The following is a 122,531-nucleotide window of genomic DNA, read 5'->3' as shown; positions in this document are numbered from 1 at the left end:
AGAGGGCTTAGGACGGATCCTTGAGGGACACCTTTCCACAAAAATCGCTTGATGTTATCAGTACCAGGAACTCTCACAGTAACCATTCGTTCAGTAAAAAGATTGAAAATGAAATTTGTAAAATTAAAAGGGATTTGTAGCGATTCTAATTTTTGTTTTAAGATTAATAAATTAACATTGTCATAAGCGGACTCTATATCTAAAAATGCTGCTGTTACTGATTTATTTTCTGAGAACGCTAGAAGAAGGTCTGCAGAAAATATACTCAAACTATCCACTGTACTTTTACCTTTTCTAAAACCAAACTGAGTTTTACCCAACAAATTATTTCGCTCTAAAAACCATTCTAATCTATTTTTAATTAAGTGTTCGGCAATTTTAGAAAATACGGATGCTAATGCTATTGGCCTATAAGAGGATGGTTCTGCAGGATTTTTGAAAGGTTTAAGAATAGGAATAATAATATGAATTTTCCAAGCAGAGGGAATTAAGCCGGATTCAATTACAATATTAATAATATCTAACAAATAACAAAGAGAAGGCGCAGTAAGATGTGATAAAAACGAGTATGGAATGCTGTCTTGGCCAGGGCAGGAATCTGATACATGCTCTAAAACTAATTTTAGTTCTCTCATAGAAAATGGCGAGCTAAAATAGTCGTTAGAACAGTTATTATTAGAAAGTGAATATGTGTAAGGCATTTGAGTAGCGTTAGGAACGTAGTTAGGAGCTAATTTGTTTGTAAAAGCATTTACCCAGTCTAAACTAAAAGAGTTACGATTTGCGATTGATAAAGAAGATCGAAAACGTTTAATATTGTTCCAAACAATAGTGAGTGGAGTGTCTGGCGACAAAGAAGAACAGAACTTTTGCCAGCCAGCTTTCTTTTTTTTCCTCAACAACCGCTTGGTTGCAGCAGTAACATTTTTTAACTTTAAATAGTTTTCCATACTTAGTGAATCGCGACATGCTTTTTCGGCATCTTTTCTTTTTTTAATAGCCGCCGTGCATTCTGGATCCCACCAAGGCGGTGAGGGTAATTTATTGTTGGCAACATTTTTACGTTTAAAAACTGCATCAGCTGATGATTGAATGGCTGACACTAAGCTGTCAAATGAGTTATTGAGGTTATCTTTACAAACTTTCGGCAATAACTTGACTTTCTGCTCAACAGATATGCTAAATGAATACCAATCACAATTGTTTAGAATATATTTACGCAAGGGAGGAAGTGGATCTACAGAACGGTTGTTCTTTGGTAACGTAATGACAATCGGAACATGGTCACTACCATAAGTGGATGATAAACATCTCCAACTCAGACTCAAAGATAGCGTAGGTGAACAAAGTGAGATATCGACAAAACTTAAAGATTGGCCGGGACAGGGTCTCCTTGTTGCTGAACCATCGTTTAAAACGCACAGATTTAACTCGTCTATAAGCTCCACAAGATCACTACCAAATGAATCATTGACTGGTGCACCCCAAAGAGAATGGTGTGCATTAAAATCACCTAAAATTAACACAGGCGCAGGAAGAGATAGGATTAAATTTCTTAAAATCGGAATAACAGATGAATCTTTGCAAGAAATGTATACAGACAGTACTGAAATATCCCCAATTTTTGCAGCTACTGCATTCAAGTGATTATTATTGTAGGAAGGAAGTGCTAGTGATGTAAATAAGTAATGTTTTTTAATCAGTAGAGCGGCACCACCCCACCCATCATCTCTGTCATCTCTCAAGACTGAATAGCCACGAACTCTAAAGTTATAGCCTGGCTTCAGCCAGGTTTCAGAGACAGCTATGGCAAATGGCTGGTGTTGGTTAATTAATGTAATGAGTTCAATTGTTTTAGACGAAATGCTTCTACAATTCCACTGGAGGATTTGATCCATTTTTGATAATGTTATAAATAGAGACTGACAAGTTGTTAATTAAAGAAATGGCAACGGAGTACGGTAATGCAGAGTTAACTATAATATTAATCAATGAAGACAGCAGATTATTTAGATCCTGAGAGGAGACAGAGTGAGAGTCCCCTGCAGATGAGGGCTCAGACAAGAAACCACAACCATTTTGTGGAGATGGAATATGATCAATTAAAGACTCGTGTGCTTTCTTGTCATAGCCTGGTGGGAGCTGAGTAATTCTTTTCCTATTTATAAAAACTGTCTTTTTGTATGAATTTTGTTCTGTTACAGGTTTTGAAGGTGAAGGTGATTTGGGAGCACTAGCTGTGACATCTGAGTATGACTTAGTGAATGGAAACTGTTTAGAGGCTTCTAGATATGATACTGTGTTAACTGACATATAATGCTTTATGTTTTTTTGTCGTATAAATTCGGGACAGGTTTGTTCATTTGCTTGATGTTTCCCTGCACAATTAATGCAGGAAACATCTGTCTCGTCGCAATTAGAGCCTGAGTGGTCCCCGGTGCATTTAAAGCACCTGGGTTTGCTTCTGCATTGAACCCTGGTATGTCCAAAACGACAACAGTTAAAACACTGAATTGTTGGGAATATGTACTGGTCAACAGGCAGTGAGGAAAAAAAGGAATAAATTCGGGGAGGAAGAGCTTGACCATCGAATGTAAGGACTACCGTCTGAGTGGGCAACCATTTAGGGCCTTCAAGTGATGTAACTTTGCGGCTAAGCCGGCGAGACCGAATGATTGGACCAAAGCCTTCAGGAACTCTTAAATTTCCTACAATCTCTTCATGCGACCATTCGCAGGGAATGCCTTTGACAATGCCCATTTTGGTGATATTGTATGTTGGGATAGATAAAACATAATCATGTAATATAATTGGATTACACAAAAATGAGTTTGCCGCACCAGGTGTTTTGAATGTCACTGCCAATCGATTTCGCCCTATTCGTTTAATGCCATCATCCAAAATATTTTTTAAATTATTTCTGAATAGAAAATTCCCAAATTTGATGGGGTGAAGAGTGGAGCCAGAGTTGGGAGTTTCTTTTTGTTGGACATGTACCAGAAAAGGACCTGCATCCTGATCCTGGTAATTGTTTCTGCCTATTATATGGTTATTCTGTTGAGAATGTTGGATCACCGGAGCTGGAGGAGCTTGCGTTAAAATTTCTTGAAAAGCAGTGGAAATGTGCATTTTAGGAGAGGATTTGGTCTTTAATAAATGTTTGTTAATTTTTTTCTGAGTTTTTCTATTTGTTACTAGTTTAAATGACTCAAATTCTTTTACATGTTGGTTAGATATGAAATTATCAGCCTCTATTAAGGTCAATAAAGGATTGGACTGAGATTGTGGAGTGGCTGGGGGAGGATCAGGGTCAGGAGCTGGTTCCGTCTCCATAGTTTATAAATATGCAAATGGACTTACCCCTATATAATATATACACTAATCACACTAAATTACTAATTTACAACAATTTTTTTACAAAATATACACAAACTAACAATAAAATACGAATTAAATAAAAACAGATAGACCGCCCTTTTCAACTTCCCGCCAAAAAGTCCAAAAGTCAAGTCAAGACAAGAAGATTATTCTCGATGGTAGGGATGTCGGGTCCCAATACAAACATCGCGATCGATTAAAATCGAATAGGTAGGTATGTAAAAGAAGGTAGGAATGTATTATAAATCAATCGACTCAAAAATTCGACATTTTTCTTTTTGAAATTATTACAATTATTTTTTTCGGTATAATCATTTATTTTGTTTGTTAAACCAATTTTACTTTATTGAAGACTTTCAAAATTTAAATATTTGTTTCATTATGGGTATTACGGGTAACGGTGTATAATAATCAAAAATATTCACGATCATTTTAAACCTCTTTCAATTATTCTCATAATCGACTTTACTTACTACTCGAATAAAGATTCAAACGATACTTTTAAATCGATTTAAATGATGGAAAATTTATGAGGCATAAGGGATGTATAATTATTTTTTCTGAAATATAAAACTGTATCGATTTAAAATATCAATTTAAAAAAAAAAGATAAAAATGAAATAATAATTTTAATTCATAAAAGAATTAACACGTCATTTATTTTTCGCTTGAGGATCAGTACTGTTGTAGAAAATTCAATAAAACTAGTATCTACGTTAATCTTTAAGACATAAGAAAGATATATCTTTTTGAATTATCCAAATCGGACCATTACTTACGAAGATATTAAGTATAGCCTGACCAGGAACATAAAAACCCTCGCCATGTTGCGGAAAACTAATGGTACTAATTTCTTTTAATGGCAACAGTAACTGAAAACTTCATTTACATGTCACCTTGCATGTCAGTCTATTGTTGTCAAAGTGTAAACAAACTTTATTTTAAATGTTTGCAATTGATTTTGTGAATTAAATTGCTAAAATATTTTTATAGTCGTGAAAGAAAAGTGGTTCACGATGTGTTAATGTATTTGTCGAAGAGAAATATTAAGGGTTCGGACAATATTTTCATTGAATAATGTTTCCGACAAAGGTTGTCAAATTGACTGACATGTTTATCATATAGTACAGTCCACTATGAAAATTAGCTGTAGTCTGTTTCAACTACCTATTTTAAAGTTTTTTGTCACTTTCTAAGTTTTGAATTTTATGGAATTGGGAAAGAAGTACCGAGTTTGAAGCGTTCATGAGCAGACATTGCAGTTGAATATTCAAGTTCTGAATTTGATTATTGATGAATAATAAAATAAATCCTACTAGCTCGATTGATGGTTTCATTTAATTTATTTAAACCAGGTTACCTTTAATAATATTTTTCGTTAATTTATGAAAATATCAAATTAGCCCGTAATCCTGAATCCTGATACATAAATTTAGCCTATTAATTTAACACATGTACGACTGTACTCAGTGTTGCACTATCAAATGCAATTGAAGCGCCTCTATGCCAGGGTTTTTATGTTCCTGGTCAGGCTATAATAAACATAGGCCGTTTTTGCCGCTAAAAGTCAACGTACGCAGGGCCGCGTGACGTCATTATATCCGAATCGAGCGCAGCCGGCGTACTATTGGGATGGAAAATATTTTTTTCCAGCTAAACTATCAGTTTTAGAAAAAAACTTTTAATAACATTTATTCATCAAAATAAAGTAACCTATCGACCAGTAATTTTTAAAAATAAAAATTGTGAAAAATAGGTATCGCTATGTCCAAAAACCACATTTTCATAGGATTCGATGCAATGCGGAGACGCGGTTGGGGTGAGTGTAACTTAATGATTGTTTGTATTAAACATAATAATACATTTATGATGCTAATACCCAGTTTCTGGCCTGGGGGGGGAGGGGGGGGGAGATAAGTCATACCCAGCTTATAGCCTGGGGGGAGGGGCAAGCCTTACCCAGCTTCTGGCCTTGGTGGGAGGGGGGGGGGGAGAGGCAAGTCATACCCAGTTTCTGGCCGGGGGGGAGTCATACCTAGCCTATGCTTATGGACTGGGGGAAGGGGCTAGCCTTGCCCAGCTTCTGGCCTGGGGGGAGGGGGGGGTCAAGTCATACCCAGTTTCTGGCCTGGGGGGGGGGTATGTAATACCCAGCTTCTGGCCGAGGGGGAGTCATACCCAGCTTATGCTTATGGGCTGGGGGGAGGGGGGGGGGGTCAAGTCATACCCAGTTTCTGGCTTTTCAGGCATGGGGGGGGGTGTCATACCCAGCTTCTGGCCGAAGGGGAGTCATATCCAGCTTATGCTTATGGCCTGGGGGAAGGGGCAAGCCTTACAGCTTCTGGCCTGGGGGGAGAGGGAGGGGTCAAGTCATACCCAGTTTCGGGCCGAGGGGGAAGTCATGCCCAGCTTATGACCTGGGGAGAGGAGGGGGGCGGGGGAGTCATACCCAGCTTCTAGGCTAAGATTAAATAGATTTCCAGGAGGGAGCAGCTGTCCTTTCCTGCAGCAGCTGGTCCGCCCATGGGAACGGCGAATAGATAGGTAGGTACGTAGGTTTAACTCAGAAAAACTAAATAACAGGTAGGTATTGCGTGTACATCGAAATGATCTGCATAGAAATGTCTTGTAGCCTAGGCAGAGTGTATCTGCCTCAGCTATACCTTATTGTTAGAAGTAAATAAATTAATACTTAAATACATTTTTATATTTTACTTGGAAGAAGATATGACTCTAACAACACTTATGAACACTTTATTTGAATAAATCGCCAAATATACCACCGCGGAGACCCCAATCGCGTCTCTGCGTTCCATTGAATCGTATGAGCGTATGGATTTTTTGCGTTATTTTTCACAACTTCTATTTTTAAAAATAACCTATCTATAGCTTACTTTATTCTGATGAATAAATGTCATTACAAGTTTTTCTCTCAAACTGATAGTTTGGCTAGAAAAAAATATTTTCTATCCACGCAGTACGCCGGCAGCGTTCGGATCGGATATAGTGACGTCATCGTCCCCGCGCCGGGCGGTCAGTGAACTTTTTTAGTAATTTGGCCATAACTTCGTCAATTTTTGTCGTAGAACAAAAATTTTTGGACTGTGTATTAAGGATTTCTTAGCCCTATAAATCTGCATTCACAGCTAAAAATCGAAATGATCCTCATTGAGAAACTTTTGAACGAATATTATTAATAGTGACCGACCGAATATTCGTTTTCGTTTTCGTTCATTATCGGCCAAAAAATGGACATTCGGCCATAATGATATGATATTTTCGTTTTCGGCCAAAAACCAGCCGAAGCTTCGGCCAAATCGAATATCAGAAATACGTGAATAAGATGGTGACGTATGTGTATGACGATCGGATATCTTCGAAGTAGGGCATGCAAAAACCGAGCGGTTTGGAAAAACCGGTTTTTTCGGTTTTTATTTTTAAATACCGAACTAAACCGGTTTTTTCGGGTTTTTCGGGTCGACTGTTTGTAAGTAAATAAAAATGCTGCAAATTATAATAAAAATCATTTTATTTCTTTTATATTCTAGTTTGACAAGATGAAGTTACATGTTCTGAACATAATATTGTGAGATCAATTGAATAGTTTAATTAAAAATCAAATATAAAGAGATCAACAATAGGATACTTCGCTCATTAGCAAAGCAAAACCTTTGGTCAGGACTTCTTGGCGGGAATCTGAAGCGTCATGTTAGCGGTTCTGTTTTATTTCCTCAAATTCGTGTGTGGGCGACTATTAATGTATAATAATGGTGGATTATTAACCATTGAGTGTTCGTGAACGTCCATGGGTGTGGGCAAGTGAAGCAAAACAGTGCATCGTGATTCTTCTGGTTCTCTCAAGTTGTCCATAGGAGGTCTCAGTAAAGCACCACAACTTTACTGAGACTCAAAGGGTGGGAAAGGGTATCATCTATCATCCTTCATTATATCATTACTTGATCTCATTTTGTAACTCGTATCACTTATATACATGAAAATGGCACAAATCAAGTCGACCTCGACGTGTATTGCCAACATCATCAAAAAAGAAGAAGAAAATTTGGTCATAGTTATGCTTATTTAAATAATATGTAAGTTGACACTGACAGAGACTAGCAAAGCAAAAATAATGGCGGCAATGGTCAAATACAAAGCGCGTTCCATTTTGCGCCCGCGCGCTTATAGCTTTAGCTAGAAGATACATGGTACTTTAGTTCAATACCATAGCCATAGACTATACTCTACTCATTCACATTGCATTCATCATCATTCATCATCATTTCAGCCATAGGACGTCCACTGCTGAACATAGGCCTCCCCCAATGCTTTCCATGTTGATCGATTGGCAGCGGTCTGCGTCCAGCGCTTCCCTGCTACCTTTACGATGTCGTCGGTCCACCTTGTAGGTGGACGTCTCACGCTGCGTTTTCCGGTACGCGGCCTCCATTCCAGAACCTTTCTGCCCCATCGGCCGTCAGTTCTGCGTACTATGTGCCCTGCCCATTGCCACTTCAGCTTGCTAATCCGTCGGGCTATGTCAGCGACTTTGGTTCGTTTACGGATCTCCTCATTTCTGATTCGATCTCGCAAAGAAACACCAAGCATAGCCCTCTCCATAGCACGCTGTGCAACTTTGAGCTTCTGTATAAGGCCTATAGTGAGAGGCCACGTTTCCGAGCCATAAGTTATCACTGGTAACACACATTGGTTATACACTCTAGTCTTCAGGCATTGAGGTATTTTGGACGAAAAGATGTTGCGTAGTTTCCCGAACGCTGCCCAGCCGAGTTGGATTCGACGATTGACCTCCTTCTCGAAATTGGACCTACCTAGCTGGATCGTTTGTCCGAGGTAGACATACTTGTCGACAATCTCGAGAATTGAGCTCCCAACTGAAACTGGGTAGGGCGTAACATGGACATTCGACATAAGCTTCGTTTTGTCCATGTTCATCCTCAGGCCTACCTGTTGGGAAACTCGATTAAGGTCTTCGAGCATTGTGCCAAGATCTTCCAACGATTCTGCCATGACTACAATATCGTCGGCAAACCGAAGGTGAGTGATGTACTCGCCATTAATGTTTATGCCGAATCCTTTCCATTCCAGGAGTTTGAAAGCGTCTTCCAATGCAGCGGTGAACAGTTTCGGAGATATAACATCTCCCTGCCTAACGCCTCGCTGCAGTGGAATCGCCCCCGTGCTCTGCTCCTGTACTCGGACCGACATGGTGGCGTTTTTGTACAAGCACTTCAGCACCTCGATATACCGATAGTCAATACGGCACCGCTGGAGAGATTGTAACACTGCCCAAGTCTCAATCGAATCGAAGGCCTTCTCATAGTCCACGAACGCCAAGCATAGTGGCAAGTTATACTCCTCAGTCTTCTGTATAACCTGCCGCAGCGTATGGATGTGGTCTATGGTACTATAACCTTTTCGGAATCCGGCTTGTTCGGGAGGCTGGAAGTCATCGAACCTACGCGCGAGACGGTTCGTGATGACTCTCGAAAACAGTTTGTAGACATGACTCAGAAGCGAGATGGGTCTGTAATTCTTCAGCAAGGTCTTATCACCTTTCTTGAAGAAGAGCACCACCACGCTTCTGTTCCATGCCTCTGGCGTAGTTCCCTGGTGTAAGACGGAGTTAAAGAGTCTCTGAAGGACTTTCAGTATCGGTGTTCCACCCGCATTCAGAAGCTCCGATGTTATTCCGTCATCACCCGGTGTCTTGTTGTTCTTTAGCTGTTTGAGAGCCATCCTAATCTCGTATAGGCTGATGTCCGGGATATCTTCGGTATAGTGTCGAGTTAGCTTAGCTCTTGGATCTGAAGTTGAGCTATTAACGGGTTTGGTGACCGAGGTATATAGCTGTCCATAAAACCTCTCGATCTCACCCAGAACCTCGGCTGTTGTTGACGTTACACTACCGTCCGCCGTCGTTAGCTTCGTCAGCTGGCTTTGCCCAATAGAGTTGTCTCTTGCGAACACTTTGGAGCCTTGGTACCGCTTCCACATTGCATTACAATAATTGTTTTTATTGATATGACTAAAGAAGCGTGTTCTTGTATGAGTTATTAAATTATCTAAAATCGTAGAAGAAAAACCGAAAAAACCGAAAAACCCGGATTTATAACTGACAAAAACCGAGTTCCAAATTGTGTCGGTTATCCGGTTTTTTCGGTTATCCGGTTAACCGGTTTGCATGCCCTACTTCGAAGTGAATCGGGTGCACTCATGGTTCCAATTACTGTTTTGAAGTTGTAAAGTGAGGTTATGTTGTAAGGGTTTCCTGCGGGAATTTTTCAAGTTCAAAATAGAATACAAATAAAGTCTAAGAGTATTCATTAAGTTTAATTGTTTCAAAATGGAGTCTAATAACGCGGACTTCAAATACGTCATGAGTCACTGATTGGGAGCCCACAAAGCGAGCAATATTTGAAATGCGACGAATCACAAATTGTCTGCTAACACAACTGCAACTGCTTCCCGGCTACAACTACAGCAGGGCTAAGATGCGCGCCGTGATAAACTGCTATCGCGGCGTTATATCGATTTTGACGTCACTATATCGTTTTATCTACCGGCGCTAACATGGCACCCCGAAAATTATCATGTCATCTGTCAAAATGTGATAGTGATAGATTTGTTTTTTTTTTTTTGTGATAAACCTGGCAAGCCCTAACATGAAGCGCTAACTATATCATATTTTGACATCACGATAGGATAGGATGTGGTGTTTTTATCGTCCTCGATCCTTGCCCACGATAGCAAGACGATAGGAGATTAACTTTTTTGCAAGCTACTTTAACTCTATTTATTTATCATTTATAATGGTAAATGACATTTTACGACTAATTTGAGGCTAGTAAAATTCAAAGAAAGGAATCTAGCACCTTTGTGATACTTTTACTTCTAGGTGGAGATTGAGTTCTAGTTCAAGAGTTTATCAGTGTGAGGCGAATCTTGCGACAGTTTATAATCGCTAGCTGCAAAATCTTAGTGCTCCCACAGTCCCACCCACATATTAATTATTACATTACCTACCTTGTAAAATAACCATTACTTACCTACTTAGGTAGGCAGTCAACAGTACATCAGACAATACATATTAAGTTGCAAATGTCGTGAGATACCCCACAGTGTTTAGCTTGATTTAAGTACCTACTGTCATCTGTACATAATCTTATAAAATTATTGAAAATGGGGCGGAATGTGGTGACCGAGCTTCTTGTGTCTACATCAAACAGTGGCAAGGTCATTGTCAGAAATTAGCATTGGGTGGGATGTGTAATCAAACTTGCTATAATAACAATGAGAATAAATGAATTTTACTAATTTTATAACTTGATGGTGATACCATACATACATTCCACATTACTATCAATCTAATTCCTCCATGTGGTCTTTTTTAAGGGCTTTAATGTGACAGGATGATAATCTTGTACAATTTATTCCATTATAATAAATTCATCATCATCTCAGCCATAGGACGTCCACTGCTGAACTTAGGCCTCCCCCAATGCTTTCCATGTTGCCCGATGGGGCAGCAAGGTTCTGGGGTGGAGGCCGGGTACCGGAATACGCAGCGTGGGACGTCCACCCACAAGGTGGACCGACGACATCATAATGGTAGCAGAAAGGCGCTGGACGCAGGCAATAAATTCATTATTGCAGTGTAATTTCAAAATAATTCAACCATTATTTACAAAATCTTTATTTGGAAAACTTTTGTTTTACAATAGCTATTTATAATTTCAAATACAAACAGAATTCCATGAATTGGTTAGCCTAGCCAGTACCCTTGAAGTTTTTCTTGCTGATTGTTATTGTAAATTTTCATGATAGTGAGCAAGACTTGATTATGTCTGCTTTAGAATGAAATAATCACTCATAATCCCACACTTCTTCATCCACTGTCTGAAAAAAGAAAGAATATTATTTAAACACAATTATAAATATTACAATTACATAAACAGTTCATAAATAGAAACATTTACTTAATCCTATTTGTATTTTAAGTTTACATACAAAATATTGATCACAGTATTATTACACGGTGAAAGAACTATGTGAAATAAATATAGGAAAGAAGGTGAAAGCTTATTTGTAGGAATAAAGATATTTTTCCTTTTCTCCGGTGCTGTTACTTATGAAAATCAAGATCTGCGGAGTATAGCTAATATTTTAGATTTTAGGTACTTACTTTGCTACTTATGAGTGTAACTTTATTTCTCAAATCTCAATAAACTTTCTGACTGCTTCATGTAAGTTGAATAATTACTGTAAACCTCGCATTATGGGGTAGGTAGTGGAGTTCGGTTATTCTGTTAATTTTGAAGACTTCATTCTTTAATACTATCGGTATGATTAGGAATTCTTCATTGTTTTTCTTTAACTTGGTTATCTCTTCGTTTGATATTTTCCGTACTTTAGAAATATTAAAAATAAGACTGGAAACATAAAAATACAATTTTAAAAACAAATACAATCAAGCAGTCATGTAATGTCAACAAAAGTGACATAACTTTTTTTTAATGACGTTCTCACTGCTTTAAGATATGTGTTTTTAGCCGAATTAGTAGCAGAAATGAACGAGATTGAACGAATGAGCTAAAATATTTCAAGGTTGGCCAACATAATAACGCAATTTTTTCTTAATATGGCAACAATTCGGTTATCACGCGATAGCGGTCGATAGACTTTTCTATCGATGGTTCCATGTTAGGGAAAATGATAAAATTATCTACGTGATCGAAAATTGTCTTATCATATCATGTCATTGTCGATGCGCGCATCTTAGGCCTACAGGACTCTATTTTAGAAAGGTGTATTCATGTCCCGGAAATAATATTCCATTAAGAATTCATAATAATCTTCAATTTTAAATGTCTAATGCTGGTTTTCATAATCAAACCTTATCAAAATCCGTCCGTCAACTGTCAAACGTCAATATGTTTTTTTTTCAAAATATTTACGATTTTCGAAGCTTTTACATAATAATATTGTTTCATATTGTTTACAGGACTAAGTACCTACTTAAACGATTCAAAAGTGTAAAAGCATTGAAAATTATGGATATATTTTGATCGCAAACAGATTGAAATTTGACAGTTGAAGGACATTTTCGTTTTCGGCCGAAAATGAGACTGCAGCCGAAGCTTCGTTTTCGTTTTCGGCTGAAAATCCATATTCGGTCGGACACTAATTATTAACCTTTACTTATAGCCGGGTTTTGCTCTACTATACAATCAACAAAAACATGTCAACATTCACCAAAATTACCTACAAAAAATGTTAAACGTTGTCATCTTTTTGTTAATAGTGTAGGGCAAGACACGTGCTGGAGACCCGGCTTTGTATAGCCGGATGTCCAGGGCCCCGATTGTGCTAATTTCTTAAGGCTAATTTGTAATGTCTCCAATTCATTCACATTTCATCTCTAGTCCACAGGGTAGTCACGCTCTATTTTCATTCCTGCTGAAGTGCAATTCGTTATCGTGGTAAAGTTCACGCGCAAACAAAAAACAAGTTGTTTGAGAAAAAATATCTTTCTGTCAGCTTTTACACAAACGTTCGTTTGAAATAAGTAGCTATCAAAGCAACACGCGACATCGCGATACGAATTTGTGCAAACAGCTGATTTTCGTTTGTCGTCCAGTTCATTGCAGTTGAAAATATTTAATCGGGGCGCTGTGTGTTGTTACAAAAATGTAACACTACCATGGAAGTAGGTACGGTTTGGACAAACTGCTTTAATTTTTAGTAGAGATATTTTTATAAAAAGAAAACCCTTAATACAGTTACTTTTTCTATTTTCAATTTTCACAGACATACAAAATAAATTGACCAGTAGGCCTAAGATGCGCGCATCGACAATGACATGATATGATAAGACAATTTTCGATCACGTAGATAATTTTATCATTTTCCCTAACATGGGACCATCGATAGAAAAGTCTATCGACCGCTATCGCGTGATAACCCAATTGTTGCCATATTAAGAAAAAATTGCGTTATTATGTTGGCCAACCTTGAAATATTTTAGCTCATTCGTTCAATCTCGTTCATTTCTGCTACTAATTCGGCTAAAACACATATCTTAAAGCAGTGAGAACGTCATTAAAAAAAAGTTATGTCAATTTTGTTGACATTACTTGACTGCTTGATTATATTTGTTTGTGTTTTTAAAATTGTATTTTTAAGTTTCCAGTCATAATTTTAATATTTCTAAAGTACGGAAAATATCAAACGAAGAGATAACCAAGTTAAAGAAATACAATGAAGAATTCCTAATCATACCCATAGTAAGAAAGAATAAACTAAGTCTTCAAAATTAACAGAATAACCGAACTCCACTACCTACCCCATAATGCGAGGTTTACAGTAATTATTCAACTTACATGAAGCAGTCAGAAAGTTTATTGAGATTTGAGAAATAAAGTTACACTCATAAGTAGCAAAGTAAGTAGGGTAAACCACCCAATTATTGGCACTTTAAGCAGCTACTTCACAAAACCGGTAAAATTTACATGTAAAAATATGTTTTATCAAAGATAAAAACATTTATATTGGTCTTTTAATCTTTGCAGAATATTATAAAGTACTTATCATTAATAAATTTAATCATTTATTCAATATAGTGTACCTTTTAAAAAAATACCTCAAAATACCAGTTGTTGGCATAGCCAAACCTTTTATTGGCAGTGATAATTACCTATTATTGGCACTGCTCTCGCAAGACTGAAAAATAGCTGCTAGGTCTTATGTAGAGGTTTTAAAGAGATTCATGATAGAAATAAACAAAATAAAATCCTTTGTTAAAAGAAAAGTAACATTTTTTTTGTATAGGAACATACCATATCAGTTCAAACGCTTATATTTAAATATGGTTTTAAACTTTCCATAACCACTTTTATCAAATCGTCTTTTCTCTTCGGAAATCCTTTTTAGCTACTGATTTTTATTTTATCCAGTCAACAAAAAGCTGTTCTTCCTCGTCAGTTAAAACTGTGAACGGACTGGTCTTAGAGCGATGATCAAGATGTTGCAATCTGAATTGTATAGTAGACCGTGGCACCACTTTCAAAGCTTTTCACAGGCTTATTCCACTAATCCCCGTGGGGATTAGTGAACTTTTTATTCATTAATCCCCACTAACGTTAATGGAGCTAACATTATTTTATTTTTCTTTATTCAGAAAACTACGTTAAAAAATAAAATACTAATGTAAAAATCATGTACCTTCTATTTATTATTGGATAAGAACTCACTTATTGATTATTTTTATAATCAAATTAAATTAAATTTAAGCCTGATTACAAAGCTATTAATTTACACAATTTTTATCTTGTTACATTTTGGGCCAAATTTGTATGTAATCGTTTCCAACTTCTTTTAAATGATACCGATTCAATATCCATAGTGCTTTTGGTTAATCAGGTAAGTGTAATTTTTTTTTAAGTATTGTAATCAGTCTTAAATTTAATTTTATTATCAAATAAAATTAAATTTAAGACTAAAAATAATAAGTGAGTTCTTATCCAATAATAAATAGAAGGTACCTGATTCTTACATTAGTATTTTATTTTTAACGTACTGGGGATTAATTAACTTTTTAGTTCATTAATCCCCATTATAAACTCCATTGGCGTTAACGGGGATTAATGAACAAAAAGTTCACTAATCCCGTTGACGGGGATTGTCAACGGGGATTAGTGGAATAAGACTTTGAGGCTTTGAAAGTGGCTAAAAAGATAATATTTTTTATTGGCTCCTTTTTAACCAATGTTTGATACCCGTGCCAATAAATGGATTTAATATAATTGGCAGTGGGCCAACATTTGGATTGGTGTATCCAAAACGTTAGAAAATATTTTAAATGCAATTTAAACTCAATTTTGAGACATACAAGGTATAATTTTTAATAAACTCAAATTATTTTAAATACCCTTTTATTGGCATGTGTGCCAATAAAATGGATAAACAGATTTTATGCATACCAAATGTTGGCATACTACAAATAATTAAAAGTTGGCGGTTAAATTATAAAATAATGTTTTAAAAAGGCAGTTAATATATTCAATAATAAGACAAAATGATTATGTTTAAGAACAACATAATAGATTTGCATTTTTTTAAAAGATTATGATAGCTCTTACCTTAGTAAAAAATGAATATTTCGATTGTTTTTTTCGCACAAGTCCCGGTTTGTCAAACAAATGGTTGAAGCGCCGCGATGTTTGAAAAAATAAAAAACGTGTGTAGCCAGTTGAGTAATAAATGATATTACTCTTCAATTTCTACTAAAAAATATAAGGTTTGGCTACAAAGAATCTTAATTTTCTTAAAAAACTGGAGCATGCCAATAAATTGGTAGAGTGCCAATGATTGGGTGGTTTACCCTACCTACCTAAAGTCTAAAATATTAGCTATACTCCGCACATCTTGATTTTCATAAGTAACAGCACCGGAGAAAAGGAAAAATATATTTATTCCTACAAATAAGCTTTCACCTTCTTTCCTATATTTATTTCACATAGTTCTTTCACCGTGTAATAATACTGTGATCAACATTTTGTATGTAAACTTAAAATACAAATAGGATTAAGTAAATGTTTCTATTTATGAACTGTTTATGTAATTGTAATATTTATAATTGTGTTTAAATAATATTCTTTCTTTTTTCAGACAGTGGATGAAGAAGTGTGGGATTATGAGTGATTATTTCATTCTAAAGCAGACATAATCAAGTCTCGCTCACTATCATGAAAATTTACAATAACAATCAGCAAGAAAAACTTCAAGGGTACTGGCTAGGCTAACCAATTCATGGAATTCTGTTTGTATTTGAAATTATAAATAGCTATTGTAAAACAAAAGTTTTCCAAATAAAGATTTTGTAAATAATGGTTGAATTATTTTGAAATTACACTGCAATAATGAATTTATTGCCTGCGTCCAGCGCCTTTCTGCTACCATTATGATGTCGTCGGTCCACCTTGTGGGTGGACGTCCCACGCTGCGTATTCCGGTACCCGGCCTCCACCCCAGAACCTTGCTGCCCCATCGGGCAACATGGAAAGCATTGGGGGAGGCCTAAGTTCAGCAGTGGACGTCCTATGGCTGATATGATGATGAATTTATTATAATGGAATAAATTGTACAAGATTATCATCCTGTCACATTAAAGCCCTTAAAAAAGACCACATGGAGGAATTAGATTGATAGTAATGTGGAATGTATGTATGGTATCACCATCAAGTTATAAAATTAGTAAAATTAATTTATTCTCATTGTTATTATAGCAAGTTTGATTACACATCCCACCCAATGCTAATTTCTGACAATGACCTTGCCACTGTTTGATGTAGACACAAGAAGCTCGGTCACCACATTCCGCCCCATTTTCAATAATTTTACAAGATTATGTACAGATGACAGTAGGTACTTAAATCAAGCTAAACACTGTGGGGTATCTCACGACATTTGCAACTTAATATGTATTGTCTGATGTAGGGTAAGGTGGGGCACAATGAAACAAAAAAACGTTTTTTGTTCATAGAAACAAAATATCTTATTATTTTAATAAACTCTTTTCAAGAAAATTTACATTAGCTATCCCTTTAATAATCAACAATATCAAACTACATGTTTCTATAAGTAATCTTAAATTATTGGCACTTTTTCGAGATCAATTTTTTGTTGTACTGTGCCCCAGATCTGGGGTACAGTAAAACTAGGGTAGGGGTACTATGAAACAGATTGGGGCACAGTCCGTAAACACTCTTCGCACTTTGTAGTTGGGCGTATATCGCACGACCTGTCCCTCTTCTTCTCGGTTTTCCTTTTTTTTCTTGAAATACCTATACAATGTGCTAAAATTAACATTTTTCAGATTTTCTGCTTCTCATAAGTTCATATCTGCTTCATTAGGAAGCCCTATATCCGTTTTTCTTTTCCAGTTACGAACCATTGTGGTGTTTTCTAAAAACAAAAAACTTATCTTACACTGAAACATGTTTTACTGTGCCCCGTTTCACTGTACCCCATGACCCCCTTCATTAACACAAAAACATATAACATTCTTTAGGTTATAAACACCGGCCTTCGTCTGATGTCAATATTACAAGAAATATGCAAGAATTATTAAAAAAATAGCCATACATACCTTTGGTAAACAGTGTACTAATAAAATCGAAATCTTTTTCGTGAAAAAAGATACGAATTACTTTCAAAAATCAGTTTTTTTGCAAGAATTCAACAGGCAGCTTTCAAATTGAGAAAAGACAACTGCACCAAGATGGCAGTGCGAACGCTTAATAAAGCAGTGTGGCCAGTAAAAATAAATTGATAAAAAGAGGTAGAAATATTAAACTTGTTTTACTGTACCCCGTGTGTCACTGTGCCCCCTGTAACCCTACTGTTGACTGCCTACCTAAGTAGGTAAGTAATGGTTATTTTACAAGGTAGGTAATGTAATAATTAATATGTGGGTGGGACTGTGGGAGCACTAAGATTTTGCAGCTAGCGATTATAAACTGTCGCAAGATTCGCCTCACATTCATTGCAATAATGCTGCTTCTGATAAACTCTTGAACTAGAACTCAATCTCCACCTTTATGATACTTTTACTTCTAAAGAAAGGAATCTAGCAGCTAGATTCCTTTCTTTGAATTTTACTAGCCTCAAATTAGTCGTAAAATGTCATTTACCATTATAAATGATAAATAAATAGAGTTAAAGTAGCTTGCAAAAAAGTTTATCTCCTATCGTCTTCCTATCGTGGGCAAGGATCGAGGACGATAAAAACACCACATCCTATCCTATCCTAATGTCAAAATATGATATAGTTAGCGCTTCATGTTAGGGTATGCCAGGTTTATCACAAAAAAAAAACAAATCTATCACTATCACATTTTGACAGATGACATGATAATTTTCGGGGTGCCATGTTAGCGCCGGTAGATAAAACGATATAGTGACGTCAAAATCGATATAACGCCGCGATAGCAGTTTATCACGGCGCGCATCTTAGCCCTGCTGTATGAATTTAATGCATAAAATTTATCGATAATAGGAATAATAACAGTCAATGGATTGGTACATCACAGAAGATCACAGATTATAGAAATGTCATTGATTTTTATAGATGACCCACGCTGAACTGTCCCACCCACAGATATGGATAGATGCAGCATGTGAAAAAAATTGTATGAAGCCGAGCGTGCCACTTTTTAAACGTCATTAGTGTCATTTTAGCGAATTTTAGTGATTGCCGCAACGTAAAAATAATCGTATCATCGTATTGCATTCGCAAAGTCATCGAATGATATCGTGCGACTCGATTCGACAATTAATTATTTCCGATAAAACTGATAATTTGTTAAATACAAAACCAAAAACATCTTTATTTACCTTTTTAAATAAATTAATTCTTACAAATCGTCAAATCTCGTAATTTTTTTTACCCTACCAGCGTTTCAAGACAAAAATTTGTTAAGTGCATGTCATGTGTGTCTTATTGTTATGAGTAAGTACGGTTCCTTGGGATCGGTATGAGTGCACCACATAGGTACAAGGACCATGGTTTTAACTCTTAAGAGTACATCGCAGGATATATTGAATTAAAAACAATGCTACTTTATACTTCTTCTACTGCTACTTTATTCTAATTAATTACTTGTTACTTGTGCTTTTAATTACAATTCTCAATCCGTAAATAATTTCTTCTTTCTACCGTGTTCGTACTACTGTCCTCGTAAAATCATCGTAACCGATTGTTGTAATCGGATTACATGAACATCACTCGACCATGTATGTCCATTTGGACATATCGGAATGGCACGCTTTGACGATCAACTTGCTGTATCTACTCTAATCCATATCTGTGGTCCCACCAAACTCAATGACAGAGGGGCGCTACCATCGTTCAACTATAGATGAACTACACTGAACTGTCCTTTATTTGACACTGACAGGGGGGCCACCGTCAATAGCGGATCGCTAGTTCCGACTTTTGCCACGGTGGAAACCATATAGTTGCACGAAGATGGTGGCGCCCTGCTGTCAATGTCGTCGGTGGGACATTTCAGTGTAGTTCATCTATATAATGGTTTCCAACATGGCAAAAATCGGAACCAGCGATCCGGTATGGACGGTGGCGCCCCACTGTCAATGTCATGCATAGGACAGTTCAGTATTTTGGAACTATATTAGAGATGTGCCACAAACGATTCTGGAACGTCATGTAACAAAAATCGGAACTATTAACTCAGATGGTAGCGCCCTCCTGTAAAATGTCATAATAATTAAATGGAACACTTCACTGATGTCCTACGTGGCAAATATCGGAACTAAAACCCAGTTTTGATAGTAGCGCCCTTCTATCAATGTATAGTTCCAAAATACTGAACTGTCCTATCCCTGACATTGACAGCGTGGCGCCATCGCGCCACCTGAATGTCTCCAACTTCCTCATTGGCCCTAGAGCAATTCCAAGTATACCATCAATAAAAGCCTAATTAGAGTCATCAAACCTCTCAGTCATTCAATTAGAGCCATTAGAACTTCATAACTATGAGTTGTTTTCTATGTGTAAGCTGAGGACACGTGTCTCCAGCTGACACATCTGTATCTTCGTAAATATTTATGCTACGATAATGTATTATACCTCAAAAATTACAGTCGAATCCAAATAGTAGGCTTTCCACTTTTCAAGACTTTAGCTCAAATACTGTTAAAACCACGATCAAAAAACTATGTGCGAGCTGGAGTACCGTGTCTCCAGCTTACACATCTGTATCTTCGTAAATATTTAAGCTACATCAATGTTTTATATCTCATAAATTAAAGTCGAATAAAAAAACCCGACTTCAATTCTTTCAAAGCTTTATTTCGAACCGTTTTCGAACTACGAACCGATACGTATGTGTAAGCTGGTGACACGTAACACACGGTGGATTATTAAAACCGTATAAGTTAGAGTTGCGTTTTAAAGATCAAATAATTCGTTATAATTAAAGTACCCACGAGACATAATTTCAAATCTCTAGGCCTCTTAGTTTCAGAATTAAAAGCCAAAAACTATTTTCCCGCCAAATAATTCAAATAATATGGGTCGACTGCGACGTTGCCGTTCCGTGCGTCCACTAGAGCAGTCGAATTTGAACCTAAAAACTAGTACTGTTTGAATCATTTTTATTTGTAGTTTAAATCATTTAATTTCGATTATAAGAATTTTAGACTAGGAGCCGGCAGATTTCTGTATTGAGTACCTAATAACCTATAAAATATTTTGATAATAAGTTTTTATTTTGATCACAATGTTTTATTTAATCGAGGCAAAAACATTGCATCTATACTAATATTATAAATGTGAAAGTAACTTTGTCTTGCTTTCACGCCTAAACCACTGAACCGATTTTGATGAAATTTGGCATAGAGATGGTTGAGTCCCGGGAAAGGACGTAGGATAGATTTTATCCCAGTTTTTGAAATATGATAAAGATTTTCATCATTATCATATCATCTGAAAATTATAAATAACTTGAAAAAATCGAGTATTCGGGTAGCCCTAGTGATACTCTACCTCTGGGCTTCGGCTTGACAGTACTTTTTGGGAAACCTTGTACAGGTGAACAATGGTGGCGCCCCCTATCAATGTGTTTGGTGGGACAGTTCAGTTTAGTGGGTCTTTTATATCTGAGACGGTTCATTGTTCAATACAATCAATTCTTTCCTCTCTATTATTTTAGGTGCCTTATGTACGTATAGATTACGCACATTCTTTTTATATGAACGTAAGGGTGGGATTTAGGGGGTCACAAAACCGGTTTTACCGAAACCGAAAAAAAAACTGTATTCAGACATGGCAAAACCAGGTTATTCTTGGAAATATAGCTAATAGCTAGAATGAAATACTAAAATAACAATCAAAAACGTTTTTATTCAGCTTGATTATTATCACAGATCAATTAACATTTTTAATAATTAAGGTAGATACACTTTACTAGAAATCCGATGATCTACGTTCTTGTCGGGTATCACTAATGAAATAAAATTCCTACTTCATAAAACTAATTAATCAGGTAAATTATTTATCACAGATCGATCAACTTTTAATAACCTAGGTAGGGTAAGGTGGGGCACAATGTTACACGGGGTACAATGTTACAATGCATATTTCTCCGTCCCTTTCTATTAGTTGTATGATGTTGGTATGACACGTTTGTCAAGCTCATAAGAGCTGCTGAACTGAGCCGCTGAACATCATAAAACTAATAGAAAGGGACGGAGAAATATGCATTGTAACATTGTACCCCGTGTAACATTGTGCCCCACCTTACCCTATACTTTACTGTGTAGTAGAATACTGGTGATCCACGGTCGGGTCGGGGAGGTTTCCGGCTTTTTTTTTTTTTTTTTGAAGGGACGCGCCCTGGTAGCTGGAGGAGCTTTTCCAGCTTCACCGGGCAGAGTGGCGAGTACAGAAGGTACTCTAGCCGTTTGGCGATCGTCGGTGCGCGTGCCGACGAGGCCGAGTGTGGGCTTCGCGAAGCGAAAGCGAAGACGTTCGCGATCGGGCCGTAGATTCCGGCTACTGGGACCGCAATTAACTGGGACAGTGGTCCCAGTCGCTGGATCGATAAAAATTAAATATTTTTCTTCCAGCGACTAGGTTCACTCATAGATAACTTAAAAAAATATATTATTCAAGCCAAAATCGGTATCGTACTAAAAGGACAATGACCAAAAGTGGTCCAAATGTCCACCACTAATGAGACCTATATTGGCTTATGGTCCATTAAATAGAGATTAAGTTTCAGTATGGGACGAAAAATAAATAAACTGTCAGTAAAAAGTTATGACTGTATGAGAAATTGTAGTAGTTTACGCGCTAATCTCAGGAACTACTGGTCCGATTTGAAAAATTCTTTTTGTTATGGATAGCCCATTTATCAAGGATGGTTTTAGGTTATATAACATCACCCTACAACCAATAGGGGCGGAGCAGCGACCACCCGACCATAATTCCAATATTGTTGTCTTTCTTCTGAGTTTTTTTTTTCTTTTAGCGAGAATCTAACACGGCACACTAAGCGACATGACATAATATGCATAGATTAATCCGAAATGTGCGATGGATAGAATGATATCAAGAACATTAATTTTCAGATGAAAAGGTAAAAACATGACTTTTCATTCAGTCATAACTTTTTACTGACAGCATATTTTTGATTGCGGTTTGGGTATAATGAATCAGTATTTAGTAGACTATTTTACTACATAGGTGGTGGTTGACATTTGGACCACACTCCATACATTTTTGGTCATTGTCCTTTATGGAATGGTCCCAGAAAAGTATTTAATTTTTACTGATCTGGCGATTGGGACCGCGGTCCTAGTTGATTGCGGTCCCAGTTGGCGGAAACCTCGGGTCGGGTATCACTCATCCATCAGAGATTCGTAAATCTAATTAATCTATTTAATTACCACAGATAAATCATATTTTACTAACTAAATCACCTAAAAGTAACCTTTTCATTAGTGTAACCTAAAAGTAAACCAAAGCAGTTCAAAAATCAGCTAAAAGGTTACAAAAGTAACCTTCTGGCAACACTGACTGTTTCTCATTATTGCAGTCAACTGTCATCTTTTTTTTTAATACAAGTTTTACGGCTATGGATATAGATCCTTACGGCCAATTCTGTGCAAATGCTGTGTTTCGTCTATTTTGTGATGTCTTAGTAGTGATTGTGATTTGTGATGTTAATGTTGTTAATTTTTTTTTTTTCAACAAAAGAAGAAGAATTCAATGAGGGCTTTCGCGATTGGAAAATCCGCCAGATGGCAATACGTAGACGCGAGGTCCAAATGCTGCGTGATTGGTGGATTTTGACATAAATCTGTCAATGTCATGCAAAATCTGTTTGTAACCATAGAGCAAAATACAGGGTGGAAAATATAAGTATAAGACGATAAGTGATCTCACTCGATTATTTCTAAACTATACAAGATATCAATAAACTAGTTATTGATCCTGAAAGTTCTTCATGAGCTCTATCAAACGGTATTAATAATAGGTTACAGAATAAACTGGATCTATCCGAAACTTCAATGTTTCCAGCTTCCATACTAAATGTATGCCAGACACACAATATTAGAAGTGTAATTTTTTTAATTTAATAATAAATACTTAAAATAAACTCGTAAATTGTATTCTTATTTTAAATTATTAATGATCAACCAGTTTTTTAATATCTTGTATAGTTAAGAAATAATCGAGTGAGATCACTTAACGTTTCCACCCTGTATAGTTGTTGCCCATTTTTGCCACTTGACGTGGCAGAATCGTGGGACTTCACGGTATTTAAATAAAAATTAAAGTGGTTGCGTTTAGAAACGCCACAAATATTTGAGTCTTTGGAAACAAGTTCGTTATTATACTATATTTTCTTATTAATAAAATATAGGTTATTAAGTACTCAATACAGAAATCAGCCGGCTCCTAGTCTAAAATTCTTATAATCGAAATTAAATGATTTAAACTACAAATAAAAATGATTCAAACAGTACTAGTTTTTAGGTTCAAATTCGACTGCTCTAGTGGACGCACGGAACGGCAACGTCGCAGTCGACCCATATTATTTGAATTATTTGGCGGGAAAATAGTTTTTGGCTTTTAATTCTGAAACTAAGAGGCCTAGAGATTTGAAATTATGTCTCGTGGGTACTTTAATTATAACGAATTATTTGATCTTTAAAACGCAACTCTAACTTATACGGTTTTAATAATCCACCGTGTGTTACGTGTCACCAGCTTACACATACGTATCGGTTCGTAGTTCGAAAACGGTTCGAAATAAAGCTTTGAAAGAATTGAAGTCGGGTTTTTTTATTCGACTTTAATTTATGAGATATAAAACATTGATGTAGCTTAAATATTTACGAAGATACAGATGTGTAAGCTGGAGACACGGTACTCCAGCTCGCACATAGTTTTTTGATCGTGGTTTTAACAGTATTTGAGCTAAAGTCTTGAAAAGTGGAAAGCCTACTATTTGGATTCGACTGTAATTTTTGAGGTATAATACATTATCGTAGCATAAATATTTACGAAGATACAGATGTGTCAGCTGGAGACACGTGTCCTCAGCTTACACATAGAAAACAACTCATAGTTATGAAGTTCTAATGGCTCTAATTGAATGACTGAGAGGTTTGATGACTCTAATTAGGCTTTTATTGATGGTATACTTGGAATTGCTCTAGGGCCAATGAGGAAGTTGGAGACATTCAGGTCATCGCGCCACCGTCAATACCGGATCGCTGGTTCCGATTTTTGCCATGTTGGAAACCATTTAGTTGAACGATGGTAGCGCCCCCCTGTCATTGAGTTTGGTGGGACAGTTCAGCGTGGGTCATCTATAGCTGGGACGGTTCAGTGTTGATTCGATTGATTGAAATACTCTCATTTATGTGGTCTAAGTGTAGGCGCACACCGTTGATTTTTAGTTGGCCGATAGTTGTGCCCGATTTTAAATTGTATGAAGAATCGGCCAAATCGAAACGGCGTAGTGTGCGCACTCCCATACATGCCCATACTGATCAAATGCCCGACTAAACTATCGGCCGACGAAAAATCAACGGTGTGCGCCTACTCTAAGATGATTTACACAGTTGTCATGTGTCAAATTAAAACAAAAATTCAACGGACTTCAAAGACTGGCTTAAAAGGATGCACCCAGAGCTGTGAAAAACTATATTAAAAAAAAATGTTCTAGGCTGCACCCAGAGCCGTAAAACACCATACCAAAAAAAAATTCTAGGCGGGAAAGTAGATTTACTTTCCCGCCCACTGTGCATTTTTTTATTTTTAAGAAAATTAATTTTATTATTGGTGGATCTACTTATACATAATGAAGTAAGTAAATAGTTTATCGGTTTATGAATAACCTTTAAGAACTTTATTGTAAGAACAAAGATAGGTATACCTACCTACGTATAAAATAATAGCCCAGTAGCTTATGTAACGAAACTTTTGTAAACTTGGGTCCAAGTTTAACAAAACAGAAGTATTTAGGTAAGTTAACTTACGTAATATAAGATTTTAAACTTTCACGTTCCATCGCTTTAAGACCCGTGTCTTACTATTTTAATTAACTTACGTAAACATCATAATTAGCTATTATAAGTACTTAGTAATGTGTTGTTTAATTCTTTATGAGTAAAGTTATCAAATCAGTAGACTATTCTGGGGTGCTTTATCTTCTTATTTATGTAGTTAGAATCACTTTCTGGTTTTCGTCCTCTTGTGATCAATTTCAATCTTTTTTTTTCCAGGTTGATTCATTTAGCCCTACTAACGAAGCTAGAAATTAAATCATAATCTAAGTAAGTTACCTCAGTGTTTTTTTTAATAATAAAATTGAATTTCTCTAGACTGGACAAGTTTAGTTTACTGTAGTTCCGCAGAAACACGTTCCTGTCTAGTCTACTTCAACTATTAATTTTATGATGACAAACAAGAATTTTTTACTTTGTATTACGTTTACAGACTGTCATGTTTACCTAATTCTAAACAATTGTCCTCTGTTTTCGGGAAGAGATTACATCATAGCGATAAGACCGCTTAAAGTGCATCATCTTTTGTATATTTATTTATTTCTTTTCTTGTCTTGTGTAGTGTAGGTAGGTACAATAAGTGTGTTCAATCAATCTACTTCACTGTCAAATTCCAACTAACCAAGCAAGGAATACGTTTTTTAACCGTTACTTACTTGACACAAAATAGTTACTTATGTTCTTTTAAGGCCGTTTTCCACCAAAGCAGAGAAGAGGCGAGAGCGAGATGTGCGGAGAGTCAACAGGTGGCGAAAACGACAAAGAGCGGGAAAATTATTTCCACGGAAATCAATCGTTTCCATTGATACTAGATACCTACTTAAGATGTAAAAGTATAGACCAAGAGTCCGTGAACCCTACACCTCCGTTATTTTAGAAAAGCTGAAAGTTTGTCACAACTGCCCAACACAGGTTACATTACAGGCAAGAACGATGGACCATCATGAATGGAAGTTACCGCAAAAAATACCATCTCAAATTCATAAAGGAGACGGTCAAAACATACTTCAATGGGTCAAAAAGTACTTCAATGGGTCAAAACTGGTTGATGACGAAACCACACGAAACATCGTCTAATTATTATTGATTTATTATTGGAAAAATCAGTTTTATATGTACTTACCTAGGTAGTCAACGTAGATAGAATTTATTCGTTAAAGGTCTGGCAATGAATGCCATGATTTACTTATAATAAGTAATATTTAGAAGGAAATATCGAAAAATCATCCTTTATTATTTTATTAATTTGGGTTTTTAGTTTTTTACACACCTTTCGGAGGTAATTAGGTATACCTAGAATGTTTGGTGAACAAAAAATACCACCAATACCACCATAGAACCATTTTGCTAAAAAAAAATTCAAAGTGTTCGTCAGCTCGTTTTCAAAGTCGTTTCAAAACTTCAAGACAGAATGCGGATGAAAAACAGTCTAACACAGTCTCGCGTCGGTAGCGGAGGAGAGTAGCCCGCTGTATTCCATAAACGCCGACTCGTGCGCCGATCGTTAGCCAAACGATAATACTCAGACATGTTCATGACAATTATCACTGTATTGCTGCTTCTAATTACCGGTTATGTAATTAGGAATATAACTAAACCACGGAACTATCCACCAGGTACGTACTCAGTTGGTTACACGTTATGTTTTAATACAAAAAGTTGACTTGATTTTCTAACGTGAACGAGTTTTGTGTAGCGATTGTTTGACATGTTGTTGCATGTAACAATGTTCAAAGTTCGCGAGCCGATTCATGTGACGCGATTTATTTTTAATTACCAAAGCGATCCTAACCTCACTAGCGGTTGACGACAACAGCGATTCCTGTGTATCATATTTTATTGAATCAGAAGCACATGCGCGTCTTGCAATTGGTTTCATTATTTAATTCTTACTTCATTGTCAAGTAGGGGCAGGCAGTGTCTTTTATAGAGTAAAATTACCTACTTAAACTCTGATTTTTAATTCGACGGAATTTTGACATTTCAGAAGTGTTGTCAACATTGAAACATTCCCACTAAGAATGGAGAGCATTTTCATAAATTAAAAAATAATCCTTTCTTGAATTTAAGGTTTCACTTGAAAAACTAAGGCTTAAAAATGTACCGATCATTTCAAAATGGTTATTTGAATTTTTATTAACATACTTTTGAAGTTACAAAAAAAATTGGGAAATTATTTTTCTATTACTGGACTCCCTGGCCAATAATCCATGGGTTACAAACCTTTTTTATGAAAATCCTTTTGTTAATAAAATCTTAGCTTCATAAAATAATCAATTTAACAAGATGCCAATTTTATAATCCAAGTTGATTATGATGACGATAATGATGATTGATGATCAATACATATTTTAGTTTATGATAATATGTTGTTTTACTGTGTTAAAAACACGTTTTTTTCTATTTAATCTTTCAAATGTACATAATAATTAGTGTACATTATACTCACAAAACATACAATAGTTCATTCTTGTAAGTTGTACTTGATGAAATTTCATTTCATATTATTTATTAATAATTCAAAGCAAAAAAGGCTTATTACATCTGAATTGTCAAAAAATGACAGCTGTCAGAATTCCGTCGAATTAAAAATCGGACTATAGTTACTTTGTTAGAGTTACATACCTACCTACGTTCGAGTAATTTAACGTGTAAAATAAATTATGCAAACAAGTCGAAAATTTGAATACATTTGTAAATTGCTAACGGTACCTTTTATCTAGGTAGATAAGGAAAAAACTTTTTTATATTGCTATCAATGACACTCACAAATAGATGTGGCTTTCTATTGGTAAAACAATTTTTAAATCGGTTCAGTAGATCCAGAGATCAACCACCCCCTGTAACCTCACAAACTCTACTTCTTTATTATAATAGTTATTTGTTCGTTTCTAGAAGACAAAATTTCCGTGCCACAAGACCGCCTAAATTGAGCCATTTGAATTATTCCGTTTCCTGTTATTGTCAGTCTTGATACAATAAAGAGTTATTTATTCTTTATTAAATAATACTCTCAGATAAAGGTACTTTGAATGTAGTTATCCTACCTACTATATGGCACATTTGCCTCACAATTTTCCTGGTAAATCTGGTTAATTAATAAAGCTGTTACTATGCACTTCTACATTTTCCTTTTTAGGGTTCCGTACCTCAAAAGGAAAAAAACCGAACCCTTATTATATATGATCACTTTGTTGTCCGTTCGTCCGACTGTCAAGACCCTTTCACTCAAGCACGCGAGGACGCGTAAACCCTAGGAGCTGTGAAAAAATCAAACTTATAAGCCAACGTAATCAAAAGATACAGCCGTTTAAATGCCGCTTTCCGCAAATTTTCGACACTCGCAAGGGAATAAATACCTACAGGGTACTTCCCGTGAACTCAGAATCTTGAAATTTGGTACGAAGTATTGCATTATCTCATCTCTCTTATTATAATAATACAGTTTTTTATCGTTAAAATTAAGTAAGTTACTAAAAGAAAGATAATTATGTAAGTACATAAACTGTAAATCAGACCATAAATTCTTAACTAAGTTGTGCCTGGCCTGTGCTTGCCACAATATGGACCCCTGGACCGGGTTACCTACGCCATATCGAATGACAAATGATCGAAAATCATAATATCGAATACGTTTCATCGAACGATCAAAATATCGAACGATCAAAATATCGAATGCTCAAAGTATCAGTATCGAACGTTCAAAATATCGAACGATCAAAATATCGAACGATCAAAATATCGAACGATAATAATTATAGACGTTTTTATTAAATTTCATCTACCTTTCTCGGCTCCTTGCTGAAGCGTTGTTATTGCCGTACTGCTACAATTAAATTTATATTTTTGTGTACAATACCAATAGAATGTTTCATCAACATTTTTGTTCATTGCCATTACAAAGCCCTCCAAAATGAGGACTGTTTTTCCTTTTTGGGACAGGCTAGGCTTATAATAGGTCCCCACGGACATTATTCTCCAAATTTATAAACTTTTCAGGCACAAAAATACTTAAGGCATTAACATTAACACATTAACTGGCAAAACAAAACTGTACGACCAAACACAACCATGCACCGGAGCCGAGCAACGTCTATATCGACTTTCGATATTTTGATCGTTCTATATTTTGATCGTTCGATATTTTGATCGTTCGATATTCTGAACGTTCGATATTTTGAGCATTCGATATTTTGATCGTTCGATATTTTGATCGTTCGATGAAACGTATATAATCATTTGTCATTCGATATGGCGTAGGTAACCCGGCTGGACCTGACTGAAATAAAAACTTAACGTTGTTTCTTCATACCGGGAAAACATAGGAATTTGAAAAATGGCATTTCCATTTTATATTTACCTATCTTCGTTTGAGGTAAATGAATCACATTTTATATTAACCTAATGAGCATTGTTTGTGGAATTCGTGTTACCTACGTAATTATCTAAAACAAAGATTAATGAGATTATGTAACTTTGCATTCTGTTGTGTTATTGTTTCGCTATTCGAATATATTATTATGTAGAGAGCTTAAAAACTTTTAATCAAAGGAGCAACAAAGGGCTACATAATATTTACAAAAACTTTAGTTTGTAATTCTACTGTGCAAAAATTTATATTGTAATACCTACTATGTGCATTTTTATAGATTTTTGGACGTCAATACTTACCTATATAGACGTAAATAACCGTGGTGAGGGGTCAAAAGTGGCTCCAAGTGGTTCGTCTAAATATACTCACGGTGCAGTCCCCTCTCTGGAACTAGGCTTAACATGGTCCCGCATGTCTAGAATGTTTGCTCAATGTTGATTTAGTCGATTTCCCCATGATGTTAACATGTAAAAGAAAAAAAAAATTTCCAATATTACAGACCTTCTAGAGCCGATGCCTCGATACGAAAACTATACAAGATATTAAAAAAATTGACTACATATCTCAGATGTAGCAGGTAATAAGCTTTTTTTAGTTCATAGGTAGTAGGCATGTCACTAGGACGCATAGTTTATGAGGATTAAGCAAAAAACCGAAAAAATTGTACCTTCCAAGTCCAACCCCCCTCTCCCCTCTGGCTCAAGGGCTAAGGGCGGGGATTTTTGACATGTTCACCTCCTAACTATCTAAATAAAGTCCCGAAGACAAAAATTGTGTTCCACGCATTTCCGCTCTATAATGCTTTATTGATTGGACTACAACTATCATATTGCGTTCTTCTTGCTGAAATGTAAGTAAGCACTTATGCGAAAGTGTACCAAGTTTGTATGTGAAAATAAATAGCTACCTAGAATGTTCTTCGCTTTGCGATTGTTCATTTGTTTTGTTCTGAGAACATGGCATGTGACTGTTAATGGTGTTGGTAATTTTTGCTCATTTCTGACTAACATTTAAGTAGGTCGCATCGCATAATACTCATAACTGAGGCTTTTCTTCAAATATTATGTTACGCTCATTGGTTTTACTTCGTAATAAAATAAATCTATGCTTTAACTTTAAGTATAGCCCGACCAGGAACATAAAAACCCTCGCCATGTTGCGGAAAACTAATGGTACTAATTTCTTTTAATGGCAACAGTAACTGAAAACTTCATTGACATGTCACCTTGCATGTCAGTCTATTGCTGTCAAAGTGTAAACAAACTTTATTTTAAATGTGCGCAATTGATTTAGTTAATTAAATTACTAAAATATTTTTATAGTCGTGAAAGAAAAGTGGTTCACAATGTGTTAAAGTATTTGTCGAAGAGAAATACTCAGGGTTCGGACAATATTTTCATTGAATAATGTTTCCGACAAAGGTTGTCAAATTGACTGACATGTTTATCGCATAGTACAGTCCACTATGAAAATTAGCTGTGGTTTGTTTCAACTACCTATTTTAAAAAAAATTGTCACTTTCTAAGTGTTGAATTTTATGGAATTGGGAAAGAAGTACCGAGTTTGAAGCGTTCATGAGCAAACATTGCAGTTGAATATTCAAGTTCTGAATTTGATTTTGATGAATAATAAAATAAATCCTACTAGCTCGATTGATGGTTTCATTTCATTTATTTAAACCAGGTTACCTATAATAATATTTTTTCGTTAATTTATGAAAATATCAAATTAGCCCGTAATCCTGAATCCTGATACATAAAGTTAGCCTATTAATTTAACACAGGTACGACTGTACTCAGTGTTGCACTATCAAATGCAATTGACGCGCCTCTATGCCAGGGTTTTTATGTTCCTGGTCAGGCTATACTTAGTATATACCTACTTATCTTACTATGTTTTATAAAACCGAAATCCACAAAAAAATGAATTTTGTGTAGAGTTTCCATTTCGATTATTAATATGAACGATTTATACGAGGAAAACTTATATTTTAATTATTGTTGCATTAACTGATAATACAGTATGTTTCCGCTAGATGGCGCTAATTGTCCAAAACAGTGGCGAGTAGGGTTTACCTACCGTGCTTGTTCTGGAATATTGTTTTGACATATTCCTAATAGGAGGCGATAGTGGTAGAAATTCAACATCCATCTTCAACGAAATGGCTATTTTACGCGGCAATTACAAAGTTTTCCGTGCTCCTTTCAAACTTGTTTTAAAGAAGTACCTATTACCTAGACCTTATATTTGTTCAAGTGTAAAATTCAAGAAAGAAGTTTCTTACTGGATTATTGATTATAACTGACGAGAGTTCAATGCCTTGGGAATCGTATTGGTTTTGGTTGTTCGTATTAAGCATGATTATTTAATTTTGGATTAAATAATACCTACATGCAAGGGTAACCCAATGGGTGAATCAAACTGTACTTCTAAAATAATCATACAACAGCAAACTAACAGATCAAAATTAATTGATAACAAACTTACAAATAAAGCAATTTCAAATCAGTTAAAAAAACATTTTTACCTAAAAAAGTGTAGGCCGAGTTGCACCGCTTAATTTTATCCGTAACATGATAACCGGTGTTTTTTGTATGGAGTTTGACAGATTTTTGTCGTTTGTCAAAGTTAAAGTGAGATGGTGCAACTCAGGCTTAGGGAGCTCGACGTGGAGGCGATTCTGTTTAAGGTGAAATGGAGCTTTGGAATACAGCAGGCAGACTATAGAATCCGATATTAATGATGAAGAAAACAAAGGCTGTCGCGATTCATTGACGTACCTACATCGGTGTTAGGTGTTAGAGCGTGACCATACACAAAAAGCGTGAGTGGGACGTGAGCGGAACGGAGCACTTCTGTCTGTGTTGTCACCTGGCGATCACACAAAAAGGCCTTTTACGGACTGTGGTGTAGATTGACGGTCTTTCTTTCATAATAAACTAACGGACGAACTTCCATAATAAACTAACGGACTCGACAGACTCGTTCTGTCAAAAATATTTGGAACTAGCTTTTGCCCGCGGCTTCACAATAATACTGTAAAGTTACAACAAAATCCGTTCAGTAGTTTTTTCGTGAAAGAGTCAAGACAAACATCCAGACATTCAGACATCCATACAAACTTTCGCATTTATAATATTAGTCGGATTGAATAGCAAACACGTTTGTACGGGAAAAAGAAAAGGGCTGTTTTTAGGGTTTTCCCGGAAATTATTCGAATTGTTCTCGCCGTAAAAACCATCCTTGGACTTCAACGAACATTTAAAAAAAGAATTGGTTAAATTGGTCCAGGCGTTGCGCGTTGCTGAGTTATGCGCTTACAAACACATTTTGTGATTCATTTTTAATTATTGAGTAAGAACCGAAAATACAATTACTCTTACCATCATTGCTGTGATAATGTTTTGTGATAAAGCGGTAGAAATAGAAGAGATAAATATTCCTTGTAAAGCGGTTTTACACGATTTGGTTAGTGAGGAATAAAATTCATTTAAATCATTGCGAATTCATTTAATGTTTTGTCGTATGATGACTGTGCGCGACGACAACTCATGCAAGCACTGTGTCATTCACATTTCACTGCAGTACAGCTGAACGCATGAGTTACGTCGCGTATGAGGACATTATACTCTCCCGCAAGCCGACCCGTTCCCGCCCGGCTGTGGTGGCTGATGAACCACACCCGAAGTCCCGACCCGCGAACGCCACTTGTGTAGATTTTTATTAAAAATTGCGTTCTTTTTTTTTTTAACCACAACGACGTAGCTCTTGGCCTGTATCTGACTTCTCACCTAATAGTAAGTGATGATCAGGCCGAAACGAAGGTGGAAGCGAGCTTCACTCGGAATTCTCAATTAATTAATACATTTTGCAAAAATAACTCTATTTTAATTTTATTCTGAGAAATCTCCTCGAAGCCCCGGGACGCGGACGTCCCGAGATTTTTACGCCGCCGGCTGACTCGTGTCCCGGAGCTTTGAAGATGTTGAGACATGAAAATATTTGACACTGACTGTACTATCAATTCACCTTGCAAAATATTGAAGGTTACAATGACTTAGAACTTTTTGACATTAATGAATCGGATAAGTAGCTATTCATAAACGGACATGATTAAATTAGTTAGTTACTACGTTAGCCTAACTGCTAATTTAACCCATAGCAATAATAGGATTCACCTACGTGAAAATAAACAAAAGTCGGCGCATACGAGAATAAGGTCATTAATGCAGGCGGCCTTCATACTCGTATTTCCATTAGGCCGTGAAATTGGTATTCGTGGGAAAGCATATGCATGTATTTTACTTCGATTTTTTGAAATATCGTCAGCAATAGCTGTCCTGAATGTTAGATAAGTCTTCCTATGACCAAATCGCAAGTATAGGTAATTTAGTTTTAGTATTGTTTGAGCTGTCTGGCTGAAAAGTTAGTTAATTTAAATGACACTGGCTGTTTGGATACTGTCCGCAATGCCGCTTCCCAAAACCTATCTAGTCCGACAACGGTTGCTACCGCGCTGGGGCCGCGGACCGCAACTAGGGCAGCGAGCGATATGACACTAGCTCGTCCCGCGAGAGTAGAACGTGATCGGTCAAATAAACTGGATTTCGATAATTGCCCTCCATTTGTTCCGTACTCGCACAAGAGAAAATTTAAAAAATATGCTGGAAACCTTTTCCATTATCTGCCTGCCTTAATTAGAGTTTGCAATTTTTTTCAATCTAAAACAGGTTAATGTTATTTTTAGTGTTAGTTTTCCTTAATTGTTGTTTTATCCTTGCATAAAATTGTTCTGCATACAAGTATTTGAGTGATACGTAAGAAGTGTAACGTCTCAAACTAATCTCTTAACTCTTCATGTATCTCATCCGGTTCCTGCGGAGAGCATTTCAACTACTTAACTTAGCGGCAACTAAAGTTACCGGCCGGAGGCTATACCAAGGGTTACTGTAATCTGTGTTTGTTATGTATGAGTGTTTTTGAATATTAAAATTGTGATATATTTTCCGTTGCGTATTTAGGTAGGATCGTAAAATTAGTTTATTTAATCATAATCTTTAGCTGGGCATGGTTAGCCAAGTCATTTTTTGGATAGTCATATAAGCCAACCTAAAGAATTCTAGCTAAGTAGGTACATAGGTACCTATATTTAATTTTTTATGCAATTTCGTACGTGGTCTGTAGATGCCAAATATTGTCCATTTCAATTGGTACTAACTAAGGCATCTTCTTTCATGATTTATCTACCTTAAAGCTATCTTCACGCTAAACTATAACTTATTCTGTTATGATATCTTCCGGGTTGTCTGTAACTAGGTTTCACAAATCTGTTAGACTAAAGTGGCTTGGCTTATTAAAGTGGGTATTGATTGAAAGCATCATTATTTAAGGCTTAACTTGCCGCTTAAACTAGTTATCGCAAACGATGCGTTTTAATAATGTACGAGTATGTTTATGTAGGTTAGGTATATTTATTTTGTAAGTGATTTTTGTCGAAAGAAGACTAAACGCACTTATCTTGTAAGAAATCTATCACATTACCCTATAATCTTGTTGACTTGTGATACCTTTCCTATTTCTATTCGTGGTCGACACACACACATAATCTTTTTTCCCAACGGTTTATCGGTTTTGAAGGCGATGTGATGTGACTTGCCTTTTTCTGCATTTAATTAACACGTAGGTTTTTTTTCTCATCATAAATAAATAAGTGTATTGACTCTATCATCTTTAATTCAATACAATTTCAGAGATACGAGTACATTATTTTTGTTTAACATTCGCGTTTCACGCTCCCTGGACGTATTGTGTGTAACCACGACCTTCCTGAAGGTTTCTTTAACTCCTAATATCTACTGATTCTGATGCATTTCAACTTCATTGCAGATAAATCGCATTGAATTATTTTGCAGATTAAGCTTTAAACGCCATCGCGTTCCATCGAATGAAGATAGACAAATTAGATAACCGTTTTTTATTTGTAAGACAGTTTCTTAGCTCCTCAAAGGAAGAGAATCATAACTCCATGGATTTGTATCAGAAAATAAAATGACTTTGTTTATCCCTAAGTACCTACGGATTTAGTAGCTACGCTCATTATTGCTATTTCAACTTGAGTAGCGATTGGCTAGTTTTGTTAAAAGTTAAGTATCTTGAGCCATTTGCGTTGACATAATATGTCCTCTAGATGTAATACTCTCCACACACTACGTTTATTGGGCTTAATTTATTACCACGTACCTAACAGACGTTGCTACTAGAGTCGGGTTCGGATTTAGAGCCTATACGACGCGCATTGTCTGCCTATCATGCGTCAGATAGGCTAGTGTGTTTCGCTTTCCAGGTAATGGTTTGGCACGTCATTGGTGTCAAAGCAGCCTAACCGGCCAATCATGGCATGTTGAATATTCTGAGTAAAGACTATGGCGCTGCCACACTCATGATTCGAGTTATAATTCACTATTCGGGCCAAATGTGAATTGGCCAGAGGATAGTGCATGATAAGTGACTTAACCGTTGGATGATCAAGCTGTCCTATTCTGGCCAATCCATGTTAATGTAGCTGGTTTGTTAGCCAGAACCACCGTTAACAAAATTTTAACGTAATTATCGAAGCGTTTAAATGCGCAAATGCGGTAAATGCTACATAATGTGGTCGGGAATTTTGGAATGATCACTTTTGAATTATTGATTTTCATTGACTCTGACGCGCTATTCCAAATAAAGTTAAGCCGGTATCAGGTAAAATTATATTTTATTATTTACGCAAAATAGGTAGGAATGTCGAACATTTCATTTAGATGAAATCTGTTTTGAAATAATATTGATAAGCGGATTAGTCTCATTAGTCTGTAAAGCATTATAAACGAATAATGGAGCTTTTTATTTATATTAGTTAAAGTTTATATCTTCTCAGATAATGCTTTAATCTTTTCAAGCAGGGTCTCGAATCTGTCTAACTACCCACCTTCCGTTAAATGTTACTACCACTTTACTTGATCTATGAATAATCGCTACATTTATATTTAATTTAAAAATCGTTTTGTATTTAGTATGAATGTTATGCACGAAAACAGGCTACAGCTACACAGCTATTTTCATGCCAAAGCCTAGCGGATGGCTGCGAATTCTATTTAAGAGTAAAATTAATATCGTCTCGATTCTTGTTCCTTCAATTAATGAACAATAGCTTGTAGGTATTTGACGGGTGCTGCATTGCGCTACATTACTGGCTTATATTCATTATGTTAATTTTTGTTTTCAGGACCAAAGTGGTATCCGTTTCTTGGCTGTAGCGGAGTTGTCCAGAGCATATCTGCAAAACATGGATCACAATGGAAAGGACTATCTGAATTAGCCAAAGAATATTCCACTCAGGTGCTTGGACTGAAATTGTGTAGTGAGCTGGTTGTAGTAGTCTATGGCACGAAAAATATACGACAAGTTTTCACCGGAAAGGAGTTCGAAGGTCGCCCCAACAGTTTCTTCATAAAACTACGATGCCTTGGGAAAAGAATGGGTAATAGAACGCTTTGCATATTTCTTTATTTAAAACTTTATTGCACAACAATTATGGTGCAAAAGGTGAACTGAAAAAGGATGCTTTATTTATGGCACCGCACCGTAGCCTTATATGTATAAAGCATTCTTTTTCAGTTCGCTTTTAGGATTAACAAATATTATTTTTACCACCCTAGTGAGCCCTAATCGACTTTTTGTAAACGTCAATTGTATTGTTTGTTCCTTTTTCTCGCACGTAGGCTGTAAAATTCCACCTCAGCGTTGAGGTACTTACATGATACATACCCATAAAAAAATCTGTGCCATTTACATACGCCTCGCTTACGCTTATAATGCTCATTGTATGTATTAAAATAATACGAGTATGTGCGGCGTAGACGCAACGTAAAGTAACAAGCTTAGGCCAGTTTTTTATGCCTCTGCAATTTTATTCGTGTCAGATTTTACGATTTATCAATTTTATGTTGAGTTTTAACGCATTAGACAACAATCCAATTGGTAGGTACCATATTTATTTCTGTGTGAAGATTTGTACCCTATTCAAAAGACGTCAAAGCGCATCATGTTAGCGTAGTGTGCACGCTAACAAGCATAATACACGGCCCCAATAGACGTGTCATGTCGTCTCACACAACAGGTACCTACTACATTTGTGCGAATCCAGCTTTAGTTCGGAGATGAAGCCATAGACAATATGTAATATCATGTGCATTGTATTCGGGCTATAATCAACTTGGCTTGGCTAATTCCGCGGACATGAGAGCAAAATTAGGCTATTTATTATAGAAATTCACTCACTCTGTTCACTTATTGTAAAACTTTTCATCGAATCCTTGATGTACAAGTAAGCTTCAATCTTAATGAGTGTCAATGTCCCAACAACGAAGGAAGTAAGTAAAGTAAAGTATTTTATTTGCCAACGAAAGGTATACAGACAGTCTGTTCTCCAGTTTACAAGCAGTCAACTTGAATAAAATATATGACAGTGGAATGGTTCCTAACATGTATTAAACCTATCTTTCTGGTATATCTGCCATCTTATCTAAAAGAGAGGTTCCAGTATCTTCATTCTACTCACAATAGAAATTATCGCTCTAGTCAGACTCTTCAGCTGGTCACCCCTCGCCATACCACCGCATGTCTAACTCCTTCTCAGTCTCGGCAGTACGGCTCTGGAATGGCCTTCCGGCGAATTGGCGAAAAGTAACCTCCAAAGTTAAGCCGTGTGGTGACGGCAGAGTAGAATACATTTGTCACTAATCCCTCTTCCCGCGGGTGTCGTAAGAGGCGACTTAGGGACTACACATAAAAACAGAGAATGGGCAGCAGCCCTCTCTGAAAACATCATTCTTTTAAACTGCGATCTCCACCCGCCTGCCAAGCGTGGGGATTATGGCAAAACCCTCCACTATAGTGGAGGAGGCTCATAGTCCAGCAGTGGACTGTAAACGGCTGTTGATGATGATGATGTTGAACCTCATTAACCTTATTAAAAATGACTAAAACTTTTTTCCCTATCTCTGACATGAGTAATGTGTACATCTATGATATCATAATGTTTGTGTATTGATGTGTATGTCTATTGTACATACCTATTAATATGTATTCTTATATTATGTACTTATTTTATCTAATCCTATGTAAGTACATTATCTAAACTGTTATAATTTTTGCACCGTCTAAATTTCTTTGCTTGACCTGTGGTTAACTGGACATTCTCTTGAATGCCACCCGGAATTAAGTTCGCCACAAGTCTAAATAAATATATTACTCTAACCACAAATGATGTGGATTTGCTACTTTTATATCTTGCTTCACAAATAGAAATGGTTACAAGCAGTTAATTATTATCAAGATCATAATCATCATCATGGCAAATTATGTCAAGGCAGTCAAGATGTTTAGTAACAAACTAAGTCAATTACATGTTTGTATTGAACATTCAAACTAAGTATTTAACTTGTCTCTTATTCTATTGACAAAGTTTCGCTCTATTTTATTTTCCAACTGTAAGTGGCTAATTCATTCAGAGCAGTCAGAGCTTATTTGCCGACTTTAAACTTGTTACTCTGCAGATAGTTTCTTCTGCTTCAACGTAAGTTACGTATGACGTTCTATTTAACTTGCGTACCACAAACAATTTCATATAAACGTTTGTTATGTAGTGAACGTAAATACTTATGTATTAAGTTACTAAAGAGTTTAATGAACATAATGTCAAAAATGTGAGATCATAACACAACGCAGAATGTTATCACATTCTTGTGTTTTGTTATTCACTTTTGTATTGTTTTCTAAGAAGCAGAGCATTTTTTGTTATTCCATTGTGTAGGTAGGTATATTATACGTATTTATTAGGCTAGATGACATTTCAATTATTTGTCCGTCAGACAGATACCTATTGTAAACAATCTACTCAAAAGTCACGCGACATTTCAACTCAAATGATTCGATTATGAAATAAAATTGAAAAATATGTGTCCAATATTTTTTTATTTAATGTCTGACGGAGAATTTCGATTTCATTACCCAGTCATCATCCCAATTATTTTTTTGTAGATTATGGCAGGTTGACCGTAATCACACTTGTGAGATGCAGTTCTATCCAATTCCATAGATCTGTCACCATGAGATACCTACGTATTGGATTAAGGTGGATTTTTAAATTAGCTGCTAAACTTAATATGCCATTATAATTTAGAATACATACATTAAATCTGGAATCGATTCTAATCTATTTGTCAAGTGATTGATTTGGTAATAATTTCAAATAAAAAATTGTTGGCAAGCTTAATATTAATGTTTTTTTTTATTTACATGGACTCAGGACCATACCAGATTGATCTGAGATTTGATTTGATTTAATGGATCCACTACTAAGGTCATACGGACGTGTACGTAGGTGGACACTTTAACAAGAATGGGTGGCAAATACCTACACTCCGTTCACTGTAGCAAACAAGCGTTCTATTCAACGACGTATCTTACTGCTGGTTCGGAAGGCCAAATATTGCGGTTGTAATTTGTTTACAATGCCTGTGTCACGTATACTCCATTTCAGCTTAAAGCCAATGGAATTAGCTATCTTAAGATTTTCCACGAATTAAGTATTGCTGCTTTTGTTCGATATTTTCGGAGATTTAAAATTTTGTAGGAATTAAAATAAGAAATGAAGGAATGCAATTTATCTGTAAATGAAAGATTGTTGAATGAAGAATTCCTTGAATACCGTACACGTGCATTTAGGGTGATGAGACTGTTTTCCCGGAATTTCGCAAAGCGCCTTACTTTTTCAGTAACAATTTCATTTATACTGGTGCCAATCGTATTCAAAAATCGTTTTTAACTGTTAGCGCTCTAAAACGATAGAGACGTGCAGTGCCGTAACTAGCCTTTTATGCGCCCGGTGCGAGCTTTCAAAACTGCGCCCTTGAAAAATGCTCTTGTCAGAAATTACCAGAAATATAAAAAAAATGTAACCTTTTTGAATAAAAAGTAACCTGCGTGCGAAGCGATTGTGTAAGGTTGTTCATGGATGGAAAATGAATACAATTGATCATCAATCATTTACCTAAATTCGAAATTTTGACCATTCCATGAAGACCGAAAAGTGACCGGTCGTATAAAAACGTTTCATGGATTTGCGTTTCACTATCGAAAAACATTGGCTAAAACTCATTTTTTATAACAAATAATAAATCAAATTCATGTTTAAATGCAGTTTATGACATAATTTTTAAATTGTCACTATTAATATTTTTTACTGAATAACCTGTAAAAGTTAATTCTACAATTTCTTAAAAATCACCTAAAAGTAACCTTTTCATTAGTGTAACCTAAAAGTAACCAATGCAGTTCAAAAGTAACCTAAAAGGTTACAAAAGTAACCTTCTGGCAACACTGCGGCTATCTGAATGCGTGATTCTCGATGTATCGGGGAATCCCCGAACATTGGGTGGGACGGCGCGGCAGAATGGAACGCTTGTGAATCGTTTAGTTTTGTAAGTCATCCTTTTCACTCTTGTCGAACGATGAATTTTCTATCTATCTCTCGCACGCTAGTGCGTCAGTAACGCCGCACGTAGTTAATGAATAAAATCAAAGATAAAGGGAGGACCAATGAATGTGGCTGACAGCAATGACAGTGTAACGTGAACTATATGTACATCTCCTCAGCTAGATTGACAGATTTGCTTAGAACTTCTAAGTTAGAAGTGGCGCCCTCCAAATGAATATAGACAGAAATTGTCTCATAGTTACGGTATAGGTACTTTTGTTTGTGTATGTAATATTGCGAGCAAGACAAGGTGGATTTATATTTATCTGATGTGTCGTGACGTGACGCGTCAGAACTGTATCGGTTCCATACATAAGCCATCACAACACAACACGTTACGCACTAGTGTGAACGTTACCATCCTACTAATATTATAAACGCGAAAGTTTGTATGGATGATGGATGGATGTTTGTTACTCTTTCACGTAAAAATTACTGAATGGATTTTAATGAAACTTTACAATAATATAGCTTATACATCAGAATAACACATAGGCTACAATTTATAAACATATTGTTCGAAATACTAATCCTGCGCAGACGAAGTCGCGGGCACCAGCTAGTACTAAATGTATGAAACCGATACCGTTCTGACGCGTCGTCACGTTACGACACATCAAACAAATATAAAACCACCTTTACAAGTGTTGTTGTTTCAAGATCGCTTGAAAAATGCCATATAGATATTGATAGAACAGAGGGCGCGTCTACACCATATTCGCAATAAAACAAAATGTACCTACTAACTACCATGCATGAAACAAAACTAGATACTGGTCGGGTCATTTCTGCGCCCCTCCAGGGTCTGCGCCCTGTGCCTGGGCACCGCTGGCACCGCCCTAGTTACGGCACTGGAGACGTGCGACTGATTGTTGTCACAAGCGACATAACGGTTGCCATCTTCTCGACATATTGGAAAATTTCTAAAATGCCAGCGTGCATTATTTTGGAATTTATTTGTGCAGCTTGATAGATGTTTCATCAAATAGTAGTATCTGTGGTATGGTGATTTAATGCCATATGGTAGTATCTGTTAGTTGTCTAGTAACACAAATAAGTACCACTTATATCAACTTTGCTTTTAAGTTCTTTCTTTAGAAGATTACTAAACATAGGAAAACAGTCGAAATTCGACTGTCCGGATTTTGGCACTAACTTTAGAATTCATGACAACAGTCATTTCACACACTAAGCTACAATAAGCTACAATATACTAACTATAATATAAAAAAAAACTCCCATTTAACATAATATGGCAGTTCAAGGACTGTGCCATTTTCTTCTATGGTCTGTGTTGTGTTAGTAGAGTGCGCTGATCTCGATGTATTTGTGATAGAATTGCACTACTCAGGGCATCACAGTGAAAATTTTTAAAATTCTCTGTTACATTTAATTTTGAAAAATTACCTGACCGTAAGTTTTTATAGGCTTCATATCCTATAGTTTTATATCGTCATCTTCGAATGACAAGATTTAACATGGGGCTACCTTATTATGGTTGTTATCCCTCTATTCGTGGCTTGCTACATCATTTATTATGCTAGAGAGCGGGATCCCCTACGTGCCTCTGTGTTCCCGAACTTACTCAACCTTTCAAGCCACGAGTAAATAGGCATCGTCTGGACAGGCTCCATCCCCAGTAGATTGCATTCTGCACTTCTATCCAGAAAAGTCACAAAATTATTTACATATAACAAATAGATTAAAAACTTGTAAGGATATTATTATGAAGAATTAAGTATAATGTAAAGTAATGTTCAATTTATTTTATGATTTTGAAGAAATTTATGTTTCATATTCCATTTTACAATAAGTCAAATTCGTATTTCAACTGTCCATTTTCCGAAAGACCGCGAAACAATCACCGTTAACTTATTTACGATGCGGCATGAGACGGGAATTCCCAATTACTTGGAAAAAAGACCCGAGCCACTGCAATTCTGTAATCCTCTTAACTGCAAGTTAGCCTGTTACGCGAAGCGGGTTTTTCAACCAGACTGCGACAAAAATATTCAAACATTTACATTGTTTTCAACAGCTTTATGTGAGCGAAAAAAAGAACGGTGTTCATTTTACAATTAATTGTAATAATAAAGTTGAGATAATTATGTAATCTATTTTATTATTGTTATAATAATATCACTTATATTATTATCGCCTCAATTTGCATTAAATTATATGAACATTATTTTATTTTACACTGTGATTGACTTTTATAGTTGCTGTTATAGTTATAGTTGTATGTTGCTTTTATAGTGAAAATTGAGAAATTCCAATATTGTTTTCAGGTATAACATTCGCGGACGGACCTTTATGGCGGGAGCACCGACAGTTCACAGTGAAGCATTTACGGAATATTGGCTTCGGAAAAACCGGAATGGAGAGAGATATACAAAGCCAATTGTCAAACATTTTGGATTACATCGATAAAAACAATGACAAGCCAATAAATCCAAAAAATATTTTGCCTGCGGCGGTCATGAATGTTCTATGGAAATACGTTGCGGGTAAATATTGAATAGTAATTAATTATTCAGCAGCGCATCCAGGTCTCGTGGGCAAACGCCGCTACGGTGGCTAATTTGGCGTGTCAGCCCTCCGGCATAAATTGTTTAGAGGCAAGTTTGCCCCACGCTCGGCCCGAGCTGTATTGTAGTAAAAATAACATAGTTACTCAACTAGTTTCACATACGGGTTTTGATTGGTTATTCTATTAAATTCCCTTTAAAGTAGCTTAATTTCCTGAAATTTCATAACAAAAGCAAGTTGAAGTTTATTCAATGTATCAGCTAATGGCTTATAAGATCACACTCGCATTTTCTATCACCGCTAGATGTCGATGGCGCATTCCATTACTACGTACAGGAATAGCCTCTAGCAACATCCTTTGTATACCGAACTTCACTTGCATATGTGTTGCCTTCAAACTTTGAAAACGTCTAGAGAAGAGCCTACGTGATCGCACATCTACTCGCACTTGACCAGGTCATTAACCAATATGAGAAATAAAATTTAATATTTTTATGGCTTGCGTTAGCAGAATTACATTTTATTTACTGGTTACAGTGAATTACAACAAAAAGTACAGTTCAAAGGAAAACCTATGAGTCACATATTCAAAATCAAATTGATATTTGGAACAACACAATAGCATTTTTAACAAAAGCTCAAAGTAATCCTGCTGCAACAGGTTTAATAAGTGACATTATGGGCAATATTGTTGTGGGGTACTTTGTGGTATTCCTATTATATTACCAAATATTTTATGCGTTAGTTTTCCAAATAATAATAAAATGTAACATATCAAACTCTACGATATGTATTTTATGAAACCATATTGAATATTACTTTAGATTTTGTAAAATTGTCTAACTAAGACGTGTCACAGCGTAAAGTTCAGTGAAATGCAAAATTGCTCACAACGAAAACCCTCTATGGTGCAGTGTTAATCACATCACTCTACCTACACCTGCATCAAAGAAAATATTTCTTTGATAAACACTGCCCCGGATACTGGTAGTTAGGAAAAAGCTCGACCTCTACAGTCTACACGTGTCGAGTTGCATCAAAGGAAGTGAACGCTTTATTTAATGCAACTAGCTGACCCGTCGAACTTAGCACCTCCAACAAAAAGTTGTCTTTACTTTATCGACTTTCGTTTGGTGTCATTAGCCAAATAGGTTTATGTAGGTACTTACTTACGAACTACGGCTTAGTCTATATTAACTTAAAGCTGAAGAGTTTGCTTGTTTGGTTGAACGCGCTAATCTCAGAAACTACTAGTCTGATTTGAAAAAATCTTTTTGTGTTGGATCGAGGACCATTTATCGACGAAAGCTTTAGGCTATAAGTACTACAGGCCAATAGGGGCGGAGCAGTAAAGAAAAGTGTTGCAAAAACGGGAAATAAGTAATGTTTAAACTTTCCACGCGTACGAAGTTGCGGGCACCGCTTCTAGTACTAGTAGTAGTACCGCTAGTACATAATTGGGATGATGACTAGGTAATGAAATCGAAATTCTATTTAGTCCGTCAGACAGATAATAAAAAATATTGGACACGTATTTTTTTTTCATAATTGAATAATTACAGTATTATATTGATTTATATCATAACATCTACTTGCATGCCAAATTTCAGCTCGATCCGTCCAGTGATTTGGGCTGTGCGTGCGTTGATAGATCACTATGTCAGTCAATCAGTTTATATTTATTTAGATTTATAAATCTTTATTGGACATCTAGCAATATAAACTAATTCTATGGTTAAATTGAATTGAATAATAGGTACATGTATGAGAGTATAAACTGTAAGGATAATCGTAATGATTTCCTTTTTGGTAGGTTCTTTGTTCTGTGGTGAAACTCAAAAAAAAAAACACAACAATGTTTTCTGATACTTTACAAAACGAAACAGGTAATGAAGCCATAAACCTCTAAAGTCAGAGTCGAGTAGCGAACTGAAAGTTTAGAAGCCCGTGAAGTTTTCAGTATTTTAAAATACGCGCAACGTGATTTTTTTGCTCTTAATTGCTTTAGTTATTGGCGTCTCTGACAGGGGTTAACTGAGATATTCTATTACATGGGTACTACCTGTACAAGTATGAGATAATATTTTGAGTCGGCGTCGTTTCAAAGACGTCCACTGCTAGACAAAGGCCTTCTTCCCCAAGGTTTTCCACAAAGACCGGTCCTACGCCGCTCGCATCCAGGCACCTCCCGTGACCCTCACCAGATCGTCGGTCCACCTAGTGCGAGGCCTGCCCACGCTACGTCTTCCGGCTCGTGGTCGCCCCTCAAGAACTTTCCTGCCCCAGCGGCCATCAGCTCTACGAACTATGTGCCCCACCCACTGCCACTTGATTTTAGCGATTCTGCGGGCTATACCAGTCACTCTGGTTCTCCTATGGATCTCCTCATTTCTGATTCGATCGATCGATCGATATTTGATTATTATGAAGATATGTCATCATCATCATCATCTCAGCTATAGGACGTCCACTGCTGAACATAGGCCTCCATGTTGCATGAAGATATGTATTATGCAAAATTAAATGTATACCTTGATACATTTGTAAAGTACCTATTTAAATATGTAGGTATGATATATTTTGAGTTGGTACCTACCTTATATCAAGATAATACCTATCTCGTTAAATGAGTATTATGCTAACTTTTAAATGATCTATTTGCAATGTATTTCATTACTTTTGTTATTTAATTCGGTGACATAAATCATTTTTAACACCTAAGTGTTTATAAAAAAGTATGCTAAAATACTTAACTAAATGAATATTGATTCTACTAATAGGTAGTACGAGTACATTTATTTGGCTTAAATATTTACCTGACTTTTAAAAATACAGTAAATTTTTATGCTTTTAACAATATGGAAAATCCAACGAATGTAATAATCCGGTAGTAAGCAAAAATCGTTCAATAGCTTTCGAGAGGGTAAATAAAAACGTTTGTTCTATCTACTTACTCTGAAATCACATAGAATCACATTTCCACATACATTTTTTAAGTGTAATATTTGGAATCCACTATAGCTCTGTTCTGTTTTTTAGTGAATACAGTTTTTTGAGTTTTCTAAAAATACTAGCTGTGCCCGCGAATTCATACGCGTGAAAAACCAAAGTCAAAATTTCTTTATTTGCATAGACTATTTAAAAGTACCAATAAATAGTTTCAATAATATTTCCTGTTTTTGCAACATTTTTCTTTACTGCTCCGCCCCTATTGGCTGTAAGGTGTATAGCTTAATGAAAGCCTCCCTAGAATTTTTCAAATCGGACGTGATATTTCGGGTTTAAGCAAACAAACTTATCTCAGAAACCACATTACAACGCAGTTCGACATACATTCTTAGGCTGGGTTGGTTGGGCCTTAGCCAGTAGTGAAACAGAACCACCCTTTATATATTTTAGTAACAAGCAGTACAGTAGTAAAGCACATTTGCAAACTATCTTTAATTATGTATGATTGTTATAAATACGAGTAATAATGACTAGATTATAAAAAAAAATAAAACCGACTCCAAAAAACCTACACTAAAAAGTAGAAAAATAATTACTAATTACCTACTTATTTATTAGGACGAATTATTAATATTTATGTAGGTATACCATGATTGATACTTCTGGAGTCGGTGCCAAGATTATGAAACATGTAAAGTTTGCCTGCACCGACTCCAAAAGTATCAATCATGGTATACCTACATAAATATTAATAATTCGTCCTAATAAATAAGTAGGTAATTAGTAATTATTTTTCTACTTTTTAGTGTAGGTTTTTTGGAGTCGGTTTTATTTTTTTTTATAAAATTTTACTTATTTCTTGCTTTTTAGTTAACTAATTATTACCTTGATGTTACCACTGAAGGTAGGCAGTACATTGAGACCAAAAAAAATTGGTTCATAATCGGCGGAGATATTGTGTATAAAAAAGTTCATCCCCAATTTTCCACCCTTGGGGGTGAAATATTTTCTTCAAATTCGCATGAAACCACCCTTTTGATAATACCTATTCAACAAAAAAATAATCGTTCAAATTGGTTTATAATCGGCGGAGATATTGCGTATAAAAAAGTTCATCCCCAATTTTCCACCCTTGGGGGTGAAATATTTTCTTCAAATTCGCATGAAACCACCCTTTTGATAATACCTATTCAACAAAAAAATAATCGTTCAAATTGGTTTATAATCGGCGGAGATATTGCGTATAAAAAAGTTCATCCCCAATTTTCTACCCTTGGGGGTTGTTTTTTTTATTATTAAATTTAAATGGGACCACCCTTGAGGTATTACCTATACGCCGAAAAAAGATTTGTTCAAATCGGTTAATAATTGGCGGAGTTATCGCGTAACAAACATAGAAAAAAAAAAAAAAAAAAAAAAAAAAAACATACGGGTCGAATTGAGAACCTCCTCCTTTTTTGAAGTCGGTTGAAAAGAGAAAACAATACTGTTTTCCATTATAAATATTATCAATTCATGACAGTAAATTACAATAGTTATGATATACCTAATCTACTTTGACTCTACTTAAGTCACTGCCGCATATTATAGCTAAATATATTTTAAAAAAACCGAACTAAGTTCAGACTGAACGATTTTCGTAAACATTTTAAATCAAGTGCATCTAATGTCATTTAAGGTCTTCTCTGTTTATTTTCGTATCCGTTCATGTAATGTTTTCTTTTTTCCAGGCGATCAAATAAAAGAAGAGCGTTTGAAATTTTTGTTGGACCTATTAAGCGCCCGTTCAAAAGCTTTCTCGATGGCTGGGGGCTGGCTGAACCAAGTGCCATGGTGTCGGTACATTGTCCCGGAATTGAGTGGATATTCGCTGATCACTAAAATGAATCAGCAGTTATCTGAGATTATAGAGGTGGGTTTGCCGAAAACTTTAATAAAAGGGTTACTACTTAGCTTGTTCCCTACCAATCATCACACCGAACCGAACTCCATGGGAAAAAATCCCATCAAGTCACATTGTTACTCGGACAATTCATATTGATTGAAAAGATAGGTACCTATATCTTCAAATCACTATGTAATCTGTATTTTCTGACAGCTTAAGATTAATTATTTTAATTTTTAATGTAATAGTGATTCATTTTAACAAAATGTCTACGTACGTTTCGGTGTGACTGGTTGGGACTCACCCACACATTGATTTCCAAACAATGTATTCAATAAGTACATTTTAGTTGTAAACAATCCTTGTTCATTTACCAATTCTATTACAAAATCGATACGATAAAAATAAACTGGCATTTGATTTGGCTTAAAATTTTCCTGATGATTGGTCAGAATAGTTAAAACTTTTGAAGCTATTGATAGCAAAACTGGCGATAGTTGAACTCGGAATTCAGTAAGGGTTTCGATAGGAGTTGACAAGACAGGAACAAAAATAGTATCAACCCTCTCAATATCGTAAAAAGTTATTTAAGCTTTATTTTATTGCAAATCAACAATAAATATCATATTATAACAGTAAAATAATGTTAATATTTTCCATAGCGGTATCATTAGATACAGCAAAGATTTAGAAAGTTTTCACCAGAAATACTTACTTAAATCCAACTATCTTTCACCGGAACTACTTCAATAATTCCTATTCATCGAAGCAATCGAATACGCTTGCACGAAACGTATTTTGAAGCATTCCCGTTCATATATGAATCTGCTTAAATAAACATAGGTGTTGGGAACCGATTGGTGGACCAACCTCTTTTTTATATTGTCTATGTTTTTTATACTTTTTTTATTACTTTTGATACCTTTTGTTTAGTTCTGAAGTTGGTGTTTTTTTGATAGCCGTTGTGGGCATTTATTGCTGAAATACATCTTCATTATAATCCGAAGGTTTTTCTTATTTCCGCACGCCCGAGCGGCTGTCCGCAACAATAGGGATTCGTTAAAAATATTCGAAACTTTTGAGGCGAGTGTAAGTAAACGCTTCTCGATATTGAGAATCCTTTTTCAACATTAATCTTTAGGTATTTTGTACCTACACCTGAAACTATTTTCTAGAAAAAATAACGACGCAAATCAATAAATAAATTTTTAATTCACCTAAAATCTATATAAGATAGTCAATATCCACATTTATCTTTAATTATCTCTGGTAATAAACAACCAGACTTAACAATGTAAATATAAATACAAATACAAACTGATTCTGGTAAAGTGGTCTTTAATCCTTCGGATTTAGGTTTTGTACCGATTCCCTTTATTGGTTTAACATTTTGTTGCAACATTTTCCATAAAGTTTATTTAACGAGAATTCTACGAACGGAAAGCTCGCAAAATTTTGCAGATCTACCTAGTACCGACTCGTAGTCAACATTTCATTTTGGATATTTCGAAACATGGAGTAGGTACATATTAACTTGCACGTCCTAGCCCACAGCTCAAATGTGTCCGTGCAAATATCGGAATGCAGAAAAAATTAAAATACATAGTAATTTCACCATTCGGGATAGTTTTTTAACACGACTGGGTTATGTTTTTCGAGTGTATGTTATTTCTTTGGCACGCTTCTACAGACTAAAAGTTTTGATCGAATTCAGCGTATGAGGTGTCGTTAGATTTGTCTTAAACTGAGAGAGTGACACTGGGTATGACAAAATTGGAAAAAATAAAAATGGCTGATTTTAGGCGCCATAATAATATGTCTTCAAAATTTTCTTATCTTATGTCGAGTGGGGTATCAAAATAAAGGGTTTCATAATTAGCTTGCAAAAATGTATGTTATTTTAACCAAAAAAATTCAAATACGAGTACAATGATTAAGAACACCAAAAAACCTGACTGCATAAAATAAACTGAAATGATTCAGTCGGAGGCATTAAATACATTATCTATCACCAACAAAAGAATTAGTCATTGATGCCTCCGACTGCATTTGTAAATACTAAGTTGCCTTGTTTCTATCCGTTCAGTTCATTTTTACGTAGTCGGGTTTATTTGTTTTCTTAATAAGTTTTCAAACGATCCTTATTTTATTTATCGTACAAACATGAAATTTTCCTTTTAGTTAACTTTATACATTGTAGGTACATATAAGTAATTCAATAGGTATGTATCGTGAATTCGTGATCCGCGATAAGTCATAAAAACTAAAACAGATATAAAATCACTATAATGCCGATTTCATTAAGTATGCCGAAGTATACATTGAAGTACTTAGATTGAATGTGTCATTAAAAGGCGTAATTAAAAGGCGGCGTTTTAGCTCTGTATATTTTATCATGAATTTGAGGAGTAAAGAATTTTAAAATCAACATGAATGCCGATCTAATAGTTTATTGATGAACCTTTTTTTATTCCAGGAAGCAATCAGGAAACACAAAAACAATGTGTCCGAACAAAATGATTTTATTACTTCGTTTTTAAAGGAAATCAATGAAACGAATAGCTCCTTTACAGGTAAGTTTGTGTGTAAAATATTAGATTAGCTATTATATTACAATACATGGTAATGATAGGGTAATAGTTAAACGGCAACTAAAGAAAATTACTATCGTTTGCTTTGTATGCTATTCATATTACGGGTACCTATCTTGTTTAACTTTAAAATATTCTTACATCACTAAGTAGAGTTATGATGAGAGTTGGAAAAATGGCATAAACAAAATAATTGTTGTTTTGATCTTAGATGTAAATGCCTAGTCAGCTATTTACTTTCATCGTAAAAGCCCATTCATCGCATCTTTAATTAAATTTATGCTTAGAAAATTCAAAACATAGTTAAGTGATTCGACTGACGAGGCTGCTCTAATTATTCTAAGCATAGGAAATCTACAGGCAGAGCTACTTGAATAACAAAAAATACGCTCTATCTAGGATGAGCTGAACATCCATTTCCCTTTAAATTTAATTTCATTTACGAAGATGTAGAGCATCATGAATGAAAATCGCCGGCGGCGAGTGCACTTGCTACGAATATTTTTATAAATGCACCAGAATTCTAATATGTACGAGTACCTAACGTACAAAATAAGAAAACAAAATGTAGATTTTTTGTTCCATTACTAACTCCGAATATAATAAATTAAATGGGAATTATTTTCATATTTATGAAGTGGTTTATTTGGGACTAGATCTGACTGTCCAAGAATATACCTATAATAGTCTCAATGTCAATCTTGTGTGACAAAAAGACTGCATACCTACACAAAACTCGATTTGACTTAATTACCTACATAGAGTAACATAACTAACACTGGAATTTAGTCAAAAGTCTATTGAAGTATAATGTGCTACGACGCGAGGCATGAGCCCTTGGAAATTTTCCTCTCCGTCATGGAATCAAAATACATTTTAAAATAGTTCACCGTCAGGATAATTCATCATCATCCACGATTAGATCTAATAACATTTTTTTATTTGAGTAGATAAGTATTGATTTTGAAACAATAATATTTTTTTGTATTTATTTTGGTTATCATATTTTTTTATGGTATAAATTTTCATTACCAGCTGATAATTAAAATCTGAATTCACTTTTTACTTAAGCTATTACTCAATTAACTATTTTGTATAAAATATTAGCGATGTAGGTGTAAGTGTTGCAAAATTATAGTTTTAAACTAAAGCGGTACCTAACCTTCTTATTTGTATTTATTTCGCAACTTTAAAATGCTAATGTGACAGGATGTGGTGATGTGATTCACACGGCAAAGTTCTGTAAGTAGGTAGGTTCTTAGAAAGTTCGAAATAGAATATACATAAAATCGTCAAGCGTAAATGAAAACTATTTTAGTTTTCTTAAGTTGCTCAGTCTCTTAAGTTTTTCGCTTTTATAACTGCATCTAAAATGCAATGTTTTAACATGAAAATGTTCAATAAAATTATTTCAAATCTATTATGAGTTTTGAGCCTCGTGCTGTACTAGGGTTATTCAAAAAGTAATGAGAATGGGATAGTTCTAGCCATCACAAAAATTTGGGTAGGTAGTTTAATTCTTTACTAGAAACTGGTAAAAAAGTCATATACTTAATGCCCTTTTGCGTTTAAGACATTATTACATTTACCTGAACACGACAAGTCGGAAAAACCTTGTTTTCTGTGGCCAACGCACCCATACACAACCCTGAAGTTGCGGTGGCAGCAAAAAAATGCTCAAAAACAAATCATATTTTTCTATAGATCTGACTCAGCTATGTTGATAGCTCTGTTTCCGAATTAAAAAGTAGTTCAGGGACCTGATATTTTAGGAATTTTCGAGTCAGTGTCCTTTTAGGCCTTTTTGGAGAGTCAAGAAAATCATCTGACTGGTCGTGTTCAGGTGAATGTAATTCTTAAACGTAATGGTGAACCTAAATGATTTTTTTACCAGTTTCTAGTGAAGAATTAAGCGACCTACCCAATTTTTGTTTGTGATGGCTAGAAATATCCCATTCTCATTACTGTACCTGATTTCGTTTGTAGCATTCCTAAGCTATAATGTTATAATTTCATCCCGTTCATATCTTCTGCTTTGCTGAGAGTTGCGTAATGATGTGTCTTCACTAATTTATCAATGGGAAACGACTGTATTTATCGAAAGTCGAGAACTGAAATAGATATTTCCTCCGATCCACTTATTGCAAGCTTAGATTTTCTGAGAAACCGGTAGCTTGGAATATCGTCCTTCTACATTTCACAGAAAGCGAGCGAGCGACTTCAAATTTATTTTTAACGTTCAGGGTCTTCTATAAACGCCTCTTTTAAACTTCCGCTCATAAGTTCACTCAGTCATTTCGCTTTCACACACCACTGCTCCTGCAGTCTTTGCAACATAATTATTTACGTTCAGTAATTAATTCATTTTTAATTCCAATATCTTCATTCAAAACAGATTAGAAAAAATGTCAGAGAATCTATTTGATAAACATAAATAACAAATATTAAGAATAATCAAACAAAGTATTATCAATGTGCTCAAGACTGAGTGTATCAATATGTTTACATCGCAAATAAATTCAGTAGCAAAACGCTGAAATCACCTCATTACCTGTTTACTTTAACTTGTTTACCTACTCATATTTAGTTTCACGTAGGTACTAGAAAATATGAAAAATATGGTTTTCCAGCGTTACTTTAACAGAACAAGTTACTTTAATATTAATATTCGTCTTGTTTTTTTACAGAGGATCAGTTGAAAACAATTTGCCTGGATTTATTAATAGCTGGATCACAAACCACCAGCAATGTCCTTGAATTTGCTTTTCTAGTCATATTGAGGAATCGAGCTTTGCAAGAAAAGTTATTCGATGAAATTAATACGGTCTTGGGTAATAAACAGCCTTCTTGGAACGATAGTTATAGGTGGGTAGATCAATTTATTGTATAACAAGGTGACAGAGTGGCCATGATGTTATGCGACAGATTTTCTTGATTGAATCTTTTGTGTTATTATAAATTTTATTATGTAAATACTGCACAATTATGTAGATTGTACATCGATTAGTCATACATTGTATGCAATAATTGTACTTATTTTTTTAAAAACAAACTTAGAGCAATCGTGTCTACTCGTACTGTAAGGATTAAAATTACATAGCCATGTTATGTAGCCTCCGTTTAGTGGGAGTTGGAACCTACCACCTAGACATCCAACGTCGTTATTAATTACATATACCTTTCAATACGTACGGCCCTTTTTTTTCAGCTTCGCGGTAAGGCAAGTGTAGCTATTGGGTTTGGACAGAAATTCTAATTCTCCTGAGCTACGAGCAAGCTAGAAATAATAAAATGATACTCGTAATTTAGAGATCAAGTTTACGAATACAATTAATTTAACTTCAAACATATACAAAAACAGTTCAGTAATATCGTTTTGACTAAAATTCTGTTTTGTTTCTCTCTCACTCATCCTCACTCATGCATATCACTGTTTTACCAATATCAACAAAAATAATTTTAATAAGAGAATTACATTGTAACAACAAAAAATATTTCTTTATACGTAAAAACATTGACGTTAAAGAAAGCAATTCATCGGTATTAATTTGTTAATAGTCTGTTTAAAGCACTTCATTTTAACTGTATTCAATCAGTGGGAGTATCGATGTTCATTTAATATTCTCAATTGTTAGTTTTAATATAATTCCCAGTATTTAACAGAACCAGCAGTTTCAATTAAAATCACTGTTGATGGAATATTTTCGAGAAAAATAAAGGTAAATAAATTGTTAACTGGCCAGCTTTTTCTGCAGATAAAGTTTATTACCGAGATTTCTAGGTAAAGGTCAAAGTCAATTGCTCGCAGTTTCCTGCAATAATAACTTGGTTCGTAGGTCTCGGCAATTATTCAATTGTAGTAGGTAAAGGTTTCAATGTTTCAAAATATATTATGATCGTTAAAAGTCTAACAATATTTTTAGTTATTTGTACAATATAAACAGTTTTTCTTTTAAGCTTAAGCTGGCAACAATAAGTCCTAAGCAGATTATATGAAAAAGGTTTTATAAACATTGTTTTGTAAAATATTATGTCTTTCTAAATTTTTGCAGTGATAGTGTATAATGACATGATTACTGAATGTGAACCTTGGTCTCTAATATCTTGCAAATATATTTTCAGGTTAGTGTATACTTCAGCGTTTCTTTTGGAAGTGCAGAGATACTATACAATCGTCCCGCTGGCGGGGCCTCGGCGCTTACTCGATGATGCGGTTATCGATGGCTATTTAATACCAAAGGAGACAACTATTCTGATATCCGTTGGCGATGTACATTTCGATCCAGAAATATGGGACGATCCACATGAGTTTAAGCCCGAGAGATTTATAGACGAGCGAGGGGCTTTGAAAAATTCAGAGCACATGTACCCATTTGGCTTAGGTATGTTTTATATAGTCTTTCCCGTAAATGTTACTATGCGTAATATTTTATATGTGAATTGATTTCGCAGTCGGTATTATAGTTCATTCGGTTGGCAAACACGAGCGATAAGCTTAACAATAATCTGAAAATCAGATTGATGTATTCACCAAATAATTTGTGGGACGCAACAAAATCATTGGATGAACATAATGGAAACCCGATTGCGTATCGTATGTGAGCCTTAGCAGTGGTTCTGAGAAAAACCCGTGTAAATATCTCATGAAGATTTCACAACTGACTAAATAAGTATTTAATATAAAATCTAATTTCGGTAGAAATGTATTTCGTGAGAGGGTTTTATTCAAAATGAAATTTGAGCTTATAAATTCAGTAGAAATCCGTCGCAAGCTTTATATTAAATGGTTATAAGTCGTTTAAAATTAGGAGATCCGCAGGAGAATCAAAGTGACCGACATAGCTCGCAGTATGATGCTAAAATCAAGTGGCAGTGGGCGGGGCATTATTAGCTCGTAGAGACGATGGCTGTTGGGGCAGAAAAGTTCTCGAGTGGCGACCGAGGGCCGGAAGACGTAGCGTGGGCAGGCCTCCCACTAGGTGGACCGAAGATCTGGTGAGGGTCGCGGGAGGAGCCTGGGTACAGGCGGCGCAAGGCCGGTCGTTATGGAAATCCTTAGGGAGGCCTTTGTCCAGCAGTGGACGTCATTTGGCTTAACGAAGTCGTTTAAAAGGACATGTGAATTTTTATATTTCCAAAAACAAGTAATATCGTCAAGAAACGTTTCTATTGTTGCAGGTCGTAGGCGTTGTCCAGGGGATTCGCTCGCAAAGTCTTTTATATTCATTGTTTTCGTAGGTGTTCTTAGGAAGTACAGGATTGAATATTGCAATGGAGTGCTGCCATCCGGCGACCCGATAATTGGATTGATATCCTCACCTCGGCCGTATGCTGCTGACTTTATACCGAGGTCTTAGAATAGAATAACAGAAAGTATTATTGAGTAACTAGCAAAATATTAGCCTTATAATATTGTATTACTACTGTAGGGTAGACAATAAAATCTATGAAATATTTAAGGATTTTAATGAATGTTTTGACAATAGTAAAGTATTAATATTTTAGACAATAATTATTAATTGCAATTTCAATTCTTTTTTTACTAAACTTCATTTACACGTAATTATTTATTTGCTTTATAAGTATTGAAAAGCTAAGGGAAAATGAAGAATAGTCCTGATGAACCTACTGACTACGACAAACTAAATAGAAGCTATACAATAGTTGTAACATAAATTGACAAAACCTAAAATTTATTTTCTCTAAGTATCCTTATGAATACCGATTTATTTATGTGGTACGAATTTTAACACTAGGAAAATTGCTTTAAACATTGAAATTCAATCAATCAAAGGCTTGAATCTCTGTTTAAATATGAATCGAGCGTCGTTTCATAATACGAGCTTTGGGCCCTCCTGTTTTTCCTTGCATCTGTCAATCCATCCACCCCTCAGTTTGTCATAATGCTGACGTGCCCGTATTCACAAACGATGCTTGCTTATGTGAAGTAGAAAATCGAACACACAGCGTTGAATAGAGCTCTGTGATTGGTTCGTGTGTCACCATGTGCGTCTACGCGCACTGTGAGACCTCATGGTAATGTTTATGAATACAGGCGTTATTATAATGTAAGCTAACTACAATAACTGACATGTTTCAGTGATAAAGCATACCTACCTACATACATATTTTATGTAAAAACTTTAATTTAAAACGAATTGTTTATTTGAATTCTTATCAAATTAAAACCTAATTTATACCAATTAGGGGTGGAAAATTAAACAATAAAATAATTATCTCAATAAACTGAATTGATAAAATTTCATGGAAGTATTACTATAAAACATTTACAACGAATCATTTTAGCATCGGAATCGTATAATAACATCAGCAGTACCAGTACCTGTAATTTAACGCTATATTTCGCCGAAATTCCACGCAAGAGATGAATTCGCCGGCGCTGCATTAATAGCCGTTAATAAAAAATCGATACTGTGTAAATGAACAAGCCCTGTGTATTTTGCCTTTGAACCATGATTCAATGTCAGGTGCCGGTCAAGGTTATAAGCGTACATTTTCAGTGCATGCAATGGTTAAAGCTCGCCACTCAAGTTTTGGAAGAGGGAAATCCTTTTTCTAGTCAACACCAGAGATCATCATACTCGTAGCATGATTCGAGCATCTATTGCGTCATCTCAATGCTTGCTTACTGACAAGTTAGCTATAGCACCGGCCTCAGTTACTGGTTGGAAAAGTGCCACGCAACAAGCTTATCCTAACAGCTGAAGGGTAGGGCTCATCTCAATTCACATAAGTCTAAAGATTCTTAGAGATAAGAATCTTTAGACTATGCTCCTGTCGGCCTGCTCAAAAGACTCAGTCCTCAAAAGACCACATATCCTCAAAATCCTGTTTGTTTCGCAGAGGACTTATCCGGGCTTGCAGCTCAAAGCGAATCTACACAATTGCGACACGACTTGGGAGGCGAAATGTTTAACACGTGTAAAAATTTAGACCAACTACAGATAATCCTCCGCAGTATTTCCTTTTATTTGGTCAAGAACAGTGAAGTACGTATATACCTATAATTATACTACATTTAATGATAAGGATACTGAAATTACGAGATTGGTCTTATTGAGTCGATTTTAATTATTTATCAGTTTCTGTCGCATTTTTCCAGTTTGCATCTTAATTCAACATCAGTGGTCATTTATTAGCTAGATCTATAGGTATGATTTTGTAGCCAACATGTATTCACGACATTACTGGTCTATGTATTTGCTCGTATATGAAATATCATCCACATTTAGCGTCGTCGTTTGAAGACATTTCATAGAAATACATGCGTCGTGGCGACACGTGGCGTCTGCTGCGTGGAGTCGGCTACAAACTTGAACGTTTCAAAGAATTTTGGAAGATGATATTGAATACCGTCTCTCATATTTTAATAAATATCAAACGTTATTCAAAATTTACTTAAAAATCACTATCATCACATGGTGTTTTAGGAAAGTTAGTAATTTGTTTGATCCTGCGTTTCTTGGATTTCGATTTGCCAGTCTGACACTGACACAATCAATAAGGTGTAGGATTTGGTTTATCCCAATCCCGATTATGGCTACACCGGATCAGGAGAGAAGAAACGCTGTCGTTGTGGTTTGTGGTGTACCCAAGTGTGGTGCGTAGGTGGGCATGGCGGTCGCAGTCTTTCCACGCTCTGATGAGCAGCGCCGTGTACTTTGTGCAGCGGTCGGCCAGGAACTTGTAGCGTTAGAATATGGTTATTGCCATTCTCGGAGGTAGAGGCTTAGGAGGCCTTCGTCTTCTTCTGTGAGGACATAATTTCATAAGGACGACCCTTTCGCGCTTCGAAATCGCAGAATCGCTAAAATCAATTTGCAGTGGGCGGGGCACATAGCTCGTAGAGCTGATGGCCGCTGGGGCAGGAAAGTTCTTGAGTGGCGACCACGAGCCGGAAGACGTAGCGTGGGCAGGCTTCCCACTAGGTGGACCGACGACCTGGTGAAGGTCGCGGGAGGTGCGAGCGGCGCAGTACCGGTCTTTGTGGAAGTCCGGCTGAAACGAACGAAAGAACGACCCTTTCGCACTTACTTACTACTAGACTCACTTTAGGTTTCTTCAAAATATTATACCCTAAAACATGTCTGTAACGTAAATCGTACTAGATTTTATTCTATGTATAAATATCCGGTTGCCCTTATGATGTTGCGTATCTTATCATTAGGTCCTACGTACCGACGTAAGTAAGATTCAGTTATTTAAAGTAGTGCTAATCTTTCAGAATTAGAGATCGTGACAAATCCTTAATATTTCGAGTACAACATAAGAGCTTAATCATAGTTTGCTTAATACAGTAGTAAGTAAGGTACAAGTATGATCCTCGGAAAGAACGTGTAAATAAAACCGGTATGAAGCGTACATTTGAAATAAGTCTATTGCACTGATATACATAGCTATGTAAACAGAGCTTTGTATGTTTTGGTTCGAGTGGTATTGGTCTTTGACATTGACCTCCGTTCAGTACAAATACGATGCATGTGTGGGTTGCGGATGGTGAATACTGGGTGCTGTAGGTACGTCAATACTATTCAATTCTGATAAATCCCGACGCGAGAATTTCAGTGAAACAGGCACGTTGTTGTGGGCTAGTGGGTGTTCAATAAAGCTTTTTGTTTACAATCTCTATTGCGTCGTAGATAAATTCATGATTCTCAAGCTGGTAAAAAAGGTCTATTTTTAAGTAATCCGGAATAGTTGAGTAATCTTATTAGCTTTTAAAGTGTTTTGTTATTTTCTACGAGTAGGAAGATAATCGGTCTATTTTAGTAAGGCACGGGGAATTATTTTAGGGAGTTATTAAAGTTGGGTCGCTAAGATCTTGATCTATGGCCATTCTGATACCTATGTGTTACTTTTCAAAGTATTCAACAGGGGACGCAGGAGACTAAGGGAGAAAATGTAGGTACTAGGTCTGGGCTATTATTCACAAGAGGGCGCAATCAGTTGCTCCGCCACCACGAACAATAGGTATAAGTTCTATGGGCCCTATTTCATGCCATGGCGGTGCAATAGTGGCTACTGGCTATACCCAACTAAATGTATTCATAATGCAGTTATAAGGACTCTCTTTATAGCGTCGTAACCACTACGAGCACACTTGCTAAGTAAATAGGTACAAGACACGAGACTTAAAAGGCACAGGTTAAAAGAACTGATAAAATGCAACTTACATTTTATTGCTGTCCACAACTTGTCTCGCTTTCATGCAGTTTTGGTGAAAAAGGGATCCATTAAAAGGATACCTATCTGATCTGTCTTACAAAACAACTTTTATCGAAATTCTTATTTACCTCTTTAGATGATCAGATGTGCATGCATTCACTTCAATACACATTCATAGGACAAATTGACATTATTTACTCGACAAACATGGGTTAAGCCATATTATAATAGTTTCCAATAATTTATGAAAGCTATATTGACTGAATGATACTAATTTTAGATGTTTAAACTGCGCTTTGCGCCGACGGATTGTGTACACACCGCTCATCGAGTGTAACAATCGCACTGCAAAAACCTGCTTTACTACCTTTCGTGTTATGGACGATTTCAATATCAATATGTTACGGTTGATTTGCTATCTCTGGCTCACCGATATCTGCTGAATTCTGATGAAGTAAGCGGCTACTTGAAACTGGAAATGTTGGGGAATAATTTGATTGCAGCGTCGATTGTTGATTCAGCGACGATGGATTTATATTATTAAGTATCAATTTCAAACATTGTTGTTCGCTGAGATTGGCTCCGGTGAGCAGTTTATTAATGTGACATACCGCTAAGCTGATTGTCAACGCCCGGCCGGGGATTTGCGTGGATTCATCCAGGAATTCGCTGGAACTATTCCACAAAGTTAATTTCCTGTGCAATCTAGTCGGTGTGGGTAGCAGCCCAATTAGTAACCCTTCAAACGTAGACTCTAAATGAAACTAGAACCGGAATTTCAGACTGGTGGACAAGTAAGTACGTAATAGTTAATTAGTTGCAGTTTACGTACCGGTGTGTATGTAAATCTAATTAAAGCTTGTGACACATAATAAGCCAATCCAGTAAGTACCAAATCAGTAAAGTAAAGACAACTTGATTAAAATTTAAACAGTACTTACTTTAATCACAATTTATTGAACTCATTATTAATTTATGAATATTGTTTTTCCTCTTAATACATAAATTATTATTTTTAAGTAATAATATGAATAGTTGCCATCATCACCGAGACAATAAATCATGATTAGAAAAAAGCAATTAATAATCCAACAAACTTCACCACTTTGAGTCTTTACATATCAAAGCAGGAGTGGACAGACTATAGAGTTATATTGCATGCATGGGGTATAATAATTTACTATTGACGATTTTAATTAATATAAATGAATAATGAAAACTGCAGGAATTTCAACGAAACTTTACATAGGTACCTACAATCCTACATAGCTTCGATTTACACGTGCTGAATTGACTGACACGAGTAAATAAGAAGCGTGTTGGATTATATTTATACCAGGGCTCAAAGCACTGCAAGCGATGAGCACGCATGAGTGAGAAGAGGCTAAGGAACTAATGACTTGTAGGTTCGCATTTCTCATTCTACATGTTATTACTTATTTGCAATAAATAAAATGTTGTTTTTGGGCTAAAATCTTTTTTGTTTATTTGCATAAGTCGCTGTTTTTCTTGTTTTATGTAATACCAGGAAATACTTTCATTTAGGCTGGGTTGCACCATCTTCATCTACTTTTACTTTAACAAACGTCAAAATCTGTCAATCTCCATACAAAACAAGTAAAAACACATGTGGTGCAACGTCTAAAAAACGATTTTTTATTAGTTTTACTAGTGGCTTAGTTAACTGTAATGGAATTTCAGTTAAAATCTTAGCCAATTTATTTTATTTATAGCCCTTTTTGTTATTTTAACGTTATTGTTTCAATTTTGAAAACAATCTCAAAAACGTCAACTAAAAACACCAAAAACTTTCATTAAAACCGCGGGATCGGAATCATTAATAAATGAAAAGCCATTTAGTTTTTCCTACCTACCTAGTACCTAGATTATAACCTTGTGCCCATTGATTTTGGTACCTAGACTCGATGTTGAAGCTTGGAGTTTTAAACAGATTTCCCGAGTCTTAAATCTCAACACGAACGGTGCATAATTACCAGCACGCACGTGTAATTTGTGCAAGGGCGATTTCGAAGTTGTTAGATTGAACGTGTCTTAGAAGCGACTGAAACTAGCTTAAACGGTAAAAGGGGTTACGTAACTGTTGGTAATTTGTTTAGTTGATCAGGGGATCATTATGTGTTATCACGTTTTCGTACATAACGGCTTTAGGCCTTTTGACTTTGAATGTAGAAGCTCATAGTAACTATTGCAAAGGGCCTGTTACCATTTGCGTACCCAGCTTCCGAGCCAGTGGGTGGGGGGTATCATTTTTAAGGGGGCAGCTGACCTCCCTTGTCCCCTCCCTCGGTCGGTAGGCAGTGTAGGCACATGTCTCCAGCAAGCAGCTATTATCTGTCCTCGGTCATTCATTCACCTTAGACTTTGTTATGCAACTCCACTTTTTTGTCTGGTCTTACGTCAGGCCTCTTATGTTCCTTCTAACTTGCCTACATGCAAAGTCCCCAAACTGAGCGGTAGAAGGAAGATAAGCCGTCTGGATCTTGTTATTGAGGTACTACATTAACTACCTGCGTTTATGGTGAAGACGTGGTGAAAAGCTACAGTAACTAGCAGCTAAATAAACCTTCGTAAATAAAAATAAAAATTGGCCAAGTGCGTGTCGTGCCACGCGCAGTGTAGGGTTCCGTAGTTGTCCTTCGTTACCACAATATATTTCAGAAGCAAGCAATTACTTCATCTAAAGTCACTTTTCTGCTAAGGATTTTTTACTGGTTAAGAAATTTTATAATACATGAGTCAAATGACTATTACTCTTAAACTAACTGGTGTATCTTAACCGTTATAGTTTTCCTTGAAAGTTCATGAAAAGCAGAATTACGAATTTTTTTTCAAGCCAGAAATTTAGTTTTTAGAGGGGGGGGGGGGGGGGGGGGAGAAGCGCTCAAAAATTGGCACTTTAAACATTCATATTTTGCAAACGGATCCCTAAATCCAAAAATTGTCTTAAAAACCCCGAAGCCATTTTAAAAGACCTATCCAACGAAACCCTAAAAAGTCACCTAATTAGTCTCAAAGACATTGTAATTAATTTGTCATGTTCAAAACATAGAGGAGTAGTACATAATATTATGACCTCAAAAACAAGGTAACGAGTGACGCAGTTCGGTTCTAATTAGGAGCCGTAAATACTTGCAGCACACAAGTTTCACGTAACAGTTAACAGGCAGAGTTATATTGCTTTCAATTCAAAAATACATCAAAAATCTCAGTAGTGTTTTGAAAACGTTTACGATTGACATTTAATTTTTACTTCGTACCAAATAATTATTGATTTTTGTGCATAATCATACTTTAGAAATTGTTATTTCAACTTTTGATGCACGTCCTTACCAACTTCTAACGTCGGCTAAGTTTAAGACCTTCTAGATGTTCGTGTTAATTTGTATAAGGATTATACGTTTAATAAAGAAACTTGGAAGAATTTTCAATTTATCGAATAGCTGGTAATGTGAGAATCACTATTTTTGTAAGTATCGGTAATACAATATCGCAGAAGCTTGTTCGGACGCAAGCTTCGATCGTCGTCCTAGTAGACCTAGAACCTAGAAATTAATTTATTATCAGCTCCGCCTTAGGCTATGGCTTACCGAGGGCGAGCAAGCGCTCGTTAATATTGCTTATACAATTACGGTGCGATGTGTCTGGTGTTGGGTAGGCTGAGTGCTCTGATAAGCTTAAGCGCCAGGTGTATAACCTTGGAGCTCCAGCTTCCTGGAAGGCTCCAGAATCGATACGTATTATTTCTAATTAGACCAATCACAATACATGAGACTCCGACAATTATTGAAGCTTCCTGGCCCTGGATTATTCTTGATTTTTATAACCCTGGTAATTTATCAAATTATTTCGCTGTGGTTCTGGATTTCTTCTTAATTACAATATTTTATCGGTCACTTATGGAAATGATAGATAGAGGTAAGATAGCCAGTTCCTCCGTGGTTGAGGATTCCGGGTGAAGCTCGCTTCCACCTTCGGCCTGATCGTCACTTACCATCAGGTGAGATACAGGCCAAGAGCTTCCTCGTTGTGGATAAAAAAAAATTAGCATTTTTGGTCGATTGCAACCTTAGCGGACTTCGAGGCATATTTGCTCCACTTGCTATGATGTTCTTCAGAAAAAGCGTTTCTCCATTAATTTTATTAGCTCAAATCCTTGAAAAAGTATACAATTTTTATGATGTGAATCTTTTCTGGTAAACGTAATAGAGAAAGGATAAAGAGTCATTGTAATGTCAATGTGTCAGGTATAGTGTCACTTTTGACATTTTCTGACCAAAACGACTCAATTGTCCTCATTTTAGATTACAGACGTATTATTTATCAAAAACGTATTTCGACACAGATATCCGAGTTATGTGAGACGTACACGCTTTAATGCCCTCACCATTGTTATAAATTTCAGGTCAGTTAGCACTAAAATACGTAGTTTTAGCTCGTAGCTTACTAACTTGTGAACTCGCCTAGGAAAGGGGAAACTTAGCACTGTGTTTTTGACCTAAACTAGTGAAACCCTAGTCTAGTCTTCTGTGTACGGACGACGCACATCAAGGTAAACAATGTGGCTATCTTATTCAGTTGTAACAAGTGTAATTTAGCAATAAAATGTATGGTCTGATGTGCTGTCTACTGTACAGTTTAGTTTTACCATAAAATTACAACTAAACATTGAGTTTTAAAATCCTTTTACATTTTAGTTCTCAACTTAAAATATTTTGTGATGGTTGAATGTTAATTAATCAAGACTTAAATGTTATTTAAGTTGTTAAATTAAACAAAACGATTCCCGGTGCAAAGCATCTGTTACGTAATACTTTAAGACGCTCTATCACGGGCAGAATTTTCAGAACCGGATTATTATTTACTGAGAACCCTTAAGAACTTAGTAACTAATAGTTGTTAAATAACCACTAGTTAAGTGGTTTTTGAAGTGAGTGTAAGTGCTAAGGTTGAGGCTGCTTTTCTAAAAAGAGGTCTTAAGAAATTAAATAGAGTTTAAAATCACATTCTGCTAATGGCACAGAATAAAGTCTTTCAGTATTTTTTTGATTGGAATATTGCATTAAAAATTAAGTTCATGCTTAGAAGTCCATCCCATAGACTCATATATCGACAAAAAATGTTACATGAGTAGCAAATCAATCTGAAAATTGTTATAAGACTGTAGAAAATGTATCCACCTAAAACCAAACCTACTTGTTGAACTTTAGAACTAACATATCCCAGTGTTTCGTTACCTACTAAAATTGTTGTGAAGGTTCACTGTTATTCATATCTGTGAAGTTCACGGTCAGCTTTCCCAACTGACAACTCTGTAAATATCTCAACACTGAACATATTTCTCTGCGGCGTAATTACTAAATGTACCCGCGCGCTGATTTGTTAAAAGGTATTCGTTGGCGTACCTAGTTTACTTAAAAGCTTTGGTCAAGTAAAGGAAGTCTATACAGTATACATGATCCACTGCGGGGCAAAGGTTCATCTCGTCTCCACTATAGGATGGTTTGTAAAGAGTAGGTAGAGAAGTGAACATGCATATACAAAGAGTCAGTACGACTGTAACCCGTAAAGGCTTCTATAATCTGGTGATGACAAGCTAAATACTGCAGTAGATAATATTATATGTATTTATTTATTTGGTTCACCAATATTTTTTCAAATTATAGTCAGATTCGCTGTCAACTATTCGGGATAAAATACTGACATATAATCTACTATTATAATTTGTCGAATCGACATAAATTTCGTATGCTAAATAACTAAAGATTCTATACTACGTAATAAATTGATTATTTCTGCTTTGCATAACGTTTGATCGCGACCTCAGTACCAGTTACCAGTACTGAAATCGTCTTTTAGACAGTGTAACAAAGTTGTGCAAAGTTATTAAAATACTTACTGTACTCCAGCGTTAGTCAGCCTGATACATAACATCAACAGTAGTATCCCTGTATGATACAGTTAGCAAATACGCCTCTTTCTGGTTTAGTATTCACATACATTTTTAATGTCTTACATTTGTATGGCAGTCTAGACTTGACTAAGGCAAATCTAGAATAGATTGGTATTTTGCAAGGTTTGTTCCAATATTGGTTAATCAAGGTTTGATAAAACAACAATATTTAATTATTAATATTGTCTCATTTAATAATTTATTATTCTTGTAATCTTGTTAGTCCAGTAGAATTAGCTTTTAAATCGGAAATAATTCCTACAAAAGATTTTATTGTTTTAATGGCTTCATTGGTTGCTCATTAAGACTCTCCTAAGTTTTCGACTTCGACGGAGTTGTGCTTAAGTGGTGGGGGCCCCCGAAAGGGGCATTTTTTCGGTTTTCCGGTTATACCGCGTAAAGGACTTACCCTATCAAAAAGTGGTCTTCATGACGGTTGAAGGGCACTTAATCCTGCATTGAATAAGACCAAATTCATATGTTTTGGACAAACCGTTCTCGCGCTAAAGTTCGGCAAAGTAGAAAATATACGTATAATTAATGACCCTCTCCATGTCCAATGGTTTGTTACCCACAGGCTTCCAAGTCTTGAAAAGGGCCATCTCAACCAGTGTAACCCTTTCAAGGCTTACGAGCTTGATGCGCCTATCCTTGTTCGTCCCAGCCGTTCCTTAACTGCGGTTGCTGCACCTCTTCCTGGCACTCACCTGAACGACTCTGTGTTACCTACTGTGGCTGCCCCTCTTCCTTGTATCCTCCTGCATGACTACGTTGCCTAGCCGTATGCCTGGTCTAAGGTTCGACGCCAAAAATCAACAACATGAAGTTCATATTAAAACGCTGAAGAGTTTTTTGTTTGTTTGTTTGAACGCGCTAATCTTAAGAATTACTAGTTTGATTGAAATCATTATTTTTGTGTTGAATAGCTCATACATTGAGGAAGGCTATAGGATATATACAATCGCTCTACGACAAATAGACGCGAAGCAGTAAAGAAAAATGTTGCAAGCACGGATAATAGTATTTAAACTATTTTCACGCGTACGAAGTTGATTTTGTGGCGTCGAACCTTGGACCAGGCATATGGCTAAGCAATGCAATCGTACAGGAAGGTACAAGGAAGAGGGGCAGCCACATTAGGTAACACAGAGTCGTTCAGGAGAGTGCCAGGAAGAGGTGCAGCAACCGCAGTTAAGGAACGGCTGGGACGAACAAGGATAAGCGAATCAAACTCGTGAGCCTTGTTAGGGTTACACTGGTTAAGGCGACCCTTTACAAGGCTTGGAAGCATGTGGGTAACAAGCCATTGGACGTGGAGAGGGTCATTAATTATACGTATATTTTCTACTTTGCCGAACTTTAGCGCGAGAACGGTTTGTCCAAAACATATGAATTTGGTCTTATTCAATGCAGGATTAATTGCCCTTTAACCGTCATGAAGACCACTTTTCGATAGGGTAAGTCCTTTACGCGGTATAACCGGAAAACCGAAAAAACGCCCCTTTCGGGGGCCCCCACCACTTAAGCACAACTCCGTCGAAGTCGAAAACTTAGGAGAGTCTTAATGGGCAACCAATGAAGCCATTAAAGCAAAAAAATCTTTTGTAGGAATTATTTCCGATTTAATCAATTTTTGTGTTTAATTCTACTGGCCTATGTCTATTAATTCGTAACCGTATGCACTGTGACTAAAGATCAATGATGAATCAAAGTAAATATTTTAAACATTGGTTTTAAATATGTCGTGTTCCTATTTTAAAACCCGCGATTATAATGTCGCAATGAAGTGATATTATAATTGCACGACCTTTGTCATGCAATTATAATTATGAAATAGGTAAAGATACTCGTGCTATAATATTACCAATTAATATTACATAGAGCTGTGATGAAGCGCTGCTGTGATGCTATCACTGTGACCCGATGCCGCCTCTTGTAAATATTTTAAACATTGGTGGGTTCCATACAAAATATAATAATTTCAATGGTATTTCTTAGCATCTTGCTTATTTTTAGGTCATAAGCAGAACATTGTATCAACAAAAATGGCGCACAAGCGACACACCATGAATGACCTAAGTTCAAGTATGACGTTATTCTCGGATAAAAGAGTAAGATTATATTTTTGTTCTCAATCGCAACGAATATCAAAGTTATGCAATAATTGTATTACACAGATAATACAAGAAGGATGTTCCGTACTTATATTTTAATCAATAAAGTAATTGGATGTAATTATGAATAGTTAGGTAACACAGTTAACTAATAGATTACAAAATATAAAATGACGTTTTTTGCAGGATTTTACCACCGATCATTTCAAATGGTTTAGTATAAAAAAGTTTGTTTACTTGGCGTTCACATTTGCGTCATCGTCATCAAATTTTGATATATTTTCCAAGGTATACGAAAATGGTACGTAAGTTTTACTTTTTGACTTGACTTAAGTTCGAGGCTTAAGGCAGCTTTCACATAGGGCGTGAGAAGCGCGACAGCAGCGCGGCAGCGGCGTTTTTATAATGTGAAGGCAGGCATCCGCTGTCATATAGTATGAAATTATCAGCAGCGCGTCTGTTGCGTGTTTGTCGCGCTGCTAAAGTTGCCTAAATGTAAAAGCGCTCTTAGTTGCAGTCACTGAAAGCCCAACACTGACTTAATGCAAAATATCAAACTCAGTTTCCAGGTCATGAAGTATAACAGAATGGGGCTAAGAGCTCAGTTTCAACATTAACTTACTCGTTTTGGCTACCTACTTACATTGTACATAACTGATTTTTCTTTTCAGTAAGGTTATTCGATTTTATTGTATGTGAGGTAACGATAGGTATGCCGTATATGTGCATGGACTTTTTTATTAAACAATACACAAGAAGGGTCGATTTCAATCATCACTTAAACCCTTTGCTCAAAGGGATTACTTATGGGATTTTGCTACAATCTGCTCTTTGGACTTTGTTGGTAAGTGGGCTTTTATTGAATTGAATTGACTTCGTTTTGACTTTTTCCCTTGCTAGTCTTCAAGCAAGAAAATTGATTACTTATTAATTTAATCACGATCACTAATTTGCACCAAAATATGTGTATTTAATAAATGTTTAACGATAATACAAAATATTGTTTGTTTCGAATCCCTTTTTAAAACTTTTAACGCCATAAAAATCACAGTTGAATCCAACTTCTTCAAAAAAGTTCTAGTTGAAATATTATGAACTTGAAATAAGTTACCGATCGGTTTTCTTTAGGGCACGAATATTTTCAACATCAAGTGTTATTATATACCACCTACACATAAACGTAGAATTAAACTGAATATTTTAGTTTTGGCTCGTCGTAGATGATGAGGTCAAATCAGTTGTCAGTAATTTAAATGAATCAAGAATTCATCATCAACTTATTTGTAATTATGAATCTGATTTTGGTAACCATTTTATTGTAGGTATGTTATTTTTTTTCTTTACAGCATGCAGGTGATTTAGCGGATTCAATCCGATTCCTAGGTTCAAGTTTATTGAGTGAACCCTCTTGGACCGTGTGTCGGAATAAGGAACTTAATATAAGTTGTCTGCCATCAAAAGAAATAATTATGCAATGCCGAGAAGATAACCATAATTTGACCAATTTTAAAAATACTCCAGCGCATTTAAATTATTTGTAAGTGTCAATTATCTATGAAGAAAAGAAGGACTAAGGGGGGTAATTCAGATTTCGTGACGTTTCCGCACATAGATATGGATAGGATAGATACTGCATGTCAAATAAATAGAATGAAAAGTATGAAAACGAGCATGCCATCTTTTAAACGTCATCCATATCAGTGTCCATCAACGAGCTCGAAACTAAACTTCGTAAGCGCCATTCATATTTTTATGAGAAAGTTAATAAATATAATATTTAGTTTTAGCGCATTTAAATTATTTGTAAGTGTCAATTATCTATGAAGAAAAGAAGGACTAAGGGGGGTAATTCAGATTTCGTGACGTTTCCGCACATAGATATGGATAGGATAGATACTGCATGTCAAATAAATAGAATGAAAAGTATGAAAACGAGCATGCCATCTTTTAAACGTCATCCATATCAGTGTCCATCAACGAGCTCGAAACTAAACTTCGTAAGCGCCATTCATATTTTTATGAGAAAGTTAATAAATATAATATTTAGTTTTAGCGCATTTAAATTATTTGTAAGTGTCAATTATCTATGAAGAAAAGAAGGACTAAGGGGGGTAATTCAGATTTCGTGACGTTTCCGCACATAGATATGGATAGGATAGATACTGCATGTCAAATAAATAGAATGAAAAGTATGAAAACGAGCATGCCATCTTTTAAACGTCATCCATATCAGTGTCCATCAACGAGCTCGAAACTAAACTTCGTAAGCGCCATTCATATTTTTATGAGAAAGTTAATAAATATAATATTTAGTTTTTTGAACTCCAAAACATTTAGGAAATTTCTTTGTGATTTTATAGGAATTTTTATTGTTAAACACGGTCGTATTAAGCTTTTATAAATGAATTTATAGGTAACTAACATTTATTCTATGAGCAAAATTTTTCTAATCGTGTTTTCGAAACAGTCATCCCATCACACATACGTTCTGTAATACACATTAAAAATTGCAGTGCCAAAAATCGTAAATTCATTAAGTATTCGCTAATAGAAAACAGTCAATATTGCCGTTTTCACTTACTTAGGCCCCTTAATGCAACAACAAACATACATATCAACATACAGATATACATAACAGGCTATTGTAGCAATGCGTATTAATCTGATATTCGCCGAATGATCGTTAATTGCTCTACTAGCACTGCACTAATTGAATAGGGATTACGCATGTATTAATTTTTGTCGAAAAATTATTTGCACTTACGATTGCTGTCAAAAGCTTTATTATCACTATTAGTAGAGGCCGGCAGTGCCGTAACTAGCATTTTATGCGCCCGGTGCGAGAAATATAAAAAAATGTAACCTTTTTGAATAAAAAGTAACCTTCTACGGGGGGGGGGGGGGGGACATTGGCTAAAACTCATTTTTTATAACAAATAATAAATCAAATTCATGTTTAAATGCAGTTTATGACATAATTTTTAAATTGTCACTATTAATCTTTTTTACTGAATAACCTGTAAAAGTTAATTCTACAATTTCTGAAAAATCACCTAAAAGTAACCTTTTCATTAGTGTAACCTAAAAGTAACCAAAGCAGTTCAAAAGTAACCTAAAAGGTTACAAAAGTAACCTTCTGGCAACACTGCGGCTATCTGAATGCGTGATTCTCGATGTATCGGGGAATCCCCGAACATTGGGTGGGACGGCGCGGCAGAATGGAACGTTTGTGAATCGTTTAGTTTTGTAAGTCATCCTTTTCACTCTTGTCGAACGATGAATTTTCTATCTATCTCTCGCACGCTAGTGCGTCAGTAACGCCGCACGTAGTTAATGAATAAAATCAAAGATAAAGGGAGGACCAATGAATGTGGCTGACAGCAATGACAGCGTAACGTGAACTATATGTACATTGTACATCTCCTCAGCTAGATTGACAGATTTGCTTAGAACTTCTAAGTTAGAAGTGGCGCCCTCCAAATGAATATAGACAGAAATTGTCTCATAGTTACGGTATAGGTACTTTTGTTTGTGTATGTAATATTGCGAGCAAGACAAGGTGGATTTATATTTGTCTGATGTGTCGTGACGTGACGCGTCAGAACTGTATCGGTTCCATACATAAGCCATCACAACACAACACGTTACGCACTAGTGTGAACGTTACCATCCTACTAATATTATAAACGCGAAAGTTTGTATGGATGATGGATGGATGTTTGTTACTCTTTCACGCAAAAACTACTGAATGGATTTTAATGAAACTTTACAATAATATAGCTTATACATCAGAATAACACATAGGCTACAATTTATAAACATATTGTTCGAAATACTAATCCTGCGCAGACGAAGTCGCGGGCACCAGCTAGTACTAAATGTATGAAACCGATACCGTTCTGACGCGTCACGTCACGACACATCAGACAAATATAAAACCACCTTTACAAGTGTTGTTGTTTCAAGATCGCTTGAAAGATGCCATATAGATATAGATAGTACAGAGGGCGCGTCTACACCATATTCGCAATAAAACAATATGTACCTACTACTTAACTACCATGCATGAAACAAAACTAGATACTGGTCTGGTCATTTCTGCGCCCCTCCAGGGTCTGCGCCCTGTGCCTGGGCACCGTTGGCACCGCCCTAGTTACGGCACTGGAGGCCGGTAGATCTATTCTCATAAATAAAACACTGGTTAGGTACTTAACTTTCGCATTATACAACGTGCTCTTTTTGATTTCCTGGAACTCTATGGTATTAATAAGACCACTTCAAAGAATGGAATAGCATTACATTTTTTGTTAAATTCAACAATTTTTTTCGACTTATTTTTTCATACGAAATTATTTAAAAACTTTATTTTTCACTGAAATAATTCATAATTTACATACACTTATCAATAAAAAGTCTGCACCAAAAGACTAGGTGTCAATTTTGAAAAACAAGTCGATTTACGCCCACTTCCCATTGTTCAATTAAGCCGAAATTCGGGTTATGTCGTGTTGCTATTTTAAAATCCGCGATTATAATTTCGCAATGAATTAATACAATTGCATTACTTTTGTCAGTAAACTCAATTTCACACAATATAAATGATTCAATGAGCGTAATTGGTAAAATATTAAAGCACCTATAAATGGAGCCGTGATGAAGCGCTGCAGTGATGCTATCACTGTGTATGACACATCATAAGTGCCACTTGTGGTCTAAACTGAATAAATATTTTTGATTTTGATTTTTTGATTTTGTGACCCGATGCCGGCTCTAGTACAATTTATACAGTCTATAGGTAATCACTGTGATTACCTATAGACTGTATAATTACTTATCAATAGGGATTCTGTCATTTTTCGTCATGTTATTCTTCTTGATGTTACATTTCGTAATTGGGTAAAATGGCGCGTAGTAGGTACGCATGGGCTGTTAATTGTTATATTGGTAGAGAATTGCTAATGGATAATGATGATGTGATTATGATTATGATTTTGATGTTGATTATGATTATGATTTTGATGTTGATTATGATGTTGATAATGATGTTGATAATGATGTTGATTATGATGTTGATTATGATGTTGATTATGATGATGGTATTCGTTCTTAGTAATATAAACGCATGTGACCGTTTTCTCGTTTGTCTACCGTCAGCTTTAAACATCATTTCAGAATTAATTAGATATTTTATTTTTTATCAATTTCCTTTATTGAAGGTGAATCGTTTCTTTGTTGAATTGCACACCTTTCAATGTTAGAACACTTTTCTTTGAGCGCTTTATATTGTGGCCCTGTATGGTTTCGCATCCATAGCGAAAACTCAATGCCTTCACCTTGAAACACGCTTTCTCCTTTATAAGAAACAGATCACATATATTTTGTTGCTTAGCCTTTGCGTGGGGGTGCGGTATCAACATAAATACTTAGTTTAAAATTGACGAGCAGAAAATATAAAATTTAACATGGCTTTAAAATCCTTTTTCGAATCGCGTGGGAGTGAGTTTGATTTTCGACTGTAATTGCATTTGGTTTGGATCACTACCGCAATGTACGGATTACGCCACATCAAGCTGAACATTCTGGTATCTTATATGGTTGTAATAGGTGCTATTCTGCTACAAAAATGTCTAGTCTGATACGGCCATGGCTGAACGTAGCGTGGGCGGTTATACAGTTTTTCATCCCAGTAAATATGCGTCAGATGCGATGTTCATCAGATGGACGGAAGGCTTCTTGTAACACTAGACTTTTTGATTCAGTTTTGCATGAACCATTAACAAATGTCTCTTATAAATGGTGCTTCTTGATATGACTTAAAATAAGCCTCTACCCACGCGCCTACTACTGTTACAGTTTTATTTTTTCAGAATATCTTTTACTGCTATGGAAAAGAACGTCCTAACAACGAGATTTTTTGCGTCGTTTGTAATATGGCTTTTTAATTTTTTTTGCACGGCTGTAATGGATGACACATTAATAAAAGTAAGTACCTAGCTGATAATATGATCTTTTAAATATGTATGTTACTGTAAAAGCTCGAACTACGGTTAATCTTAAGATTTAAGTGTAAGTCTTAAGATTTACTGAGATGAGTTGGTAAATGTAAGTATTTCTGAAAATACGTCGATTTTTTCGAGCTTTTACCATTCGAATTCAGTATATGCTAGGTTTTACCTCTGTCAGCTGGTAGATGTTGGTTTTAGGAATAAAACAATGAGTAATGCTTAATTACTTACTTTCATCAACTATTAGACAAAACAGGTATAGCCCGACCAGGAACATAATTAACTTTTTAAAAAAATAAAACCGACTTCAAATGCGTGAACACAAAAAAAAAACTAAAAATTGAAAATATTGCGTATAAAAAAGTTTATCCCCAATTTTCCACCCTTGGGGGTGAAATATTTTCTTCAAATTCGCATGAAACCACCCTTTTGATAATACCTATTCAACAAAAAAATAATCGTTCAAATTGATTTATAATCGGCGGAGATATTGCGTATAAAAAAGTTCATCCCCAATTTTCCACCCTTGGGGGTTGTTTTTTCTATTATTAAATTTAAATGGGACCACCCTTGAGGTATTACCTATACGCAGAAAAAAGATTTGTTCAAATCGGTTCATAATTGGCGGAGTTATCGCGTAACAAACATAGAAAAAAAAAAAAAAAAACATACGGGTCGAATTGAGAACCTCCTCCTTTTTTTGAAGTCGGTTGAAAAACCTCGCCATGTTTCGGAAAACTAATGGTACTAATTTATTATAATGGCAACAGTAACTGAAAACTTCATTGACATGTCACCTTGCATGTCAGTCTATTGCTGTCAAACTATAAACAAACTTTATTTTAAATGTGCGCAATTGATTTTGTGAATTAAATTGCTAAAATCTTTTTATAGTCGTGAAAGAAAAGTGGTTTACAACGTGTTAAAGTATTTGTCGAAGAGAAATACTAAGGGTTCGGACAATATTTTCATTGAATAAGGTTTCCGACAAAGGTTGTCAAATTGACTGACATGTTTATCGTATAGTACAGTCCACTATGAAAATTAGCTGGGGTTTGTTTCAAATACCTATTTTAAAAAAAAATTCACTTTCTAAGTGTTGAATTTTATGGAATTTGGAAAGAATTACCGAGTTTGAAGCGTTCATGAGCAGACATTGCAGTTGAATATTCAAGTTCTGAATTTGATTATTGATGAATAATAAAATAAATCCTACTAGCTCGATTGATGGTTTCATTTAATTTATTTAAACCAGGTTACCTATAATAATATTTTTTCGTTAATTTATGAAAATATCAAATTAGCCCGTAATCCTGAATCCTGATACATAAAGTTAGCCTATTAATTTAACACAGATACGACTGTACTCAGTGTTGCACTATCAAATGCAATTGACGCGCCTCTATGCCGGGGTTTTTATGTTCCTGGTCAGGCTATACATAGTATTATAAAGGTATCATGATAGTAATAAGTACAAACTAATACCAACTTATTTAAATTATTTGCAATCATTTCTTTTTCTTGTGTTTTGGTGTTCACATTTTTACTGTTTCCTTTTTTTATTCCTTCTGACTGACATTACCAACGATGCTGTTTTCGTAAAAGTTTACAGAACTTTTAATTAGTAAGATTATAACAAAAATGATAATACCATGGAGTCCATGGAATCGGATAAAAATCGGAATTATAATATAACCCAGCATTGATAGTAGCGCATACCTGTAAATATCGTATCTAGGACACTGAAATTTTGTACTGCATGCATCCTACTAATATTATAAGCGCGAAAGTTTGTGTGGATGTTTGTTACTCTTTCAAGCAAAAACTACTGAACTGATTTTCATGAAACTTTACAGTATTATTGTTTCTAACCCAGAATAACATATTTTATAGGCTATAATTTATGGCGATCTGTGACAAATAAAATTACACGCGGGTGAAGCCGCGGGCAAAAACTAGTATTTTATATGACATGATCTTACGTTGCTAAAGAAAAAACAAGGCAGTTACATCATGGTTTGTTTAATTGTATTAAAATGAAAAGTGATGCCGGTATGATGATGGTCTTTCTTTTCAACCGACTTCAAAAAAGGAGGTTCTCAATTCGACCCGTATGTTTTTTTTTTCTATGTTTGTTACGCGATAACTCCGCCAATTATGAACCGATTTGAACAAATCTTTTTTCTGCGTATAGGTAATACCTCAAGGGTGGTCCCATTTAAGTTTAATAATAGAAAAAACAACCCCCAAGGGTGGAAAATTGGGGATGAACTTTTTTATACGCAATATCTCCGCCGATTATAAATCAATTTGAACGATTATTTTTTTGTTGAATAGGTATTATCAAAAGGGTGGTTTCATGCGAATTTGAAGAAAATATTTCACCCCCAAGGGTGGAAAATTGGGGATGAACTTTTTTATACGCAATATTTTCAATTTTTAGTTTTTTTTGTGTTCACGCATTTGAAGTCGGTTTTATTTTTTAAAAAAGTTAATTATTAGTTCTTAAATTGTTCGTACATTGAAACAATACAAAAAGGCTGCGCTCGTGTAATGCGTAGATAGGACCGATTGTTACCTGTCAAAAATGCTTGTTTTATTTTTTAACATTTACCGTGCCATTAATGTAAATCCTAAGATTTACCAACGAAATGGTGGTAAGAGTTCGAATCGCAAACCTTTTGGGACATTTACCATTAGGAATTGGTAGATCTTAGGTTTTACTGGAATATCTTAGGATTTACTGCAATTCGAGCTTTTACAGTAACATGTACATAGGTTATCATCATATCACATCAGACATATTAAGCACATTGAATTAAATTTTAATAACAAGAACTCACGGAAGGGTTTTTTCGCGTAGGAACATTCTATATACGTAGGGTAGACCGGGGACAATAGTACCATTTTTTGGAAATTGTTCAATATTGAGAAATCTAATGAAATATAACTTATTCTGTTAGGATGCTGTAAAAACTAGACTCTTAAGCTACAAATTTAAGCATGCAGAGTTGAACTATTCTTTCGAATACTTAATGAAAAACGAATTTGAAATGTACGATGTCTCATGTTACAATTGACCCCTACAACGGGTCAATTGTACCAATAATATATGAGGCAATAAAAGTAGTTATGTTTATCTAATCATCACCTTTATTGGTATTCTGTTCTCTTAATCTCCTACAATCATCAGTCTTTATTAATTGAGATCGAAAATATGTAGGAACAAGTATGAAAAATCAACACTTAAGTTTAAAAACAAAACAATAACTTTTCTTCCATAAAAACGAAAAAACTATATGTTTCTACATAATATGCCATCTATTTGGCTCGGATATTGCTTCTGAAACAACAATAAGCATAATAACAATGATAGAAATATCAAAACTGAAAAATCTATTTTTGTATGAGGGTACAATTGACCCCTGGTACAATTGACCCTGATTATTTATACCTACTAGTGCTTCGACTTTTCAAGATTTTTTCATAAGCCTGTTTATAAAGGAATAGATCCGTTGATCCGCGATTCGTACTTTTGACTCTACGCCGAGGCATCTAAAACAAAACGTTCAAATACTTAGTTACTTACTGAATTAAGCTAAAATGTACATATTCAGAAGGGTTTTAGAAACCTTATATTAAAATATTTTAAGTAGGCATTTAGGTAGGTACTTATATCACCTTTTTATCGATATCTACCTACTTATTTAATCAAACACTAATAGTATCTAATTAATGCTTAATGCATGCAACTATGAATGAACCTAGACAATTTTTTCAGTAGGAAGGTATGCCTATAATTGTAAAAATTTAAAATAACCACGTGAATGTTTTATAATAACTTATTTTATTATAAGTATAGGTACTTTAAAACCAATTCAAAATATTATGTAGTAAGTATAAAATAAGGTTCCGGGGGTTAATTGTACCACGGGGTTGATTGTACCGCTACAATTGACCCCATGGAGACTGGTACAATTCTTCCAAGTAGGTAGTCAAGAGAACTTCACCTAAAATTCAGTCATTTTCACAGTGAATGCCAATAATTCGCTGTCGATACAAAGTTTAGAGTCTGGATAAACTATTGACAACAATACTTTGGTAACAAATAGCATATTAGGCAACTTATGGGCTCATATATTTGACATAAAAACTTACTGCGGCTGGGCAAAAAACAAAAATCCTTCCTGTACACCTTCGTTTCTCAGCGCAAGCGCCGCCGACTGGTGAGCGGATGGAAACACAAAAAGCGCATATTCTGACGCTATGCACACAATCTAACGTCGCTTGTATGAAGAAATATCGCCGATGGTACTATTGACCCGTGGTACTATTGTACCCGGTCTACCCTACCTATAATTAGAAAAATCAAGATAAAAAGTTGTAGAATTGTGTTGACTGGCAGAGAAATTCCATACGTTCTGTTGAAATCTTAATATTCCGCTAGGTTTGCGAATGTTTTCCGCAGTAGCGTGGGCGGTTAGAAACCGCGAATACGGTAAGTATATGAATTAGTAAAAACAAAACTATCCACTGCCACAACGGCCGCGAAAAAACCGCCCCCTGAGCTTTCATTGTAGTTCTAATTAAGCAATAAGAACATTAATTAAGAACATACCTTTCAGATTTTTAAAATGGCATTTTTATGTCGATTTTATTCAACCCTTGTGGTGATGATTTTACTATTGTGCTTTAGTAAATATAACCCTTTCACCTATTTTGCACAAATATTGGATATCAGTTCACCACCTTCGTATGTAAGTAGTTATTTATTAATCTTTATTTACTTACTTACGTATGGTTCCATGTCTAACATATAAATTCCACTTCTCAAACAGAGTTCGTCCAGCACTAAATTGAACTTGTTGTGTACTACTACCTTAATTGATATTGCTTTCTGCAGTTACGTGAATATTTAATTTACCCCTGTCAATCAACCCGTGGTAATGGATTTTTGCCGTTTGTTGCATATCAAATGTATGGAAAAAGTTTTTTGCGATTACATTTTTAGCACTCTAACTTCGAGCCCAGATTATAGCTTAAAAAGTTACCTGTATTTTTTTCTGAATTTTGATTTCACGTAGTCTGCTAAAAGCATTATAATAGACTCAAAGATTTAAGTACTGAGCCGTGTTTGTGAATGTCATCCAGCCCATTTTTTTATCTACTTACCCTTATACATTTTTAGGGTTCCGTAGTCCTGGCAAGGAACCCTAGTTTCGTCATGACATGTCTGTCTATCCGTCAGTCCGTCCGAGGTTTTGCTTGGAAACTATTAAAACTAGAGAGCTGTAATTTTGTGGAGTTATGTATATTAATTACGCCGACAAAGTGGTAGAATAAAATTTTGAAAATAATATTTTTTGTAGGGTATCTCCCCTACATGTGATTTTTTTTTCATCTTCTACACCATATTGTGGGATATAGTTGGATAGGTCTTTTAAAATGACTTAGGGGTTTTTAAGACTATTATTTGATTTAGGGATCTGTTTACAAAATATTTAAGTTTAAAGTGCCAATTTTTGTTCGTTGTTGTTGTTGTCCTCCTGTAGAAGCTAAACTGTTGGCTTGAAAAATCTGTTAAAATTCACAATAATAGTACTTACTTTTTATGAACTTTCAAGGAAAATTATAACGGTTAAGATCAGAGGTGTAATTGTGTAAACGTAAAGCAATCGTATTCATTTGACAGTTCAAAAGGTACGATAAAATCTGTTTAACTCATGTTTTATAAAGTTTAATACCTAATAATAATTCCTTAGAAGAAAATATTAAGTAACTTTAGATGAAGTAATTGTTTGTTTCTGAAATATTGTGTAAACACGGACAACTACGGAACCCTACACTGCGCGTGGCACACACGCACTTGGTTTATTTTTTTGCTTATTAAGCTTAAAATAAATTTGAAATGTGTTCAGCATAATAAAACTTGGAAAAAATATACATAAATAACGACGTTTACAAGATTGAAAGTTTTGTTTATGTTTAGGAAAATTGTCAAACGCAATTTTATAAGTAGGTACTTTTGATAAATTGTATAAGGGCTATCTAAGTAAATTGCTGCGAAAAATTGGCCCATGGGGGATCGAACCCGCGACCTTCGCGTTATTAGCACGACGCTCTAACCAGCTGAGCTAATGGGCCCGACGTTTGTAAGGGCGAAATTCTGGATAGTATTGTGAGTATCACAATATCTTTAATAGGGGTTTTCTGTAGGAAATTGTAGGAAGTCGAAGGTTTTATGCTAAAGATATATGATACTATCCATTATCTATGGCTCCAATTGAATTGGTGAACTTTCAGTTATTTTATATTGGGTCAAGTAACTTTAATAAATTTCATTGAGATGACCATTAATAAATGGTCTTAACCATTGTTATTAGGTACACAATATTTAAAAAGTTTTTTGGTAACTACATGATTAAAATTACAGCTACAGTACCTAAATAGTCCTGTCATAAGGTTTATAGAGCTACGTTTGGGCTTAGATTGTTACAATTTTAATGGAATTTAATGGGCTCTTACATTACTTTGTCCAAAAATGTTGAGTTTGTATGAATTAGAGCAAAAAGTAAAAAAAGTGTCAATATTTTACAGAATTTCGAGCACCATAGTAGTAGCACAGCGCTTTGAGGGTTGCAAACTTTGGTTTAAACTTCTCTCAGAGAATCTAATAACATATAAAAAAATCGCATGTAGCGTTTGCTTTGTTCGATGTCGATATTGACTAGGTTAAAAGGTACGCGATTTAAGAGAGAAAATGGGTAAAATGACTCTAAAGTGACAGATTATGTAACAAATGGAAACGTATCGAGTTAAAGACTAAAACGTGTACTAGGTATTTTACATTTTTAATGTTGGCAAGTTGTCACATAGTTAGTGCATTGGAACCAAGAATGCTTTTATTATTCAGCGTTTAACGACAATATTCAATTTAAACCTATTACGTCGATTCAGAACATGAAATGCCTTTGATTTATTTAAGTACATTCCTCGTCAGAATGATATTGAATGTCGGTACTTAATATGCTATTAATGAATAAATTGGTCGTCATATCTATGGAAAAGTATATTTCTTGTTAAATCAAAAATGAATAATTAAGTGGAGTTATTTGAGTCCACGATTTTTATGATCCTGTATTAGATTGAGGTGAGTTTATTGAAAATCAAGTTTTATAAATTACTTCTCATCACAGAAAATTGAGAGAAGTATTTATATTACTTGGTTTAGCCCATTTAAAATATTCCAAACTGAAGATAATTTGCTGCTATCTGCATGGTTATTATGAAGAGAAAAATTGCTTGGATTTTTTCCCTATCCAATTACTCGATAAAACAATGTCTATTAAGGTTTACTAATAAATTAGAATTTTTAAAATACAGCTGACTTTTACATATCGTTAGCCGTCAAAGTAATGGGCTCTTCAAGGTACTTTTAACTATTAATCACAACGTTTAGCCTGAGAAAATAGAGAAACTGAACGAAATCGTTAACGATTTAAGAAAATTTACCTTCCCGGGTAAAGTGAATATTCAAAGACCTGTCTACAAGAGTCTTTAATGCAGTGTTGCGACTTGCGATAGATTATTCAATTCGACGTTCTGTCCTGGAAATAGTCTCAACATTCATAAATAATTCTAAACGTAATAGATGCCTTGACTTTTAATGTTGTCTTTGTAGGCTTACTAAAACCTCAAAAGTTTAATGGCATTAGACTTTCTTAAGCAGCAGGATTTTTTTAGAAGTGCTAGAAGTTAAAAGGTTGTAACTATCATGCGGGCAAAGCTAGTAGTAAGTAATATTGTTTGTTTTAAAGTTCCTACTAAACCAATAACAGTTTCATAGAGAATGCGATCTTTTTACTATTATACTTAGGTGACGTAATGTTAATTCCTTTTTGATGTAACACTTAAGTAGAACATACCAGATTCAATTTTGTTTCAGACAGTTGCAATGGACCACGTGACTTACGCTTACGGGATTGGTTTCGTGGGCGTTTATGATTTCGGCACCATGTCCCCGTACACTATGGTGGACAATGCGGTTGTAATATTCACATTGATATTCACGCTGAGTGCCTTTGCCAGGTACGGCTTAAAGGTAAAAGCACGCTAAAATGCTGATCGCAAACAAAGCTCGTATGCATGGCTGGTTAAATAATTATGACGTATGAAATCCTTAATACCCACGCAACGAAAGGTTTCGCGCTTCGTTCAAGTGCAAAGTTCCACGGAAAATTATGTGATGTAGCACTCAAAGTTTGCAATCAGCATAAGGGCGTTTTTAAAAATGGAAAAGTCTTTCACCTCTGGTTAATTACAGCCTTAGTAAAAGTGCATAAACAAAACAACTCAAAAAAGGTTTTATGCCTCAAAAGGACGGAGTAAAGTTTGTAGCAATTAAAATTCGTCCTTAGAAAGTTAAGACATTTGAAAATTGGATATTTCAACTTTTAGAGGTAAAAAATGAGCAATTTTTAGTTTGAACTTTAAAATGTAGTTTGGATATGTCACCGTAAAATTGTGAATTCCGTCAGATTATAATCTGACGTACTAGTTAAATTACAATCTAACTTAACCTAACCCACTGTTAGCTTACAATCTAATGCGTTATATTATAAACTGACAGAGTTCACAATTTCACGTTGACATATACACTCCTGGCCGCAGTCCCATGAAAATGAGAGGTCTTATTAAACTGACAATTGTCTGGAAAACGATTTTCCCGCGTACGAAGTTGCGGCTTTGCGAGCATAGTAAGGTACTTGTGCCTACTACTGATGATAATAAACATATTGGTAACAAGAAAGGAAATTGTCGCAGTAAACTCTGATTTTAGTCTTATAATAGGTATGTATATCTTCAACTCCTCACTTTGATCTCTTCGTCCGTGTTATAACTAGTATGTATTCAATGCATGCATTGCAGTAAGTATTTAAAGCAGATAATTGGAGAATTCTGTGAATAGATTATGAAGCAACACCCTCATTACTGTTCGTCGAGCTCTCTCTAGCTCAATTAGTACGGATTTAGCCACCAATACGCTGATGCAGAAGATCGATAAGGATTTGCCCAAAGCTGTGTAATACGAACATTCATTTTTCTTTATGACAGATTTCCTTTCATGAACATTGGGTTAATTTCTGCACTGTCGTTTAGAGTTTCCTTTTCACCAGAATCACGCATTCATACTATGTAGCTTTTGTATCTTTGTAACAGCTTACAGCTGTTAAAATCGTGACTGATACGAAAAAAGATAAACTTTTTGTTTAAAATCTATGAGAAAAGTACTTGTATTTGACCCAGATTGGATCGCATTTTTCAATACTAATAAAATTAAATTTACAAAAAAGTAGCCAATACCTACGCCGCTCCGATTTATAATAAAGTCAGTATAAAATCAAAGGCAATTTTATTTCTTCTATTATGAGTGTTTTGTTATATGTATAGTTTAAGCTATTCTCAACATAGGTAAGAACGATGGCCAAGCATGAAGTTTGGGTCAATGTGGCTCGGCAGAAAAATGGTAATGATATTGGGGCGCACCTTCCCAAAGATGAGAACAGTATTCCCTATGAGGCCGAACCTGCGCCTCATAAAGTTGCAGGCGTTGGGCCTGAGTGAAATTCCGCTTCGATCTGAGCACATCAAACTTCTTCGAGGCTAATTTAGCCTTACCCTCTAAGTGACCACGGAACTGGACTTCACTTGATATGTTGACACCAAGACTTGATATGTCGACACCAAGGATTCCGATATTGGCTGAGGCAGTTAGGGGAGTGCTCTCAAAACAGCGAGATATGACAAACGTTATCTTTTTGGCGGTGAACGCGCAAACTTGTGTCTTTCTAGTGTTAGATTGGACCAAATTGCGTCGACCCCAGTCTGAGGCCTCCTTCAAGGAGGTTTCAATATCGGACGCAAGTTTGTTACGGCTCTATTTGCGCGGCCGGTATAAGAGACATCACCGTGCTGTTGTCCGCTTATCGATGAATGCCGCTGATTTGCAACATATCATTGATATGCAGAAGGAAGAGCGTAGGCGATAGCATAGAGCCTTGGGGGACACCAGTATTCACAGACATAGAGTCTGAGCATTTACCGTCGACTACGACCTTCATGCTTCTGTTTGCTAAAAAACTCGCGACCCATCCGCATAATCCGGAAGCCCATAGGAAGGGAGCTTCGAAAGAAGCGCTATGTGCCAAACGCGATCGAAGGCCTTCGCCATGTTCAAACTAACCACCAATGTTCCCCATTAGTCTCGATCGCCTGTGCCCAACAATGTGTCAGGTAGACCAGAAGATCACCAGCCGAGGGGGTCTACGGAACGATCTCTTTGTTAATTTCTGAAAAATAGTGAAAAGGTTAAGGGGCTTGATAGTATGTAGCTACAAATAAATAACGCATAGTTGGTAAAGTAATAATTTGGAGTAGTATTTATACCTGAGACAGTTTTTAGAGAATCTCTGACATAATTTGGCAACGGTTCGCGGTAAAACCATTTAAAATGGTATTGATTGTTTTCTACAACCGTGAACCATTTAAAATATTAATGGGGACAAAGTTCTCCTCGGCTTGATATAAGGTTAGGATTCGCTGGTGAATATTGTTTCAAATGGTAGATAACTACATATAATTAGCTCGCATAAATTGTTGTAACAGCTCGGATTTACAAGGTGGAAGATGTTTTATTCTGAGACTTGATACGTTTTAATAAAAAGTTGGAGCCGAGCTGTATCAACATCAGTTCTCGAACTGGCCTTGGCTATCTCACATACATATTATAAACTGCAAAATTTTATCAAAAGTACTTCATTGTTCATCATTATTGATTTTCAAATAAGTCTTATCTTCCCTTTTCGGAAATTACGGGATTGTAATCATAACCTGTGATCGCATAGAATCATGGCAAGCTCTTGCTAAAAGATTCTCCTAACTTTACGTATATCTTTATGAGGTCCACATAATTATATCAATGTGTTCCTAGTGCTTATTAGCATCCAAAGAAGTGGATCATTTTGTAGACAACACTTATTAATAATATTCACTTGATTTGAAAAGTTACACGCATGATAGACTATTTTGGTATTAGCTTCTTCATGTTCTGGACATGATAACTCTTCTACTTGACGAATTTGGGTTGGCGCACACCTTCAGCACCATTTATCTGGCTAAATTGTACTGGTTTGGCCATGGTTCTTACATGTTGGGAGCATACACTGACAAACTTTCAGCTTTTATAAAATAACGTAGGTCTGAAAAAATGTGTCAAGTTTTTATGTAGGAGAACCCGTGGCGTCCTAAAATATAGTTTGTGATTATCATCCACGTATTTTTCTTCAAAAACAATCAATTTTACTTCGTTTTATGTAACTCTCTTTCTGGAAATATTGCGTCAAGTCTATTTTTACCTCTTTTCGTGAGATATTATCACAAATAGAAAGTCTTCTTGTGGTATATAATACAATACATTAATTATGTTCACAACTTTTTAACTCCGTCTTTGGCACAACTTTAGGTTTGGGACGTGTTACATTAAAAATACAAAATCGTACTTATTGCAAAAGTGAAAATTTTGTTTCAGGTCACTGATAATCAAAATACTTCATGTAGTGCTGACAAGCTGTGTGGAAATCGAGATATCTATTACACCACATTATTTGTTATTTGCGATATTACCCTTCAGTACAGAATTCTTTTATGCGCATAAGTTGTATGTAGTGTATATCTACGTCAATGTGATGCTGGCTACCATGGCGTATCTTGTAAGTGAATTTATATCATTACCTATATAATGTTGTGACGGATTTTGTTTGTCGAAAAAGCGCTCAATTTGTACGCTCAATCAAAATTTCAAATCAAAACAAAATTGAGCGCTTTGGTAGTATTACCGGCATATAATCGGGGCTCATATTATTTGGGTGTCGTGTCATCTGAATGCACCGATCGCGTTCTGTCTGATTTTTTGGTCACAGAAATGAAACATAGTTACCTACGACGGAACAAGCTGTAGACTCATAGGTAGGAAATTTAAGAATCGATGGTTTGCATTGGTTGGTTCTTCCACATTCATAATTTTATTCTGTGCCTTTTCCGCTAGTTTTCGTATGTACGAGCTTACACGCGCGGTATTTCGTGCACTTCAATAAAGCATCGCGCGTGCACGAGCTCATTCTGGCGTGTTCTCTTGAACTGCAGCGATAGTAATATACATAGTTATTTAGATTTCAACAAGCTTGTGCAAATGAAAACATAATTTCATAAGACTAGTTTGAAATGAGAGATAAGAAACAGCAGACAAAATATTATCATATAGTCCAGTCAAATTAGACATGAACCCTGCAATAATTCGCATACAGCTGAAAATTGGTATGAATGTTCAGAGCACCATTATGACTTAACTGTGAAAAGTCCCCATCGATCCGATATGTGCTAAAAAAAAAATTCAAGGTCAAACTTAAAAAATACGGGTTTTTGAGATTTTCAGCCAAACGGTAAGTTTTATCACAAAAATATGTATGACAAGGTTTAAGACCATACAATTATCTATCAAAATTGTCTGTACACTTTCTCCTAAGAGTCAGCATTTCTGAGATTCGATGATCCGAAGAGTCAAAAAAGTGTTTTCTTCGTAACGGTCTTACACATAAATCCAATGTGATATCGCCTCGTGCCACGACTCAGCATTGTATCATGATGTGTTGTCGACGTCGAATATAAAATGATCAACCTCAATGTCGTCTGTCATCTTTAATTATCGAAAAATGGGTGCAACTTTGACGAAGGACTGCAGCGTGAGTTTCTAAGATACGAAGTTTTTGTGTCTATTATGTTTAAGAGCTCTTATACGCACACGTCACTACTCTACTTGTAACTCTATGGTCACTCTTTTAGCCCGACTAGAGGTTGCAAATATTCGATAATTTTCTATTTCGAATATTCGAATATTTTTCCAGTGATATTCGAATATTATTCGAATATTCGAATACTTTCAAAAAATAAAAAGTACTTAAAATACCAATGTTTTTATTGCTGGTTTTATTGCTTTGGGAACTATATTTTAACTATTTAACAATATAGTTTTTAAAACAGTTATAAAATTCTCATCATCATCATCATTTCAGCCATATGACGTCCACTTCTGAACATAGGCCTCCCCCAATGACTTTCACAATGACCGGTTGGCAGCGGCCTGTATCCAGCGCCTTCCCGCTACCTATATGAGGTCCTCGGTCCACCTTGTGGGTGAACGTCACACGCTGTGCTTTTTGGTACGTGGCCTCCACTCCAGAACCTTGCTGCCCCATTGGCCATCAGTTCTGCGTACTATGTGATCTGCCCATTGCCATTTCAGCTTGCTGATCCGTCGGGCTATGTCAGCGACTTTAGTTCGTTTAAGAAAGAAGGAAGAAAGAAATATTCAGGATCTCCACATTTCTGATTCGATCTCGTAAAGAAACACCGAGCATAGCCCTCCCCATAGCACGCTGTGCAACTTTGAGCTTATTTATAAGGCCTATACTATTCTCGGTTGCACAGTCAAGTTGGATTCGACGATTTACCTTTTTCTCGAAATTTGATCTACCTAGCCGAATCGTTTGTCAGAGGTAGACATACTTGTCAACAGTCTCCAGAATTGAGCTCCAACCGAAACATGGACGCTGGACAAAAGCTTCGTTTTGTACATGTTCATCCAAAGGCCTACCTGTTGGAAAACTCGATAAAGGTCTTCGAGCATTGTGCCGAGGTCTTCAAGCGATTCTGCCATGACCGCAATATCGTCAGCAAACCGCAGCTGAGTGATGTATTTGCCATTGATAGTTATTTATGCCGAATCCTTCCATGCCTTGAATGCCTTTCCATTCAAGAAGCTTGAAAGCGTCTTCCAATGCAGCGGTCAACGGTTTCGAAGATATAACATATCCATACTTCACGCATCGGCGATGCGATGCGGCATCGCTGCAGAGGAATCGCCCTCGTGCTTTGCTCCTGTACCCGGACGGACCGACATGGTAGCGTTTCTGTACAGGCATTTTAGCACCTCGATATACCGATAGTCGGAGAGACTGCAGCAGTGCTTAAGTCTTGATCGAATCAAAGGCCTTCTTATAGTCCAAGAAGAGCACCACCACGCTTCTATCCCATGCCTCTGGCGTTGTTCCCTGAAGTAAGACGGAGCTAAAGAGTCTGAGTATCGGTGTTCCACCTGCGTTCAGAAGCTCTGAGGTTATCCCGTTATCACCTGGTGCCTTGTTGTTCTTTAGCTGTTTGAGAGCCTTCCTAATCTCGTATAGGCTGTTATACGGGATGTCTTTGGTATAGTGTCGCGTTAACCTAGCTCTTGCGTCTGTTCCTGAGCTATTAACAAATTTGGAGGTATATAGCTGTCCATAAATCTTTTTGATCTCACCCAAAACCTCGGCTTTTGTTGACGTTACCGTCTGCCGTCTTCAGCATCGTCAGCTGACTTTGCTCAATAGAGTTGTCTCTTTCAAGTTATTTGGAACTTTGGTTTCGCTCTATCGCCTCTTTTATACTATTTGTATCAAAGTTGCGAATAATAAAAATATGATTGAAAAAACAAAAAACACAACTACGTAAAAATGAACAGAAAAGACAGAAACAAGACAACTTAGTGTTCACAAATGCAGTTGGAAGCATCATGACTAGTTCTTTTAGCGGGTGATATGTATTTGATGCCTCCGACTGCATTTACAAACACTAAGTCGTCTTTTTACTATCTTTTCTGTTTATTTTTGTAATATTCGAATATTCGAATACACGTAAATTTACTATTCGAATACTAATTTGAAATGAAAATTCGAATATTCGAATATTCGAATATTCGATTGCAATCCCTAAGCCCGACCAAGTTAGACATTCCAGGTTATAATAATTCACATAGAGCTGAAAATTTGTGTGAATGTTGCAAACACCATCCTAAATGAAATGTCAAAAGTCCCCGACGATCCGTCATTTAAAAAAAAGTTTTCGAAGTCTCAAGTTTTTTCTATTTTTTGACCAAAGTAGTAAACTTATCATAAAAATAGATAAAAAATAATAGTAGATTATAAAATTATCTATTAAAATTGTCTTTACCCCCTTTTCCTAAGAGTCACCGATTATGAGGTAGAACGATTCAAAAAGTTAGTTAAGATGTTCTCGTTATATGCATATGTTTCCACAACACCTATGATGGTTATTTGGCGCATTTTTTTTACCAGGTTTCCCCAGTAGGCCTTTTTTAAGATGTATTTGTTATCCTGTTCAATTCAAAACTATTTTAATAGAGTTGAAGTTGTGGACTTGTGAAGTAGTTAACAGAATGCGAATTATTCAACTTTTTGCATCGTTACCACATAAACGGTGACTCTTAGGAAAAAGGGGCAAAGACAACTGTAATAGATAATTTTATGATCTACTACTATTTCTTATCATTTCTTATGATTAGTTTATTATTTGGCGGAAAAATGCAAAAAACTTGGACTTCGTAATTTTTTTTTTCAAATGACGGATCGTTGGGGACTTTTGACATTTCATTAAGGATGGTGTTCTCAACATTCACACAAATTTTCAGCTCTATGCGAATTATTATAACCTGGATTTCCTGACTTGACCGGGCTAAAAGAGTGACCATAGAGTTACAAGTAGAGTAGTGACGTGTGCGTATAAGAGCTCTTAAACATAATAGACACAAAAACTTCGTATCTTAGAAACTCACGGTGCAGTCCTTCGTCTAAGTTGCACCCATTTTTCGACAATTCAAGATGACAAACGACATTGAGGTTGTTCATTTTATATTCGACGTCGACAACACAAATCATGATGCAATGCTGAGTCGAGGCACGAGGCGATATCACATTGGATTTATGTGTAAGACCGTTATGAAGAAAACACTTTTTTGACTCTTCGGATCATCGAATCTCAGAAACGCTGACTCTTAGGAGAAAGTGTCTAGACAATTTTGATAGATAATTGTATGGTCTTAAACTTTGTCATACATATTTTTGTGATAAAACTTACCGTTTGGCTGAAAATCTCAAAAACCCGTATTTTTTAAGTTAGACATTGAATTTTTTTTTAGCACATGTCGGATCGATGGGGACTTTTCACAGTTAATTCATAATGGTGCTCCGAACATTCGTACCAATTTTCAGCTGTATGCGAATTATTGCAGGGTTCATGTCTAATTTAACTGGACTAATAATGGCAAGAAAATGTTATACTTTTGGATGCTCGACGTTATTTCGAAAATCTATGCGAAAAGCCTTTATCACGGAGGCCTATCCTTCAAGCTGATTTAACGACTTCACCAGACTTCACTAGTTGGGTTTCATTAGCAGCCAAGTTATAGATTCTTATCTCAACAGCAGTTTCAAAGGAAGAAATCGATTTGCAAGTTTCTCGTTCTTTTTTAAATAATTCACTAGAGATATGATTACAGCAAAAAAAAATATCCCCCAATAAACTAGATTTTCTAATGCTATCAGTAAATACCAAGGTATTTGGTAAATAGGTACAAATGGACTAACTGTACATATTTACTAACTGTCTAGCCTCGCCTTAGAGTTCAGAGTTTCGAAGTTAATGCGTTATGCCCTTTTAAAGTTTCACTCCTAAAGCGTACAGCTTAAGCGCCTCTGCCTGAAGCCAAAAGCGTAAATCTAGCAGACCCGGCTAGTTAAACTAAAACTTAAGGGGCTTGGGAGCACTTCAAAACGGGAATACTGATATGAAGCATGCAGCGATTATGATATTTCTTCCGTACCTGAAAGCAATGTTGTATTAATACTTAGTAATTCTTTGATAACTTATCCTGTCCTAGTCACTTTAGTAACATTTCCCTCTATGACAATTACAATACTGATATCAAAGACGCGTAAGTTGCAAATACTCGAGCTGATCATTGTATTCTTTTTCAGGCTTTGCTAACGCTTAGTATGTCTAAATTGCTGCACAGCGAGTTTCGATCCGTGAAGAATTTATACATTGTCGGTATATTATGTTTTTGGGGTTTCGTGTTTTCCGTACCCATCACAGTGGTAAGTATTTTGATAACAACATTATTATTATTCATAATAATATTATCATGAAGGTAGAATTTGTATAAATTGTTAGATTTTGCTAATTTCGTTACATTTTCACCTCATTAACAAAATAACAGGAGGTTTAATTTACAAGTACATTTTAGAGGAAAGTAACATAATCCTGTGGGGATTTCTCATGTTGAAAATTGCAATTATGACTTCAAAACTAGGAATATTATTTTATTCATTCCTCCATTATTCCTCAAACAAAATAATATTATAATTCATATTCCACATAAGGCTACCTGGCAGGCAGTAGCTAGATGAAAATAGCGGAATATCATTATTTGGTGGTTTCGGTGCCAGTTTTGGCTAAAATTGTGACAATGGTAGTTTTTCAGAAGTTATGATAAAAGGACCTTTAGTAGGTATAGCTATGGTAATATTTACAATGGTTATGAGTTTACTTCGTTTTTAGCTATTGTTAACACGAGAGAGAGATGCATAACGAAAACGCACGTTATAATAATCATCAGCTGTTCAGTCATTAAAACAATGAAAATAAAAAGGAAAAGCTCGCTGTGTAGTACACGTAGTCATTTCCTTTAAACACGTCCACTCGCATCAAACATTCAGCGGTTACAAAAAATTCATCGGGCTCGCTCGCGCCGAGATCGAACACATGCGAAGTAGGGATGAGCCGGATATTTTATTTTATTTCAAAATCAAATAAAAAATCTTTGTTGTTGGAAGCCTGGCTACTATCCGGCTATCGTGAATTTGACCAATTAGATTTGACCGATACGACGATCCATTTCTGTGTTCGTGACCAAGCTTCGAAGTTGAATTGTCGATTTTCGTCACCAGCCGTCGTTTTTTAGCAATCACTTTGTACGTTGATGAAGTGAAAGAATGAATGGGATTTTCGTTACCTATTTCAAATTTGTTTATTGGTTAAATAAATAAATACTCTTTCACGCGTTAATAAAGCTTAAAACTTGATAAAATAAGCTCAAATAACGTTAATCAAAATGGAAACGTCAACAATGGTAACGTTTTATAGATTTCATTCAACGAAAACTTAAAGGCGCCTTCGAGCTTGCCGTGCCGTTTCTAGTTTTCATACAATTTTTAGAAGCCCAAGTGTGCCCAAGAGCCGCACGTTACTTTGGTAGTGGTGCAATAGTTTCGCCTCTGCAGCGCTTCCTCACGAATCTAATTTGAAGGCGATCGTTAGTTTGAAGACTAAAATCTACACAGGTCTTGCGCATTTCAGTCGCTCGCTCTAATTAATATTTAGAGAGAAATGATTCCGAAATTACAATTAGAAAAATTTAAGAATCATTATTTGAAACAATACGGAATTTTCCCGATTGTAGCACATCACTAACGCGAAGCTGTGTTACAGGTTAACTCGGATACGGGGTCTTAGACTGCTAACATATTCAAATCCTTTTAGTTTACAACACGTTTGATCTCTTTATTTACCAAACAAATTGTTTTAGAACCTTGAAGTAAAACGTAACTTATTGGGTGCGTTTGGCGGAAAAATCGCTCGGAAGCGGTTGCTAGCGCTGAGAAATAAGTTATACAGTTGTCGGCTACCTTCCATCTCTTCGTCATCATTCACTACATTATTTAATTTTGATATTATGTTATGCATAATTTGTATTTTTTGACTGTTTAATAAGGTTTGAGGTTAGCTTACCGCTTAGCGATCGCCATTTTGCTTAAAGCTGTTCCAAGCGCCTTTTTCGCCAAACGCACCCATTGTGATCAACCTTTCAACGGCAATGAATATCTATTTAAGTTTTAACTTAGTAGGCTCATTATTTTAGAATGCTGTGTGAAGAGGTAAATACTGGAATACGATGTAAATATGAATCATTCAAAAGCGATCGCATAGCAAACAATGCCGGACATTTGCAGAGCGGCAAAGTAGCGCCGGGGACAGTTATGCAGCCCTCTGTCGGGTCGGATGATTTACATCCAAAAACGCTTTTAAAATGATCCAAAGAGGTAGACCTCAATGCCAATGACTCACTAAATTAAAATTGGAGGTGAAGAGACGTAACTATTTGTGTGTATTTTAATTTACTAGGCCAGTCCCAGAAAAATGCTAAAATTGCTCAATCTTATTAAACTATCTGTTAGTTTGCTATTTTAATGTTAGATATAAATAGTAATATTGCCAATACGTTCAATATTGCACCAGTTCTATTTCCTCCCTTGCTTGATTACGACCCGTGCATTGAAGGATTTCATGCATTTCTAAATGAAAACGTAGGCAGTAAATCCCACTCCTTGACTGAACGTATTAAGTACTTGGAGCAAATATTATGTAGGTGTATCAGCAACGTGAGGTAGTATTGGTTTATTTGACGATCGCCCAGCTAGGTAACACGAGCTTCGGGATAAAATGTCAGCTATGTTTGTGGATTCCAATACCACAAAAATGTGCATCAAACATCAAAGGATGTCGCAAATACGGCGACTTTTTGCAGCCATAAAGTCACGTGACGTGCTATATTAACAAAACTATGTATTTTTTAAAATGTGTTTCATGCCATTTTTGTACATAAGAGCCTACTCAGTATTGACTATGCAATAAATACGTTATTAAGTGTAAAGTAAAGTAAGTAAAGTAAAAGTATTTTATTTGCCAACAAAAAATTTACAGTCTGTTTATCTAGCGGCTACTGCACTAAGCTGTGCTTGTGTCGCGGCAGCCTATTCACAATTAATCATTTATATTAGTTTAATTACATAGTTAGAGAAGGTCAGACATTCAATACCATCTCAACATAAAGGCTTATTGAAATTATACATAGCTATTATACTAAGAACTGGTTCTTAAGAAACCTGAGTAGGGAACAAACTTTGTTGCAATGCCGAGTTGCAGAAGTTCTCTTTTCAATACCTACATTTAATAAGCTCTAGGAGTTGTAAACCGATTCGATCAAATTAGCGCATGCCATGCCACGCCACGGGCGATGTTAACTTCGTTTATGTAACATTGGACCTAGTAAATAGAAATAGTTTGAGATCTGACGCGAGGATGACAAGCATAGCGACACGTGTGAGATGGAGTTAAGCCAAGCAATGTGAACTTAACGAAAGCCACCAACCACGGCGAGAGTTAACTCGCTTGGCACTTCAAGCGTCTGCATCGAGCTTCAGTTACAAGTACTTATTATAATTTGATTGAGAGGTCACACGTGTATCACTAGCGCTGCTTCGTTCATGTCCTATTTCTTGTCTTTTACTGATACGATAGATTTGCACTGCATTTGGAAATCTAATGGTCGCAGGACTTTTGGGCAGAAATAATTTTGTTAAGAATGCAGAATATTACCTCTTTCCACACATTGTGATTCCTTAGCAGAATATTTTTCGGCTGGTCACTAAGTACGCCATTCCATACCTACCTCAAACCGTCTCTGGTATTTCAAATTCTAATCTCCAGAGTTTCAAGCAGCTTTTGCTTTGTCTTCTTCTTTCGAAACTGAATTTCTTTGATGACGAGGTTGCAGAGATCAATCTGTATAACCTTACGAATCTTGTAACATATTTACGGTCATCGGCTGCGAAGAAGTTTTTTTATTTTCTTTTCGTAATATTCGCTTCTCTGGCTTGTCTACCACATTTAATTTAATTGACTCTGGGTTCGGGTGTCGGCAGGAATTCCTCTGCTAATTTATCGTTTACCACGGACACGTCTGGTGCAACTAACTGAAGGGGGCTCAGTGCAAACAATTAAATGCTCGTAATTGGTATTACTTACTGTTTTAAATGTTAACAATATCATAGAAAGTACTTCATAGTCACATTTTTAAAGGATACTCAAAGCCAATGTAACGACATTTTGTAGAATAAATAAATATTAAAAGAAATAACAACGAAAGTAATGTGCGCGCAACGAAGTAATATCATTTTGTTGTTTTTTTGTCTTGCGCCGTAGAATTTCTAGACAGCCTTTGAAATCTATTTACATATTACCCACCAATATTGGTACCATTTGAAAGCCTAGTTTTAAACTTCATTTCATTAATTTTTTTACCCCAAAAATATGTCTTTGGAAGGATCCAGTGTCTTTTCTTAAAGCGACAACAGGTAATTACGCTTTAGCCAACTTTTATGGTTATAATACTGTTAAATTGGGATTAAGCACTAAGCTATCCATCTGAGACACGGAGGACACGTGAGATCATTATTTGGTTTTATAACCACAAAAATTGGTCTAATTGGTCCCAGAGGTGAGCCCCAAGTGAGGCCTTTTTTTAAGTTACATTTATAGTACCAATTAGGTAATTGTTTATAAAGAAAATAAAATGTGTTTTTCTTTAAGTTTATTTATTGGGCTTTTAAATAACATTAATATTATTGGAGAACCATGTTTGTGCTAGAAGAAAATCTTAAAAGTAGCTGTCGCGGGACCAGGAGGTGCGATTTATTTGACGCCGAGAGTATGACAAAAGTCGACATTTCTTCAAGAAAATCTCTTAAAATTTAGTTTTTTTGGAATGGCGTAGAAGTATCAGTATCACACAAAATCTTTGAGGAAAAATACCTAAAAAGATACAATAGTTATAATACTTGAATATTAAAAAGATATCATATAAAATACATTTAACTCCTTTTAACAAATTTAAAAACCTCATAAGACACCATACCTCTCAGAATAATATTACAGTAATAACAGACGCTTGTTTGTTTGTTGTTGTTGTTTCACTCTGCAAATTAATTGGACTACAGTTACTAAATTTCATCAAACTTTTTTTTTCAGCAATCTACAGTATCAAAAAGTAGTTTACAAGGCTTAATTTACGGTATTAAGGTGTCAGTTTTATATTTGGGTGGTTTTAAAGTGGCCATTGTCATGTGGATGTACGGAGTCGGCAGGTTCTCTACGGACATACATTATTGGCTCGGCTTCAAGCCAACAAAGTTTTGGTCAATGTGCTGGATGTTTCTGCCTGTCGTGCTCTTCGTAAGTATCCAAAAGTATTTGGAACCTATCAAATGTTAGTTATTTTGTAATTTAAAAACGCGATTACAAAATACACGTACCTATGTACGTAGCTTATCTAATAAATCTACTGAACCTAAAGCTACTTTAATTTTTTGACTACAATTAATTGGGTTAAATAAAAATAAAAATGAAACTTTGTAGCTTTTTGCTAAAAATAATATTATTTTCTTAGCCCCATCTCGCAAAAACTACAGGACAAAGGTTTTGGTGCCTATTTTTACTTAAAAAATAATAATATTAATTTATCTAGAGAAAATGAAGGAAAGTTTTGTATACTGTGCATGCAAAATTGAGAATGCTTCCTCAAAATTTATTTATTTGATAATAACAGAAAAAAATCAAGAAATCTAAGAGAATGAATGGTGTAAAACCGTGTGGAGCGGAGATGGTGTCTTTGTGGTTCCCGACAGTGTAGTATCTTGCTTTTGTATAATATAGGCACGGTTTCATGTAGAAATATTTCCTTGCTAAGATTTTTGAAAACCTTCGTCATCAAACTCTTGAAACAGTGTTGTGTATTCGCCACAACTGTGACATTGTATGTGGTTTCTTATCCAGGATCGATGCTTCCTTCGATTGTTAAAATATTGAAGAATTAAATCGTGAGTCTTCAACCTCTAATTCTCTTTCTCAAGCAAAAAAATTTTATTCTGGTTTCTAACCATAAAGGACTAACACTATCAAACCCTTTTTATATTCATTAAGTGACATTTTTCAATCGTCATAAAAGTTTGTTTTAGCTATTGCATATTTTTTTGTAATTTTTAGCTTCAATGAACATTCGTGGATCCTTAAATATTATGCGAAATTTTAATGGGTTCCTTCTTTTTTATGCTTTTTTTGGTAATTGATTTGATTTTTTAATTTTGGAATTTCTTTATTTACATAATTAACATACATACATGTTTAGTTAGTACATGATAACTTAAAAGCTAGCGTTTTTTATAGACTTAATAAACCTTTTCATTTAAGTTATGGTAGTAAGTAATCTAAATTAAAAAGATAAATCAAATATTTAATTCAGAAAAAAAAGAATTATTTCAAATTAGATATTAACACTATACTCTTTGTTCAAACATCTGACCTGACGAAGGCATTAAAGTATTATATTTAATAAACACCTGATTAATTTCTAGATGTCGATTTAGCATTGAAGTACTCGTATCTTTATTCGAATCTGAAAGATACTTGGACATAGTACGTCGGTACAACGGAGTAATTCAGTATATTCACCTTCAGATAAATATGAATCATCGTCTTTGTTTGTGTATGTGCTTGAAGATTCTCCTGCATTTTCTTCAAGGATTTGAGTTTCTAGGGCTATTTGTTGTTTGAACATATTTTTTATTCTTCGATGGTGTTGCTGCTCAATAACAACCAGCCACTTATCCTTGAATCTAGGATAGGAAATTGTTGCAATCATTGCCTTGATTCCTGTAGATGTAAACAAATCAAAGAAATCTTGGAATCTTACAATGCCAACGACTGTATGACGCCGCTTGTCCGGAGATAAGTACACGCGGGGTGGGTGATTGTAAGCTCCCTGCGCCCCTCGGGCTCATTATATGGCCTATCCGCCGCGTGCGTAGTTACAGTCGCATTTAGCAGTGCACCCACCCACAAGAACATAGAAAACTTTATACTACGCATGATGTTTGTATTTTCGTTGCTAGTCGAACAATGTAAACAATCTTTTTAAAATTTTTAAAATAGTATCAATGAATAAATTTAATAAAACTATTTGATTTGAAAAAATATCGGTGTTCAACGATGACTTTACCAATGTAGGTTGTGAGTTTTGTGTTTATTTTATTTTAAAACAAATTATTTCGTAAAAAAAGAAATTCAAGACAGTTTACAAATTGCACAAGCAATAAAACAGACTTTATCCACTCAATTATAACTATAAAACTAATTGAGTAATTTGAATTACGATTAATGTAATTTAAACCAATTACCAATTGCTTATGTAATCGAATTAAATTAGTGCCAATTACATGTAATTTGAATTACAGTAGTTCAATTACTTATCATGATATAAATAATTCAAAAAATTAGGTACCTAAAAAACTACTATAAAATAAAATTTATATCTACGAATTAATGTGTAAATAGCCACGCCACACTAGGGAGACGCGGACGATTGGTGACTCCGAACAACTTAAAATTATAGCTGCACAAAATGGAGACCACCATCCTGCGGATCTGGAGACGGAGACCAAGGCTCAAGGGTCGACCCTTTGATAATCTTGCGATTTATCAAGAGAAAATTCACCAGTTTTCACTTCACATAACGTTGACAACACTCAAATAAATGAGTGCGGTTTTGAGTATAGTTTTTTCCTATTAAAGTTCGTCTGGTGGCACTACGCACTTTGGCCACTTGGCTCCCGCGAAGGCTCTGGTCCCGAATCCGATAAACAGATCGGTAAGAAACCATTTTATGCAGCAAGCTAATTTAAAGATTTATTTGGAGTCACTGAAGAAAGGGAAGTAGGGAGAAAATATTGTATTAGAATTTGGGCATAGGCCCAACCAGCTACTGTCTAGGAAGTCTAATGAATAATGTAGTTGCTTCATTTTATTAAACCAATTTTAATTAAGTCTGTTTCTTTTCAGTCATTTTCTATAAACAGAATTGTAATTTTGATTACTCAAAAGAAGGACATTGCAGAAATATTGGCAGCGTCATTGTGGATTGCGTTCTCTGCATTAGTAGTTACAATAATACAAATCAAAACGGTGGTTAAGTATCTTGTACGAAATGTAAGTATGTTAGCTTAATTTGACTTTTTTCATATCATTATAGTATTCGTAGCTTTTATATCAATAAATTGTTAATTGGTGAGGTCTAGTTTCCATACAAAATATATGGGCATGTTATTGAGATTCAAATATTTCAGTGCTTGCGCGAGTTTTAGCGTAATTTTTGCAATTTTTCTGTAAGACTCTTAAAACAGTAGATAAGATAAGATAAGATAATCATTTATTGTCTTTTCTGCGTAGTAGTAACTTAATGATAGTTCTTATTACGTGCAAGTGATTTTTATCGATATCTTTCACTTAATAATGTCCTGTCTAATAAAATTAGCAGCCTGGTCGTGGACTAGGCCAGTTGCTGTTCGTTCATCAGGTGCTATTGGGGCGGCAACTCGAAGTAGTGTCAAGTAACCCATGCATTATTTCAGAATATTTCCAAGGCGTTCACCAGCAGTTCGAAGTACGGGCCACCAGACTCGGATGACCGCAAACAGCGGAGAACGTACAATGAAACTATACGATTAAGGCAGTGCATACACAATTGCAACGTGCTTGACGTTAGTATTATCATTTTTAAAGTCATCAATCCTTTATTGTTTCTTTCCAAATAAATAACAAACTTTTACTACAAGTACTGTGAACTTATTGGATATTGTTTATAATAGGAAGTCCGCTCATAACTTATTTAATGAAAGTAATTGTACTCGTATATTTTCTGTAAAAAAATACTAGCTTATATACCAGCTTATTATTTTGGTAAAGTAATATGTTTTCATGATTTTTCCTGAGCTTTATAAGGAGTCCATGCTGTCCATGATAATAGAAATATTCCACATCTCTATTGACTTTTAGAATTGAATCTTGTAAGGATATTCTTCTATATTAATAATTTAAAAATGGATAAATTGTGCTAACCCCTTTATCATCCATACTCGGGTCACATGAACTGTGACCCAAAACTATAGTATAGTCCGGGAAGGTTGCCAGGAGTTGCGATGGTTTCGCTATACGTCTCGTCTCGTACGTATCTCCCTATCCTCTGCAGCAAACTGAAAAGTAGGCAACCCTAATGTACGGGACTTTTTCTGTCTCTCGTTCCATTCTGTATGTTTCAAAAATCTACAGTTCACCGCCAATAATGATCTTTAGATGCTCTATCATTTTCTTTTGACCAATTTTATTTCTTAAATCTTTCCTCTGGGGCTAATATAGTCTTTACCGGTGGATCGCACGGGAGTACGTTGATTTATTAATGTTTTCAACTTGTTGCAGGACTCATTTGACTGTAATCATCTACCGTTGCTACATAAAACTAGATCAAGACTGTCATCGTCAAGCGGGTCCAATCCATCAATAAAAAATATCTTCGAAGCTGAAAATAAGAAACGACATTCGGATATCGTGGAGGCTTTTGAGTAGTTATCTTTTCTTGTAAGGATTTATTTTTAGGTAACTGTTTGTGAAATAAAATCATGGTATTAATGGAATAGCTTTTTATTGGGGCTGGTGTAATGAGTAAGTAAAACCTCGGATAAAGAAAACCTTCTGTTGCACAAGAGCCAGTCATCACTAGGTGCAAATATAGACTCAGTCTTAATTAAAAAAGACTTTGAAATACAAATCACTTTAGTCCACTTTCAAAATTCAAATGCCCCATTGCAAAGCAAACGATTAGTAAGCATCATCTTTGTGCGAATGGAAGGGATATTTGCCTTCCATTCGAATTGTGTACAGTATTCTGAATTTTGATGCAGAAAAGTTAATAAAGTCATCTTTGCATTCTACCCCCATTATTCTTTATAAGGTGTGCATTACCCCAGCGTTGTGCTATAGAGAGTTGAGAGTATAGCAGTTAGTCCATCGTGAGGAGAAAATTGTTCACTAATAGCAAAATTCGTTCAAATTGTTGTTTTAAAGTTTTTAGGAACAAAATAGATTTTGCTGGAGTAACGTTTCATTTTTGTTTTCATAAAATCGTTCCAGCCTGGAATCAAATACCTGACTAGGTAGCATTTGTTGCGTATTAATAGCAAAATCCGTTTCATCACCTCACCTCATCAACTGATGACTACTAGACGCAAATATTAGAATAACTTATGAAAATATATGACCTGCAAGCTTATCTTCTGATCCAATGGCTCTTCTATGATTATTATAGTGTATTGTTTAGTGATATCCGGTTTAATAAGTCGTGTAGCTCATGAAAATAATTTCTTGCAACCGTATATGATTTCTGGAAACTTTCATCGTCTAGCTCTTGGAATATGGCTATGACATTGAATGTCTTCTTCTCCAGAAGCAATGCTTCCTTCTGTTGTTTGAGATTAAATTTTGAAGAATTACTTCGGATTCTTCGACCTCCAATTCTTCTTCAAATACCTTTCTTACACAGCAATAGACTGACAGCTACGCAATGCGTCTCCTATCCGCTTTTCTTCGCACTTCTCCGCTCTTCTCGTCTCCGCCCCGCTTTGGTGGAAATAACCTGCCAGCTACGCCGCACATCTCTCGTCTCTGCAATGCACTGCCTTACTTATTGATTTGTATGATAAACACTAGTGTAAACAAAAATTTAATACAATTGATATAAAAAAATAACATACTTCGGAAGTATTATTGAAACAACTTTGTGTTATAGTTTTTTTAAAAAGTGAGATTTGTCAAGTCTAATGTAACAATCTTGTACCTTTCCTTTATTTTTCAACAATTAAAAAGCATCGATTCAAAATCTTTTTTTTCTCTCTTTCTCTTTATTGTTCCCAATCAGGGTTTCAAAAAGTTGTGATTATTATTAGTGCAATCAAAGCAGGCGAGTCATCACAAATTATTTCGTTTAGAAGGTCTCATCTGCCATGAGCTAAGCCATGTGAATATTGTTTCTGTTGTGTGTGAGTTAGAGCACATGTTACCAATTGGAACACTTGCACCCGAGGTATATGATACAGCATGTAAAAACATGTTTGCATTTTTAAAGGAGGTTTATATTTATTAGAATAACTCGACTAAATACAAGAAACATAAAAACTCAAAAATAAACTTTAAAAATCTATATATATAAAAGAAAGTCGTGTTAGTTACACCGCTTATAACTCAAGAACGGCTGAACCGATTTAGCTGAAAATTGTCAGGGAGGTAGTTTAGAGCCAGGAGAAGGACATAGGATACTTTTTATCCCGTTCGAAATTAAAAAAAAAGTCTGCTTATTTATTGCCATTAAGGCGGAACAAAGTTCGCCGGGTCAGCTAGTTACTTATAATATAATGCTATTTACAAAATATTTACAAAATAAAAAAAAATATATCACTCCTAGCACCGCAGTCGTGAATGGTGCCTAAAAGGCTGGCAGCATGGCCACGTTGTATGGCCAGGCTTATACGTTGACCAAAAATGCCAGCCTTTGATCACCAGTCACCTCGGTGAGCCTCTTTGCCAGTTCTTTATAAAAGGAACTTGCGCTTGGACCCCACGGGCCCATAGTCTCAACCCCAAACGGCACAAATATAACTCTCATTGGGAGCTGCATATTTGCGCACTCAGCCGAGGCCGCCGCCGCGAATTCGACAAAGCAGGTACCTCCTGTATGAGACGGAGCAAGCGTATCCACACACGTTGCCTCCCACAAAAGAAGAAATCTGTGATTCTAGGGAATGTGCGTCATACCGTCAGGTCTCTTGCCGTCGTCACGGAATATGCCGTCAGGCTCTAGAACAGCTGGTACATTGACGGCGACAAGAGCTCTTCGGATGACGTCATTGATGTAGGCGTATCGGGAGACTCGACCAGCACTCATTTGGCATGAGAAATTGAGAAACCATGGTGTCCTAACTCACCGACGCGAGTACCGCAACGACAGCGATGGGAATGATTTATCTCTTGACGCCAAGTTTGAGTGAAATGGCAAGAGACTTGCATTTTATGTATTTTAAAAAATCATTTGTCTCAGGTGGCTTAATTGGTTTAAATAAAGATCCAGTGACATCAATAGCCAAGATCTTAGATTTGTCTTTAATGATTTCGTCATAATAGATACATTGCTCAGTAGTTCAGAAATATAATAAGAATGGGACAAGAAGACATAACTTTTTGATAAAAACGTCATACGGTGGGCTGCACGCAATGGCATACAATGATAAAATAGTATTTTTATCAAATTGAAGAGCGCTTCTAGCGTCATGTCGATATTTCCTCAAACTTGTTAATATTTCCTCAATTGATGCTCATTATGTTTCCAGCCATTGAATTTCACACTCTTAAAGGCTTTTTGTGTTTAAGTTTATCTTTGATTAGATTAACCTAGTTTGTAGTCAGTTTATTTTTATCTCAAGTAAGTTATTTTTATCTAAAATAAAAGGACTGGATGGCTTGCCAAATAAATATTATGAGAGATAAAAGAACATGCATACTCCATTGCCTTTTCAAATTTCATGTTGAATAACGTAATCCTTAATGGCAAAGAGTTGGAGGATAATTCTTTAAATATTATAGGTACGATAGACATACAGTTGTATTCTTTCAGATTGTTAAGGTGGGATTATGATGGAAGGTACTTTGTAATGCACGTATGAAATGATGTTGTATGTCGATGTGCTAAGTGTGAGCATGGTGGTGTTGTTTTTTTGTAAGCGAAATGGCACTTTGGTTATCACGTGGAAAGATGTCGCTGATGAGGGAACTAATATAAATCGACGGTCCCTACGTATAAAAACGTATCTGAAAACGGTCAATTTTACAGGAGAGCGGTTTGAAGGTTTAAACATGTATATCTCGCGTTCTATTTATCATACATTGATGAAATTTGGTATGATAGTTTTATATGAGGTATATTTTATAAAACATGAAGAATTATCAAAAAATAATCACAATAAGTGTATTATTTGTCATTTACTCACTTATACAACGGAAAGTTTCTAATTACAAATTACGTAAGTGGTACTTACTAACTTTTACGTCGGAGTAATATATTTGTTTAAATTATTAACTGCCACATAAGTAGTTGTACACGGGAACGAAGTTCAGCTACTATTGACAGTAACACTCCGTACGAGTCAACTCATACATTTTTATTACTAATTAATTTATTGTTAACTTGCATTTTATTCATGCACTTTGGCCAGCTACGCCTGACCTACATTTGGGACTTTGGTAGTTCTAACATTTTTATAATCAGTGCAATAAAGCATTCGGCAGCTAATACACGTCTTTCAATAAATCCCATCAGCGGTTGATACGGCGTAGTTGTCTGACATCTTGACATCAGTCTTACTTTGACACCACATCTTACACTCTCACTCTAGGCTCATAGTCCTGCTCGACGAGGCATAACAGCGTCCCGCCTCGTTTCCCAGATAGTTGCATTTTGGAGGCACTCAATGCCTTAAGATTCTTCATTATCTAAGGGGTCTTTTGACTGAAGAATACTTGTAGAACCGGTAAATTTTCTTTACCAATAGTGCCGGCCAAGTTTGACAGCATGGCATCGAGTACGAAGATCCACATGGCTCTTTTTTGAGTTCGATCTTGTGGAACATTGAATACAACTGGGTACTAAATGGAACCCTTTTCAAGGCATGGATATTTCAAGGTATCTGTCATGCAGATAGTTTCATCATTACAAGAATATCCTCATAAATAAATAAATAACTTTCACAGCAAGGCGGCTTGCCTGGTCGCCACAGACGGCTTTATGGTCGCCCTAGGCCAGGGACCACATATATTTAAAGGCATCCCTGACACCTTCACTTGACGCCCACACCACTGTCAAAATTAAGGCCCAGATAAAATATCTAAGAGTTATCCTGTTAATCACCAGTGGCGCCAAGTAGTGAGCGCAAATACGGTGACCTTATGTATATAACCAGTGGCAGCTCGCACTTTTTCCAATCCGTCGCCGTGCGAATGGAAGACAGCTTGCTTTTTCATGGCTGCTTCCCTAATTTGGAGGTGCGAAAACTCTCATGTCGGAAGGCTATGGAGATACGCTATCTATACTGGTACCCTCAAAAGCATGATTCTGTCCCATCTAAGGCATCACCCTCATAGAAAAGGGTAACGCGGGCAGCGTTACCCTCTAAGACCTTAACAGGCCCAGAAAGTCTACAGGGCTACATCGTCGTCTTGAACGCAGCGTGAAGAACGAGGTGAAAGCTCCGCCATAGGAGGACAGAGAGGCCGTTTGACGTGAGACTCGCTAGACTGTGCTGTAGTCTAATAGTTGATAAACCACCTCGCCGTGGGCCGTGGCTAAGTTGGGTCGCCGAACCTTATTCGCACTCGTGCTGAAGTTTAAGGTTGCTCTAGCGATCGCACCATGACTGGGCACGGATCCTTCGAGCCCTACCTGTATTGCGGTGGCTAGGAGCATACGACACACCATATTCTTGCGGGATAGCATAGTCAAAGCTATGTGGACGGCAACAAAAGTTGGGTGGTAATGAAGCACATCTATCTGAGAAGACAAGGTGCCACAAGAAGCTGCAGTACGATAGCGCAACTACGAACCAAGTGCGGGTGCATTTTAATTCGCTCCAGGGAAGGTGACAGTATGATTGCCTCCTATCTTCCTTCCTCGGTAATGGCCAGCGTAACGGGGGCGTGAGGCCGCACGGAAGGCATTGCATAGATAGGCCACCACCACCGTCTGCTGACGGTGAGTGTGTGTACGGAAAAGCTGTGTACTTCCAGTTGCTCTCGTCCCAACTGTCGCCGTGTAGGTGGGAGATCTTTGCCCGGAATTTCAAAGTTAGCACTTATAGAGAGTGACGGGGCACCAGGGTATTTTTAGTGGGTATACCTCATCCTTCTGACGGGTATATGTTTGCAATATCATGTAAGCATTGTCATGTAATAGTAGATTCTAAATGCAGTTAATTTAAACTTTTGTTTGTAAGTGTTACCTGCTTATCTTTATTTCTGAATGCCTTAATATGCTTAATAAATAAATAAAATAAATTTTACGAATTTTTACTTATATCATGTATTATAAAGTAGTATAGGAGAAGAACTTGGTTGCGTTGAGTCTAATAAATGACCCTAGATACTTCAGTCGTGTTGTATATCATATTTTATATTGTTTTGTCTTCACTTTTGTGTCCACCAAATATTGCTAAAATACAATTTCTCAGCGTAAAACACCGTTACTGGCACTAACTTATAGACATAAAACAAACTTTTCCAAAGTAAAACATTTATAGTGGCAGTTACGGCTAGAAGATTCTTGAATTTTCCGACGTAAAAATAAGTAAGTGCCACCTACTTATAATAGTTACTTTAATTTTCCCGAGTAAAACAACGCAACTATGTTATGCCTACAGTTAACTGATTAATTTACCGTTGGTTTAATGTTGACTGAAATAAATTAAGTCAGAAATCATAATAATACCTATTTCCTTCATAAATTACGTATCAATTTACTCGATCTGCGCGGATGAAAGTGGCAGTTGCGGGGCTGGGCGCGCGGATTAAGGCGTGCGGTCCAACGTAAAATTTCTTAACTCCCACTAATGCAATTTTACTGCGGAAATCGTTCTAATTTTGTAGTTGCGGGATTTGTTTTTTGACGTTTTAAGGTTCAATTTGAATAAAAACTGTATGTTTTTTTAACTGAGCCGAAACTCTTGGGTGCTCTGAAGGTTTTGCAAACAAAAACGGCAAATCACGGAACTGGTAGATACTGAACTATACGTAGGGACCGTCGAAATGGCCTCTTTACAAGATTCACTAAGTGCCATGTATTCAGCTTCCGTCGTTGACTGGGCTACAGTTCTCTGTTTTCATGACTCCCATGACACTGATGAGTTGCTCATCTGGAACACATATCCCGTAGGTATAAAAACGTCTTTCGAAATATTACTACCGTAATATTTCGTGGCTTTTAGGTATCAGAGAACACACATAGCAGTTGTCCAGTGTATCTCCCCGTAATGTGCATTGAACTGACTGAGAATACGGTATGGGCAATGTCAGGTCTACCGTACGTACCGATGGCAATGTGTCCAATCAGCTACTGGTATGGTAAATCTGGCTTTTCCTCTTTGATGTCTAGTAAAACAAGTTTTGTACCAGTCTCTTTAGGAGTGGACACGTGAATGGCATCTGTCATTCCGAAATTTTCAAAACTTGCTCGATATAATATGTAGTTTGATCAAGTGAAAGAGTGCCATCCTTACGTGTGACTCGCATACCAAGACAGTCTATAGGGCGACCTAAATCTTTAACGATAAAATACTTTTTTCTAGGAACTAGGAATACTAGGAAATAGTAGTAGTGCAGAGTGCTGATGAAACTAAGATTGTTAAAAAAAAGAAGAGAGAGAGATGTGGAGTGATGATGACGATGATTGAAACTTCTTGTTACGTTTCCTACACTGAGACACTACACGGCCTATCTTTTTACAATTAAAAAGCCAGCCATAGCCGAACGGCGAAGGGGTCGGACTAGCCGACTCTTGATCTGAGGAACGCGGGTGCGAATCCCGCCGCCGCTCAACTATTGTGGTGAGCTCACTCGTGCACTCAAGCATATTTAGCTTAATACGAGTGGCTGACGGGCCTATTAGTAATTTGTGCAATGACAACACTTTCTTCACCGTAACACAATTTACAAAATCCCTTAAATTATAATATCAACAATTGAACGAACAATTTTATGCAATAGATCGGACTATAAAGCATTAAAAATTCTCCCTACAATCGATCGAAACACAAGGACTTTAAACCCTCGACATTCGACAACTCAAATGTGCCGTGATCGAAGCGGTTTCTATTATCAAAATACATTTCTTGCTTGACCTGCGTGCCTAACCGAAGGTGTTAGGTTTCGGTTTAAAGAATCTTTATTCTCATAAGAACAGGGTAGTTCACTTACATGAGATTATAATAATTTACAACAATTGTCTTGTGACGAAGCATGCGCAAAGCCCACAAACAAAAAATAATGTAGGTACATAAATAATTATTAACATTATTTCGAATAAGTAAACATCAGATCTGCAACTCCGTTGACACAGAAATAATGGCCCTCAAACTAACTATCATTTACTCAGTCAGGACTAGGTAGGTGTGACTAGGTGTAGTGAGTAAGTATCCACCTACTAAATAAATAAGATTGTAAAAGAATACGAGATTTTTTTTTTATTTTTACTGTTCGGGTACTCGTAGAAAACTGTGCGGGATAGTGTTTGGTTCGCCCAAGTTGGCAAGTTAACAGTGAGCATTGGAGTTGTGTAGTGTAGGAGACAGTGTACCAAAATTCATATTTACAAATAGTTGTTTAGTTATTATATTTTTGTAGTTTGTATTTCAAAATAAGTTTATATATTTAATTTATTAATTTATTAATTTATTTATTTAATGTATTTTATGAGTCTTTCTACAGATGAAAGTTTCATAATTAGATTGCAAAAAATAATAGAGAATTATGTATTTTAATTTATTGTTTTACGTTTTATTCACTTTATAAGTAGGTGTAAGATTTAGTTTTTAAATTAATTTGTCATTCAAGTAATAGTTAATATATGTTCTTTGAGTTTTCGTTTGTAGATTTGTATACTTTCACTATTTTTGATTGAATCCGGAAGTTTATTATATAGTTGAACACCTTCATATATTATATTCTTTTTTCCATACCTTGTTGTTCTCGGTTGACGAAGAAATAATTTGTTTGTGTTTCTTAAACTGTGTGTGAATGTTTTTTTAGTAAGAGTTATATTTGTTTGAATAGTGTTTTCCAGAATTTTTTTGATCAATAAACACAAGTTGTAAGTGTATAGTTGTGTTATATCGAAAAAGTTTGTTTTTGTATAAAGTTGTTTTGTAGGTGTTAAAAAGTCAAAGTTATAAAGTCTTTTTATTATTTTATTCTGTGATATCTGTAGATCCTTAATGTGCGTTTTTGATGCCGATCCCCAGATTTCCACAAGATACTCCAAATGAGGTTTCACTAACGCGTTGTAGACAGTATGCTTTATTGTTAATGGGAGACAGTTACCCATTCTACGCAAGGCGCCAGAAAGTGCTATAAGCTTCGACCGCACATGGTCAATGTGGGGTCTCCATGTAAGTTGATCATCTAATATTAATCCTAGGTATTTCTCACTACTAGACTGACTGATGATGTTGTTGTTAACTTTTAAGGGGGTAAATTGAGGTAACTGTTTATTTTTAGCAACAAATATCATAAACGATGTCTTGGATGTATTTATAGTAAGTAGGTTATATAGAAACCACTCGTTTACGATATTTAGATCATTTTGTGCGTCATTTATGATTTCATGTATACATTTTCCAAAATAGAATAAGCAAGTGTCATCAGCGTATAAAGTTAGATAACCCTTCAGACCGATTTGGTTTATGTTATTGATATAAATTAGAAATAAGAGGGGTCCCAGTATTGAGCCCTGCGGAACGCCGCATGTTATATTACAAATCGCACTTTCATAGTCACCCATCCTAACAATCTGACTTCTATTTGAAAGATAGGATGCGAGTAGGTTGTAGGCAGATCCAGTGACACCCAAATTACTCAATTTTTCCAGAAGTTTAGTATGGCACACGGTATCGAAGGCTTTTTTTAGATCTATGAAGATCCCTAAACAAATTTGTTTTTCGTCTATTTTGGTTTTTATATTTGTTATTAAGTCGGTTACTGCAGATAGCGTATTTGATTTCGGTCTAAAGCCGTATTGTTGGTCTATGAGAAACCTTTTTTCACACAAATACTCATTCAAACGAAAGTAAATTATTTTTTCAAAAACCTTGGATAGTACCGGTAGGACCGAAATTGGCCTGTAATTTCCGGGATCAGTTTTTGGACCAGATTTATAAATAGGGGACACTTTAGCCAGCTTCAGATTGTCAGGAAATATACCAAGATCAAAACACTTATTTATGCAGTCTGCTAAGGGTGCGGTTATAATATGCTTAATACATTTTATTGACTTTGTGCTAATACCGTCTACGCCAGTACTGGTGTTGGTATCTAGGCTATCTACTACGTCTGCTACTTCCTTAGTGGTACAATGTTTAAGAGTTATAAGGGTAATGTCGTGTTGATGTCCATTTTTGTACATAAGTGTGTTACCTGAGTCCTGATGGTATTTCAGTGGAATCCTACTGGCCAACTCCGTACCAACGGTAGAGAAAAACTCATTGAATACATCACAAATTTTCTCACCGTCTGTAATAGTTTGTGAGTTTAAAACTAATTTGGGTGGGACATAGTTACTTTTCGTCTTGTTCATAGCCAGAGAGTTGATAACTTCCCACATCTTCTTTGGGTTCTCTTTACAGTCTTGAAATTTATTGTAGAAATAGTTCCTCTTGTCTCTGCGAATTTTCAGCTGGACCTGATTTCTTACTTTTGTAAATTCTTTTTTCAGGGTTTCGTCGCCACCACTGTTTTGTAGTCGTCTCCAAAGCATGTTTCTATTGTTCATCATGCTAATAACTTCTTTATTAATCCAATCATCCTTCGGTAGGTTCATTATCTTGATTTTTCTTATTTTATTTTGCTTAATATGTGTTTTTATGAAATTTTCTAAGTATGTATAATTATACGTTTCGTTTATGTATTCAGATTTTTCAATACTCTTATATAGTCTATCGTAATCCATCGCTTCGTACTGAATCCTTGGTTTGGTCTTTGTCTTGCATTTAAGGACCTCCACGTAGATCTGTCTGTGGTCGGACATAGCAGAATCAATTAGCGAGACATTGAATGAATTTTTATTTAGGTCTGTCAGGATATGGTCGATTATAGTGTTTGTAGATTCAGTTCGCCGAGTATAATATTCTTTTTCTATTTTGTTTAGTACGTCATATCCTGTATCTTCAAGTGTGCACAAATATTGTGTGGTAAGAGTGTCGCTTTTAATCAAATCCAGGTTGAAGTCCCCAAAAACGATTGATCGCTTTCTTATTTCCAGCTGTTGGCTAAATATTTCAAGAAATTCTTTATGATTTGTATCGCCTGGCTTGTAAACACCTCCCAAGTGTAGAGAAAATCGTGGTAGAAATATCCACAAGTAGTGATTACTATCTTTGTGTTTGTTTTCGGTTATTTCAAAATCTATGCTCTTGTGCAAATATATGGAAACGCCTCCTCCTATTCTATCATGTCGGTAGTTGAATATATGGTTGTAGTTGGGTAGATTGTAGTATTTTCCATCTAGTTCCGATTGTATCCAAGTTTCAGTTAAGATGATCACATTGATTGTAGATTCAATAGCTCTCAGGATACATTGCAATTCTTCAAATTTCCCAGGTGTACGAATGCTCCTCACATTTGCGTAAAAGAACTTGAGAGACGATGAGTCCACGGGAAGGTCTTGGTATTTGTTCACTATATGGTATGTAATACTGTTTGAGCTGAAGTCATTGTTAGGGTGTTTACAAGTAGTATTTATTCGTTTTTTGAAGGTGTGATTTCAGTGATGGTGGGTATTCCTTTGACATATCGTATTTTAAGGTTAGATTCTCCATTTTTCTCACGTTGTTCCATTTCGATTTGGAGATTTTTCAGATATTTTCTTTGAGCGGGTGTTTGGTCACTATAGATTCTAGTATTAGCCGGAGTTTTTGACCGATTTTTTAGTAAGTGTTTCGGTGTTTCGGAGCTATCAAAAATCAACTTAAGCGGTCGAGGCTTGCTATCCATAGCTTTTCCCAATCTGATTGCTTTGAGAGGCTTAGGGCAGTCTAGGTAGATGCATTTTAGTACATTGTAAGCCTCTTCTAAGTCCGCATCTTTATCCGAAGTGATGTCCCTTTCATTTATTTCCACTAGATTCACCATAATAATGTTTTTTTCACGTTGTAGTCTATCATGTACTTCCTGAATAATCTCATGCTGTGTTGCTTTATGTTGAAGGTTATCTATTGGATTATTCTTAAGCTCTCTTAAGTCGGTTTCAATCGTATTAATTTTGGTTTTTATTGTTTTATGTTCACAGATTATATTCGTAACACTGTCGTTAAGTTTTTTGTATTCTCTTGCTAATTCTTCGGTCGTCGATTTTAAGTCTTTGAGTTCCTCTTTCATTTCCTCGCGCATTTGTGTAATGTTATGGACTTGAGTTTTAATTGATTCCTTGAGAAGATCTTTCATCTCACTACGGAAATCAGCTAGGTCTTGTTTAAAATCGTAATCCAGTGTGTGAGGTCGCCTTTTTCTCGGATTTACTTTAACTTGTTCTTCATCGTCATAATTACACAGATTATGAGTGGATCCACTTGCGCGGCTGAGGTTTGTATCTGGCGGTGAATGCGTGAGACTCATTCTGACACAAAAGTAATGAACACTGTCTCCTGGTCTATTCGAGTAGAACCGGTAAGGCTTGCTAATTCACTGGTACAGCTTGAGCGTACAGTGATTATGCACTTTGTTACAATCACCAAAGGACTTGTTCTTGCTTAACACACAATTTAAAAATTAGAAATATTTCCAAGCAGATACGATACGCGTCCGCACACTTCGACACTCGACGCACGAAAGGTTTACTACCTGGATTATGAAAGACACTTCGGAGAATCTGAATTCAAGCAACAACTGGTCGAAAGCGAGTGAGATGACGACGTTGGCGCAGATAACGGGTGAAACTGACCGGTACCTCTATTACGAAAAACTTTCGAGTTCGTTTCGTTGCGTATTCAAAGTGTCATCGAAAAATTTTGTATGAAAAATTAAACAGCGCCCCCTATATTATAGCCGCCCTAGGGGGCGCTGTTTAATTTTTCATACAAAATTTTTCGATGACACTTTGAATACGCAACGAAACGAACTCGAAAGTTTTTCGTAATAGAGGTACTGTTCTCAACGCCCAGCGATCATATCGCTCGGTTTACATTATTAGTAAGGTGCGAATATGTGCTTGATGTCGATATTCAGATTTTTGAAATTTTATCCATTCTTATAAAATTAATTGAAGAAGCTCCTTCCTGGTGTTTAGAACTAGATAAAGAACATCATCCATTTTGGTCCAAAATCAAAAGTGCCGGCCAAAAAATAAAAGTGCTGTATTCTGATAGAATACGTCCGCCTTAGCATTTATTACTATGGCACCAAAGCTGTAGCACCACTGTGCATCGTGGTATTTGAGTTCTAAAAATGTATGAAACGACTGACTTTGATCTCAAATACTACGACGCACAGTGGTGCTACAGCTTTGGTGTCATAGTAACAAATGCTAAGGCGGACGTATTCTGTCAGAATACAGCACTTTTTTTTTATTAGCCGACATTTTTGATTTTGAACAAAAAATGTATGAATCGTCGATGAATTTTAGATCTCAAATACTCGACGCACAGTGGAGCTACGGCTTTGGTGCCATAGTAACAAATGCTAAGGCAGACGTATTCTGTCAGAATACAGCACTTTTTTTTGTTGGCCGGCACTTTTGATTTTGGACCAAAAATATATGAAACGTGGATGATGTCCTTTTCTGCATCATTATTCCTCAAAAAAGAATACCAGAGGAGTGAAGTCTAGGGAACGAGCTGGCCAGGCGATGTTTCTGCCGAAGCTACTTGAACGCCAACGGAACCTCTTCAAAAAATGATTTTCTAGGAACTCTAAAATCTCTCGCCGTGTAAGTTAACGGGCAAGGCAATAATAGGTCCGATCAATTGATCATGCATTAAACCTGGCGAAACATTTATTGGAAAATTCGTGTTGGAATTAACCGGGCCCAATAAAAGCATCTGGGTTCTGCAGACCACGTGGTTATTACCAGGGTTTTTGATGCCAGCTTTGGCTCTTGGCGAATTTTTCGGTTGATCCATGCACAAAACACAACAGCGGTGTAGGTCAATTAGATTTTGTACTTTCCTAAAATGAAAACCTTCTGCAAAACTTTCCACACTGAAAAAATAATGTGATATTAACAGTCTTCGACCTGTATAATAAGGTTATTAAAATGGTTATTAATGTAGGCAGTGGTGATTCTGCGGTTTCATTGGAAAAACTCTCCAACTAAACACGTCTTGCAAATCTTACTTGTATGTAATCTATACTCTCTATGATTGTCCGCTATTTCATCAACGAAATAATAAGCCATAGCATAAGATACAAAATGCGGAAGTTTACGAGCTTTACTCGTAGAACGATGATGAAGTTTTTATTATTTTGGGATATTAGTTATTAAAAAATTGGAATAATATTACCGTTTTTTCTATTTAATCCACTAACTTCTTGTGAGTGACCCTTACTCAGTGAGTTATGAATTCATCACTATTATGTCAATTTTTAATAATTTATCTGTTTGTAATGCGCAACCCTAAGCAACGTGCACGCTCCGTCTCCTGTCGTTCAGTTTGCGGCAAATAATACAACATCTACACTTGAAGCCTTTTTGACCTTGAGAGCGTTTCGTGTGCGTTTTGTCCATCAACTAAGGTTTTGTTTGAGCTTCCTGAATACAGGAAAAATATTGGCGATATCGATAGATACTGCCCCAACACTTTTCCCATTAGTCAGTACCTCAGTCATCATCTTGAGTGCTCAGAGAGCATCTATCGTCGAGTGCACCTTTTCACTGCCATTATACCTATAGGTAGTTGCATTATAAATATTTTTTATGGTTCAATAGTTGATGATGTAGATGTTTTAAAAGATTTAAATACGTCGTCAGGCCTGGCTCACTCCGCGCGGTGCATCCGATAATTACCTACAGCGAAGCGCCCCGCCGGCGGGTATTATATCAGTCGAGTGTCACGCGCGCGCCCGTCAGGACGCTGGCGTGCGTTGTAGTACCTAATTCTATGATCGAAGTATTATTACGAAATGGACATAAAGAGAAAGAAATATTATTGTGCGGCGTTCGGGTGTTTAAATTCGAAAAGAAATCTACCGGATTTATCTCTTTTTTCGCTTCCCAAAGATGCTGAAAGGTATGTTGGCCATGTAGGTAATCAATTATTCTTAGGATAGTATAGGAACCTAACCTACCATGACTACTGCTCAGAATGCGTTCGTTCGTTTCAGCAAATTAATGACGTCCACTGCTGGACAAAGGCCTCTCCCAAGGTTTTCCATAATGAATGCGTACTTACCTACCTACATACGTACCTCATTACAAATAAGTATATTAATTATTTTTTTACTACACTACTAGACAGCAACCCTAACAGCGTAAGAAGAGTTCAGAGGCACGCGATAGAAAGAGACAAAACTTGTAGGTGAATAAAATTGTAGGTACGTAGTGCTGTGCGAGCTGAATTCCACTGTATCGCGTCGTAGCAAGACTCGCATTTATTTAAATCGTCTTGCGGAGTAATCCTTCTGTACCTGTACTATTACTTATTCTGTGACGTCGTCAAATAGGACGATCAGACCCTTTGTTCGCATAAGGACAGATTCTCAAAACGACAGATTCCCATAAGGACAGATTCTCAAAAAGACAGATTCGCAAAAAGACAAAGTACATTTAGGGTGACGGCACCAATCATGGACATGTTAAGCGCACTAAATTAGAATTTTGTATAAAATTGGGATGCTTTTTGACGATACAAAAATGGTGATTTTTTTCGGCACACAAATACATGAGGAACATTTAAACAAAACCAAAAATCCATCCATACATAATTAATAAAAATATATAAATTGAAATTTACGAAATTACCATTGATTGACATCCAAAATTCAGTAATGGACACCCAGTCATAGTCATGGACCCAAATATGAACATCCATTAATGGACACTTTTGTAATTGAACACATAAATGAAACAGATGATGTCACAAATCAACTTTTATTAATGCTATTTGAACTTTCAACATGATCAGTCTTAGATTTCCAAGTTATACTATCAAACTTTCAATCAACCATCTGGTGACAAAAAAATTGCGCTTTCGTCAGTATTAAATTTAATATTCGGCTGGGTTCATCTACAACATATTTTAAACCTATACCTTCTATGTATGTCGTTTGCGAATGCCTTATTCGGTAACGTCATCGTCATCCCTCGACTTCGAAAGATTTTGTGCTGTTTTTTGTTTTATCTGGATGTCGTTTTAAAAATGATGAAAACCACATTTTCCGGTTTGTTATTTGTAAAAGGATTGGCCTTCCCATCATCTAATATAATTTATGCATGCTCTCTGTTAATAATTGTCTATTTATGGGAAAGTGATTTTCACTAATTGCGATCAACTATTTTACTAAAATGTCCTCTTCCTCTGCCTTGAGGATAGTTTGAGGCCCCATAGAACAAACTGCAGGACTTTAGCCTGTCACCCTGTTGTGCAAGGTTTCGAGAAATCCCAAACCGAAGGGCAGCAGTGCTTATCTTTTCTCCCATCATTACAGCATCCAATGCTCTCCCTATTTGTTCGGGGCTGTAATTTTTCTTTAGTGCCATTTAAGACAAAACAAAGAACCCAATTATGTACAACTAAAAATACCCAGTTATGGACATCGTCCATTACTGGAAAATAAAGAGCAATCACAAAATCAACTCAACCCAAATGTTTAGTGCATCAAATTAAATAATTTAATACAATAAACTAAAAAAGTAATAAAAAACTTAAGCATGGACACTTGTCCATTACTGAATTTCATAAAATATGGAATCCAGTAATGAACAAAGCCTACTAAAAACTGTGATTGGACATTTGCAACTTAGCTCAATTTACTTGCTAGGTATATAGTATTATTCAGTAAAAATAACATCAAATCTCATTACAACATAACACAAGACAACACCATGCACAAATATGTACTCACCTCGTTAACGATTTCAATAGTAAAAACGGATTTTCATGACCACCACGCGCAATGAGATTTTACTTCGCAGCTATCTTAGAACGTAATGGCCGATTTTGGTGACGTGTATCAAAATTACAGCCCAAACGTCTGTTGATTATGCTTTAGTTTTGCCAGTTGAAAAAATTTGCGACAGTTGCTTAGTAAATTCGATGAACAAAAAAAATGACCATAATTGGTGCACTGTCCATTACTGGTGCCGTCACCCTATGTACAAAAATCAATTTTATTTTCTCATCGTACGACTAGTCATACATTTTGACTACTAACACTTTTATGTCCTATGGAGAGTTAGCTGGTTGCTTTTCAGTTTCATATGTAGAGAACATTTATACGGTGAAGTTCTACATAATTAGTAATCAAAAATAGGATCATGTCGCTTGTTCGCGTCCACTGCCCTTGAAAATACTTTTTATTAGTCTAAACGACAGATTACTCTTCTCTCACAGTAACAATAACAACAAACGGACTGTGGAATCCTTCTAAAGTATCTTAGCACTCAAAACCAGTAAATAGTAATACCTATCTAGTTCGAATTCTTAATTATTCTCGCACAATCGAATCGAATGCAAAATTCAAGCACACTGAATTAATAATTTGCTAAAATCAAAGTTTCTGTATTTTTGAACTCTAGAACTACACCGCAAGCAGAAGCTTATAATAAATGTACAATAATGCCACTAGTCGAAGCAAAAGTTTATTTGAACCTTTAACCTGACGGTGAAGTTGGGGATTTCTGTCACGACTTTGTTTAATACATAGTATTTAGACTTTCAACCGTCAGTTAGACACTTCAAAAGGCCTTTAAATACAGTAACTGGTTGCATAATACTACTGAATAGGTATATCGACAGGGTTCTTGGAAGTGTGGATGGCAGCTCTTCAGCCAAGTTCGATTTTATGCTTTCATGGAATGTATGTTTCGCTCCACTAATAATTTGTAATTTATTAAACGATTTTGTATTTAAATGACAATAATGCAATGGTTTTGTGACCTAGAGATTAATTTTGAATTAACAGACAAGTGAAGACTGATCAGTGCGGTATTTGGAAAGTATGAATTTCCGTGGAATTTAATCTTTAACTATAAAAGTGAAAGGTAACTTATTGACTGACTCACTCATCACGAAATTTCAGAAACTACAAGTGCTTGAAGTCTAAAATTTTGCATGGGAGATCCTTTTAGAACGTAGGTGCTAAGTACGGATTTTACGAAACTCCACCCCTAAGGGGGTAAAACGGGATCCACGGTACGAAGTCACGGGCGGCCTCTATTTACTCGTAGTTGTAAATATTACAAGATGACACAATAACACGTGTAACTAAATTTCGGCGAAACACCGCTAACTACACTCGACAGCAAATAAATCGCACCACCCGCGACAAGCACTTTCAAACGTATGCATCCCCACTTCACACCAATATTGGTACCATTCAAAAGCCTAGTTCTAAACTTCATTTCATTATAGGAAAGGTTTTTACCCCAAAAATGTTTCTTTAGAAGGATCCAGAGTCACTTCTTTAAAAAATAGATAGTTACGCTTGAGCCAACTTTTATGGCTATAAAACTGTTAAGTTGGGATTAATCGCTATCCATCTGTTAAAGAGGACACGTGTGATCATTATTTGGTTTTATAACCATAAAATTTGGTCTAATTGATCCCAGAGGTGAGCCCAAAGTGAGGTCTTTTTTCAAGTCACATTTATGATATATGTTAATCATTTATTAAGAAATTAAATGTGTTTTTCTTTAAGGATATTTATTGGGCTTTCAAATAACACCAATATTGTTGGGGCACCATTATTGTGTCAAAAGAAAATCTTTAAAGTTTGCGTCGCGGGTGGTGCGATTTATTTGCTGTCGAGTGTATTTTAATATACGAGTATTCGTAAATAATTTACAGAGACTGCGCATTAAGTATCTAACATTGAATTATTGAAAATGCCATTATAATAATGCACGGTTAATTACTTGCTGCGGAAACAGTTTAATGTATTGAATTTATTTATGCATGCATTGAGCATTGAAGAAATTAATCAAATGCTATTAGTAACAATATTACCTGAAATACTCCGCACTTTGGGAATTAAAAACGTCGGCGATTTTAATTTGATAATAATGTAATTTTTTACTTGTACTGCAGCTGAAGAGTTAGTTTGTTCTACTCACTACTTATTTAGTTTATACTCGTCAACATCACTAAATGGTGGTGATTCGTCACCATAATGTTAATTTATTTTTTCATTGTTCACCTTTTAGTCCAGTCATTTGGTACAAATTATCGTGGCTACCTGGAAAGCTTTCCGGGAGTTTTGAAAATTGGATGTGGCAATATGGCGGCGCGAGCAGCAACCCTACGAGATCGCAAACTTGAAATTCGGAATGAACACATCAAACTCTTCATAAATACCTACCAATTTTCAAAACTCCCGGAAAACTTTCCAGGTAAAACTACCAAATGACTGGACTATTTGTTGTCCTACGTTCTCTTTTGTAATGAACTTGTTTCAATTTGTCTGCACTAAGAAGACAATTACGAGAAACTAGATGACACCTTTAAAAGTGAAGCTTCTTTCTTTGATTCGCATATTTAATTCATATGAGATTTCTTCGCTAAAGACGCATAAGTACCATATATGAACGACGACATGCCCTTCACAGTACAAAAGCGCCCGCATCCTGACTGGAGGACTAATTGGACAGATGTTATAAGTAATTACGAAAACTATATAGTTAAGGTCAACTGCGACCGAGATAGCGCAAGATATCTTTGACATTCAGCAATTCTAACTTCGACTAAAAATAATTAATTCTATTTTTTGCCTACGTAGCTTAGGTAGTGTACTTAACTTGAACAATGTTTCGTTTTATAGCAAAGCTAAGTATCGCATCTCATAACATTTGCAATTTGTATTTCCTACCCACGCAGAAATTTATTTTTACACATTCTTAGAGCACCACTCCACCTTATAATAAAAACATTATTAAATTATGTATGCTTATTACCTAACTCCAAAATAAGGAGAGCTCTTTTAGAGGTATTGTAACGACACGTAAATAGCCCATCATCATCATCATTTCAGCCATAGGACGTCCACTGCTGAACATCGGCCTCCCCCAATGATTTAGCGGCCTGCATTTTTAACGTCTGAACTTTGAGGAAAATGATTTGATCTCCATAAAAGCCATCTCTACTGTAATGCGTGATCTGATACCAATGGAACTCGTACCTTTAAATCAGAGTATAGAGTTGACCTCAGAATAACTCTAAGTCCATGCTTAGTTCTCCTACTAAGTACTAAATTATAATTATGTTGGAAAGACAACTGTTAGTCCATCCTGCATCATTATTAACATACGAGTAAGTCTTAATAGGTGGCCCTTTTCAAGACTTGGAAGCATGTGGGTAACAAGCCATTGGACGTGGAGAGGGTCATTAATTATACGTATATTTTCTACTTCGCCGAACTTTAGCGCGAGAACGGTTTGTCCAAAGCATATGAATTTGGTCTTATTCAATGCAGGATTAAGTGCCCTTTAACCGTCATGAAGACCACTTTTCGATAGGGTAAGTCCTTTACGCGGTATAACCGGAAAACCGAAAAAACGCCGCTTTCGGGGGCCCCCACCACTTAAGCACAACTCCGTCGAAGTCGAAAACTTAGGAGAGTCTTAATGGGCAACCAATGAAGCCATTAAAGCAAAAAAATCTTTTGTAGGAATTATTTCCGATTTAATCAATTTTTGTGTTTAATTCTACTGGCCTACATGCCTAATCAAATGATGAAATGACTGACCATAAACCACTGTCATAAACTATCATAAATGCCAAAGCATGATCGAATGTGTTAAAAGCGTCGAACGCTATAACTTGACGCGAACTGCATCAACAACAACAACGGGCGGCCGAGTTATCTACGAAGATAACTGACAAGGTAGCCTGAACGACAATAAACACCGGTTACGCTGCGTTTGAAATGACTAAAGTGCCACGCCACTCCACCCTACTATTTTTCACGTCGCAGTTGAGCACTCGATCGTCTTGACACTTGAGTTCTGAACTGGAATCCAACTGCAGCCCTCGGAATGCTCTACTACATATCTACTAAGCGGCGGCATTTCGCTATTGCCTAAGAGGCTGCGGATGTAGATGGAACTGTCAACAACATTTTTACAAACGTACTTGGACTATTATTTTGTTTTACCAGATTTTAAAGTATACTTTTTGAATAAAATAAAATAGTAGTTCTAAACCAATAAAAAAAATAAGTCAACGGCTCGACGTTACGCGTCGTAATGATTAATTATCTTCACAACCAATAAAAGCGAAGTGGTCGTGATAGTCCCACTAAACTCACATTAATTACCTCCATATTTTTAGTAGTCAACAGCCACAATAAATAGTAATAATCCTTGTACAATCTGACCGCACGGATAATAAATCATTAATGATTTAAGCTAACCTAACGCATTTATACAGGGTGTTAGGTAAATGGGTATATGAGCCGACACTAGCCCATGTTAACATGGTCATATAAATGGTATGGTGAAGTCAGAAATTTGATATCATCATTTTAATTTTTTAAATTTTTATACAAAATAAATTTTATAAAATCCGATTTGTATGAAAATTAAAATAATGAAAATGAAGATATCAATTTTCTGACTTCACCATACCATTTATATGACCATGTTAACATGGGCTAGTGTCGGCTCATATACCCATTTACCTAACACCCTGAATAACTCCAAACGAAATGATCATTTATGATGTTACAATTTTAGTGAAAACCTGAACTGTACAGGGCTGGATAAGACATAAACCGAAAATATAAGTTAGTCAAAAATATTTTGTGGAAATAATTTAATTATGAGATTGTCAAATTCTTGGAATGTTTGGTGTTAGAGTATTTTTTTAGTTTAGATAAATAAATATTTATATTTTATAAAATATGTTAAATAAAATGGAACCCATAAATAACTGTCAATTCAAGCTAGAGTCGTTAGTATTGCGCTACAACATATAAATCATGAAAATAACTGAGCGCGGCAACTTTAACGAAGTTTGTCTCAGAACTTTACTTTCAATTTCACTGCAAGTAACGATGCAGATTAAACGGTCCTTTAGTTCACCGCTTAGTGATGCAGCTTTCCAGCTCATAAGTAAATAGTGCGTGGAAATTCAGCGAGCATTCATGTGTTTCGAAAATTGCCGGTTAGTACCGGTCCATTCTGTCCGTTGAAGGTCGTTCGGCGTTGTAGGAGAAAGTAATG

The 122,531-nt window shown here is 35.9% G+C and overlaps 2 protein-coding genes, 2 long non-coding RNA genes and 1 other non-coding gene across 6 annotated transcripts; 3 read left to right on the top strand and 2 right to left on the bottom strand.

Annotated features, from left to right (window-relative positions):
• The first annotated feature begins 350 nt into the window (after window positions 1-350).
• Window positions 351-3,171, top strand: LOC135087082 (uncharacterized). Its single transcript, XR_010260672.1, has 2 exons — window positions 351-1,685; window positions 2,205-3,171. It is a non-coding gene; the product is annotated as an uncharacterized LOC135087082 (long non-coding RNA).
• A 7,905-nt stretch (window positions 3,172-11,076) lies between these two features.
• LOC135086481 (uncharacterized) lies at window positions 11,077-11,860 on the bottom strand. Its single transcript, XR_010260498.1, has 2 exons — window positions 11,582-11,860; window positions 11,077-11,295 (listed from the first exon to the last, which is right to left on the bottom strand). It is a non-coding gene; the product is annotated as an uncharacterized LOC135086481 (long non-coding RNA).
• A 15,046-nt stretch (window positions 11,861-26,906) lies between these two features.
• Window positions 26,907-57,667, top strand: LOC135087113 (probable cytochrome P450 305a1). Its single transcript, XM_063981951.1, has 8 exons — window positions 26,907-27,116; window positions 37,137-37,391; window positions 43,739-43,957; window positions 48,659-48,840; window positions 51,290-51,386; window positions 54,092-54,269; window positions 55,527-55,786; window positions 56,583-57,667. The coding sequence occupies exons 1-8, from the start codon at window positions 27,029-27,031 to the stop codon at window positions 56,759-56,761; spliced, it is 1,458 nt and encodes a 485-aa protein (XP_063838021.1). The 5' UTR covers window positions 26,907-27,028; the 3' UTR covers window positions 56,762-57,667.
• Window positions 57,668-64,895: 7,228 nt separating this feature from the next.
• Window positions 64,896-100,981, top strand: LOC135086504 (sodium- and chloride-dependent glycine transporter 2-like). Of its 2 annotated transcripts, XM_063981226.1 has the most exons (14): window positions 64,896-65,013; window positions 68,578-68,672; window positions 68,862-68,976; window positions 69,347-69,519; window positions 70,022-70,212; window positions 74,543-74,657; window positions 79,306-79,437; window positions 82,626-82,768; window positions 86,268-86,448; window positions 91,606-91,725; window positions 96,497-96,700; window positions 99,362-99,508; window positions 99,931-100,059; window positions 100,775-100,981. In XM_063981226.1, the coding sequence occupies exons 2-14, from the start codon at window positions 68,607-68,609 to the stop codon at window positions 100,919-100,921; spliced, it is 1,863 nt and encodes a 620-aa protein (XP_063837296.1). In that variant the 5' UTR covers window positions 64,896-65,013; window positions 68,578-68,606; the 3' UTR covers window positions 100,922-100,981. The 2 variants fall into 2 exon arrangements, with proteins under 2 accessions (XP_063837296.1, XP_063837297.1); XM_063981227.1 differs by lacking the exons at window positions 64,896-65,013; window positions 68,578-68,672; window positions 68,862-68,976; ... (1 more) ...; window positions 70,022-70,212; window positions 74,543-74,657 and adding an exon at window positions 82,362-82,472 and having other exon boundaries at window positions 79,381-79,437.
• Trnai-aau (transfer RNA isoleucine (anticodon AAU)) lies at window positions 80,752-80,824 on the bottom strand. Its single transcript has one exon. It is a non-coding gene; the product is annotated as a tRNA-Ile (tRNA).
• Window positions 100,982-122,531: the final 21,550 nt, after the last annotated feature.

This window comes from Ostrinia nubilalis, chromosome Z (assembly GCF_963855985.1).
Source record: "Ostrinia nubilalis chromosome Z, ilOstNubi1.1, whole genome shotgun sequence".
Taxonomy (NCBI): domain Eukaryota; kingdom Metazoa; phylum Arthropoda; class Insecta; order Lepidoptera; family Crambidae; genus Ostrinia; species Ostrinia nubilalis.
The sequence above is the reverse complement of the archived record's forward strand: the minus strand, read 5'-3'. Positions and strand labels throughout refer to the sequence as shown.

Excerpts from the sequence above, each read along its gene's own strand:
- LOC135087113 (XM_063981951.1), top strand. The coding sequence starts at position 27,029 with ATGTTCATGACAATTATCACTGTATTGCTGCTTCTAATTACCGGTTAT. Across the intron at positions 27,117-37,136 it reads ACCACGGAACTATCCACCAG|GACCAAAGTGGTATCCGTTT; the intron begins GTACGTACTCAG and ends TTTTGTTTTCAG. Across the intron at positions 48,841-51,289 it reads AGTTATCTGAGATTATAGAG|GAAGCAATCAGGAAACACAA; the intron begins GTGGGTTTGCCG and ends TTTTTATTCCAG.
- LOC135086504 (XM_063981226.1), top strand. The coding sequence starts at position 68,607 with ATGGCGCACAAGCGACACACCATGAATGACCTAAGTTCAAGTATGACG. Across the intron at positions 68,977-69,346 it reads TTCCAAGGTATACGAAAATG|TAAGGTTATTCGATTTTATT; the intron begins GTACGTAAGTTT and ends TTTTCTTTTCAG. Across the intron at positions 79,438-82,625 it reads TCAGTTCACCACCTTCGTAT|ACAGTTGCAATGGACCACGT; the intron begins GTAAGTAGTTAT and ends ATTTTGTTTCAG.